This window comes from Anastrepha obliqua, chromosome 1 (assembly GCF_027943255.1).
Source record: "Anastrepha obliqua isolate idAnaObli1 chromosome 1, idAnaObli1_1.0, whole genome shotgun sequence".
Lineage (NCBI taxonomy): Eukaryota > Metazoa > Arthropoda > Insecta > Diptera > Tephritidae > Anastrepha > Anastrepha obliqua.
In genome coordinates, this window is record NC_072892.1 from 114,379,432 (window position 1) to 114,523,610 (window position 144,179).

Genomic DNA, 144,179 nt, shown 5'->3' on the forward strand with positions numbered 1-144,179 from the left:
CGTGCTCGGCGATTTTCGAACACCGAGATTTTTCCACACCGTAAACTCAACTGAAACAGAAACAGCGAGGCCTTGCCCAAAAAAGCGAAAATTTCCCTACATGCTTGCAAAATGGCTATATGTACATAATAGATTGGGCTTAAAACCGCACATAGCACACATTGTGGTTTGTGTTGGACAGACGGTATCCAAGGCCAAACTGAAAAGATACAACAAGCTGCATCCGTACTCATCACAGGAGCGCAAACTTTTACTGCAACCAAGGCTCTTGAGACTCTATTGGTCCTCCTGCTTATAGCTATCTTTGGCGAATTCCGGGCTAATTGCAAGGCAGTTCAACTAAATATATGCCTACCACGGAAATATTTCAAATGTGGACACTCAAAAATCCTAGGAACACTTCCGGAAACACCAAGGGAACTATGTAAACGCTGAATAACTTTGTCATTTACCAACCGATCGACTTCAACATACATGGTTCGATACCGTCAATTCAGTACAATTTCAACCATGGATCGCTTTACACCGAAACAACCGAAATCGACGCTAGATGATTGTGATTGCTAATAAAGGTGGCCACTTGATTGATATTGTATTCAAAAAATAATTTTAATAAATTGTAAATAACCAAACCAAATAAAAATATACTTATATACAAATCAGTTGTCTGTTTTTTTCAAAGCCATTCATTGTTTTCGTAGTTTGAATGTGAATGAATAATAAAGACGGCAGTGGGATTTACTAAGAAGTGCTGCAGCTGAACTTAAGCCAATGGTTACTTGAATACAGTAAGGCCAAAAAAATTGTACAGTGCGGTAATACTTCCTCAAAAGTAGCAATTGACTTTAGAGTAATTCTAAGTAAGCTGGTTAAGCGGTGTATCACGAACTTTGTCGGAATCCGTGGACACAGAAATCGATGATGAGGTGGTTTGAAGAGGAACTGATCTTAAATCGTTCAAATCTATGTGGGCATTTCCTTATCCTCAAAAAACTCTGGATCAGATCGGCCTACATCGCGCATTTCAACTATAGTTGGGCCGTGGAGCCAGCTTGTGGGGTAACTAGACAGGTCTGGCTGAAAATCAATGTAAACATAGACTACATAGAGGAGGCCTATAATTTGGGTGCATGTATATTATATAATACGTATGCATAATTTGTCAATCATACTCACCGTTATTCTTGAAAAATTTAGTCCATTCGTCGACTGAGAGCACGGGATGTTGGGTTTCCTTACTTAAGCCGATTCTTTCCAAGGCGATGAATTTTTCTTTAAATGTTGAAATACACGAAAAGTATATACTTGAGTATGTAAATACATACATTCAACACATACAACTATTCATTATTTAAATATCTTTTCTTTGCATTCACCTGTTGTATGTTCCTTTAAAATTGCTGGCGCGATGGGATCTTCTATTTCATTGTGTATAAATTTGAATTTGCCACGAAATCCTTTGGCCGTGACATTAGAACTGGCATTGAATTCGATTAATAAATCCGGGCCTGAACTAATTATCCGTCGGGTTGGCAGCACATCACAAATGACATCAATCACGGCATTCATATTGGCAGATTCCGAATCAAAAACTGTTAGCTTGTCTATACTGCAACTACATAAATGTATGTTCATATGTACTTGTAAATAAATTACAATTGCAATTGGAAGCATAAATCAATAGGGCAATTCACACAAAGAGGAATTATAGTACATATTATCAATTGGCTTACTAGTTAAGAAAAGAATAACTAAATTTTACACACACCAATTTTAAATACCTTTTGTCCTTTTTGGGTAATTGCAGCTCCTCAAAAACTATTTCTACGCGACTCTCAGGTCTGTGGGGAAAGCGACAATATCGAAATAAATTCATGGCCATGTTTTATTAAATAAATATTAAATACCATTTTTCGTACCTGCCAATAAATTTATAAGCGCATTTAATATGCGCTGGGTACTTCGCTGGAAAACGTGGCGAATGGAAGTATTGCCAGATTTCCAAACTGTCAGGCTTTGCATTGGCATCAGCAAAAAAGTAGTAGTCACAATATGATCCGGGTATTAGGCGACCATCGTTTTGAAAATATTCTAAAAATGACAATACTATATTATAAACTAAGCAATACCATTAAGTAAACATAAATAAAAAAATATAACACTTTAAAAAAATGTACAAATAACTTTTTCTCCGATTTGACCCCAACTCCTTGTTCAACTTTAAAGGAAATTGCGTTTGAAAATATCTCGACGATCTAGCATTACTGGATTGAAGAAGTGACTCATTTTTAACTTAAATCTAGAACAACAACGCAACATTTATGATATGATATGATTTTTTACCCCGGTAGATTAATTAATTAAACGTCTTATCAGCAAAAGTATGGAGAGTATCAAATCACGGCAGAAATATACCCCAATGGAAATTTTATATTCATATTAGTTCTTAAGCAGTTAGCCATTTTTTTATTCAGTGACCAAATTTTCTGCTGACTGTTATTGCACTTAATGAATTGCGAAAAGTATGAGGATTGGTTACTCTAATAAAAATCGCTTCTCTAATTTACTGAGTTGTCTCCTTTCAATTAAATTTATTACTTGCAAACTTTTCGTATCATCTACATCCATATTAATCCTCCGATTCTCTTCTTCTTGATTGGCGCGATAACCGCTTACGCAACTTTTAGAGGATGTAGAAGTCCACGAAAGTGGGAAACGTTTCTGACCGTCATTCACCTGAGAGTGAACAGTACGATTCTTCTGCATACGGCTCAAGCACCTCACAACTTCCAGGCCAAAGTATCCGAACACCCGTTTGCGAGCGACCTAATGTGAGAAGGCGGAACAGCCTTATGCGCTGGGACTAGGAAAGGTCACTTAAAAATCCTTCGCCAATGAGCATGCAAGCCTCGGATAAGAACGCCCCACTCTGATGACTATCTAGCGATGCTCAATTTCACACATTTAGGCTGAGACGTGAGGCATACAAGAAGCGCCTTTGCAACATTCGGTGTGAAGAACAGTAATTCGATATTTTTAACAAAAAGTTTGGTATATTTATAAACTTACATATAACGATTTCCTCACGATCTTTATTTGCTCCTTTTCCATTAGGTTGAAAAATTATTACGATTTTCGTAAATGGTTGTTGTGCCAGAAACACTAGTGGGACCAGCATACTTATACATTCAATATTGCAGGAACTCTTCGTTGTCAAGAAGATTTGTTCTCGTTGAATCCCTCTTTATTTTGAAATTGACAAAAAAAGGCTAGATTGGTGGAAAGAAATGTTAAAGAAATTCAGTTGCGGTAGTTCAACGCATCTCTATGACATCGTAAAAGTTGACGCATATTTGAGCTATACAGCCGTAAACAAAACAGGAACCGTCAGTATGGGCGTTCCAAGGCGAGCCTAATCAAACGAAAGTTGTTTGCAGAAAAAGCACATCAAAGCAAATGGTCGCCTGGTTTTTGATTAACTGGAAAATGTGGTCACCTCGCAACTGTACGAGTTCAACTAGAGAAATTTAATCAGTCAGTTCTGAGTGGTACCCAACCATTTTTTTGCCAGAAGTTTTCGAAGAATTAAGGAAAATCAACCACTTAAGATGAATCTCCCTTCACCAAAACTAGGTGAGCTCTCACATATCGGCTCACACAAGAGAGTTTTTGAGCGCTCAAAAGATCGAATTAATGAGTCATTCATCTTATAGCCCTGATTTGGCTCCTAATAATTTGTTTTGCTACCTAACATAAAAAAATACGAGGTTAACGTTTCCCAATGCCTTCAAACAGCATGTTTTGGAGATATTCACTTCTTAGTAGCAAAATTGATTTTAAAATTGGTTCAAGCGATTGCAGAACTATACAGACTTTAATGGAGAACATTTTGGAAAAAAGAAATTAGGCGCCAAATATAAAAGACAACCTTCATATGTTTGTTTATGCCGGAAATCGTTATTCCATTGAACTACACGGGCTGATTAGTTTCAATATACCCAGGAAAACTCTTCGTGTTCATAATTCGTTTTATCTTCATATGCCTTCACCAAGTTAACTCTTGTATTCGTACTCAGAGCGCTTTTGAAGTATGATAAAATCTTAAAAAAAATGAAATATGAATTTTCATCTCCAAGATCTGTTTTTGAATCCGCCACTGACGCGCTGGGTTTCATGATTAAAGGTCAATAGTAAGTAAGTGGTAATATTAAGAATTTGACAGTTGTAGTTTTACCAAAATGAGCGCTATAGTAATAACAAAGAGATTGTTTCTGGTCCCCTGATAACGATGGAAGAAGTCAAAGAAGCGATAAGAGTAATAAGTGGCAATAAAGCAGCAAGGCCCGATGAAATTCCAGTAAAAATTATAAAGCTAATAGATGATAACAACCCAAACGTTTTCTTACAAACTATTAATTACATCTATGACACTGGGCAACTACCACAAGATTGGTTTAAACCAACTTTCATTGACAAGGAAATCAAACGCCAAAAAATGTAGTGAATACAGTGAATCATTCCCTAAAATTTTTTTTAAATAATATTATACATAAACGTGTATACAAAAAATGTGAGAAAGTAATGGGAGATTCCCTATTCGAATTTAAAAACGGAATAGGAACTCGTGAAGCTCTGTTTTGTGTTTACGTTCTCGTCCAAAGCTGAAAGACGTATTTCTATGCTTCGTAGACTACGGAAAAGCCTTTGACACCGTTCAACACAATAAATTATTCGAAATACTTCAATTAACCGGCATAGATCGTCCTCTTAGTATTAAAATAGCCTATACATTTTTTGATGTTTTGAGAAAATGAATTTCAAACTTTTTGCCGAAAGTACCTCTCACTCAAATCTCGTTATGTCTGTAAATATTTATTATTTTTTGACTGACGTTTTGACCCACTTTGTGGAACTAGAATTTGACAAAATTTTGACCACATATAAAATCGACGATGGAGAATCCAAAAATTCAATAAAAAAATAATAGCCTATGAGCACATAGGCTATTGTTATACTAAGGGGACGAGATACAAAAGAGCTCCTTATAAAAAACATTTTTGGAATCAAACAGCAAAGGACCCAGTGAATAACGAAAACACGGATGAAATAGAAATTGTAAAAGGAGTGAGACAAGGTTGTTCATTATAGCCCATTTTATTCAACATTTACTCTGAAGCAATATTCCAAGAGGCATTATAGAGCTCTAAGGAAGGAATTAAAGTGAACGGTGTTACCACTAATAACATAATATATGCCGATGATATGACATTATTTGCTGATAACACAAACGATCTTCAAACCTTAGTATGCAAGCTAGATGAGTGTAGCAACAAATAAGGCCTAAGGATTAATGTTAATAGAACAAAATTCATGGTTGTCAGTAGACGAAACACTGATGGTTCGAGGAGAAGCGGTAGAAATGGTGCCTAAATTTAAGTATCTTGAAAGCTGGATTAACCGGAACTGGGACTTAATGGAAGAAATAAGAACAAGAATTAAAATGGCAAGGGCATCCTTTTACAATTATAAGAATTTTTATATTCGCCTGAAGATTCGCTTCATCAAATGTTACGTGTGGTCAATACTACTGTACGCAATGGAAATATGGACCCTTACAATCGCTAAGTTGAATAGGCTAGAAGCGTTCGAAATGTGGCTGTACAGAAGAATTCTCAAAATACCGTGTGCAGATCACGAGCGAGACAGATCAAAATAAACAAATTTTAACTGCATTTAAGCGAAGGAAGACAGCATATTTGAGTCATATCCTCAGAAATCAAAAAGTACCAACTGTTGCAACTAATCTTGGAGGGTAAAGTTGAAGGAAAATGATGCGTCGGGAGAAAACAATTGTCATGTCTGCGAAACATTAGAAATTGGATGGGCTTGAGGAATATAAGAGAGCTATGGAACAGTGCCAGGGATAGAGAAGCATTTTGTTAATAATATACATTAAAAGATTGTATTTATTTATTTATTTGTTACATGTGAATCTAGTCAAGTCAATTTATTTGCATGAGCTTATTTTATGATTTTAATCACTTTTGTACGATCGCTAATCATTCGAAATCGAATATGCAAATAAAGAGGAAGAAGACCGCTATACACTCACAATGTTCGAACGCACCTATTGAAAAACCCTGCATGAACAAACTGCTCTGCGAAATAGTAAACATTTAATTCAGCTTTGGTTTGCTTAATTCGAGTATGTTCTGAGCTCCATGTCAAACATTTTGATTTACACCTTGCAGCTGTTTACTATGTAACCCATTGGTATGTTCGCACTAAAGTAAGAAATATTAAATAATAATTGGTTTCAGCAGTGCAACATTAATATATAACAAATCAATATTCATCATTATAAATAAAAAATTATAAATGGAAATATGCACATTGAATAGGTACGTTACCCTTCTTCAAGAATCGATACTCTCCGGTTATATTGAGTAGCCAATTTTTGAGAGCGAAGGCATCGTCACTATCAGCTTGTAGCGATTTATCTTGTTGTTGTTCTTTGAAACGTACGCGAATACCGAAAAATTTGCCTGCACTATAAATAAACTCGTTGCTACGTAAATCAGCGACAGTGCCGGCAACCGAATTATTGGCAGCAATAACCGTTGAATGCGCATAGTTGGCAATTGCGTTTATCATTGGATTTGCCTTCTTGGTGGCTGATGTCGCCATTGACGCTGCATTGGCATTAACGGACATCATTTTCTGTTTGGCTGCAACCGTTGTGGGTGGCTTCTCTTGTGTTGCATGCGTTGTTTGCGTCGCTTGCGTTGTTTGCATTGCTTTCCTTGCCACGGTCCTGTTGGCTGCTAACGGTGTGACAGCCGATTTAGATGCTAATGCTGACACACTTGCCGATGTAACAGTACTCGTAGTGTGATTGCAAATAACATAATCCGGATTAGTCGAGTTCTCAATAACGGGTTCCCGCAAGAACGGAAATATTTCTATGTAGTCCGAGCAGCTGAAAATGGCAACGGAAGTGCGCCAAATAGCCAGCAACAAAATAGCAATGCAGCAATGAAGCAACGAAGCAATAAGAGAAGCAAAAACAGTGAATTTTGTGGGAATAATTGTAGCGTAGCAAACGGCAAAAGCAGGCAGCATTGGCGACATTGGTGGCATTGATGGTGAACGTGCAAATGCATGGAACGAAATTGAGTTTGAAAATTTATTAGTCATTGGTGGACTTGGTCATGCAAGGCGGAAAAAGCATGTGAGGCATGTTGAGCGTTTAAAAATAAAAAACAAAAAACACACACACACATACACCACACGTTTAAACACTCGCAGTGCATTTTAGTCTGCGTGTCTTCATACACACCGCTTTTGATTTATTTTATTTTCAAACAGAAAAAAATATTCGTGTGTAATAAAAATGTCACTTTACATGGCATTCACAATAAAATAACCAAACACGTAAGTACATAGGTCTGTATATATGTATAATTTTGTATGCATAGGCTATACATATGTATGTATGTATGTATGTATATAGAGTAGTGGGTAGAACAAGGACGTTGTGGGTTGGCTCATGGCAAACTGCAATAAATATTTTTGCAGACATTCTTGCATATGTGCGTGTGTGTGTGCACATCTTCATTCTTCTCCTGCTCGTGGCTTTCGCTTTCGCATTCCCGAAAGGATACGACAGAAGGCCGGATAGTCAATCATGGGAGGTTCCTCCAGTGTTTTAGCTTTGGCGATCGGTGCATACTTAAGAGCCTCGTTTGCTTCGGTGCTGGTCATTACATCGCCGTAATTGGTAAGTTCTTCAAACATTCTGAAAATCAGCAAAAATTAAGAATTGTCAGCAAAACGAATTTATCAAATGTTCTAAATGCAGATGCTTTGTAAAATAATGGCATTAGTCAGAACTCCTTTTGCTGAAACACCTCACTTAGTATATATAATGAATAATTTTTTAAAATGTGTTTGATCTGCAATTAGTAGAGAGCGAAAGAAAATCGATTTTTCAAACTGAACCAAACCGAACCTCGGCCAATTTCAGCCGAAGCCGAACTAAAGCCCAGGCGAACATTTTAAAGGGTGCCAGAAATAAGCAATCAATGATTTAAAAAAAAACAGTATTTTGATTAATAAAAAAGAAAAGGAATGTCAAGGTAAGTATCAGTTATATTAATTTCAGCTCAAAATATACACCTATCTTTTGAAATACAACATCAAAAAAGGAATTCAGTAATTATTTAATTCTTATTTTTTTTATTATTTAATTTAATTTCAATTATTTATCTTTTATTAAACCCATTTTTTTATTGCGGTCTGTTTTTTAAACATTCAGCAATATTTTCACCTAAAGATATTTAATTCATTTATGCAATATGGAATAATAATTTGATGACAAGTCTTTTTTAGACTTTCTATTAAGTCTGGTGAATGTTATAAGATTTGCAATTATTTATGTGGCATTTCTGTGAGGGTGGGATTGGAACCGTGTATTGTGGATACTTTGAGATCACGATAAATTTGTACATTTTCTATTGGAATCTTTGAAGTATTTAGATGTTGGACTTAGCTGCAGTGCCCCAAATTTGAATGCCATATGTCCATAGCTGTGTATAGTGAGAGCTTACTTTCGAGAGAAACACCAGAACTTCAATGTAAAGGGTGGTTAAGGGCCGATGTTGAATGTGAACCTCACCTAAACGTCAAGTTTTTTTCTGCATTTCATTTGATATTTTTCAATTTCAGACTAACTCAATTTGAACCATGGAAAGATATACAATCGAGCAACGCGTTAAAGTTATTCAGGCTTATTATGACAACGAGCGTTCAAATCAAAATGCATATCGAAGAAAATCATCTCTAGTGATGAGGCACATTTTCACCTCAGTGGATTCGTCAATAAGCAGAATTGCCGCATTTGGGCGAATGATAATCAAAGAGATAATCCCACAAAGAGTGACTGTTTGGTGCGGTTTATGGGCCGGCGGCATCATTGGGTCGTATTTTTTCCAAAATGAGGCCGGTCAGGTTACTGTGAATAGTGTTCGCTATCGTGAGATGATAACGAACTTTTTATGGCCCAAATTGGAAGATATGGATGTGAACGATATGTGGTTTCAACAGGACGGTGCCACTTGCGACACAGCTAACGAAACAATGGCGAGAAAAATTTGATGGCCGAATAATCTCACGTCGCGGCGATATCAATTGGCCGCCAAGATCAAGTGATTTGACACCGTTGGACTTCTTTCTTTGGGGTTATTTAAAAGAAAAGGTGTACGTCGATAAGCCAACAACAATTCAAGAGCTAAAAGATGAGATAATTCGGCACATTAATGGCATAGAACCTCAAGTATGCCTCAGCGTCATCGAAAATTTAGACCATCGGATGGAGGTGTGCCTCCGATGTGCCAATAGTTTGTTCCATACGTAATTGACCCATACCAATATTATCATAATAAAGAGAAATGATAATCATTTAAAAAAAAAATTGTATTTTATTCAAAATCAACACCGGCCCTTGAAACTTAACTACCCTTTATGATAGTTACCAATAGAGGCTTCTGAGTTTTATTCCTAGGGTCTTCCGTTTGATGAAAATATGGGTTTTCCATGTAGACTTGCTATCAAGATGAATGCCGAGATATTTTGTGACGTTAGTTTGGGGGATGATTATATTATTGAGCTTAAGAGGGTGGGCAAATTTTAGGATTTAGTGTAAAAGTGACTTGGGAATATTCTGTCTCGTTTCGCTTAAAGCGTCACTGTTTCAACCAATAAGTTATTTTATGAAGTTATTTTTGGAGTTTTTGGGATCCCACATGAGGGTGGGAGTCAATTATGATTGCGGCAGTGTCATCCACGAACGTTCCAACTATTGTTTCTTCAGAAGCTGGTAAATCGTATGTCTCATGATTGAATAATTTTGTATTGTAAGGTAAAAACAATAAATTATCGCCCCTTTCATCTTCTTAACAGCACTTTCTATCAGCTTTGAGCTGACTTACTGCACTGATCAATTGCTCACTAACTTCACTCGATGAAGAAGCAGTCCGATATTTTAAAACAATTAAAAAAAGCAAAACTCAAATTTGATACAATTTTTTCACAAAACAATATAAATGAATGTTCGGCATCTTTGGAAAAATGCATTTTTGCGAAAAAATATATATATATAATTGGCGCGTACACCCTTTCTTGGGTGTTTGGCCGAGCTTCTCCTCCTATTTGTGGTGTGCGTCTTGATGTTGTTCCACAAATGGAGGGACCTACAGTTTTAAGCAGATATTTTTATGAGCAGATTTTTCATGGCAGAAATACACTCGGAGGTTTGCCATTGCCTGCCGAGGGGCGACCGCTATTAGAAAAATGTTTTTCTTAATTTTGGTGTTTCACCGAGATTCGAACCGACGTTCTCTCTGTGCATTGCGAATGGTAGTCACGCACCAACCCATTCGGCTACGGCGGCCGAAAATAACGTATGAAATATTTACAGATAGATATTATTTAGTCAATCTTTTAATGTCCCTTGACAAGTGTCAAAAACAAAAATGCTACTCCATAGATACTTACGCAGGGCAAATGGCACCAAAAAAATTATAAATTTTGCGATATGAAAAACCCTTTACTTCAACCTTTTCTTCTTCAATAGGTATACAAATTGTTTCAAAACAACTCAATTTCGGCTCGTACATCCGGTGGAACTAGTGTATTAGGATATTCACGTATAAAATTTGTATACCGAGGCGTAAACATTTTTGTTGTCAAGTTTCTTAGTTCCATGACTTTAGATGTGAAACTTTTTATATTGCGATGGTAGCACTAAAGTCTCGTTTTGATACCATTTGGAGACCTCCAATGGGAAAATATCTACAGCTAACCAGAGCTGTTGATGTAATGAAGAAGGTTGATGGGATTTACGTTGGCGCACTGCCACAGGCTTTTTACAGATAAAGTGCTAAAGCAAATAACTATTTTTCTATATCGACCCGAGGAACAACAAAAAATTTAAAACAATTTAAAGAAATAAAAATAAATATTTACCTCTTGCTTTTTTCTTTTGTATAATTGTTCGGACTAGAACTCAAAAAAGAAGACTATCAAATTTATGAAAAATTGCATTTCCCCTATGGGAGTTCAATGGAAATTTTCAGAGTATTGATGGCACTGATGAATATAAAAAAATATGTATAAAAATTAAAAAAAAACATAGGTGTTCAATTTATTTGGCCATACGGCCGCAACAATAACAACATTCTTCATTTGGCCATCCTAATGTATTTAGTGCAATAAATGAAAAATGAAATATATATAGGAAAACTTAGCAATTTTAGTAAGTTTTTTAAATACGAGTAAGCAAGATTACCCCCTTATCCACTCTAGAATTTTTAGAATCGAACTTTTTCCTTGCTTCAAAATACACATTGATACCGTAAAAATTACTTGGCGAGGTCGAAATATATGTGGCATGGCCAGAAATTAAGTGCACTCAAATTAGGCTTCTAAAAAATTTTCCTTAAATATAATCACACTTGCACATATGTATGTACTTATATATTATTTTCCAACACATATATGATATATATAGCATTCGTCATGCCTTTCAATGCGGGTGGTGAAGCAGTCAGTTGAAAAACTTTTTCCATCAATGTGCACTCTTAGTGAAATGAACAGATAGTAATTTGAAGGTGCCAGGGCAAGGGAACGCAGAGAGTGGTTCAAAACGCCTCCTTAAAACGAATCCAGGACTTGCTTCATGGCGTTGACTGTAATATGCATGGAAGTATAGCCATTTTTAACTCGCGAGACTACTTTTTTAAACTGGTACTCTTCATAACTCCAACCTTTTAAAAAATCATAACTCGGCTTTTCACCTTCACCGCCAGGTGCATGACGGCGCGGATATCGCGCTTGGCGGGAAATTGGAACGATATTTTTCGCAAGAGATACCCTAAATCGATTTTTTTGATCATACTGATCTCGAATTGGCCCTGTATCGGCGCGTAGGAGTCAGGTTACACGGCGATGTGTCCAAGGAGTCGAAAAAACATTCCCTAAGCCTATGATTGGACCAACCGACCATTTATCAGCTTTTGTGTACTTATGTACATACACAACCAAATTTTCTTGTTTGTTTAAAAAAATAGCAGATTCATGTTTGGTTTTCATTTCGACAGGAAAGTTAGGTTTTCCTCAAATCTCTGCAAATCATTACAACTACAAAGGTGGCTGGTATTGTTTTTTGACATTTGGCGGCCCCCGTAGCCTAATGGGTTGGTGCGTGACTACCATTCGGAGTACGAACACCACCCTTTTTGGGTGTTTGGCCGAGCTTCTCCTCCTATTTGTGGCGTGCGTCTTGATGTTGTTCCCCAAATGTAGGCACCTACAGTTTAAGCCGACTCGGAACGGCAGATATTTTTTAGGTGGACCTTTTTCATGGCAGAAATACACTCGGAGGTTTGCCACTGCCTTTTAATATTACTTCAGTGTTTTCCGCAATTATGTGGATAACCATTTTTTACACTTTAAGGGGGGTAGTTATTTTTGATTTGATAACACAGACCCACAATTTTTTTGTTTGAGACTGTATTATTTTTGACATGACTGATTTGACTAGTATACAGTCTCCAGTGTGTTTTTGCAGGCTCAATAAAATAATGGGGCTTAAAAGTGCCCCTATCGTCATGGTTTATCCCCATCCTCAAATACTGGTTTTTATACCAAATATGATTTGCTAAAGATTTCAACCAATACTCAAATTAAGCTCGAATCTTACCCAACAATAGCTATATGACTAAGCTGCAAAAAAAAATGAAAAGAAATAAAATTGTTTTAACCCTTTAAGGCCCCTGATTGCCATCGAAATGCATTTATTAAATTATGTACATTAAGCTAAGCTCATAACAATCATTTTTCCGGGTTTTTTGGAGTTGTTGATTACAAGTTTGATAACAGTCTTTCAAAATTCAAAATATTGGATCCGAGATGGCGGAAATATTTAAAGAAAATTTAACTAGGATCCTGAATGATCACTGCCAGGGTGTTTTTGGGTGGTTATCAGTGCCTTTTCCGCCCGCTTTCGAGTAAAGTGGCAGGAAAAACCCTTAAAAAGTGCTTTTGAATGTATTTGCTATGGCTTTTCCTAAAAAGCCCACGCACTGCAGACTTCAGCTTATTCTTAAATTTTAGTTTAGGTCAAAACACTTTTTATATCATATTGGTAATTGTTATTTAATAAATTGACTGGTTTTGGTTTTTGTAGTGTAAGTTTCAACCTTTAATTTGAAAATAAGTTGAACTTTCTAGCACGTTAGGTGTTCGATAAAAGTCGAGGTAAAAACACCCAAAAACACGTTTTTTTGTCGAAACCATGACCTGATGAACAATTTTTGACTCCAGAATTCAGCGTGCAAAAATACATCGGAAAGCAGTACCGTACAAAAACAAATAAAAAAGACAGATCTGTGTAATGAAGAATTACTTGTTAACCCATTTCCTTATGTTAGTGGCAATAATCCCTAATATTTACGGACAATTGGTAAACACACTAATACAATATTTTATTTCCTGGTCGAAACTAATACTTTGAGGTTAGGCAAAGGAATAATAAAAGATAAAAATTTGTATAAAAAAGTGTATCGCTATTATGTAAGCGCACACATTCTCGCTAGGTAGGCGAATAATCGTTTATTGCATACTTACTTTTTCTCCTCTATTTTACCAGTTCCATAGTCATCCCACTTGCTCCAAGCTTCCAACAGCACATCCTCGGGATCCAGCTCAACGGTGCGGTGGCTCATCAATTCTATAAAAGCTTCGTAATCCAAAGGATCCTTTGCCTGTACAAAATTTTATATTTATGTATTTCACTTTTCACTTTTCTACAGTAATTAAACACTTTTTATTTATTCACTTTCCATCTTTCGCTCATGCAACAATCACATACATAAGTCCCATTAATCACCAACAAGCAATATTTGTTTTTTTTTATTCACCTCCTTCAGCATTTCTTCGATTTGCTCGTCTGGTGTGTCTGTGCCAAGCGCCGTAAAAGTGAAACGTAAATCATCCTTCGATATCAAACCATCGCTGTCCAGGTCGAGCAGCAAGAAAACCTATGCACAGCAAATACAATTTATTTTTTCTCCTTTTCAAAGACACTTTTCATTTTTGTTTACTTCTTTCAATTCAGCCACTTTCTTAATGTCTAAATCCTTTATGGCTTCAAAGTCACCAGCAGCCACTTCATCGGGTGCATGATAGGTTCCCTTGGTAACGGGTTTCTTAAACGATGGATTAAATATTTCATTGATGGCAGCCAAAGCTTCCGATTCTGGTTTCGGCGGTGACGGTGGACGCATGGAAGCTTTTCGTGCAGCACTGGTACGGCGACGTCGCTACGCAGATGGAAAAAAATATGAAAATATTTGTGAAAATTCCGTGATCCTGTTTTCGTTTGGTACCTGCTCCATGTCCTCAACGGAAAAACTAATTGGATCACCCATTTCGAAAATGTGCTAAGTCTGCTTTTAGAGTTTAAAATTCGTATTCCTTTCGTTTGTTTTTGTTCAATACGCACTGATCCTTCGAAAAGAATAAAAAATATATTTCCTCCTGTAGGTTATCTAACACTCGCGGCGCATCGCCGACCACCGTTTATTTGTACGTTCGTGCACTCGCTTTGCTAATCGTTAACTGAAAATTCGTTTGTCGTTTTGGGGCGAATTTATTGATAAATTGAAGGAGAATTAATTATTTCATCGAAATACTTTATGTGTATGATTGGGAAAATCGACGTCGATTTGTTGGCGAACGCACTTGATTTGACACAAATTGTATTTTTAGCGAGATTTCCGCTAAGTTGCTCACAACGATTTTTCTCCACAGCAAGTTGATTTTGAATTACAGCCCTGCTGCTAATGGTCAATAGCTAAAATGTAGCTAATGGCCATTTACCTGATCGCTCGATTTTGCCGCGTCAACGCAATTGAGACTGCGAAAATGTCATTGGAGTGTCCGCCTGCACAAATCTGCACAGCAACCGGCATTTGGCTGAATTTCCTCAAAAAAAAAAATTGTGCAAGTGTTTGAGATCGTCTATTAAAGATGAATTAGGGGCAGTACTGTAAGAGGGTAGTGCTTTTACTTATCATTTTAATTTTCAAATGTAATGGGTGTCCCATAATTATACATGTTGCTTATTTGCTGAAAGAGTGTCCTAATCCCAAAAAGCAAAATGTAGGGAAACATGGCTTCAAAGTTTTCACTACCACTCGAAAGTGCACGTTTCAGAGCCTCGGGTACGAAACAACAAAAAATAAATCCATTATTTTTGCGTAACATTTTTGCGCAAATGGTTTAAAGCTGTTTTGTGATCCTGGGCGATGCTATGACTACTAAAATGCCATTTTCGACGACGTGCCGTCCTGTGCAAGATGCATATTTAACATCAAAAATGCCTGATCGGAATCGACGAAACCAAAATTGCACGCAATTAACTGTTACAGTATCGGCACCACCTTAATATTCTATGCATCCATCATAACCAGAACTCTCTCATTCAGATTAATAGGTTCTTAAATATTCGAGAATTCTTGTACATATAAAAAAGAAAAAATAGATATAAATTGGTTTTAGCACAGAACAGTTAAATTGTGCAATAATTAAATTGAATTAACTTCTCGTTGTTCTTTGTTCTACACGGCGGCTCCATCCACAGTATGATCAGCGAATAAGTGAACACTTGATGGCCTCCCACAGGTGTGGCACACGCTCGCCCAATAAATTCATACCCATAAAAATTTAGCTGCACTACATTTGCAGATTGATTGATGGGAATGATGTGTGACAAAGACACAATACTTCAAGTGTAAATCAATAACACGAGTACGAAGCAAAAACAAATCATTATTTTAAGAAAAATTCAGCTAAGATACGAAAACTAGATGCCTGTTTATGCCTATGGAAAAGTGAGAATGTAAAGAGAGAAAATCATATGGTTAGCGAATTTTATGGTATATCTGAAACAAATGCTACCACATCCAACCAGTACAACTACATGTATGTATATAGCGCAACAACAACTTGTTCACAAGTTCCCACTTTCTCGAAAGTCACCTATCGCTTGCGTGCACGTTGCATTGACAAGTTGCAACATTGCGTTAATTTAAATGTTGCATGTAGCTATATACTATGCACGACTGCTGCATAGAGTCTCCTGCGAAAACCTTGTTGCATTGCACTCTATTGGCTGATGCCATTCATTACCTTGCATTTCAACGTTGCGCTGTCGCATTTGGTTATCGTTGATTGTGTTTTTTTTTTCTTTTTTTTTGCTGCGTTCGCTGTAAATGCCAAAATTTCTGTTTGCATTAATATATTCGATAAACGCCGAACGATATTTTTCACATTATTGCATACAGATTTTTTATTTCTTATATTTTTTGGGCGATTAGTTTCGAAAGAATTTTTGAATTTAGTTTTCTTCTTTTTACATAATCTACATACATATGTATATACATAAACACACGTAACATGTAATTATAAAGGGGCGGCCAATAGCTAATTTCTTCTTAGAAGTGCTATAAAAGTAGTACTGAATTTGATGTTTTTTTAGAAAGTGCAAACCACTTACGATCCAGTTTAATAAAGCGCACAAGTAGTTTCTTTCTCGCCAGTTGAACACACCTAGTTAAGTCAAGTGCTTCTCCACCTGATCTATTCAAAGTAGAGGAGAACTTCCTCTTCCTCTGCTACCACCAGCTGGTACTGCATCGAATACTTTCAAAGTCGGAGCGTTTGCTTCCATTCGGACGACATGACCCAGCCAACGAAGCCGCGCTAATTCTATGTCGAGAGAAATATCATTCCATTCAAATGGTTAGCTCGGCTGGCAATTTCAGCAGCTTATTTCGAATGGTTTTGGCCGGACCTTTTGGCTGGAAATCCATCTTCAACGGCACACCTAAAAAAAGTTTAACGAGGTCGAGCTCCACTGATGCTCACATCTCTGAAAATTGTTTATTGCACGTTTTCGAATCGCTGAACGAACTTCGTCAAACAAAAGTTAAAACACACTCCAGTTTATGAATTACGAATTTCGTCAGATGAACTTTCGTGAAGAATTTTTCTGGCGTAATTATTCATGAAAATATTCCCTTTTAATTTTACTGTAGTCGCTGGATGTTAAAATCAGCTCTCATCAATGAAAAATGTAAACAAATTTTTTTCGCCAACGTTGCCCCACATGCAGTATACCTTGCACATTATAAGCCTTATACGAGTATTCAAAACTGTGATGGATGGATTCATATTGCTCCTTTCACCATCTTTGGGATACTCTACCCCACGAGGATTGAGTAGCAGAAGAAGATGCTATGTCTTGATTTTCGAAGAAAAGTGGACCAATAATGAACTAAAAGCAATCCTAAGAACCTCAGCCAACAGCCAAACGTTTTGGTCTATGCTTCCCGAAAATTTGTTATTGTCTATGTAGCAGTCAGGTTGGGTATGTGCCTCATCGGAAAATATGACTTTGGAGCACAATCGTCATACTTGAATCGAAGACGTTATGCATAATTTTCTATAGACTCAGCGGTCAATGATGAGCTTCTGATATCCCCAGCGAGTTAATGAACAAGAGTTAATGCAGTAACAGCAGCAAAATACTCTCAGTTGAGCAGGTGAACACGGGAATATGTAGGTGTGTTGTCAATGAACAGTAAGATTTTCCGAACTTTCTTCACATTCAACAGAATATTCTTTTTAAAATTTGTTCTGCTTCAGCATTCAATTTGGAGCAAAATTTTCAAAATTTCGGAGAGTTCAAGTGTATTGCGTTTCATACTGCGCAAATATGGTACTGGATTTCTGCCACTTGTTTAAGCGCTAGATAATCGCTGTGCCCAGAAACCAGCTGATGGTCCCCCCTTTATATGCTTTATGCATGGTATTCCTGCAATTGTAAGTTTATGTTTAATTTATTTCACTGCCAGTTGTGCGATTTTGCGCTGCATTTGGGTTGTTGGCAGAGATCTATAAAGGGTGGGTGTGAAATCGAATAATCATTTTACAAGCATAAAAAAGCAAACTACAGATATATTTTTTGGGTCTCCAGGTAGCATATTTCTCATGAGAACTAGTTCGCGAAATTTGACAATTGTATAAATTGCCAAAAATTCGTATTTATCTCTCTACCACTCGGAATTCAGAGAAAGAGAAAAGAAAAAGTTTTTTCTTATAGAGGTCGCTCCTCGGTAGGTAATGGCAAACATCCGAGTGTAATTCTGTCATGAAAATATCTACCGTTCGGAGTCGGCTTGGAACTGTAGGGCCCTCCATTTGAGGAACCACATCAAGACGCACGCCACAAATGGGAGCAGGAGCTCGGCAAAATACCCAAAACGGGTGTACGCGCCAATTATATAAGTATATATATACAATATATATATATAATGATTTGTTTGCTGTTGACATAAAGCAAGCTACGCTCAATATTTTTCAAAAGGGCTTTAAATTTTAAGGTTTCGATTTATTCGAAAAGTTATTTAAAAAATTGAGTGCAATGTAGAATAATAATATGGATATCAAATAAAATATAATGTGGAATAGGAGTAAACTTAAATAGCACAGCAGATCCGCTTAGCTGCATAAACGGCAGACTGCAGGCTGCAGATAGAAGCTATTACGCACACCTCAAGCCGCTAAAACCAAACGCTTGTTTGAACGTGTAAGCATCGGATCTATAGGACCCTAATGAGGTCAATAGATGTGAAACATAGGTTCTGACTACTAATCTAAGGAACTAACTCTTACGCTTTGGGCGTAAAATTTTGAGGGGAATTTTCGATCCCGTACGAGAATCTGATGGGTGTTATAGAATAAAACATAACAATGAGGTCGAAGAACTTATAAATAGGCAAAATATAGTGCGCTTCGTGAAGGTGCAACGTCTTCGATGGCTAGGACACATACTTCGAATGCATGACAACAGAATCGCACATAAGTTACCACTCGCATTTTGGGCAGCAGAAAGCGCCGACGGCCACCAAGAGGGTGGGCAGATGATCTGGAAGGTTACCTGCGTAGCATAAAAGCACGGAGAAACCATGGAATGAACCAAGAAGTATGGAGGAGCGCAATAGTAAAAGAAGCATTAGCTTACCACGAGCTGTAAATGCTATGATTACGATGATGCTTACCATATATGTAGCTGAAGGAGAGCAGGCGATCAGCTGTAGAGTTAGGATATAATTCATCAATTATCGAGCTTAATGCGACTCAGAAGAAAAGCACATGCAATAATTCCAAGTTACTTATTTTGCATGAAGTAGTACACGTAAGCTGATTTGACAGTTTGACCAAACATCTTTAAGTTCTTACGTAACTTTAGTTAAGTTTTCGTCTCGAGCAATTACACGACTAGTAAATTTTTTCAGTGAAAATAACCGAATATCGCGCAGTGCTAAACTAATTTGTTTTGGAAGGTTCAGCTAAAGAAATTCCTAAAAAAAATTGTGAAAGGGTTATGGAATCTGCTCCTTCGTTTCCAGCTATGCTTCGATTTGTCTTAGAATTCAAATGCCGACGTGCATGCGTTGAATATGAACCAAAAAGTGCAAAAATTTTAAAAATCATTGAGATAAGCTTGACTAAGTGTAAAATTTCTGATTCCTTAGGCATTTCAGGTGAATGGAAACTTCATAGTTTACATGAATATTCGCACTGTTAGAAAATATAATTGAACATTTTTGTTTTTATTTTTGAAAACTCCAAATATTTTGGGCCTTTTTTTGCCACAAAAAATCAGTGCTTTCAAAAAACAAAAATGCTTTAGTATTTTGTAGCACCTCCAGCTTATTTTATGACCTCTTCACATCTTCGATGCATTGAATTTACTAAATTGCACATTTATTCGGTGAAATGGAATACCATGACTTTTGAATTTGGTTCCACATTTCTTTCCTATTTGCGTCTTTGAAAGGTCTAATTATCTTTCACAATTCTGCCCAAAGATATTCAATTGGGTTCAACTCAGCAGACTGCGAGGGCATTCCTAATTTTGATGAATGCTTGGGTTCGTTATCCTGCATAAACTCCCATCTTAGGAGCATTTCTTCTGTCCTTAACTTAGGGGAGCATAATCGTATCCAATATTCTCACACAGTCCACAGCACACATTTTACCGTTTATTCCAAATATTGGACCTATTCCTTTCTCCGAAGAGCATCTCCAAACCATTACTGATTTGCCTCCGCGCTTTACCATTTTTTTCGTATATCTGAGATCAAATACTATATTTATGGATGGGTTCTTAAATTTTGCATTAATTTGGCTTCTGCCTCCGTAAAATTCTTATCGCTGCCAATTTTGCTAATTTTATTCAATACTAAATCACCTATACTTAAAATTTAGTTAATTAATTTTACCTTTAAGAGCAATTTTACTTTAGAAGTGGCAGTCGGTCTCTAAACCAACTCACTTAGACCGTTGCCGATTCATTGTGATACCACAGTAACCATGAGTACTTTCCATCGGGCCAGACAGTCAATAAAGAATATTATTTATCCGTTTTGAAGCGTTTCAGAGATGCTGCACGTCGCAAATGGCCGAAAATGTGGGCTAAGAACTCTTGGATTTTGCTTGATGATAACACGCCATCCGAGTCCAAATTGTGCTGGTTTATTTGACCAAACACCAAGTAAATACCATCGTGCAAGCACCGTATTCACCTGATATGGCCCCGTGCGACTGCTTTTTGTTTTCCAAGTTGAAGTTACCACAAGGAGATTTCAGTCGATAGAGATCAAAGAGAACGCGACGAAGGAGCTGAAGGCCATCCCTTTGTCGGTCTACTGGTTATTTTAATATTGGCCTTACAAATTGTGGAATTTTTTACTTCTTCGAAAACCACACTAATTCTGTTTTCTAAATCTGTAATGAATGTGTTTTCTCAAGTGCGTAATACAGAACAAAAACCGATAACCACTGATAACATATTGTAAATAATCTTAACCAAAACAATTTGAACTGAAAGTTGTGAAACAATACTTTCCCGGATTTTTTCCCCAAGTTTTCCCGGAAAATCAATAAAGATATTGTTTAAATTTGGAAGATCATTTGAATAAGTATTGAAATTTGTAAGTTAATAAATTGAAGTTGAGGGAGGTTGTACTGAATTAAAAGCTAATTTCTTATAAAAATTCATATTATTTTATTTTTGCTTTCTTTCTTTTTAACGAATCAGTAGCTAAATAGAAGTCACAAAAGGCAAGTAAATTTTATGAAGAAAAATTTCAGACGTGTGCATATTTGATAAAACCTTCAAGTCGACTTATCACTTTGTACCTGTTAAGCTGTTATTGAATTGTTCGTTGTTAATGCACTATTTCAACTGTTAATCGTTCGAGACCTTAGCTAAAGAATCTGCCTTAATAAAATTTTAATAAAAACTATTAAATTGTCTTGTTGAAAATCATGATTTATTATTTTAAAAGCGACACCTGCCCAAATAAGATAAGTTGTTGTGTCAAAAGTACGCACTTACATACATAGATATGTAGTCTGTAGTCTGTATAATTCATATTACCACGAGAACCACCTTCGGCCTTCTTCTTGGTGGACGGCGGGCGAAATTTTTATTTTTATGTGCATATCTGAAAATTTGCAGCGTAATTAGAAAAATATTGCATTAAAGTTACGCTTCACTTCGCGCCAAAATTTCATCTTCTTCTCCATCTGTTGCTTCTTTTTCGACAAATCACTTTAGTCTATTTTTCGCGCGTTCGAATTTTAAATTTTTTGACTCTTCACATTTCCGTAAACATTATTTTATAGATGCATTGAATTGAAAGCATTAAGCGATAACAAGAGACATTTTTTATACGTATGTGCGTACATACATATGTACATATGTACTTGCAACAAATGATGCTGTTTTTCGTTTATACGCTCCGCATGCCATACAACAGAAAAAGAAACAAAAAATTGATCTTGCAAATGAATTCACACAAATACTGTTTTATGCCCTTATGTGTGTGTATATGTGTACATGTATGCGCTTATGCATATTCGCACTTGACTTACCCGCCGGACAGTTGCAGCGTCTGAAAGCGAAAGGCGACCAACTCATCATTGCCTCCCGCGATAAAAATCAAGTAGCAATCATTTTTGGCGCCACGCAAAGTGCTGCCGTTAATGGCAATATAGCCCCAATTGGTTGCATTACGTTCGCTGGCATACATACAAGAGCACTCTGTATTCAGTAGTTATCAATGAGAGGGTCAAGCGATGAAGGAACAGCGAAAGAAAAAACAAATATCAGCGTTATTGAGTGTGTTAATTATTCTCATCGTTGGCGGAGTAAACTGCCACTTTGCGGCACACCCACCTAACCACAAATCTTTCTGCCCCAATGTTGCAACCTCGTGACAAATACTCGCACAGAGGAAGGTCAGCAGCACTGCGTTGCACACAAATATTTTCTTCGTTGCTGGCGGCATCAAGTATATGTAGATTGCGGAAGGTCACGTTCGTGGCAAGCCAAGTTGTGTTGTTGTTAGCAAAAATTGGCACTGCAAGCAGTGTCAAGAGGTACTGCTGAATAATGTGTTCAAACGCCACTCACATACACACACACGCACACCGACTGGCACGCGCGCCGTAACTCTACGTGGCACGATAAATATTGCACGTTGCTGCGTTTGCGGTTACAAATATTCCCACCGACGTGTTAACTTTTGTTATTCGAGGAGTGAAAACGCGCGAAAGTGTGGACCACACGTGCTAATGGCCGAAAGGAGACTGCGAATGCGGCTACCTGGAGTCAAATACCGATGTTACGATGAAGCCATTAGCAAGTGCCTTTTGGCAGGAACAAAGAAATTTCTTTGGTCCATTTCTATTCCTGTCCTGATGACAGCCTTCACGGCAACTTCAGCAGCAGCGGTTACGATAGCGTTTAAAATTGTTTGAATGTAGTGATTGTGGCACCTTTTTTTTGCTGGGTGTGTGTGTGGTGACTCTGACTGGGGGAGTGAGCGCACAAAACGGAAACGACAACTCTGCGCCTTGCCGTCCCCTACTGTCCATTGGCCAAGGAGTTTGTGGCATGCAAGGCTATGTGGCATACATGGATATACATATTTATACATGTATGCGCGCACAAACAGCCTGTGCAGTGTGTCACGATGTCAGTCTAACAGTGTAAAAACCGAGCAGCGGGGGGTGGTTTTTAAAAATAGCTTCACTTCATTGAGATAGAAACCTAAATGAAGTGTGGAAAACACATGCATACATATATAAAATATACATAGTGTTGTTGCTGAAGCTTGTAACCTAATTTAGTTTGTCCTGTAGTGGTGAAAGAAATGAAGGAATAACTGTATCTCCAGCAGCCATAAAAACAATCAGGTTAAACAATAAGCGACACGCTCAAACGAACATACCTGAATGTAAGTTTTTACTAGAGATGGGCATGAGCTTTCGGGATCGGCGGAAAATCCGGAAGTGCCAACAATTTCCCGAATTCGCTTGATTTGGCATCCTAAAGCTTTTAGCTTTTCATAAAAATGCATCGACCGTTTAAGGGAAAACGATTTGTAAATGTAGGAACCATCGAAGCTCAGGCACAAGCTTATGTTTTTGTCTATGGAAATTGAAATCGGTATTGCTTCAAGGGGGGTTATTTTAAATAAAATAAATTTATTTTGATAATTCAAACGTGTTTTTGTACTATTTTTAAAGCGATTTTCACTTTATAAAGCACTTTTTAAATGCCAGTCCCCAATGCCTGGCCTGCCTCTGTAACTTCTGACTAAATTGTGTAAAAAATACTTGTAAATCGAATTATTTCAGAAGCAGACCTTAAGTGATAAAGTGATTAAGTGTGTGAAGGTAAATTTTACACAATGGCATCGCCGCAGCTATTCTCCCGATCCATGCTGAATTTAAAGCGATCTAGGGCACACATTTGAACTGCCCTCCTCCAATTAGAATCTGACACAAAAATATATACACTCATTCATCGATTTACACGGTATATACCTCTCCTACACGGAAAAATCGTGCAAAACAACGCCCTGTAAAACGAGACACAGAGTTTACACATAGTAGACAGGGTTCATATAGGTAGTACACAGACACGTTCAATGAACCTAAAAGCCTGCAGCCGATCTAAAGAAGATAAGGATTATTCATTTCAATTCATCTTGATTTTGAAAAACTTACACATTAAATAACAATATTCCTTCCAAATAAAAGTAATAAAAACGCAAAACAAAAAAAAACTCTGTTCTGTAGAAATAAAACCAATAAAAGAATTCAAACTTAAATAACCATCATAATAACTACAACTTAAAAATCAGAAATTGAAATCGGCACTTACTCTTCTTCCGGGATTTATTAAGTTAGAATTCTCATTTTCTTTGGTAAGGTACTATCCGAGTCACTAACAGAAAATTCATTTTTTTCCAAATTAATTGTTCTTCTTTTCTTAGGTTTTCTTTTTGTTGGCATTATAGGTAAATTTTTAAAGCTAAAAAACTGCCTGTTTTCACCTGTTAAGAGAATTTAATCAGGCAGTTTCTTCTTCCTCAGGCACAATGCCACTACCTTAATGTTTGCGTTTGACCTTTTTGGAAAAGGGTGTGTTTGGTAACTTTTAACGAGCTTTTAAAAGAGTTGGCTCATCAATGAGGTTCAGTTGTTGTGATTTAAAACCCGCGTAAAAGCGAAATCGTGTAATTCGAGTAGCGTGCAAATTGAACAACTGGTGTATTATATCTACCACATTCGAAATCTTCGTGGGGTAGCCAAAGAACCACGTAGCTGATTTCGGAAATATTTCTTTTTGTGTAATAGGCGAATGTTTCTTGAAAGTCGTTCAATTTTCCCTTAAAAAATAGATGTTTGTCAATAGATGCCGCCAGCAGTGTGTGCTAGTCGATTCTAACATAACCTAAACGTTATAAACCAAGTTTAGGCATATGGTAAACAAACTGATTCGACACATTAGTGATTTTGTTTTGGTATCATATACTTTTAGTTTTGTGAAAACATCTGACTTTGTGCCGAATAATCGTCATTTGCGGCAAGTGTTGATTTTCCTCTTTTATTTGAAACAAAAAAACGGCGGTTGAAGCGCATCGAGAACAACAAAAAGTGTATGGAAATGCTGCTTTAAGTGAAACAACGTGCCGAGATTGGTTGCGATGCTTCAAAGACGGTGATTTTAATGTTGACAACCGTCCGCGTGAAGGAAGGCCAAAAACCTTCGAAGACACTGAAGTGAAGACATTGCTCAATGAGGAGCCGTGCCCAACGTAAGAAGAGCTTGCTTCAGTATTAGGAGTTACCCGCCAATCGATTTCCAAGCGACTGCATGCTTTGAGAATGCTTTGGGTTCCTTGTGAGTTAAAACCAAAGGATGTTGAACGTCGTTTTTTCGCCAGTGAACAACTGCTCCAGCGGCAAAAGAGGAAGAGTTTTCTTCATCGCATCGTGACAGGTGATGAAAAATGGATTCATTACAGTAATCTAAAGGAAAGAAAGTCATGGGGACTGCCCGGTCATGCTTCTACGTCGCGAAGTTGCCTCGGCCGAATATTCACGCTGCGAAGGTTATGCTAAGTATTTGGTGGGGCCAAGTTGGTGTTATTTATTATGAACTGTTAAAACCAAGCGAAACCGTGACAACACTCGGTCTTACGTTGCCAAATCCGTTAAAACCCACCTGGAAATATTGAAATGGGAAATCCTACCCCACTCGGCATACTCTACAGATATTGCGCCGTCTGATTATCACCTGTTCCGATCGATGGCACATGGTCTACCTGAGCAGCAGTACCATTCATATGAAGACATCAAAAATGGCTTGATCCGTGGATAGCCTCCAAAGATGAACATTTTTAACGCGACGGTATACGAGATCTACCAGAAAGATGCAAAAAAGTAGTACCCAGCGATGGGCAATACTTTCAATGATTCACTTGTAACCATTTTTTCAGAACAAAGTTGTATTTTCATAAAAAAACAGCGATAACTTAGTTGCGCACCTAATAATAAATTATATAACAGATGTGTGTAGAGGTAATATATATCAGGTCAGTCCATAAGTTCGTGCGTATTTTACCCATAATTTCACTTTTGTAATATTTTTGCATACAAAAAATTATTCGCGGAATATAACGGAACTATTTATATTTTCTTTGATATATTGTGCATTCACAAGTGATTTTAGTCGCGGATAGAAGCACGTGTGGTTAAAATATAAAATGGAATCTTCGAACGCGTATAAGAGACATATTTTGTAGTTTTTTTTATAAAAGTGGTAAAAATGCAACAACTGCTGCTGCAGAAATAAACACTGTTCACGGAGAGGATATCGTGAGGGTAAAATACGGTGCACTAGACAGGGCTAGTGTACTGGGGCGGAAGCCCTTGGTCGGGAATAAAAACCCGAGTCATTCCGGTAACGTAGAACCGGCTGCCATGGGAATGAGTTTGGCACAATTACGTTCTGGATATTGTAGCAGGTTAAACTCCTACCTATCCAGAATCGACCCCGACATACTAAACATATGTCCTGCATGTGAAGGTACCCCGCACGACACTAACCACCTCTTCACATGCCCCATGAAACCCACTCATCTAACACCTCTCTCCCTCTGGACCCAACCCGTCGAAACTGCCAGTTTCCTGGGCCTACCGTTAGATGAGCTAGACGAAGACGACCGGTAATTTACACTACACTGACAGGGCGAAGATACTGCTACAACAACAACAACAAGGATATCGTGAGTGTAAGGACTGCGCAAAAGTGGTTTTCAAAATTCCGAAGTGGTAACTGCGACGTGGAGGATGCCCAGCGCGCTGGTCGTCCTGAAGTCTTTAACTCCGACGCCATGCTTGAAATCGTGGAAGCTGAGACAAATTTGACAATGAAAGCTTTTTGAACCGTATCGTTACTGGTGATGAAAAATGGTTCCTTTACAATAATCCTGTTCGCAAACGCCAATAGTTAGATAAAGATGAAACACCAGAACCGACCCCTAGAGAAGGCCTTCACCCCAAGAAGATTCTCCTGTCTACTTGGTGCGATATGGCCGGTATCGTTTATTATGAACTTCTGGAACCAAACCAGACGATAACTGCTGATTATTATTCCCATCAGCTATCAACCCTGTATGAGGCACTTAAAAAAAATCGACCGTCTTTAGTGAATAGACGCAAAGTTTTGTTTCACCACGGCAACGCAAGACCTCATACCGCAAGGCAAACATTAGATAAGCTGAACGAGCTCGGATGGGAGCTAATGCCGCATCCACCATACTCTCCGGATATTGAATCTTGTGATTATCACCTTTTCCGTGGACTTCAATCCCATATGAGTAACAAGAACAAGAACTCCTCGAAAGAAGCTATAAAACGGGATATCGAAGCGTATTTTGGCTCCAAGGACAAAAAATTTTTTGAGCAGGGAATTATAAATTTGCCTAAACGTTGGGAAGACATTGTAAATAATGAAGGAAAATATATTATTGATTAATAAATACTTTAAACATCTCTTTTATTTATTTTAAAACCACCTTTAAAAACGCATGAACTTATGGACTGACCTGATACATATGTATGTACATATGTGTATGTTTAAAAACATAAAATATTTTTCGATATTACCATTTTTTACACCGTTGGACATTCCGGGCGGCGTATATCGTTTGTGAATAACACTCATTTTAGCAGGGTGTTGCCACTTGTTTGTATTAAACAAAAAATTATTACGCGCGAATATCAAGGTAAATATTTTTTAAACAGATTTTTTTCAAAACTAATTTTTTTTTATAGCGTTACCACCTAAATTTTATTGCAGAAGGACAATTTAACACAAATTTCAGCTGATTATTAAAATATGAGTATCAAATGACAGGATTTTAAATAAGCTTCAATAAAAAAGTGTTTTTGGCAGTGTTTCCAATATATATTTTTTAAAATAGGATATATATATATAAACACATATGCTTATATAATGTCCTAATGCAATAAAAGGTGTTGCCACCTAAAGTTAGAAAAAATTTAATTCAAATGAATAACATAATTCAAGGTAAGAGATAAGGATATTTGTGTCAAATAAAATGTGCTGAATTAATTAAAATTATTTATACCGCGTTGCCACCTAACTCCTAAGGTAAATACAGTATTTAACGGTAGAGATGTATTAAGTATTATCATGCATTATAACGCAAATTATGATTGAGAAAATTTTAAATGAAATGTGTTTTTCAAATGGCGTTGCCACCAATTTTTTAAATCAGAAAGTAGAGGAATTGCCTTATAATAAAAAGTATAATACTATATGCACTTTTTGAAGCTGCGTTAGACAAAAGACCCTATTGAATTTAGAAAATTATTTATTTGCATTAAAGACAGTATTTCCTTTAAGTATACGAAAACGAAACCGCGGGCTCCGTCTACTTATAGTTTGTTAATAAATATTGTTAAAATTAGCTAATCGCGGTATTTCAAAGTTGTGGCTGAATTTCCTAATAGAAATAGCGTGTAGTTTTGAAAAATCATATTCCGATTAAAAACATATTTGAATTTATGAAATATATTTTGAACATAAACAACGGAAAAGTCCTACTTTATGTAAACTCTTACCATCAATCTGTTATCATAGGCATATAAAGTTGACCTTTCAATTTCAAATTGTCCTCCCCATTTTGTTTCTCAACTGATTTTTAGTAATAAGTTGCCTCTTAAACCGAGATAGAGTTTTTCCAAGATTGGCCTTTTTTTATAAGATGTAAGTGTCCAAGTGTATAACTAAAGGGTTTTTGTAATGACGAGCCTAAATGTTGTTTTAAAATATAATAAAACATAGATAGATTCTTTTAGGTTTCACTAATTTTATTCAAAATTTTATGTGAAAAACACCATCATTTAAATGCCTACCATGAGCACATCTGTAGGTAAAATCCGACGAACAGTCGATTCATGAACGCCTAGTTGTTGAGAACGTCGAGATATTCATGTAGAAGGTTTCTCAGTACCATTTCGCGCTACAGCAGCGATATTCTCAATAGAACCGTTCAGGAGAACTGACGGTAATTTTTCTACCCTCAACAGAATCAGTTTCTTGAAGTTTTGTCATCAACTTTTGAATTTTCGACTTAGTCTGATAATTATTTCAACCAAAAAAATAACGAATTTTGCCTTATGTCGTTCTTGAAGATCGACGATTTTCAAAATAATAATTTTAATGCGTTGTTTCTTCGTGTAAGATTTTATAGCTGTCTATTTGAGAAATGTCAAAGATGACATCAAAAACCAGGAATTATTCACTACTTACATCTAGGCGTTACCTTTGAAATACCCTTTATTATAAAAGCGTTATTTTTAGTTAAAAGAAAATATAGGTATGCATTTCGGTCTCGAACAGATGTTCGTACTTGGTTGAATAATTCCATCGGGATCAATTCTTTCATTTCACGCTCATCTCTAATTCATAACGAAACGCGCCCATATGCATACATATAAGTAGATAAGTGAAAGGAAACTTACCTGTATGTAGGTATGCGTGCAATAATGTAAAAAGCTATACGAGCTGAAGGACTTCAAAGCACTGTGTTTTAAATTTATCCCCTTGATGACAAATTGATAACTACATAAGAAATATTTTAAATTTGATCCAATAAAGAATAACTTACATACTTGACAAATCGATCGAGAAAAAAATTTGTCTTAATTCAATTGTTAATGAAATAATTTTTTATCCTAATTTATTTTCGAAATATGTTGTTTTTGACTGGATAATGGCAGAATATACGGTTATGTATGTGCATATGCTCGTACAATAGACCATACGAAAAAAACCGTAAACACCCCTGAATTCGAAGTATTTTTCAAGGTAAATTCGAAAAAAAATCTGTTTTTTTGGCCTCAAAAGTGCTAGGACGGGGTACTTGTGGTCAATAACATTTGGTACAGGAAAATTTGTTTTCCCGAGCATTATATGAGATTTTAAAATCCAACTATGAATATCGAGATTTGACGAGAAATGTAAAGAGGCGACCCTACGTTCGTTTTCTTTTTTTGTGAGGTGGTACGGTCTTAAAGTACTATGTAAAGTTCATTAAAGATAAGGTATGTATATTCAAGATCTAAGAAACAATTGAATTACCAAAAGGTATAATCTTCTTAGAACAATCATTAGTAACTGCATATTAGAGAATAGATATTTAATGGCTATGACTGTTGTTCATCCCTGGGGGCACTTTTTATTTATAGCAAGAACAAGAAGAAAATTTTTAAGTGAGGGGACAAAGGCAAAGTTAAGAAAAATATTATTAAGTTAAATTAAATTTCATAAACTTATGTATAGTAAAAGTATAAAAACGTTGGTAATAAAAACTAATATATTAATATTTAGTCTCGCTGAGAAATAAATTTTATTTTATTTATTAAATAATACAACTTTTTACCAAAGTATTCAGTAGCATAAATATTGATGGTAGTTATTTAAAATCACACGAAATATCTGTAGTATCAAGAAATCTTTATAAAGGTGGCCCTTGAAAGAAATATTGCAAGATTTTAACCAAAATATACTTTACAGTGCTGCCCATACAAAGCAGGCAATTTGTGTTATAGTTGAAAAGTATCAGGGATTAATCCAAAAAATATTGTTAAAAAGCTCTTGCAGCCTCCAAATGTGTTCATAGATTATGTTAGGGTAACTTGGCTAATCAACAATGATCTCATATACTTAAAGCAGAACCGGTTCCTAGTGTCGCCAAAAGAATGTAGGAAAGCATATGCTTCAAATCCTACTCATGACACATTGCAACATCTGTTAGTGCAACACAGAACTACGGCTACTTAGTCGCAATCCGCAAAATGCCGGACAGTGGCGCAGGAGGTGGTCCAGGGCCTCATAATATTTCCTTCGTAACAAACTAGGTACTCCACTAGGTATGTACTTCACTCGTGAGATTGTTTAAAACAGCTTTCAGTAAGTACCCCAAGGATTAGTCTACACTCTGCAATCTAACCAGCATAAGAGGTAGTGGTTTTTGTGAGCGAAGCTATATGAACTATACTTATACGAATATAATTAAGTATCTCATGCCACATATATTTTAATTTAACATCAAAGACTATAATACGATTAAACCTAACGAGTGGGTTCACTGTGTGATTGCCTTCAAAATAAATGAAGTAGAATATAGAGCTAAGCTTAATTTTGCAGACAGTTCAAGATAGGATTACAAATAAATTATCATCTTTGATTTGTGGCATTAATTAGGATGGCATCAATTGATCTCCAAATCAAAGTATAATCATAAAAATAACTAAAGAAAATTACGCCCGAAAATTGTCAAATTATTCATAATATAGGTTGTTTATGGCTGTATGAGAACTATTAATATCGGTAACAGGGGCTAACAGCTGAGAATGGCAAACTGTGTTGACATTTTTGTTCAGTCAGGTTTGGCAAGTCATCAAGAATCGTTTAACGCCAGAACAACGGTTCCAAATTGTGGAAATTTATTAAAAACATAAATAAATCTGTTCGCGAATAATAGAACGAAGGCTGAAGAAGACGCCGAAATGTCGACTCGTCGTCACTTTCAACTTGTTGGTCTATGTCCCTTAACTACGTCCAAAATTTTACGTAAAGATCTTGGCTTATAAAATACAGCTCGTCCAAGACTTGAAACTAAATGATCATCGTTTTCGTCGCGTTTTTGCTGATTGGGCTCACTTAAATTTATTATTCAGATTAATTGGAAATTCCGACTTATGCCGGATATCATTTTCAAAAAATAAATGCCATGAAATTATCTACCGGATTGTAATAAAAAAAAATCATTTCAAATTCTCAAACTCTTTACTTAATATTTCTAATTTTTTAATAAAAATAATGTTTATATTGCAACAAAAACTATATAACTTAAAGTTTCAAACTTTCTACGAAATTTACAAAACTTCAAAAAATGTTCAGCAAAATTTCCAACCTCTAATCAAATGAATCAGTAGTGAATCGGTTAGTTACCAAGAAACCTCAGAAGTTTCTACATTTTATTTGTAGCGTTTAATGGGAATTTTGATGTTAAAGAACCTTAGTAGCTTAAGTGTTAATGGCCCTAATTTGATACTCACTTTTGTCAGGAGCGCCCATTGTGCATGGCAGCTAGTGAAATCAGCTAGTGATAAATAATAGGAATGCCATCATCTGGAATGTCACAATTACGGAAGTTAGTCGGTTAAGTAATCCAATACAGGTAATATTCCGAAAAGATATTAAAAAACGCTGCCCCCCAATCTATTTGTACTTCAGGGCATTAGTTATTATACTCGTTCATACATACATGTGCATGAATGTATGTATGTATTTTTGATGAAGCCTACATATACAGGCACACTGTAAAAATTCTCAGCCAAATACTTCATTCTCGAACAAAAATGTCAGCGTGGTTTAAACCATTCGAGACCACTAAATTAAAGCTAATTGTTTTACTCCTGGTACCAGACATCGCGTACCCTGAGCTCGTGTGTGTGAAGATTGATCTAATGTCAATATTCTATTTGTGCCGAAACCGTCTTAGCCTCTCTCATTTACACACCAATTAGCCATGAAAAGAAAAGGTGAAATCACTAAGATGGACGAAATGTAGTAAAATGCACCCTTAGAAACTGATTAGGAGATTCCCGAATACGACCGCTAATAACAGCAAAGACAAGCAACCTTTAGTTACTCGAATACCTGAGTCACACTATAATTTCCTTATGCAGATGATATTTCATCACCACTTAAAATGGTAACACCCCTGGGCACCAAACACCAAATGATAAAAAAATTGTTCTAAATAGGTCGCTCCTCAGCAGACATTGGCAAACCTCCGATTGTATGATATTTACCATCTGCCAATCGGAGTCAGCTTAAAACTGTAGATCCCCCATTTGTAGAAAAACATCAAGTCGGATATCACAAACAGGAAGAGCTTCTCGGTCAAGCACCCAACAAAGGGTTGTAAGCTTTACCAAAGAAATTTCAAACAAAATTACCAACCAGTTAGAAATGTTTAACTCTATTTCCATTTCTATTGGTAGCAAAATATTTCTTGCCGTGCATTTATTATTTGTGTGGGCCCTGATTTAATATCCTTCCTACTTAAACCAAAAAAACAATTTAGGTGTTTAGAACGATTTTGATAATATCGATATTTTCATACATAACCATCCAATTATATAATATAAACACAACATTTTCCATTTACTACCCGGCAAACAAATCTACTATTCTGCACTACCTTACCACCAACTGGCTTTGCAGTTGACCTGGTTCATCTTCTTCTCACATCTTTTTTAATGTTAGTTTTGACTTGGCGATGTCGACACTCACGTCAGCCTCGAAATCCAACGCAAAATCTCTCTTACCAACAAGTGCTACTTTGAACTAAGTAGGTAATTGAGTAGTAAAGTCCTCTTTCGACGAACAAAACTAACGCTTTATAAAGCTCTCATCTGCCCTTCCTATCATACCGCTCATAAGTTAGGCAATATCCGATGAGACGTCCCTTGCAGTGTTTGAGAGAAAGATTATGCGGAAGATTTTTCGACCTTTGCATGTTAGCGGCGGCGAGTGTCGCAGATATGAGCTTTCTGAAGACATAGACATAGCGCAGCGAATAAACATCCAGGTACTCCGTTGGCAAGGTTTTGTGTTTCAGATGTATATAAACCCTACTGCTCTGAAAGTATTCGATGCGGTACTAGCCTGTGGTTGCAGAGGAAAAGGAAGGTCTCCTTTGTGTTGGAAAGATCAGATGGAGAAGGACTTGGCTTCCCTGATATCCTGGGAACAATTTTTCCGACTTAGGTTACTAAATACCCAATAGGCAAAATATTGTTAAAATAAAAAATATATTTTGTATGAAAAAGGTGTTTTTGATATAGGTAGTCGTCTAATTCCTCATTCACGCTGATGGCTGCAACATCGCCTGACGGTATAAGAACTCCGTGCATGATACAGAAAACTGATAAAGTTGTTTCTAATAGCAGTGGTAAACCTGCGAGTGTATTTCTGCCATAAAAAAGGCCCTTAAAAAACGGCAAATGGCATTCGGAGTCGGATTAAAACTGTACTCCAAAAATAGGAGGTCAAGCTCGGCAAAACACAGAAGTGTACGTGCCAATTATTTATTAATATAATATATGTATACTTCTCGTCTCTTCAGTTATCCCCTTCTGCTTGTGTTTCCCAACAAGTCAGTAATTTTTTTTTTTTTTTTTTACATTTTTTCAACTAGTAAGAATTTTTTTTATAAAATATAATCGCACGCGTCATTTTGTAATTTTCTTTCCTTTTACTTTATACTTATATATGTACCAACTTGATTTCAATTGTCTCCTATGGCGAACAAAAAAAACTGCTATTGATGACACATTTCACGTATACTAAGAATCAGGATCAGCTTATTGGGTATTTCAAAAGTTACAAGCGTGAGGCAAGTTTGATACTTATATAGGCTTATTGCCTTCTATATAAATTTTCAAAAAAACCGGTATAACGGGATTCATGGGCAGGCGGTAATGGGATATACGTCTTTATACTTTGAAATTATTATTTACAGCTCTGGGACTCTACAAGCTGGAAAATGCTAGTCTGCTTCTAATAGAGCCAGGTGCACATTATTAAGCCCGATGCCTTTAGATAACAGAAGAATTATACTTTTGCCGACATTTGTTTTTAAAAACATACGAGGGAGATTGACTTGCCTTTTCTACTCGAACGTATTCGTTTTAATATGTCCTCCAGAAGCCTGCGGAACTATGATTTTTCTTAGGCGCAAAAAAAAAGTTATGTACTACTCCGAGTTGACTATTTTAACTTTCTCAAGTACTACAGTTAGGACATTTCACATTTTCCAATTTATACGAAAAAGACAGGCGCCCATTTGCTTTGAGGTGCTTCTTCCGCAAAAAAATTTCGTTGAATTAAGCTCGTCTTAGAACACCCTTACTGTCGATTGCTGTTTTTTTCCAGATTCAAGATTCGTCACCTGTTTGGATGCCCTAGATGCGCTTTGAATTTCTTCTCCGCCGCTGAGTTTCTTCAGCATTTCGTTATACTAATCGACACGAGTCCTTTTTTGGGCAATCGTCAAATTATGCTGTATCTAATGAGAACGAAATTCACCTACGGTCACGTTGGAACTCGTTGTACCAGCGTTTCACAGTGCTTAAGTTTAGTGCCTCCACGTCAAAAGTCGAAATAAGTTGATCAATGCATTCCTGCCTCGATAACCCACATCGAAAATCGTAAAAAATCAGCGCACGAAAATTTCCACGAGTTAATTTCATCTTTTAGGCTTTTTGCATATTTCAACTCACTGGAAAAAGAAAAATTTTAAGTTCGTATGTTAAAACATTGTATGTAATTTTATGATAAAAAAAAATACCAAACTCTTCGTGCACGCTAAACGTTCGAATCAGTCCTATTTATAGTAATTGAATAACATTTCTTTTGTAATCTAATTGATAATTTCACAACTGGCCCAGTTCTACTTACCCTTGAGCTAGTGTGTCTCCTTCTATGAAACTCCTGTGCATGAACTAGAATGTTTGCTGGGTGGTCTGGCTGCTGTTTCGCCACAGGGTGGGTGGGTGACACACACACACATGTTGTTTTCCTATGAGCGCCATAATAGGATATTTAATTTTAAACGTAGCTGGACATGGATTTTTCGGAAGCAACTTTGATTTATTTATAATTTTTTTCACCGACTTAGGCATTAATTTTTTTGTTACTAAAATAATTTTTGGATCCGAACAGAGTTAGTTGGTGGCGAAGGCAGGTTGGTTAGGACTAACACGCATTTAAAGTTTATATTGTGCAAATATGATTTTGTTTTATTGATTTCTACAGCTTAATACCATTAAATTATCACTTGAGTAAATTCGATATTCAGACCTTCATAAAAGTAAGTTTCAAGGACATTTTCACAACAATATTGATTTGCTGTTTTACTACATTAGTGCTTTATTTCTCTACAAACTTCAATTTCAGTGCATTACGGTTAACAGAAAAATATTTAACAATATAAATTCTCAAAAATTTTAATCTTTTAAACAATTTTTTGGCTTCCTAACTTTGCACGAAACATATCGGCCAAAATAACTGCTTTGGTGGCATTTAATTCCTATATGGTGAATGAAATAAAGATCTCTTTAATTGGATATATGTACTTAATATGACCTCATATTCATAAATTTTACCTCATATTCGTAAGGTAGCAAGTAGTCCTTGCACCGTTGCAACCACACCATAACATGATCGTATGCGCTTATATCGAATCCAAAAGCTTCGCATTGTGATACCGTTACCGACAAGGTGATATCGGCAATTGTAAAGTTATCCGTTGCTGAAAATTCGTGATCCCTCAACATTTCATTGAACCAATTGAATGCCTCACATAATTTTGCTTTCTTGCTCGCGTTCAATGGTGAACCATGGAAAATAGTGGGAAACTGTATGAGTAAAACAAAAAGGAGTTGTATGTAGTGCCATAGAGGTTTTACAGAAAAAAAACACGAAGAGCTATTTAAAGAAAAATGTTATAGTTTATTAAAATGTTTCTTGATACACAATATTTTCTGTTCTTCCATCTAGTAAGTCTCATAGGCCCACTACTTGTAACATATGTACATACATTCATACATAGGCTCGAAGTTGGATCAAAGTGTTGGCGGAGGAGTATGCTGCGTTCAGCTAATGGCTGCTCACTTGAGTAATAACTTTCAATGAAGTAAATATCTACACCCTCCATGTGGCGATTGGAGGCGCTGAAGGGAGCTTATACGGTTTGCAAAGCCTCAGCTTTCGAATTCTTTTGGGTGCTCTTATACGGCATTGCCTTTATAAAGATATGCAAGCTGTGAGACTCGGCAATACACCTTTTCAAGTGTACTTCAGAAACTTTAAGTGTGTTTTATGTTCTTTCAGATTAGTCAATTGTACTTCAGAAACTATCAAATGTATTTCAGTAAGTTGTGCTCAAGAAATTGTAAAGTATATTCAGAATGCGAAAATTATTTCTCTTCTTCTTAACTGACGCGATAACCGTTTACGCGATTTTGGCCGAATTTAACAAAGCGCGCCAGTCGTTTCTTTCTCGGCCAAACCGGCGCCAGTTGGGCACACCGAGTGAAGCCAAATTCTTCTCTACCTGTTCTTTCCAACACAGAGGAGGCCTTCCTCTTCCTCTGCTACTGCCAGCTGGTACCAAATCGAATACTTTCATAGCCGGAGTGTTTGTATCCATTCGAACGACACGACCCAGCCAACATAGCCCTTGGATCTTTATTCGCTGCGTTATGTTTATATTGTCGTAAAGCTCATACAGCTCATCGTTCCATCGCCTGCGATAATCGCCGTTGCCAACGAGCAAAAGTCCAAAAATCTTGCGCAGAATCTTTCTTTCAAACACTCCAAGCGTCGCTTCATCGGATGTTGTCATCGTCTAAGCTTCTGCGCCATACGTTAGAACGGGCATGATGAGAGTCTTGTAGAGTGCTAGTTTTGTTCATTGAGAGAGGACTTTACTACTCAGTTGCCTACTTAGTCAAAAGTAGCACTTGTTGGCAAGAGAGATTATACGTTGGATTTCCAGGCTGACATTGTTATAGGTGTTAATGCTGGTTCCTAAATAAACGAAGTCTGTTACAACCTCGAAATTATATAATAACTGTCAAAAGTGACGTGACGATATGCGAGTGCGACGACAGAAGGTACTTCGTGTTGTCCTCGTTCACCACCAGACCCATTCGCTTTGCCTCTTTATCCAGTTTGGAGAAGACAGAACTAAGTGCGGTTGTTAAGGAGGATGATGTCAATATCATCGGCATACTTCAACAATTGTACGCTCCTATAAAAAATTGTGTCTGAGCGACTAAGTTCTGCCGCTCGCACGATGCTCTCCAACATCAGGTTAAAGAAGTCACACGACAGCGAGTCACCCTGTCTGAAACCTCGTTTGGTATCAAACGGCTTGGAGAGGTCCTTCCCAATACTGACGGCGCTGCTGGTGTTGAGCAACGTCATCTTGCAAAGCCGTGTTAGTTGTGCGGGGATACCAAATTCAGACATCGCGGCATTTAGGTAACTCCTTTTTGTACTGTCGTATGCAGCTTTGGAGTCGACGATAAGATGGTGTTTTTCCAAGATTTGGCGTATTGTAAATATCTGGTCGATTGTGGACTTTCGACGTCTAAAGCCACACCAATCAGTTGGTTAATGGTGGGCTTCAGCCTTTCATACAATACGCTCGCTAGAACCTTCTAGGCGATATTTAGAAGACTAATCCCGCGATAATTGGCACAGATTGCAGGATCACCCTTCTTGTGGATTGGGCGAAGCACACTTAAATTCCAAGCGGCAGGCATGCTTTCATCCGATCATATTTTGCCTAGAAGCTGATGCATGCACCTTAAGCTCCTCGCCGCCATGTTTAAATAGGTCAACCGCCAGTCTGTTGGCCCCCGCGGCTTTGTTGTTCTTTAGCCGCGTTATCGCTAGTCTTGCCTCGGCATGGTCGGGTAGCGGAACGACAGTTCCATCGTCAACAATAGGGGTATCAGAATCTTCACATTCTCTATGACATGCGCAGCTGTCACTATTTAATAGATTCGAGAAGTGCTCCATACTTTAAATATGCTCTGGATGACAGTCACCAGATCGCCGTCTTTGTTCTTACAGGAAAACGCCCCGGTCTAGAAAGCTTCTGTAAGTCGCCGAGCTTTCTGGTAGAATTTTCCGGCGTTATTCTAATTGGCCAGCATCTCAAATTCCTCGCACTCACGTATTTCGGCCTCTCGTTTCTTCTTTCGGATAATACGCTCTCTTCCTTTCTTAGCTCTCGGTAGCGATCCCACGATCTAAAGTATGTATGTATGAACATAGGCAAATCTTTTACTCACAAAATAATCAAACGTGCGCGCATACAGGGTGCTCAAATCAAATTGAAGGCGTTGATCGACCATTGCGCGTGTACGCACATCTTTCGGGTACAGAGAATCGTCTTTGCCATAAGCAGCGGCCAGATATTGTAAAATAGCACGACTGAAAACGAGATTTACAAAAATTTTAATCATTCGTCAAAAATGTCTACATACATAAATAATTTTCCTTACCTTTCCCACAGCACAAGGCCTTCGTCATTAAGCGTTGGTATACAATGTTGGGGATTTATCCTCGTAAAATCTGGACTCAATTGCTCGCCCTCCAATACATTCACTGTCTTTAAGTCGAAATCGATGCCTAATATTTTACCTAACAACAATATACTGCGACACGGGGGACTAGGCGGTAGGTAGTATAGAGTTGGAACCATTTTTGAGCCACCTCTGCTTAGAATGCAATAAACAAATTCTTTAACAATATGCGCGGTCTCATCGAACATTTTTGGTTATATGGTAGGTGTACTCCTACTCGTACTACGACTATTGAAATAAAATGTCTACACTCTTAACGGAAAATAAAATTTCTCCATGCCACTATTTAAATACTGCATAAATATGTATACAGCTGTTGCTTTTTCGAGAAATTGAATTTCAAATGTCCTGTTTGAATTGCAATCACTACAAGGCCAATGGGAGTTTGAACACTTTAAACAACAACAATCACTTTACGACCAGCAATAATTACCAAAGAAATCGATTTGAATGGAATTCATAATTAAATAAAATTTCCAACACTTAAACGGTATTTCTTTCGAAAACGAGTAGTAATACATTGAAATATTTACATATGCACATATGCACATATGCACATGTGCACGTACATAGCTGATATACATATATGTATGTATGTATCTACCCACAATATGTATCAATATGTATTCATAAGCAGTAGGAGCAAAAAGGCGTTTGAAAATGGTAATGTAAGCACAACAAATGGAAAGTGAATTATTTAGTTAGTTATTGCACTAGAACTACATACATGACACTGCCCTTATATTGTTCCTAAAACTATGCAACGCATTTCACAGTGCGGTCCCAATACATTAGTCCATCGATTTTGACATTATTTTCCCCGATGCCATTAACCTCTGCCATTTATTCACAGACTTACTTATGAATGAATAGGTTTAAGCTTTCGAATTTTGCCGAACTCTTTAATGAATTTATTGCCTTACTCACTTGAGTTGATGCACAATCTTGTGCGGCACAACAGCAACTGTATCGATGCAATTACCCAGCGTGAATTGTTCAATGGCGTCGGTGTATCCAGGCGTCTTTGTCGTATGTGATTGGCTTTTGTGATTGATAACTGTTAACGCTTCTTTGGCTCTGCCCACTTTACATTTTAATTTGAATTGGGTTTTGTGTGACGCAGTTAGTAAATAACTTTGTGAAACCTTGCGCGTTAAAAGTTTCTTGGACACAAAATGACATAATTGCCGCCTTCTGTATTTTTTCTCAATCGTAATAACAACTGTTGGAGATGGTTCCATGGTAGGACGTGTGGCAGGTCGGTCATAACAATTTGTTAGGCTGTCTCCGTTTCGCTTTGGACAAGCGTTGCTTGGCGACAATGTGAATTGCCTACTTGGCTGCCAGGCTTGCACGTTTATTCATTATTGACGTAAAGTGAATCGAATTTATTTATATGGGTACATATTTAAATAGAAAATGCATTTGTGATTATCGCTCATATCGATTTTTGAGCGTTTTGAAGGCCACGCATGCAAACTACTTGCACCCGAAATCAATCACACACAGCCAGTTTGAGTTTCGTAAAATGTATTGCACAAGGGCTTACTGACAAGTTTTGACAACTTCTTTCTTTCCTAATAAGTTTAATAACTTGTTTATGAAACGATAGTTCAATCTAATGTAAAAATATAAATACAAAAAAAAAAACATATACATACAAAGTTGATACTTTGTGCACATTTGAAAAGCAAAATCAAGAAATACTCATCAAAACTTGGAATTATGTAATTAGAATTTTTAGAAAATATTCGAATCTGCAGAGTTATAGCCCATTAAAGAGCAAGTGAAGTGGTTCGAAAATCGTTGATTTGTAGAAATTATTGAGTGGCCTCGGTAGTCTAGCGTAAGTGCACTAGTCTGCCATCCCAGTGGTTGTGGGTTCGAATCCCACGTAAAGCACGATCCTCGCACTTTTCCAAATTTACCTACTTTCCCTCTTTCTAAAAACAAACAGAAATAAATAAAAAACATCTCATTCCTCAAACCCAAAACCTTATCCATTGCATCCTTACTCCGGCACAATAGTCAACGCATTATTTGCATTATGACTGCTAAAACAAGCACAAACAAACAGTTATACATTGCATCAGTGGCGCTAGCAAGAGGAAGCGGGCAACCGCGGTAATAGCGCAGACACACCAAATTTAGCGAAGTCCTCAAAAATCTGTGCGATCCTTCTGCAGATAAATGTGAAACACAGATGTCGCTCCAAGCAGTAAAGAAGGCGTTGTTCCTAAGCAACGTCAGCTGGGCATTTCCACCACTTTGGACTGGTAACAGCAGGCTAATCACTTACCCTGTCAGAAATCAAATAGATTAACGAAACCAACGCAAGACAAGTCTCTTCGAAGCCCTATACTCCCGAGAGGAGAGAACAAGAAACAAAATAAAAAAATGTAAGAGCATCTCAGCGAAAAAATTGCCAAAACTCGAATCCTGAACCACATGAAACTTGCAATTTATTATATTAAAATTAAATGGGCTACTAGGAAGTTTGAAATTCTGATGAAAGGTTGCTGTATTTTCACAAATTTTGTACAAATTTTGGAACTTTGCGTTATATGATTATTGCAGAGATTAACTATACGTATTTTCATAAAATAAGTAATAAAGTTAAAAAAACACACACATGAACTTGTCAATAAGTTCCTGTGCTATAGTTATGAAACGCACTGTACAGTAAATACATTTGTTGGCATACAATTTGTCTAAATAAACTGTACTATATATTGCTTTTCCTACTTGAAACTTTTTCTCAAATAAAGGAAATATGGAAATAAAAAAGAAAAGTAAATCCATTTATAGCCTAGACAGACGGCGGCGTTAATCGGGATTATATGCGCAGTTAATTCTGATTAGAATGGTAGTGTGAAATGTGGTTATTACGCGGATTAGTGAACAGCTGATTTATTTATCCGACAGTTTTCTCAGTAAAAGATGGACCGCAGGCAACAAATATGGATATTAGTTGCCCTGATACTAAGAAATAATCATTTAGGAAAAAAATCTTAACTTGCAATTTCTCAAACTGCTCCGAAATATAAAACAATTAATGTAATTTCGAACGTCTTCTTGCTCTTCTCTTCCAAAGTTTCATTTTTTTCATTCACAATAGATATTAACTGTCATTTTTCGGCAATGTTACCAACGATAATTTCCCTAATCCGGTTAAATGATGAGAATTAAGTGTAGTTGTCAATCCGCATTGTTGCACTCAATTCCCGAGATAATTCCAAATTAAGTTGTTAATCTCAATTAACGCCCTCTAGGCTATTAATTCAGCAACAAAGATATAATAAAAATAATAATAACACAGTGCAACACATAAAATGTGCACTCCATTTTGACTTCAGTTTCTGAAAGTACTTATCGAAACTAGCAAAATCTCATTTGGGTTTTTCTAGATTAGCTCGGATTCTAATTTTATTGCATCATGAATATTTCCTCTGAAACTTGATTTTGAGCAGTCTTTCTTTTAAAGAAAACGTAATTCTTCTCACATCTATATATCGTAAAATGATTGGAAGTTATTTTCTTGTCTTCAGCATAAATGTGCGTAAAAAATAAAAGAAATACTAGTGGATAATTATTTGAGAATCAAATTTTAAATGTCAAAAATAATAAAAAATTGTAGTTTACTCTATCAGTTCTTGGTAAAATATACACTTTATATAAGTCAATCGATTCGTTTCTATTCAAGGAATTTAATTTTTTGACTTACTAATTAAAATTTCTTTTAGAATAAATAAAGAATTTATAGAAAACTTATTTTTAAGACAAAAATTATTTTTGAGACAATTTGTTGATTTAGTATTTCTTAAAATTCCTGTTTTCGTTTCTAGATTTTTTTGAGGGCAATAACTCTGACAAAATTTCATTGAAATCGTTTTCTAAATATTTGGTTTAGTAAAAAGTGTCACACACAAACACACACACAAATTTGCTTAAAACTTCGTACACATCATTTTTAGATAAGAAGGATTTGATTCAAACTATTTTTGGAAAATCAAAAATTGACACCATCACAATGTTTTCTCTTTGAGGAGGCAAAGTGTCGAACAAGTTGTTTGCTGAAGCTGTATCTAATGCTTTAAAATTGAACAAATATCGAGAAATTAACAATTTTCGAACCTTTTGTCATTAATGTTTCCCGTGCTTTTGTTACCAAGCAGTTGAGTTCGTTATTATAAGTAGTTGCTACATAAAGTACAGTACGTGCAGTGTTCATCATGTACGAAGAGAGCTTTTCGGAACGGTTTGTTTACTGCTCTAGTGAAAGGAGAGAAAAAATTTGCAACTCATCGACTAAGATATTTTTTTCGTCTTTTTTTTTAACATCTTTTTTCTGTACTTAGTGCACTTGTATTAGTACTTAGTATTATTAAGAAATTCTATTGTGAAAATGGAAAATAACAAGTGCCCGAAAATAAATGAATTATGTTATGTGTGTGGTCATATAGTGCCTAAAATTGAAGGAAAAGAACGAAAAAATTTGTTTTCTCAAGAATTTAAGTTGGCCTGAATTGAATTTGATACAAGTGGTGAAGATTTTACGCCAAATACAGTATGTAATGTTTGCTATAGCAATCTTTTACATTGGTTACATGGACGAAGAGCAAAGTTGCAGTTTTCCAAGCCCGTAATCTGGGTAAAAGACTCAAACACATTAACACTGTTTAAATACACTAATTTTTGTTGATACAAATCATTTTTACAATATTTAAAAGAAAAAAGAAAATTTTGATTGCTTAGACTATTATATAGACATTAACTTCTCTTTACTTTTTCATTTTTAAGGCATTTGATGTAGTTTTTTTAACAGATTTTTTTGTAGTCTCTACCTACATTTATGTTGAAGAAAGGAAAATAAAATTGCAATCGGTTTAAGCGATATAGAAGTGATAAAAATTACATTTTCATTCAAGAAAGTGCTAAAAATAAAGTTTTAGATAAAATATATTCAAAACACTATAAAATTGGAATCCGAGCTAATACAAAAAAACCCAAGTGCAATTTTGTTAGTTGTGACAAGTACTCTCAGAAACTGAAGTCGAAACGGAGTGCACATTCGATGACTTCAAAAATGTTGTATAGTGTAATAGGTAATAATATAAAAACCAATAATTCTAATTCAATTCATAATTTGTGGTGCCTCGGGAACTTTCAAATTTCGCCGAAGCAAATTTTTGTTCCTTTTAGCTTATCGATTTCAACGAGGAAAGAAATGTGTAAACGAAAGTTGAAAACGATTTTGAAGCAGGTCATATGTAGACTTTCAACATTTCTTTCAACATCTTAAGCAATCCGTATAAAAATAGTAAGCATTTCAAAATATTTTTCCTACTCTCTGATTACTCAAACTACTTTAGTACCATGATTTAATTATAGGTAGATGCGACACCCAATACCTTCTCGCACTACTTATTGAAATTAAATTGCCATGGGTGATCAAACGTTTTGTTATTTCACATTTGTTATGAATAGCCGTCATTTTTGTTATTAAATGGAAAAGATGGAAAATGGAAATAATAAGATACAAGTCGTTGACCGCGCATATCCGCTAATTTTACTACAAACTTTTCAGAGCGTGGTTCCGAAAGTATCTAATTAAAGATTTAAAAGCCCTTTTTTTGGAAAAATTTGGACAAATTTTGATTTTTATGTAACAAAGACGATTGTTCCCATTCTTTTCTTAAAATACTAAGGATGACAGAAAAAAAGAACATGCAGATTAAAGTAAAAAAAGAGCGGGAGAAGAATGTACTAAAGGGTTTTTCAATAAGGGCGGGTAGATGTTGAAATGGAATGAAATGGCGTTTGCTGTGTGGCACGTAGCGCCGTTCTGCTGGAACTACATGTCGACACTATAAGTTTACACGATATTTCGAGTCAATCCATTGGCAAGAGAGCGGCTACCCAAAAACTATTGTGCCTGAAATATTGAATAAGGGTCTCAGACTTCGCTCCAAAGTAAAAAGAGTTCGGAGATGTGGCTACCATCAGACCATTATTCGGCTGCCAGCAATTTTGAAGGTGGCGTAACCGGGGTCATAGCAGCAGTTTATTTACAAAAAAAACTCAGGTAGTGTTGGTGATATACGAAAAGAATTTACACTGTATTGCTTCGTTGCCGTATGAAGTATTACTGATGGTGCTCACACTCACCAACGTATAGTAGCCCCTTTCCGTTGCCCGTAGGGTACACAAAATTGAGCAACACTTGTGCTCGTAGAAAACAACTGCTTTCCTTTGGTTACATATTCACACAATACATCGGTTTGTGTGTGTTTGTTTGGTTGCATCGACACAATATTTCCATTGATATTTTTGCATACACACTTTTACACACATCCGCGTTATCAGTTAAAATTTTTTATTGTTTAATAAACCAAAGCCAAAAACCAACAAATGCAAATAGTTCATTTATCTGTAATTCACATTATTCAACATTGTTTTTAAGTTATTTTAATAAAAATTAAAATTTATCTAATTCTTTTTTTATTTAGCTTTACTTTTGTTTAACATCTGGCAGCGTTGCCCGCGATTGCAGTTGTTGTTGGTGTTCGTCTGCTTTCAGCAGTCAAATCTCTCTCTCGCTACTGCAGTGTTGCCTAGCTTTGGATATAAAAACGCACAAAAATTCCCATTTAAAGAAAATAAAAAACCAAATTTTTATTGAATTACTTAAATACTTTGTATGCGTGAAAAATTATTTTTGAAATGTGCGCTTTTTTAAATAAAAGTTTTTTTTTGTTAAGCGAAACTCTTTTGTTAAGGGAACGACTTTTTTGCTATATTTGAGGTTATGTAACTAGATAAGGTACTCTTTTTGTAAAAAGGTCATTATGGTTTCTTTAGTATTTTCTGGTATTTTTTGCTTATTATTCCACTATGAATACACCTTTTAATGCCCTATGACCCCCTAAGGATTGATGACCGAAAGAAACGATTACACCTCTATGTTTTTAATTCGCATTCAGTAAGTTCAAACGCTTTTTAAAATGTGTAAAAGGTGTTCAATCTTAAGAAGAGTTGAGTGAAGAAGATTTAATATACTTGCATAACCTTAAAAGGAACAAAAAGGAAAATTAAATTGACACTCTCAAAATATGAAATTTTATAAGAATCAACAAATTTTCATTAGCACTAAAATCTTCTCAGAGTGACCTTTTTTAACCTTCTTTTGTTTAATAATACAGTTTTAACTTACAATTTCGGCAGCTTTGAATTAAAAAAAAGAAGAAAACACGAAACTTAAAAAATTTCGCATTTTGTTTATTGCGAAAAGCAAATGCACTGCTCAACTCGGTAAATGTGACGTCACGCACTCTCTGATGGGCGCAATCTCGTTTCGATCATTCTTGAAACCCAGCGACTATCTCAGCACTGAAAGAATTTATCGTTGCGAGGTTAACGGCATCCCGACATCACCTCTCTAGGGAGTGGCACGGAGTACGGAGGCCAGATTCCAAGAGTATATCCGATGTAACAGTCAAGATTTAGGGAAAATATTAAAAAAAAACGCACTTGTCTTTGTTGCCCCTTGTATGATATTACATAGTTATTGAAATAAACTTTTATATTAGTAATTATTTTTTAATTCGGCTTTTAATTCCTAATTCTGTCCCCAGATACGTTGTATATACCCTGAAATTTTAAATGTTTCAAAAGTAGAAATAAAAATAGTGTGGATGTAGCAAAGAATGAGCGCAGAGCAAATTTTGTTTATTTTGTTCAGTGTAAAAAAGCAATAGGGTGTTGAACACGAAGCCAATTTCAAATACATAAAAAAGAGGTTTTACAAATGGGATCACGTAGTCGGTAAGTATTATTCATTATTATTATTAGTAATGACATTTGTGCATGCAAAACGTGTGTTTTGTATTCTTTAATACTAAGAAAAATAAATGCCCGTAGAGAGAACAGAGCTATCCACATGAAAAGAAAAAATGAAGGAGGTCCTCATAAAAAATATCTGCCTTTCGGAGTCGACTTAACACTGTAGCTCCCTTCATTTGTGGAACAACATCAATACGCATGCCACAAATAGGAGGAGCAGCTCGACCAAACTCCTAAAAGGGGTGTAAGCGGCCATTATATACTTACATATATTATATTTATATGACACGCTCGCGAATTTACCTTATGTCGCAAAAATTATTTCTTTGTCGTTCATTGCCATTCATTTGTGGGATGAATTTTATAAATCCGGTTCTTTTTTGATAACCTCTTTACTTCAAAATCTGTTTTGCTTGGATTAAAAGAATTGGGGTATAAGGAACAATTCGGCATAAGGTTAAATTTAAGTACTTATAAATGGAACGTAAATATAATTTAACAGTCACCAAATGTATATACAAGGCAGTTTTTTCCGTCACATCAGCTTTATTTGGGAAAGAGCCAGTCGGCTAAGCTGTAAGATACTTTAGAGATGAACATGCCCGAGCTGATTTTAATATTCCTAATGCTTTAGCAATGTACAATAAGAATATTGCAGTATGGACCAAAACGTTAGGGCTTATCAACGGTTGGTTGATGTCTATAGCAAGCCCGGGCACGGACTAACACAACTACATTGCCAATCTCTTTTGTCGCACTTTTGGATGAATCCGAGCTTCACGGAGACTTAGACGTCCGAAATCGCAAAAATATGACCTACTTTGCCATTACATAATAAAAAAATTCCACCAGACCATCTATGGCAAATATATTACTGATAATGACATTCACATGAAAGGTGGCCCAGATGTTATTAACAGTGCTGCCAACTCATGAAAAAAATAACTAGAGCGAAATTTTAATCCCGCGAACTTTGACAAATAAATTCACCTTACTTTTTGCCCACAATAATATATACATATATTTTTTTTTTAAATCCAGCAGTCAAAATCTCCTTGGTGTAGCTACCTGTGTGGGCGGTGGCATTCTTTTGAAGGGCTATTTCTCACTCCAAGGCATCTGATTTCCATTTTAAAAACTCACCAGTGACAATTCTGCGTTTCCATAGTCGACTTCAAAAAGGTATGTCCCAATCACAGGTTATGAATAAACAACGCACTATCATCAACGCATACTTTTTGTAGATGAACGTGTCTAAAAGAGAGCAAGAGGACTGCCAGTTGTCCTGATTGTATAATATATATAATATGTGTGTATGTATATACCTATGTTCGCAGAGGCAGAAACGCCTCTCAATCCAAAATTCACGTTGGGTTAAAACCAATGACGAACATAAACATAACAATTTGAAGGCAGATATTATGGGTATTTTGGTACCGACTACAAACAAAGACTTTAAAAGTACTTCATGACGAAAAATACCTAAAGGAGTTCAACTCGAACGCCCAAGGAGTGACATCCAATTTTGTTTTCATCTTATCTTACCATCTTTCAATGTAGAACTCATTCGAATGTAAGTAAAATTATCTACTAAATCACGTTCAAAATTGTTTTTGTTTTTTCATCGCACTTAAACACTTAAAAGGAGCGAGCAAAATAAAAAAAATAAGAGAACACATTTTTTCCCCCTGTTACATTGCTATTGAAAGAACTAAAGTGCTACCTGCTACTGTTTCGACACTTATCGCCAGCCAGCTATCTAATCTTAAGAACAATATTGAGATTTAAAACGTTGTGTTAATTATTTTAAGAACTACCTGTATAGTTGTTTGTTTAAGTCAGCGAGGCAATCAAGTTAGCCTTAAAAATAAATTATTTATCATTTCAAGAAAGAATCCGCATACATGCCAACGTCGCTCTTTATATATTTGGTGCTTACAGATCGTTATGTACATAATGTAATTTTATTGAAAACTGTGTGTTGGTCATTACTTTATTATTATTAAATTACTTTTGTATTTCAGTTTTAAATAATTTCATTTACATAAAAATTTTTAAATTTTTTGCTTATTTATGAACATATTTCATACGGATTGTGCTTATTTTTAGTATATGTAGGTGTTTACGAGTGATATAAAGCTATTGGGCAACCGCACACTAAATACTAACCTCAATGGTGGTGTGGAAAATAAAAATTCCAGACCTTTGGTTCAAAAATACCCAATTCATGTTTCTACCGGTGTGGCAATATTGGAAAATGTTATAAAATATGCACATTTTTCAGCGCTCTCACGAGAAAAAGAGTTTCACATCTAGTTATCTATGATATTTACGCTTGTGTTTACCAAACGACCAAGAGTGCATTTTTCGATTTTTACAATGTCTGATTTGATTGATCAGAGAAGTGCCACCAAATTTTGTTTGCGGAAAGAAATTTCGGCTGCGGAAACGTTTAGCATGTTGCAGAAGGCATTTGGTGATTCGACCATGTCGCAGAAAAATGTTTATAAGTGGTACAAAGACTTCAAGGAGGGTCGAGAACGTGTTGATGACTTGGGGCGCTCCGGACGACCATCGACGTCAACAGATGACCAACACGTCAATAAAGTGAAGGAGTTAGTGCTCAAAAACCGTGGGTTGACTGTTAAAGACCTTACTGACATGATCGGAATATCAGAAGGATCTGTGAAAACCATTTTGAAAGACCATTTGGGCCTACGAAAAGTTAAATCTTGTTTGGTACCGAAAACTCTCAATTTCTTTAAAAAAAAGTCGTCGCGTTGATGTGTGTGAAACAATGCTTTTAGACTATCAGGACAAGCTCAAATGCATCATTATGGGAGATGAGTCTTGGATTTATGCTTACGACCCTGAAACAACCGACCAATCAAGCGAATATCGTGCTAAAGGCGAGGCCAGACCGAAAAGAGCACGTCAAAGTCGTTGAAAAATAAAGGTCATGATGACAGTTTTTTTCGATTTTCGTGATGTGGTGCACTATGAATTCCTTCCACCTGGCCAAACTGTTAATAAGGAATATTATTTGACCGTTATGCGTCGTTTACGTGAAGAAATTCGTTTAAAAAGACCAGAATTATGGGCCAACAAGTCTTGGTTTTTGCATCACGATAATGCACCGTCTCACACTGCACTCGTTCTTCGTGACCATTTCCACGCATATCGTTCCGCAACCACCGTATTCGCCTGATTTGGCTCCGTGTGACTTCTGGCTATTCCCAAAACTCAAGAGACCACTCCGGGGAACGCGTTTCGAGTCGATTGAGGAGATAAAAGCTGAATCGAAGAAGGTGCTGATGGCTATACCGGAAATGGACTATTTGGCATGTTTCGGGGATGGAAAAATCGTTGGCATAAGTGTATTTCATCGAGAGGGGATTATTTTGAAGGGGATGAAATTGATTTACAAGAATAAATAAAGATTTTTCATTTTACAACCAAATTCACCTTACTCTTTGCCCACAGGCCGATGGATCCATATATACGAGTTTCACAATTACGGGGTCTTGGTTCTTTGTAAAACCGTGAATTATACCAGTTTAATGAGGTATAAGGCCTCTTCTTTTCGCCAAGCATTTGCAAGTGGCGAATAGATGAAGCAACTGCCATAAATGAACGTATATTGGCTAAGCTGGAATAGATCTGCCTTAAATTAAATGTGTTTGTAAGGCCATGAGTTATACCAGTTTAATGAGGAATAACCATACTCACTTAGTTTAGCGGAAGTGCACTAGTCTGCCATCCCAGAGGTTGTGGGTTCGAATCCCACGTAAAGCACGGTCCTCGCACTTTTCCAAATTTACCTACTTTCCCTCTTTCTAAAAACAAACAACTAAAATATCAACCCCAAAAACTTATCCTTCCCATCCATATTCCGCATAATGGTCAGCGCATTATTTGCATTGTGGCTGTTAAAACAAACAAAATCACACAGTTACACAATGCATCAGAGGCGCCAGCAAGAGGAAGCGGGCAACCGCGATAATAGCGCACACACACCAAATTTAGCGAAGTCCTCAACCATCTATGCGATCCTTCTGCCTGAAAAATGTGAAACATAGATGGCGCTCCAAGCAGTGAAAAGGCGTTGTTCCTAAGCAATGACAGGTGGGCATTCCCACTATTTAGGACACCTACCCTGTCAGAAATCAAAATAGATTAACGCAACCAACGCAAGACTGAGCCTTGCCGAGGCCCTATGCTCCCGAGAGGAGTGAATAAGGAAAAAAAAAAAAACCATACCCGCTAGCAGCGAATCTTGCTCGATAGCATTGTTGCTGCTTTAGCATGCAAATTTTTCGTCAATTTAATCGAGCATAGAGATGGCGAGCAGAGAAGTGGCGTATAGAAAAGACCTATTATGTCATTCAGCTTTAAGTAATTACCATGTATACATTCCATTAAAAACTCGGGGAGTTATAGAGTTACACAATAATATATTACATTACAAGATTTGTTTAGAGAAATAGGTTTTTTGGGTACTAAATGCTAAGAAAAGTTGAAAAATGTAAAAAAATTCTCCCAGGGATATCTTAAGAAACATTTCCTTCAACGAATGCCTTTCTTCAATGCCTTCTTTTTTACGTTCAGGTGATTGTGCAGCACGAGGGTCGTTTGAAAAACCCGTGCAAAGTCTGAGAGATAGCGCTATTGGCGCATATCGAGGTTATGTTTGGTTTTTAGCATCTCTTGGAAGAGCACACACCAAGTTTAAACCAGATCGGTATGTTTCTTTGTGTTTGGCATTCGTTTGAATCGAGGAAGGCGAGTGATATTGCTTTTCCATCACAATAGCGCACCAGCTAACGCTGAGGCGCAAAATTATATGATTGCAAAATTAATAGAAATAGGGTTCCAACTCAATTCACATCCCTCCTATTCTTCGGGCTTCGCTCCATCGGATCTCTAGGACTACTATTTGTTCCCTAATGAGTGAGATTGTTGAAGAAATTACTGGCGGGAAAAGATTTTATTCAAACGAGCAAGTGATTGCAGAAATGAGTGACTATTTTCCAGACAAAATGCTATTAATCGGAGGGGATCAACAAACTTGAGCAGCGTTGGACGTAGTGTATAAGCCTAAAAGGAGGCTATATCGAAGATAAAAAAGGTTTACCCCAAACATTTAAGTAGTTTTTATTTTTGGACGGACTTTTCAAAAACACCCTCGTATACCGCACAACAATCTTTTTCGAGGTGCCTCCGGTGATTCACTTCCGCTCGTTCAATTTGCAATAAAAATTAAGGCAAACGTTATTCAAATGTTGCATTATTATGGAAATTGGCTAAATTAATCTATATCGACAAAAACATTCTTAACAACATACCTTTTTACATTTTTGCTTATTGAGGCATGGTAAATTGAAAACTTTGAAGCAGTTTTTATCGATTTTTTTTTTATTTGTTTTTGTGACACTCTTTCAGCAAATTAGCGATTTGATGTTTTATGCCCGTAGTGAATTTCGAACCATATCGCAACTGAATAGTAAAGTATGCATACGAACACATTCAGTTACGATGGCAAACAATTATATCCATACTTATAAAATAACGCCTCGACACTAAATTATTGACGACTTTCAATGGTCAATTTCACTGAAATTACCCATCGAGACAGCAAATTCAATGAAGTTGGCAGTTCATATTACGAAATATGTTAAGTCAAATATTGCCAACATCTGTGAAGCAATGAGCTGCCATTTTGCATGATTGACACCCATTTGGTATTATTTGTAACGCTCAGATTGGCAGTTTCTTCGATAATCTTAATTTTCCAGACGGTGCATTTCCCTACTTCGCTCACCTAGAATCTCTGTAACCTCCTGTCCTCTTCATGGTATAAATCAAACCATGCTTTCAAACAATCAAGAGCGCCGGCGCAACGTGCAGCTTACTTGACGACATTTTCAAAATAACGATAACATAACATGGCAATGCCCACACTTAAAATATTGTCATCGCATTCAATCAAAACTGGCAGTAGTTATAAAATGAATGATTGAGTGTCGAGTTGTTGAGTAAGAGAAAAAAGAAATAGAGACCAATTAATATCGGTGAAAACGCCTAGTTTTATTCCTTCTAATGACAACCGGTGCAATGTTAATGAAACATCCTGTATTTATCACGACAAGAGCGTTCGCAAACAGTTCTTACATATGAAGCTTCTACACAGAAGAGGCATCCTTTCCTCTGAACTTTCAGCGATATATGTATGCATGTAACTAAGTACATATGTATGTCTCTATCGAGTGCTCTTAAGCACTATGTAGAAAATATTCTATCATTGTTCGTTCCTATGTGTGCAAATCAGTGGTGCGCACACGCATCCAAACACATTTTGTGCATGTGTTAAAAGGTTAAAAGCTTTTCGCTACACCCAAAAAAATTTTTGAAACACTATTTGTGCTTGTAAAGCAAACAGAATAAAATATTGTATAAGATTTGCCTTTGCATTATTATAAAAACTAGGATCGTCCATGCGTCGAAATTTCGACGTTATTCGACGTTATATAAACAAGGAGAACAAAATTTAGTCATACCTTTTTTTAGTATGATATTTATAGTCATTGAAACATATATAAATGGATAGCTTATGTTGTAACTTTTTACAAGATGTATGTGAATGTGATGTAGTAAAATTAAATGTTTAAAATATCCCATTTTACCTATATTAAGCGATCCTATATTTGTGTATTTCAAATATCATAATTTTTTTATTTATGAATTGCAAACATTTAATTTTTTGTATTATGGAAAAAAATTAATTTTGTTCGAAAAAGCATAATAAAAAACAATCATTAATTAATCCATGACCATCATAATTTCTGAATCAAATTTATAATAGTATTGATTCACAATATATAAGTTTCCAGTCGTTTCATCAAAATTTATATCATGATACATATATATAATATCATGATACATATTATAGCATGATATACCATAATACAGGTAAAATAGTGTGATTAATTTTACCTGCACCTATTCACTTACGTATCTATTTTAATACATTGTGCAAACCGTCTCCACATATGCTATCCATTGGTATATGTTTCAACTTTTTTCTCTGACTATAAATACTAAAAAAGGTACGACAAAATTTTGCTCTCCGTATTAATATATATATTAGATTCATATATTTTTCTTAAGCCTAAATGAAATTGTTTTTTTGTTGGGCTTCATTGCAATGCTCTCGTATATAAAATATTGTGTTGGTAAGGAAAATGATAAAAAAGGAATAATAGCTCAATTAACTAATTACTCGTTCCAGTTACTACCGCATTTCATTTTTTAGTTTCGGATAAAAGCTTTCCTTAAAATTTTTCCAAAATTTTTTCGCAGACTCCAGAGGTCAAAATAAATCACGTTGTATTTTTTCTATTTCCGATTTTAAATCCAAATTCTGTTCAATGATATTTTAGCCAGAAGGGGTATTATGAATTGATTGGAGTAGTTTCAACAATTTCTTGTGTCCTTTTGAAAGACAAGTCGTTCTCTTTAAACTGTGCATTCTAACGCATTCTAAGTTTGTGATCGAATCTTTCAATTAATGACACTAAATCATTAAACAAAAATTTTTCTTCCCAGTCAATGCAATATTCAATTAAGCATCTTAATCAATTAAGCAATTTAAGCATCTTCACTGTAAACGGTCGTGAATCAGCTGATAAGCAAACTTTAGCAAACAGACTTTCACCGCTCACAGCGCGACTAATCTGATGACATTCGAGCAACAAACATTCTTTTGTTAGTTAAGGGAATGAGAATAGATGATTGGAATAAATTTTAAATTTACAAAATTAGGTTGTCCCGAATTCACAACACAAAAACAAAATTCCATCATTGTGTTTTACTGCCATTTCTGAATGAAGAAGACGAAATCAACTACTCTAATTACGCCTTCGCTCACAGTGTATTGAGAGCTTTTGCCCTAAGTGTATGACAAGGCGAATTGAATACGAGATACAAGAAATTGCGCCTTCCGAATTTACTGCGTTGTCAAGCTCCCTCCCTTCCTTTTGTTCGTATATTCCCGGAGCATGACGTCGCAGCGAATTCAGGTGGCGTAATTCTCTCTGTGATCTAATCATTAAAAAGCTGCGACCGCGGGCTAGGTAAAATTGTGATAGACACATTTTTTGGCTGATACAATAAAATTTAACGATTATTTGTTGAACTTTTCTGACTTATGTCAAAAAACACAAATAACTTCCATCAAAAAGAATACAATTTTGGCTGACAAAAGAGTTCTTGTGGAAACAAAACGTTATTTAAAAGTTACGCGTATATCGGGTGAATTGATTTTATGTTACTTCATCATACTTCCAGAACTTTTAGAACTTCAATATAATTTTTTAATAAATATCATGTACTCCATAAATTGAATAAAATATGTTTTAACAATTTTCATTTATGTACATAAATTATGTAAAATTTTAGTTATGTCATAGCATAATTCATTCGTTGCATTATTTTCGCCGAATTTTTTACAATTATAGTCACCAAACGGCAAAACGGAAACTAAATTTTTTTAAATGTTTAGAATTTTCCTGCGGGAATGCATGCATGTGAATGTAGTTATGTATACAAAACACAACATTGTTGGGGAGAAATATTTAGCCCCGGCTGGCATTTATAGTTAGAAATGTATGTATTTACGCATACACATATAGCTACAAATGTATGTATGAAAGCACATGTGCCGGCAAGTCAAAAGCTTTAAAAATATTCAATTGGCAAACCAACGTGTTAGTTCGTATTTTAATTTCTCCCCGTGCGGCGGTTTGGTGAATTTTAGAATTCAAGTGAGTTTTTGTGAACGCCGGTAAAGTGGCGAGCTATACTCGTCAGGCGACTAAAGTTTTGGTTGCATTTGAAAATTAATTTAACTGAAAATTTCTAGTGCACTGAATTTTGACAATAGTTTTGCTGTTTGTAGAAATATCACAGATATTCAGTATGTTCCTTTGTTCGCCCACGTGAGCTGGGAGCTGCCCATTTCAATGACTTGAAAGAAGGTGACTTTGCTAGAGTAGCAATAATATTTGCATATATTTAGTTCCTGCAATTTGGTGGTTTGAATGTCAAAATTTCAGTAAAAATTTAAACAAAATAATAAGCTTACAACTAAGCAACGGTGATGGATAAGTTTGACCCAAGAATGGCAGGATACCAGGTTTGACATGCACCTATGGTGAACTTCGGCTGTCACGTCAGCAGGTACTCGGCAGCAGAATTGTGCCTGCTCATTTTACATGTATTAACTATGTCGTCCAATCATTCGTTGTTCAGACGGCAACATGAGCGAATTAGTGTTGATTGTTTTCGTATATCACCAACAAAATCGCGGGTTTTTCTTTAACGAAACGCTGTCGTGACCCCGTGATTGGTTGCGTTAGCCAATCAGCTGATTCTTTCAAATTTGTTTACAGCCGGTTAACGGCCTGATATTGACCACACATTCTGAATTTTTTTTCACCATGGCTTGCCCATTCGAAGTGAAATTGCAGAGTAAAATTGGTTGTTACGTAACATAGGTACAATTTATTCATCCAATTTTGTTGTTGGATAACTTTTTATTAAATGAAAAAACAGATTTTGATGCCCTGTACATATAACCGCACTTTCAGGGCACTACTTTATCGCAAGAATGATAAGAAGAACATCGAGTTCTGAGACTTACCTTGAGGCCAGAAACGAAACAGTACGAATAGGAGATAAAGAAGTGGCGGAATCACATAGAAATAAGTTGGCAAATAAACTATATTTATAAGTTTGTTATGAAAAGATATTTGTGGAAACAAGCACATAATTGCAGCTATATTGCGACCATATTACTGTTTTGAAGGCCTGTTGCTTATATTTAGCTGATTAGCAGCCGGAATATTAGGGAAGTTATTTCGAGTGAACATATTTTAAAATATGGAAATATGAACCAATAACTTTGCTTCATTTTGGATTTATGTAATTTTACGATAAAAACAGTAAATAAACAGAATTTGCTGCCACTTCATAACCGCGCAATTTTAAAAAGTTTATTTTTTGCCAATTTTGCTCACGGTGTACAGATTACAGATAGTCAGAAAGTGGCGTCTTTCAAAAACCGCTACTATATTTTTCGCTATTTTGACAATAAATGACGTCAATGCTGCGAATAAATAAAATAAATTAATAAAAATAAAGTACCGCGAGTTAAATTGTTACAACAATAACAATAATACGTACGAATGCATTTTCTTCCTGCCGATAAAGTCTATGTGGATGTGTGTGTATAATTTCTTGTGTTTTTCAGTCGCCACTTAAATTCGCTTACTTTTCCTTTTTTTGTTTGGTTATTCGCAGCATTGGGAAAGCGCAATCTTGCATTCTATCATTATTGAAAAAATCGTATCGGAGAGGGTTAAAATACGAGTATGTGATAAGCTTGAAGAGGCATTATTCCTATAAAAATACTGTGAAGCAACACTGCTAATTATTTGGGTTCGAGTCCGGGTGCAAAAATCTGGTACCTATGTACATTGCACATTTTTGATAAATTTTGGCATCCGGGCTGTAAACTAGATAATTACACTTATAAAGGGTGATCAATTTAGAGATGTTGAATTTTAAAATGAAAACACAACGAAAATTCAAATTGTTTATTGATTGGGCAATCTTTATTGTTTTTTAGTGTAGAACCACTCATGACATTTATTTTTTAAAGATAATGTCTTTCAAATGTTGGCCGTGATTCGGCCAGCCCTAAACACTAATTTTGATGACTCGCTGGAGGTCTTCGGTCGGTATCTCGTGAATAACTTTAGTAATGTTGTCTCCCAATGCCTCAACCGCAGCTGATTTATCCACAAAGCATTTAGATTTGACGGCCGCCGTAGCCGAATGGGTTTGTGCGTGACTACCATTCGGAGTTCACAGAGAGAAAGTAGGTTCGAATCTCGGTGAAACACCAAATTAAGAAAAACATTTTTCTAATAGCGGTCGCCTCTCGGCAGGCAATGGCAAACCTCCGAGTGTATTTCTGCCATGAAAAAGCTCATCATAAAAATATCTGCCGTTTAGAGTCGGCTTGAAACTGTAGGTCCCTCCATTTGCGGAACAACATCAAGACGCACACCACAAATAGGAGGAGGAGCTCGGCCAAACACCTAGCAGAAGTGTACGCGCCAATTATATAGATATACATATATATTTAGATTTTACACAACCCCACAAATAAAATTCTAAAGGTTTGATATCACGCGATCTTAGTGTCCAATCCACTGGACCGATACGAGAGATAATTGTTCACCGAAACGACAGTAAACGACGCACTAAAACCAAATGTTGTGGAGATCACGCGCTTCAATTTCCGTCATCAAAAACTCATCATGGCGCGTGCGATAGCGTACGCCATTCACTGTTACATTGGCGCCAGCCTCGTCTTTGAAGAAATATGGGCCGATGATTCCTCCAGCCCATAGGCCGCACCAAACGGTTATTGTTTTCAATGGATGTAATGGCTGTTCTTGAATGGCTTCAGGTTACTCTTCAGCCCAAATACGGCAATTTTGTTATTGACGTAGCCATTAAGTCAAAAATGAGCCTCATCGCTGAGCCCTCAGTATTGACCTGATCGTGCAAAGAACACTTTTCACAGAGCGTCTATTTTCGTAATACACTTTTACGATTTGTAAACGTTGTTCAGGCGGAATTCTTTCCATGTTGAAATATCAATGAATACTAATACGCGTGGTTTTTCAAAAAAACCCTATTGCAAAAAGTACCCCTAATCTGATCACCCTTTACACTCGTAATCTATGTATGTACATGCAAATGTTCCCCTCCCTTTAGACGGGCTTCCTGCTCCTATAATATTTAGTAGGCTTTGATTAATTTAGTATTTATTCGCTTATTTGTCTGAACATGCATATATTCGTATACATACTTATGTATGTATGTATGTATATTAGGGCGGGTCGATTTAAAAAAGGGTTAATTGCTCTGTGAAAATCGTATTCTAGGGATCAAAATAAGAAACTTTGCCGAAGGAACCATACCTCTAAAACGAATTCTGATGTCCCCAATTTAAAAATATCACCATTTTTGGCCTTTACATGAAAAAATCAGCTAAGTGGCTATGTTTTTTCTTTATTTTTATTTATTTAAAATAATATTTATCTATTTTTTCTCTTAAAAAATTTATTATTATTATTATTATATATAAGAAAAGTAGAGGAGATCCACTACTTTATATTGAAATGGAGCACTAGTGTAAACACCTTCGGCTCCTTAAGAAATTTATTTAGTCAGAACATATGTAAATGAAAAAATTAATTTAAGTGAGTTATGGAAGAGATTCTAAAAAGTTCGACCCAAATTGGGGGATATCAGAATTCGTTTTAGAGGTATGGTTCCTTCGGCAAAGTTTCTTATTTTGATCCCTAGAATATGATTTTCACAGAGCAATGGGCGATTTTTTTGCCTCCCCACAAAAGACACTAAAAGTTCGACCAAAATTGGGGGACATCAGAATTCGTTTTAGAGGTATGGTTCCTTCGGCAAAGTTTCTTATTTTGATCCCTAGAATATGATTTTCACAGAGCAATGGGCGATTTTTTTGCCTCCCCACAAAAGATACTAAAAGTTCGACCCAAATTGGGGGACATCAGAATTCGTTTTAGAGGTATGGTTCCTTCGGCAAAGTTTCTTATTTTGATCCCTAGAATATGATTTTCACAGAGCAATGAGCGATTTTTTTGCCTCCCTACAAATCGACCCGGCCGAATGTATATACATAACACAGAGAACGTTAATGTGTACATTCTCTGCATAACATGCACACAAATGTAATTAAAGCAGAGCATAGAATGTGTAACCAAAGAGAAATGGTCAAAGAAGAAAGTTTACACGTTCGTGGGTAGTATAAAAGGAAAAACGAAGACTTTTTAACTAAAGGGTTTTCCAATAGCGGGTGTTATTTTGAATAGTCCGCTATTTCGGTAGATGTCGTTTTTGAAGCTGTAATTTTTTGATATTTGACAAGTAGAAAGTTCCCCATTAATAAAAATGGAACGATACACGCTTAAACAACGCATTGAAGTTATTAAAATTCACTATAAAAATGGTGAAAATTTGGCAGAGAGGGTTTGTAAAACTCGAACATTTTTGGGTCATCGTGAAGCACCTTGTCGGTCTGCAATACAGAAATTGGTGAAAAAATTCGAGCTGTTGGAATAAGTTAGTGATGTGAAGAATAAAACCCGTGCACGTCGCTCAAGAACAGTCGAAAATATTGCTGTTGTAGCCGAAAGTGTTGAAGAAAACCCAGGTTTGTCCATTCCACCGTATTTTGCATAAAGATTTGGGTCTTAAGGCTTATAAATTCCGGGCGATCATCAACAACGTCTTGTCTTTGCTGATTGGGTCGTTGAAAAGCATGAAAAATCATCTTGAGTGATGAGGCCCATTTCCACTCAGTGGCTTAGTCAACAAGCAAAATTGTCGGCTCTAGGGCTCAGGAAATCCAAGAGTTATTGTTGAAAAGCCTCTCTATCCTCAACGTGTCTGTTTGGTGCGGTTTATGGTCTGGCGCAGTCATTGGACTTTACTTTTTCGAAAATGAAGCTGAAGAAACAGTTACGGTGAATGTTGGATGTTATTGATCTGGACAACGTTTATTTTCAACAAGACGGCGCTACGTGCCACACAAGCAACGAAACCATTGATCTTTTATCAAAATAACACCTTTTATTGGAAAATCCTTTACTTGAATACACGATATCCTAAATATTATGGAATATATCAAGACGAAACTATACAAGCTGAGATCGATTCAACAAAAACATTTTAGATGACTATTGTCGAAAATCAGCTGAAGGAAGAAGAAACATCACCACCTTGTTTCGATTAGTCTTTGGAGAATTTTTTTAAGCGTAGTTCGAACATTTTATTTCCTCCGTTATAAGGAATGGATGCTGTAAAAGCCACGACGATCAATTTTTTCGGCTATAATAACGTATTCACATAGGAGAAGAGGCAATTATTTATGAGTGGATTACCAACTGTTCAATAGTTGAGAAAATACATGGATTAATACGTTACAATTTAGTTAATTGGCATCAAAAATTTGTTATTTTTATAAATTAAAAAAAACCGACATTAAGGTATGTCAGTCAGGTAAAGATATGCGAACTAACATAGCAAAGAATATTTTGTACGGCTAATATCCTCTACCACTACGAGTAGTACCACCTCTACACTGTAGTCCATCACGTGTTAATTAAAAGAAAAAAATAATAATTTAATACACACAATTCAATAATTGGCTTACTGCAGAATATACATATTTTAAATGAAAAAAAAAAACAAAAACCACTTACGTACAAATGCCCATAAGAAAAGATCACAACTTTGCCTTTTAGTGAACACTTAATTTGAACTGAGCCAGCTTTCGCGACTAGGCCAAAAAATTTAACATAAATAACGGTGGATTTAACTTTTGGTGTTCGAAATGACAGGGTGGTACTTATCATTAAATTTTACTTTAAATACAGGGTGGGTCAAATAAGGCCTTCCAAAGTTAAATACGTATAACTCCTGTAATAACCATTTGTTTTAATAAGAGTTTTTTTTATATATAATATTAAATACATTTTATGGTAATTGAGGTACCTACGTATGAAATATGACATCAGACTAATTTCCACCCGATTGCTCGTACAGATATCGGCTCTTTTTAGCGCGCTTTCCATAACACCATATAATGTACTCGTATCTGGCCTTGGTTGCGGTTATTGAGCCCACCTGTACATATGTATGTATATTGTTGCTGAAATAAATTAGTTGTGCGCACGTTCGTTTCCAGTAAGAATTATCCAGTAACTCGCCAGCAGCTAATTTTACAGGAATTTAAAAATTTTTCACTTTCGGGGGGGGATAATTAATAACATTGTATGGATCCATTCGTAAAAACACTTTCAGCTGGTTGTCAAAAAATGCCCACAGCTGAAATCACTTGATTCCAAAACGCTCTATTATGTAATAAGGTTGCAAAAAAATGACTAAATTTCATAGAAAATCGTATCAAAAAGTCTAAAAACTGGCGTAAAAATTCAGATATTTCTGAATAAAAAGCATTATTATATCTAAGAAATATATGTTATTATAAATTTCCCAAGTCAAAGATAGTATTTGCTATTTTTATTTTCGTCGATATTCTACTGTTTTTAATGTTACCATAACAATTCAAATTTGACTTGACTGTGTGCTTGGCCTTTACTTAAGTAAATTGAATAAAAGCCAATCACTCACACCATCACATACTTGACTGCCTGTCAATCTCATACCAAGGGTGCCTGTAAAAAATAGGAAGAAATACAGTTGCTTGTATAATATTTTTGTAAAATGACTAATAAAAACTTGCGAGTTTTTATGGAGAGTAACTCAAAAACAATAAAAAAATAGAAAATTGTAAATTATACTACGATCTTAGTCATTATAGATTTTGTGAAATGCAGCTTTTTCGCTTATTGCAAATTTTTCCGTGAGAAAGCACCAAGACGTAAGTATTTGTAACAGTTGTTACGAACTGTCACGTATATGAGTAGAACTATGAATTTGTTTAAAACTATAAGTAGATTCTTCCTGGTGAGCTATTAAGACTAAGTCAGTGAAGACTACGGAAAGTGTTTATAAAATAAGTCGAAGTAAATTCCAAAAATTAATATACAGGATAGCTGAAATTTAAACTATTCCTTTTTTTAATAAAATAATATCCTATATCACCAGATATTTTTCTATGATTATATATTACTTAGTCCTGCCATAAGTTCTGTTATAAGTTAAGTAAGTACTTTTCTTAATGAAGTTAGTTTTATTTAATTATGTAAATATTAAAACAAAAAAGAAATTTATTTTTCATTCGAAATGGTGACCATTTGCTATTTTACACTAGCCTTCAAAAGATTACGCCATTCAGCTAATGCAGCACGCACGGTTTTCATGGATATTGACGTCGCTGCTCGAACCAAATATGGTTTGAGACTTTCCAAATTTCTGTGAGGTCTTCGACAGTTTATGTTCTCTAATCCTGGCCACAAACTGTAGTTCAATGTATTCAGAGCTGGACTTTCAGACGGCAAATCTTCTTCGGTTATAAACCCAGGAATATTGTTTTTTAGTCACTGCTGGGTGGTTTTTGGCTTATGGGCTGGGGCGGAATCTTGTTGGAAGATTCAAAGTTCCCCATGAAAGAGAGCCTCCACGCGTTCTAAGACATCCTCCTGGTACACTTTTGCCCCGGTCTTAGCCCTTTTTCCGCAGAAATGAAGATATGTAAGGACACTCCCTACCAAACCATTACGGAGGCTGGATGGTGGGTACGCTGAACCTTTGGAAGAACATTTTTTGCGTCCTTAGAAATTTTAGTATAGATTATGTCGTTTTGCTTATTAAAAGCTTCTTCAACAGTGAACATTTTCTCATCTGTCAAAGAAGCTGTCGGATTTGATTTTCTTCAAGCGCGTTGTCTTCTGCTTTCTAAGGGGATTTTTTCGAATTCTTTCTCGAACGGCTTTTATGGCTGCACTTCTTTTTCTGTCTGCCACTTCAGACATTTGGGAAAAACGATCGATCGTGGGTGTTTACCGCATACCGAACATTCTCGAAATATTGAATTTTTCAGCGATTCGTAAATCTCATTTGCACTTTTACCACACTTATGTAAGGCAATCACTTCAATGCGATTTTCCTTAGCTTATACCATACGTTACTATGGAGAAGCCGATGTAATTATCGCGAGTTCGGTGTCGATTTTGATAGGGCGGAATCATTAAACAATTTGTTTTCGTGCAATCAATACAGTCAATAAGCAGCGTTACCGCGATTTTTTACATAGACGACATTGTGTTTCAACACGATGGGGCTTTGGACCTCACCTCCAAACTTATATTCGATGTTTTGAATAATGTCTTCGAAAACCGAATAATTATTCGAAACAAAGATGCCAAGACTGCCCGAAAATGGCGGTTTGACGCAATAATAAATAATTAGGGAATCGAAATCATGTAATTTTGACAAACTTTTGTTCAATACTTGAATTGTTTCTGTAGAATTCTAGAGAATAGTAAATCTTTAGCAAATAAATTTTATTGCCAGTTTTTACTCAAAGTCTGTTTTTTTTTAATATTAAGATTGAAATTTTGACACTTGCACGACCAAATTATAAAAACAAAATATGTGTAAATACCAAATGCTGCAAACTAAAGACGCTTTAAAATTTTAAAGTGGAAAAACTATGAGGCATTCAATGCCACAATTGAAATCGTACATAATTTTTTCCTAGGGGTCTTAGATTAAAAGAAATTAAGTATTGGTTTATTATTATTATGATTAATATAAGGTGATGTCCAAAATAAACAAGACTGAGCTAAACGCAAGAGTGAGAAACGTCAGGAGCTTTGTTCTGATAACTTGGAGTTCATTTATTCAAAATAGTCCCCTCTGGCCTCGATACACTGTTTTGTGCGATCTAAAAGCTTTTCGAAAGAGTGTTTCAGGTCATTAATCGGAATGTCCTTCAGGATGTCGGTACAAGCCGTTTGGATGGCCTCTACGAACGCAAAATGTTTTCCTTTTATGTAATTCCCGATGAGGTAGAAGTCACAGGGAGCCATATCAGGCGAATGCGGTGAGTGATTGATGGTTCATGCAATAAGCGCCAGCTTCCTCTTTCGCGGTATTCAGGGCGAATGCGACGAATGCAATGCAACAAACGCTTCAAAACGCCAAGATAGAAAATTGCATTGACGGTTTGGCCCGTTGGCATGCACTCCTTGTGTACAATTTCCTTAGAACCGTAAAAACAAATGAGCACCGACTGGATTTTTGACTTCTCAAAACGCGATTTTTGGGGTGGTGGCTCATCTGGAGCCTTACATTCGGAATTTTCACGTTTAGTTTCAGGTTCATGTTGGAAACACCACGTTTCATTACCAGTTACAATGTTCTAAAGGAAGTTCTCATCTTTCCTCGCCTCTTTAATGAGGTCTTTCGAATGTTGAATTCCGCGCAATTTTTGGTTCTCAGTTAACTTGTGCGGAATGAAACGTGCACAGACCTTTCGTAAACCCAAATGATCAGTTAAAATGCGATAACCTAATTTTTTTGGAGATATTCAACTCCCATTCCATGAATTTCAACAATTTTCGATAAATTTACGAACAATTTCGATCGAGTTTTCGGTGATTACTGATTTTGAGCGGCCCGTATGTTCATTGCCATTTATGCTCTCACAGCCATCTCTGAAACATGTAAACCACTCATGAACTCTGGCACGAGATAGCCAATCATTGCCATAAACTGTTTTCATCAATTTAAATATTTCGGTAAACGTTTCACTGATTTTAAAACAAAATTTGATATTAGCTTTTTGTTCGAAACTCATTTTTGTACCGATGACACAAACATACTGACACTTTAAACGCAATAACTTTGCTTCCACTGAACCGAATGCCACCAAGCTTTCACTGGAAGTGAGCTAGGAATGTAACTTCCAAAGCACTAACTCATTAAAAAGATGGCGCCATCAAAAACATTATGACGCAAGTCTTGTTTATTTTAGACTTCACCTTGTATTACGTCTATGACGGGCAAACAGTAAAAATACTATATGTTACAAGACTTTGGGTTCAACCATGGCTCAAACAACTGCAACAAAAAGTTAAGGTGTAGCAAATAGATGAGAGAATACAAGTCAGAGAGTTGAACTAAGAGTAGTTCAAAACAAATCTGTGGTAACTGCTGGGCTGCATTTATTTGGGAGTGTTTGATCTACATTAGATGACTTAGACTTGAAAAATAAAGAATAGGATGTTAGCAGCTAAGATCAAATAGAGAGCAAAATGGCGAGTTCCAGAGGCGCACTGAAGAATCAGAAAATAATATACTCGTGATATTCGTATACATCAAGTATTGTAAATAGTTGCATGGAAGAAATAATATGTATTCATAGTAAATATGAATTTTGAATTTTTTAATGCACTGTAATAATTTTATTTTAATTTTCTCTTCAATAGATCGAAGACTTCGGCATCATGGATTTCTATTACATGCTCTTCTCCCCACCATGCCGTTCAGTGCTCCTCACCGCCAAGAGTCTTGGTATTGAACTTAATAAAAAAGTGTTAGACTTGTTTGCTGGTGAACACTTGACTCCCGAATTCCTGAAGATCAACCCACAACACGTTATTCCCACTTTGGTGGATAATGATTTTGTACTATGGGAATCGCGCCCCATTATGATATACTTGGTAGAACAATATGGCAAGGATGACGCACTGTACCCCAAGTGTCCCAAGAAGCGAGCCATCGTCAACCAGCGTCTATACTTTGACATGGGCACCTTGTACAAGTCGTTCGCCGACTACCATTATCCTCGGCTCTTTTTCAATAGTGAGGAACCCTTTGATCCCGAGCTCTTCAAAAAAATGGAAGCTGCTTTCGATTTATTGAACACATTCCTAGAAGGCAACAACTATGTGGCTGGTGATCAATTGACTCTGGCAGACTTGGCTATTCTAACTACGGTTTCCACAATCGATGTTTCGGGCTTCGACATTAGCAAGTATCCCAATGTTGCCAGATGGTACGAAAATGCCAAGAAAGTACCTGGTTGGGAAGAGAGCTGGGAAGGCGCTTTGGAATTCAAAAAATATTTTAAAAATAAATAATATACATATTAAAATTTCATAAATTATCTGTTTATTCTGAAAAACTGCCATTTTTGCTTATTCTCGATTATTCAATTTTGAATGTTTTGTGACAGTATTGCCAACACTTGTATGCTTGGTAGTTTTCAATGGCATTGCCAATAAAATTGATCCAAGTCAAGAGAGGAAGTAAAGTAAATTTGTTTCTTCAAGCGCGTTGTCAAAAGTTGTCCAGTTGAGCAACGGAAAGCTTTCGTGTGGAGTTCATCTCTAATTAGTCTTGACATGGATCTGGTCGAAACACTTATTTCCCTTGACTTGATTTTCTGCTCTCTAAAGAGATTTCTGCGAATTCTTTCTTGAACGGCTTTTATGAGTGCACTGGTTCGAGCCACGACCACTTATTTTTCTGTCTTAGATTAAAAGAAATTAAGTATTGGTTTATTATGATTATGATTAATACAAGGTGAAGTCCAAAATAAACAAGACTGAGAAACGTCAAGAGTTTTGTTCTGATAACTTTTGCGTTCATAATCCCCTCTGGCCTCGATACACTGTTTTGCGCGATCTAAATGCTTTTCGAAAGAGGGTTTCAGGTCTTTGACCGGAATCCGGAATGTCCTCCAGGATGTCGGTACAAGCCTTTTGGATGGCCTCTACGAACGCAAAACGTTTTCCTTTTATAGGCAAATTCGATTTTCCGAATAATTAGAAGTCACAGGGAGCCATATCAGGTGAATAGGGTGAGTGATTGATGGTTAAAATGCGATTTCTAGTCAAAAAATCAGTCACAATAGGTGATCGATGAGATGGTGCATTATCATGCAATAAGCGCCAGCTCTCTCCTTCGCGGTATTCAGGGCGAATTCGACGAATGCGATGCAACAAACGCTTCAAAACGCCAAGATAGAAAATTGCATTGACAGTTTGGCCCGTTGGCACGAACTCCTTGTGGACAATTCTATTGGAATCGTAAAAACAAACGAGCATCGACTTGATTTTTGACTCCTCTCACCGCGATTTTTTGGGTGGTGGCTCATGTTGGTGGTTGATGTTGGAAACACCACGTTTCACCACCAGTTACAATATTGTGATGGAAGTTCTCGTCTTTTCTCGCCTCCTTAATGAGGTCTCTCGAATGTTGAATTCTCAGCAATTTTTAGTCCGCAGTTAACTTGTGCGGAATGAAACGTGCACAGACCTTTCGTAAGCTCGAATGATGAGTTAAAATGCGATAAATCGATGTTTTGGAGATATTTAACTCCGATTCCATGACTTTTAGTGATGATTTGTGTTCATTTTTGATAAATTTACGAACCACTCATGAACATTTTTTTTTGTTTTTTTTTTTTGGTGGGTGAGGTAGGATTCGAAATGCCTTCGCAGTTACAGCGAGCGCCGTGTACTGCGTCGTATGGTGTGGCCACTAAAACGGAGGTATCGCTTCTGGGGAGACACCCTTCCCGGAACTGCGTTCTATATTACTTCGGGAGGGCCCAGAACGGCATCCATAAAGGACCAATTCTATTCACCCACGTCTGGGGGTTCACCATATTTGTCGCCAGCTCGGTGATATGTCGCCAATCTGCTCCCTCAGAGCATTTCTTTCCGCGAGCCATCTGTCACAACAAAAAAACATGTGTTCAGCGCCATCGCTCGGTGCTTCGCAGTATATGCACTTGGAATCGGAAGAACTGAGTTAAGAAGTAGTTCACTTCTCCGAAGCTCCTTTGGACCCATCAGTGTCCCATCGGATTTGCCACCGCAGCAAGGTTTGGCGTCTCCGTTCCGGGAAGCTAGTGGGGACGTGTTTTTTCTTGGAGTCCCACACATCCATTCGTTCGCGGACCATGAGGTCAATGGGTATCTCACCGCTGATCACGAAAATTGCAGCGCCTGAGACAGTGCGATAGGCTGAGGCTACTCTGAGCGCCGCTGTTCGTTGCACAGCCTCCAGTGCTTTGCGTTTGGCTTTGCAGTTTAGCACCATTCCCCATACTTTGCTGCCGTACAGGAGAATTGAGCTTGTGGCCGCCATAATTAGCTTTCTTTTGCTCTGTGTTGACTCACCGACGTTTGCCATTAATCTACCTAGCATACCCGTGACCTTTGCTGCTTTGGTAGCCGCATGCCGTATATGGGTCCAGAGAGTAAGCCTGCAGTCAAGTTGAATACCTAAGTATTTTACTACTTTTTGGGTCACTAAGGACGTGTCGCCTTTGCATGTTGACCTCGAGTGGCATGTGACCTCGAGTCATAAGAATGACTTCGTTTTTGCTTCGTTTGGCGAGTTCCAGGCCGTAGTCCTCAACCCATATTTGTGTCCTTATCGTGACTTGGTTCAGCTTTCTTCTAGCGTCCTCAGTGCGAGCTGGTATGACCGCCACTATATCGTCCGCGTCTCCCACTAAATTTTTATCTTCTACCATTTCTATGCTCAATATCTCATCGTAGCTCAGATTCCAGAGATCGGGGCCGAGAATAGATCCTTGAGCTGCACCAGACGTTATCACTTTTGTTTTCTGACCATCTGGTGTGTCTTACAGCAGTTCGCTCTCGCTCAGGTAGCTCTGGAGAATCCTTAGCAGGTATGCAGGTATTCGAAACCTTTCTCGTAGTGCCTTTATAATGTCTGTCCATCGTAGGCTGTTAAAGGCGTTTCGTACATCAAACGTTGCCAGGACGGTGATGCGGTTCGGGTATTGCCTTGCTAAAAATCCTCCTGCTCTCTCAACAGACTCTGTAAGTCTACGCTGTATGAGTTTCTCAAACAATTTCCCGGCGCTGTCCAGCATGCAAAGCGGGCGCCAAGCTGAAGGTTGCGCTGGGTCACCCCTACCCTTACTGATCAGCATCAGTTTCTGTATTTTCCACAGCTTAGGTAAGATGCTTTGAGTAATGAATGCATTGTAAACGTCGAGCATCACATCTGGTCGGCTTTAAGTCACAAGTTTGAGTGCTTCAGTTGGCATGCTATATGGGCCTGGACCTTTGTTTCTTTGGAGGCTTTTTGCCGCGGTTTTAAGCTCTTCCTCGGTGAAGAGTGGGAGCATCTCGTCACTTTGCACAGGCTCGGCACAGGCACAGCATAGGGGGTACAGTCTGTCCACTATTTTGCTGATAGCATCACTATCTAGATGTACGGTTGTGGAGTTGGCGTTTACCTTCCCCGTTACAATTTTATAGCCCAGACCCCAAGGGTTGCTATTTAGATCCCTTCGAAGTTCCTCCCATTTTGCCTTCTTCTGGCTCTGGTGTACCTTCTTCTATTACGGAACCAGGTTCTTCTGAGTTCTGCGATTTTTGACGTCCACCAGTACACAGGTCGTCCTCTTGAGCGTAACCCCGCGCGGGGCGTCGATGCGGCAATGCGCCGCATCATGGCGCTTGCAAGCGAGCCAGCGTCACCCCTTATGTGCGGCATGGAATTTGCATGAAAGTGAGCTAGAAACGCTTCAGTGTTCACTTTGGCCATGTTCCATTTGCGAGCGCCCTTTGTTTGAGGTGTTGGGGTAGGATCAGTTCTCGGACTGATCCGGAATATGATATACTGATGGTCACTTCCAGTATATTCTTCCAGAACTTCCCACCCGTTGATTGCTCCAGCCAGGCTATCAGTCACTAGGGTGATATCCGGCGTGGTCTGTTCACATCCTGGTCTCCTAAAAGTAGTGGCGTTTCCTGTTTTGGCCACTACCAGCCCCAGTCTGGCAGCCATGTCAAGTACATGTCTTCCCCGTGTATTCGTAGTAGGGGCGCCTCACTCGACAGCCTTGGCGTTGAAGTCTCCGGCTACGATGAAGAAGCCACCTATTTCGCGAACCTTATCCTCAATTAGGTCCAGTTTCGTTCTAAACTGTTCAATACTGTCGCTGGGGGTAAAGTAGCAGCTTAGCATTGTGAAGCGGTCGCGTTTCGCGTCTACGCAATGAATGCAATTGGGGGCTGCTTTGCAGTCTTTTATTTTGTACTCTGGTTTTCCGCATCTGATGCACGTATCCCTTCTATTAGGGCCACTGCAGTTTGCTTGTGTGTGGACTATCCCAAGACTGGAATAGTATCTCTTAATTTGTTCTCGTGGCCACATCTTTGCTCGGATCCAGCCGATTTTTATATCGCCGATCTCGATTAGCTTCGCCGCACTTTGCTAGCTTTGACTTCATTGCTAGTGTTCTTTTGACGTCTGAACGCCTGCTGCATAGCCCTTATCATCAAATTACATTGGGAGATCGCATCTTCCTCCATCCTCCTCATGTTTTTTATTAGCTCGAGCCGAGGAGACATTTCAGAAGCGTCGAAGGACGCGCTCACTTTTGTGGGGATCGTTTCTGAATTGCAATTCGCTGGAATGGGAGTGACGAGCCGTTCTGCCACTGCAAAAATGCTGGTGAGCGTATACTGCGCTGATTGTAGCCCTCCAATGGCGGTATTGGAGGCATCCTTCATCGGAAAGCTTATGTTACTGTCCCCGTTGCCGTTTGCGAAGCTATCAGCTTTGACATTTTTGAACGCAGTGCGAACTTGTCCGCTTCCAGCTGCATTAAAGATTGGAGCGATCTTTGCCGGCAGGGATCTTAGTAGTAAACTACTTTTTCTGAAGACCGCTCTTGCATCCACATTACCATTTCGACTATCTCTAATTCCTTCACATGTGTTTCGCTCAGTGGTTTGTTTTGTAATTTGTGTATTCATTTTCAAATTCTTTTGAGTCCCGACTTCGGTTATCTATGCGAGCAGGGAGGCCATGCGAGGGTTGACCCTACGCTTAATGGGCAATACAGTTCAGAACCAGGACAGGGACTAGTCAGGATTTCTCAACTGAGCCTGCACCACCAACTTAATGGTGACGTGTAAGGAACGTACCCGAAGGCTTGCCAGAGTTTTAACGGGACAGAGGCGATTGTAGCATTAGCCTATCAGCCATTTCGGTGAGGTGTCACCCTCCTGTACTGAGGTGATAGAATACTACTTTCACCAGCCCATAGACTTCCTAATCTAATATGATTTTCCAGCGAACCTGATGAGTTTTACAGCCCTACCGCTGATGTATTCTTTCCTCCGACCCGCCGGGGTACTCATGAACTCTGGCACGAGATAGACAACCACGCCATAAACTTTTCTCATCAATTCAAATGTTTCGGTAAACGTTTTACCGATTTTAAAACAAAATTTGATATTAGATCTTTATTCGAAACTCGTTTTTGTACCGATGGCACAAACATACTGACACTTTAGACGCAAAAACTTCGCTTCCACTGGCCCGAATGTCACCAAGCTTTCACTCGAAGTCTAGGGGAAGCCAGGAATGTAACTTCCAAAGCACTAACCCATTAAAAAGATGACGCTATCAAAAACATTAAGGTGAGAAATACCTGTAAAATTTCGAAAAAATGCACCACCACCAAAAAAATGTTAATATAATCGTTTAAGAATATGTCAAAAAACTTTTGGAACGTTAATTTAAGCATTTCTTATACTATAGATCGTCACCCGTGACGACTCTATTTTTTGCGTCCGTGCGCGAGGAAAGGTATAGTTACGTTGCCGGCTTTAGTAGCGTTTTTCTCAAAACTATATTTTATTGTTATTGTTGAGTTAAGTTATTGACCGATCTCCCTGGAATTTTGCACACATCTTTTTTATGATATTACTTTCTATGTGAATTTACAATTCGAAAATTTGTCGAAAAAATAATTTTTTCGAAGCAAAATAAATAGGAAAGTTCGTCCCAAAATTCATTTTTTTAAGCATTTTATTCCGCGAATTTTTTTTTTTTCATTTTTGTTTAATTCATATAGAAATTATGACATTAATAAACAAAAAAAATTTTGGTTTTTTGTATTCAGGTCACTGACGCCGATGCTACAATGCCCACCATTTTTATTGATTAAAATAAAAAAAAAAAAAATATATTATATTATTTTAATGCATAAATAAACTGTATGCCAATTAAAAAAAAAATTTATTAACTTCTTCATTTTAAATAATTTTAATGAAAATCAGGGAAAATATGGCCGTTTACAGGTATCTGTCCCCTTAAGACGCTGGTCTTGTTTATTTTGGACTTCGCCTTGTATTACGTCTATGACGGGTAAACAGTAAAAATATGTTACAAATCTTTGGGTTTCAACCATGGCTCAAACAACTGCAGCAAAAAGTTAAGGTGTAGCAAATAGATGAGAGAATACAAGTCAGAGAGTTGAACTAAGAGTAGTTCAAAACAAATCTGTGGTAACTGCTGGGGTGCTAACAAAGATTGAGGGCTGAATCTAGGCACTGAACATAACACATTTATTCGAAAGATTTTGGTCTGCATTAGATGACTTAGGGTTGAAAAACAAAGAAAAGGATGTTAGCAGCTAAGATCAAATAGAGAGCAAAACGGCGAGTTCCATAGACGCACTGAGAATGACTAGTTTTCATGCCGATCCTTGCAAGTATCCTTCACTGATCAAACATCATCTCTTCATTTTTTCTATTTCAGAAAATAATGAACTCGTGATATTCGTATGCATCAAGTATTGTAAATAGTTGCATGGAAGATACATAGGTATATATATATATATATACAGGGTTCACCATATAACTTTACGGAATTAAAAATGCTATAAAAAAGAAACTACTCAATATTTTTCCAAACTGTTTTTTTTATTTTGAAGTACAATACTCCCGGTTAATGGTGGAACACAACTTCACTCAATTGGACTTTGTACGGCGTCATACCAAGGTCTTTACGCAAAATTCGTCTCAATGACGTCTCCGAAATGTCCAATTGTTGAGAACGACGGTGAACTGATGTTCCTGGTGATTCACGAACACTCTCGGCCAGCAATATTTTCGGGTGTACGCACGGTTTTTGGTCGGTCACGCGTTGGTTTGTCAATAAGCAACCCAGTTTCTCTTACTTTTTTCGCAAAGTAACGCACATACGCTTCATTCGGTGCTTTTCTTCTTCCAATGGCCGTACGTAATTTTCGTACACATTCTGCAACATTACCATGATTTTCAAAGTAATGTCGCAATATTTCCCAGCGTTCTTTGAGCGTATACACAACCATTTTCGTTCAGCGGAAGAATGAAACTAATTTTCTGTCAAATTAGATGACAGCTAAGTGTTACCATTCTTCAAATAGTTCAAATCCGTAACGATAGATGGCGGGCCCTTTATGTATGCATAATATGAAATAATATGTCTACATAGCAAATTATGAATTTTGAATTTTTTAATGCACTGTCATAATTTAATTTCATTTTTTCTTCCTTTTCAATAGATCGAAGACTTCGGCATCATGGACTTCTATTACATGCTCGACTCCCCACCATGCCGTTCAGTGCTCCTCACCGCCAAGAGTCTTGGTATTGAACTTAACAAAAAAGTGTTGGACTTGTTTGCTGATGAACACTTGACTCCCGAATTCCTGAAGATCAACCCACAACACGTTATTCCCACTTTGGTGGATAATGATTTTGTACTATGGGAATCGCGCCCCATTATGATATACTTGGTAGAACAATATGGCAAGGATGACGCACTGTACCCCAAGTGTCCCAAGAAGCGAGCTATCGTCAACCAGCGTCTATACTTTGACATGGGTACCCTGTACAAGTCATTCGCCGACTACTATTATCCTCGGCTCTTTTTCAATAGTGAGGAACCCTTTGATCCCGAGCTCTTCAAAAAAATGGAAGCTGCTTTCGATTTACTGAACACATTCCTAGATGGCAACAACTATGTGGCTGGTGATCAATTGACTGTGGCAGATTTTTCTATTCTAACTACGGTTTCCACAATCGATGTTTCGGGCTTCGACATTAGCAAGTATCCCAATGTTGCCAGATGGTACGAAAATGCCAAGAAAGTACCTGGTTGGGAAGAGAGCTGGGAAGGCGCTTTGGAATTCAAAAAATATTTTAAAAATAAATAATATATTAAAATTTCATAAATTATTTGTTTATACTGAAAAACTTCCAATTTTACATATTCTCGATTATTCAATTTTGAATGTTTTGTGACAGTATTGCCAACACATGTGTGCTTGGTAGTGTTTAACGGCATTGCCAATAAAATTGATCCAAGTGAAGAGAGGAAGTAAGGTAAATTTGTTTTATGTGACTAAGAATAAGGAATTAGCTTGTGATGGTGTTGTGATTCCATTCTTGGAAAGTTTTCTCAAGAAAAAGTTTGAAAACTTCCACACAGCGTGGTGAAAAGTTTTGCTTTGTTGATGGCAGTGTGTGCACGTATGTATATGTAAGTAAATATGTATGTTAAAGCAACATTTAAGGCCCGTCTACATACAACTTTGGCGTTGCGTTGGCTCTAGTGTGCATTACAGAATTCTCATAACAAGATAATGCCCACCCTCGTAACATTGGCTACATATGCATATACCTGCATATGTGTATATAAATACACAGACTGTAATCTCATCAGTTTTAAGCCGACTCCGAACGGCAGATATTTTTTTATGAGGAGCTTTTTCATGCCAGAAATACACTCGACAGATTGCCATTGCCTGCACAGGGGTGACCGATATTAGAAGAAACTTTTTCTTCATTTTGGTGCTTCAAGTACATATAGAGATTTGAACATATGCTATTCCGAATGGAAGTCATGCATCAAGCCATTCGACTACGGCGGCTGCTGCGAATGTGTCGATCGAAATAAAACACTTGAACCTAAATTATTCATCGTTGGTATATATTTTTCATTTTGTGAGAGGAAAATTTGTCACTTTTCTGGGAGCTTCGTGATTGCGCTATTAGGGAATTTAAGACATTTCATAAGTGGAAGTTTAACTATTAACGGTGTTTTGAAACTTCGGAATAAAGGGTAATTTTTATTTTCTTTTATATTTCGTACTTCGAATTGGGTAGGTCACTAGATGCATCATCAAGTGAAACATCTCCAGAACTTATAATAATCTAAGCCAACGTTAACGTAGGAGTCTATACACACCCTTTTATGACTTTCTCCAAATGCATTTTATACTAAAGGTGAAGTAATAAGACAGCTTTCTCTGTTCATTTTCGGATATTCGGCTGTGTTATAAATATTTTACAATGTTTCCTGTATTCGTTGTATGTTTCTTTATTAACTTCAGAATATTACTTGCTTGAATCAAATATTTGTTAATGAAAAATTAAAAATGCAAGCTACGCAATTTGCAGAAAAATGTGATCTAATGAAAGCCGTAGTTTGTTCCATCTACCAGCCGAATGCCACTTACCCAGGTTTCTAAAGTATGGGAGTTCATAGGCCTGTCACAATGGGTCCTTTGCGCCCGTTCTGGCAATGAGTTTGACTGAGAGCAAAATAGGTTACGTGCATTTGAGTCGAAGGTGCCACATACGTGCCGTATATGGAGTAACACATAGGGCTTGTTCGAGCTTCAATCACAACCGCAGTATTGTATGATTTGTGAAAGTATCACATTCGATGTATGTAAAATTCTGGCACCATTGTCAAAAGCATCACGTTCGAAGTGTCAAAAATTCGGCAAATGTTGTATGCGAATACAAATAAATCGGCATCAAAAATTTTTTGTTTGCCGAACATCAGAAAAGTATCAGTTGAGCAATTGCAACAGTGTTGCAAATTGTCATCAGTGCAGCAGTATTGCCGCTTTTATTACATGCTTCGAACAAGCCCATAATCGCACATAATATTTTTCAGTTATTGGAGGGAATATTTCAAGTGTTGAATGGAAGCGCTATCAATTTCTGTGAGAGCTTATTTTTTACAGCCATGAATGCAAGTCATAAATGAAAAAGAAAATATGTTTCAAGTGTTGGTTGGATAAATCTCTTATATTGACTAATGTAAATTTATGTACTTTAAAGAGAGGGAGAGAAAGAATATATATCTAAATAAATTCACAACATTTGCAGAGAATACAAATTGACAAAAAACGGAGACCGGTGTAGGTAAACGCCGGATACAAACCGTGGCAGCAACTCGCACTACTCCAAGCGTTTATCACTCGCACAAATGCAGCGATTCCAGGACCGCAGCAACGGAATAAATTACCGCAAGGCAATACCAATAAATCCGACGCCGGAATGGATAGCACTTTATAGTACACACAAGCACTAGCCAGGAAACGGAAATAAGCGCCAAAAAGTAGGCGCAAAAAAAACGCCAAAAAAATTGGGAGTAAAAAACGCCCCAAACAGTAGGCACCAAGGAAATATAACTCTAGAAAGTCGGCACCAAAAATATATTTCCTATAAGTTTGCACCAATAAACAAGCGCCAAAAGGTAGGCAGTATTATTTCTCACTAGAAATTAGCATCCACAAGGAAAAATAGCCTAAAGTGTATCTAAAATATATATAAGGTATAGCTCTCTCTCTCCTTTTCCTCTACGTTATATCTTTTTTCTCTCTCGCAGAACGAAAATGCCCAAAACGTTGCGTGACCTTGAAATTGTACTCTCCATTCTCACCTACGAAGTTTCACTTTAAAAATATTTAAGTAATTGCCCATTTAATAGTTAGATAGGTTAACAATTTTTAGTATTTTTGTCCTTTACCCCACTTAAAAAATCTAAAAGGTACACACTTTCAATATGGCATTGTGAAGTCCTCCGTACTGCTTTTATTACTTCCCCTGCATAATTCCACCTTAGTGCTAAGCCCAATGAGTGAATTCTATATATATACATACATACAGCCGAAAGTCTCTGCTGCTAGCGCTGCGTTTTCTTCAGTTTACCTAACAATTTCGTAATCATGTGAGCTTTTTAAAATAAAATAAAAAAATTAAATAAATTATATATGAGCTGCTTCATTTCTATTCTTATCACGCCTATGACAATAATAGTCGACCGGGTGTGTGCTTACGAACCATATGGGATCGTTGCTAAGCTCAATAAGTACACCTATCATATTCTCACTTCTTTCCTGCTTTCCCAATCTCTCTTAGTTAAACACTTCAATCAGTTTTATTAGGAAAAAATACTAATCTTATAAAGAAGAGAGCTAGTGATAATTTTAAATCCATGAAAGAGTGCCTGTTCGGAACCAGTCGGTTTCATATTTACATACGCACATTTATGTCTTCAATTCACCAATACTTTGTAATGTATATTTGCACATAATGCAACAGGTCTTTGATTGACTACAATACAAAGTTACTGCAAACTACCATTAAAAAAGTCTTTGACTACATGGTAGTGGTTCGAATGCAAGGCCGGTCAATGATCACTTCCCCCAAGTTGTTTGGGATTTACATTTTATAATTTTTATCATGCCCGCCTGCGGTTACAAATAACTAACATTTGTGTAAATAACTGCACTTGTAGTTTTAATTATGATATTGACTGTGTTACATTGTCATTATTTACTTCTCAATTGCATAGATAAGAGAATACATGGCATATGTAAATATGTGCATTAAGGAGGTTTACCACTTAGAGAAAAAAAACTGGCAAGAAATCAATGTATAGAACAGAGTACTTTGGAATTCTAAATAATACAATGCATGGCCGAAATTAAGATGTTGAAGGAAGACATCTTTTCCAAACTCTCGTATCCACTTGGAATATATTTTATACATCTAGTAGAACAAGTTCTTCAAAAAATACAACCCCTGGATAGCGCTGTAGTCAAGATATTATGAAGAAATATCTTTGTAGTCAAGAATTTACGAATAAACATATTTATTGTTCGATTTGTTTCATCCAGAATATGTGTAAGGGGGGCAGGTCCTCCAGACAACGAGTTTTTCAGTGATTTTTTGCAAAAAACTGAGACTATTTATTATATTTAAATAAATTACATATTATGAGCCGTAAGCCCTGGCAGCTAGTGCTCCTTTTTTTATTGTAAAATAATAATTTATTGTTATTTTCCATATATTAAATTAAATTAAATTAAAATATTCATGCTTAAGTGAAATTACAAAAAGAAATTTTGAAAAAAAAAACAAATTGGCGGCGTTACAGCTGCGCAAACGTGGCTCCTTTACTTTGTGCCGTGGAATGTACCTATTTTTAACGAAAAAAAAACATGAAAATTTTAAGTCAAAAAGAGAAAACTTACACTTGTTTTTTATAAACAAATTGATCACAACAATATTTTTAGTGATAATTGATATAAAATTTGAGGTACATGCAAAGGCCAATGTGTTAAAGAAAATCCGTGTAAAATTTTAAGTTGATATCTTAATTACTTTTTTTGAGTTCATACAAGAGTTTAAATACTTAGGCGTAGTACTCAGCATAAGGTAGTAGCCGGTGTGACGGGTTCAAAAAATCGAAATTTTTTTTACATTTTTCGGAAGAAAAACGTCTTAAAAATATACTACCATATAAACATTTCAGACAGAAATTTTAATTATTTTTAAAGTTATAGCTAAAATAAGAGAGCGCGCCGTGGTGTGTATGAAAGCGTGTGACACGCCAGCAGCAGCTGCTCTGAAACTTTAAACACGTTTTTCTCAAAACCATGTTTTCGAAATTTCGGGGAATCACTGACTCGAAACCATTCAACCGATTTGGCTAAAAATTTAACCCGTTATTCTAGACACACATATTTAGATCCCGGACCTTTAAAACATTTAAGTTTTTATAATAAACTATTTAATTTAAACAATCTATGAAGAAAAAAATTAGATTTTGAGAACTTTTTTGACAAGTCCGCCAGTTTGTTTTTGTTTTTTTATTTTTATGTATATTTTAGGTTTGGGACTTAAAATAAAGTCTACAAAATAATAATCTCTTTGAATTTTTTATTTCAGATGACTTTGGAAGGCTGTGTGTTTCCCCGAACCAACTCATCTGTTTTTAAGGGACTCCACTTTGACGTCAATAATTTTAAACAAATTAATATAAAATTAACTTTAAACATTTTTTTATATACTTCAAAACACCAATTAAAACATGTAAACACTTTCAAACGATCGCATTTTATTTTCTTTTTAAAAACGATTCATGAAAAAACGTCGATATTTCGGTCGTTACACCGGACTACTACCATAAATAAGGATATGTCCTTATCTATACAAGACCGTATTCAGGCAGCTAACGGAGCATATTTTGGCAATATCCAACTTGTGATGTCTTGATTGATATCAAAGGAACAAAAACTACAGATGTACAAATCTGTAATAAGACCGGTTCTCACCTACTGCTGAATCATGTGTCCTTAAAGTTAATGACGTGAATTTACTGATGCGATTCGTAAGAAAATTTTTTAGAAGAAAATTCTCTTCTATACAATTAGAAGACGGTACATACCGTATACGATTTAACCACGAGCTCAGTGCTTTAATCGCGGGAGGAAATATAACTCGGTTTATAAAGTCCCAAAGATTACGGTGGTATGGACACGTTTTAAAAATGAGCCCGAAAAAACAGTATTTGATGCAAACCCTGAAGGAGCAAGAAGGAGAGGCCGGCCAAGGAAACGATGGTCGCAAGACGTAGAAAACGATCGAGAGGAATGGAGGCGTATTGTAGAGGAGACAATGGTCCACCCCGGACTGTAACGCCAAGATGGCAAACCCCCGAGTGTATTTCTGCCATGAAAAAGCTCCTCATAAAAATATCTGCCGTTCGGAGTCGGCTTGAAACTGTAGGTCGCTCCATTTGTAGAACAACATCAAGGCGCATACCACAAATAGAAGGAGGAGTTCGGATAAACACTCAAAAAGGATGTGAGCGCCAATTATATTATAATCATGTCTAGTAGGAAAATCTTGGGGTAAAAAAATTTATTGAGAAATTTTTTGGTGGTACATTTTAACCCGCCTGCTACCTAAATGGACATTTTTTACCCATTCTTCAAACATGTGTAATGAAAGCTCATTAAAAAATTCAGTTAGAGGGTTAAAGCGTTCTACAGACTATTTTACTGGGGGTTACCGAATACAAAAAACGCGTACAGAGTGCGGAAAAAAGCTTTGTTATAGCTAATGTTTGCCCACTTGGTATAGATACTTTGTAAACACACAGCTGGTAGCGCATCGAATACTTTCAGAGCCGAAGCGTTTGTATCCATTTGGACAACATGACCCAGCCAGCGTAGCCGCTGGATCTTTATTCGCTGCGCTATGTCTATGTCGTTGTAAAGCTCATACAGCTCATCGTTCCATCGCCTGCGATATTCGCCGTTGCCAACGAGCAAAGGTCCAAAAATCTTACCCAGAATCTTTCTCTCAAATACTCCAAACGTCGCTTCACATGTACGGATGTTGCCATCGTCTAAGCTTCTGCGCCATACGTTAGGGCGGGTATGATGAGAGCCTTGTTGTGAGAGTGTTAGTTTTGTTCGTCGAGAGAGGACTTTACTGCTCAGTTGCCTACTTAGTCCAAAGTAGCACTTGTTGGCAAGAAAGATTTTACTTTGGATTTCAAGGCTATTGTTATTGGTGTTAATGCTGGTTCCTAAATAAACGAAGTCTTTTACAACCTCGAAATCATAACTGTGAACAGTGACGTCTGTGGCGATACGTGAGTACGCCGACTGTTTATTTTATGATAGGAGGTACTTCGTTTTGCTCTCATTCACCACCAACCCCATTCGCTTTACTCCTTTATCCCGCTTGGAAAATGCGGCACTAATATTCTAACTGAACAAACTTAGTCCGTTCAGGGTTTTTGTTTTGAATTTTCCCTATATGTATATTAGATTACCAAAGAATTACAGTACTTTGCGATTTCGTTCTCTCTTGGGGGAGTGAGAAAGGGTCGTGATACCGCTTTTACTAAGCCGGAACAATTTCATAAAATGAAGTACAAAATTACGAAATTCATTTCGACTTCGTTGAAAATGTAAAGAGTTAAAGGAAGGAGTATACATTTATTATTTTAATTTGTAAAGACATATAAAAAGGACAAAGTGTTGTTATTAAGAGGTATAAAAATTTGAGTTCAGAATGAACAAATTTCGGACTTTTGTGAGTGTATATAGGTAGGTGAAATTGGTGAAGTACCAGTCTGGCACTCCCCAATTAACACAAAAGCACCGTTTTGATATCATTTTGAGACCGTCAACGGGAAAATATCTGCAGTGCTGATGTAATGGAGATTGATGGGAATTAGGAGCACTGTCCTAGGTTGGACATTTACAGATAAAGTGCTTAACAGTCTCCTTCTCCGAAAAGCTACCACAACTTCTACAATCAAGATTAAATTTCAAATTGTACTGTGGCAATGAGTTTTCGAAACACCACACGAAAATATGAAGCTCCATATGTTCTGAGCTTTTCTAAGAAATAAGTTGTGTAATTCCCCTTTAACAGCAGTCAAGGGGGTGCCGATTTCTGGGTAGAAGACCTCGGAGACCGATTAAGTCGATCCCTTCCTGGCAAGCTCATCAGCAATTTAATTTCCCTCTATGTTCCTATGCCCTGGAACCCAGATCAAAGAAATGTTACCGGCACACCCAAAAGATTTGAGCTCCTCCTTATAGAAGTTGACTAGTTTACATCTGCACCCTGACACCGTCAGAGCCTTGATCACAGCTTAACTATCAGAAAAAATATTAATATCCCTTGCTGCCACGTTCCCTAGGCATTCTGCATGCCTGCAGGATCGCAAAGACTTCTGCCTGAAAAACACTATCATTCGGCAATTTAAAAGAAATTGATACATTGGCTGATTTAGAGAAAACCCCTGCCTCGACTTCCGATTCCATCAGTGAAGATACCTGCAGGTGGGTGTAGCGCAAAAACATTAGAAATCCAATTGCGTAGTCGGAGAGAGGCAATTATAAATTCTTATTCAGTTCGAAGGTATCACTATGGAATCAATTAGCATTGCCCCACCTACTATACATACTATATGTATAAGGGAATCATTTGTGTTAAGCTAAAATTTAAAATGTGTTTGTTTTAAGAATATAAGGAAAATTTTAGTTAGACAACAACTTTTTTAGCTCCGGTTGTGTTACGCTGAATGCGAAACACTTTGTGAGTGAAGCCACCATTAACATTTAGTTTAATAGTATATTATAAATACGAGCTACCCCAATGTGGGAGCCTATTTGTAAAGTGTACTTAATAATTTATTCCACCAGGCGGGTGCTTGAATTGATAAAGCTATTTAATTTATGAATGTGTATGTATTTACAAGTACAGTTATAATGGGTACTCGCATAGGTATGTAAAAACACTATAGTGACATATGCACATAGTTGTTGATTAATTTTAGTTTTAGCTCTTTGCTGCTGTTGATAACTGTGAGCGTATAGATAATTGATAGACGCTAAAGTAAGTAAGATTAGTAAAATTGAAATTTTTAATTATTAACAATTTAAGCAAGAAAATATATACCCGTATAAAAATTTGCTTGAATGACATATCGCTGTCTCAGTGGATTGAAACTTCTCCTGGTTATTTTCAGGTGTTGATAATAAGCTAAGCCACTTTTACATGCTGGTAAAATATTTGCCCCTATTCGAAATATTGTGTTGGGGTATAAGTTCATAGCATTTTTATATATTTTTTTATTTTACAATTATTTGTTTGCTGTTTCGCAATGAATACTTAATTCGATAGAACTCTTTCTGCTCTACAAAACGATGTTAATTGTATTTTTGAGTTATTTAACTTTTTACTAGTTTTAAGGCTTAGAAATGGAATACCTAGCAGGCAAAAATCAACATTTTCGACACCTGCTCATCTTTGCTTTTCATCGAGGTCAAAAAGCTGCCGAAGTAGCCCGGAACATTTGCGATGTGTATGGAGAAGGTGTCATAGGTGAGTGTGCAGCACGGAAATGGTTTGCAAAGTTCAAAAATTGCGACTTTGACGCCGATGACTCGTCCCCCATCGGAAGGCCTTCTGAACTCGATGAAGAACGTCTAAAATCACTTTTGAAGGAAAACGGTCGCCAAAACTGTCGTGAATTGGCGAAAAAAATGAGCTGCAATCATAAAACGATTCTCAATCATCTTCATTCAATGGGATTTACCGAAAAGTTCCGAAATTGGGTGCCTCACGAGCTCAACGAAAAAAACAATGAAAGTCGCCTTCAAATTGATTCTCAGCATCTCGTCCGCCATCGTGCAACACGCGGTCTTAAACGACGCTTTTTTTACCGCATAATCACGGGAGATGAGAAATGGTGCCTATACGAGTATATAAGTACAGGGTCCGGCACTCGGAGTGTAATCAATTGAAGATACCATAAATTTAGTTTGGAAAATTACTTTTATTCAATTCAAAGTAAAAAATATGTGAAAATAATACAAGATTAAGAATCAATGTACCTTTGCTCCACATGACCACCTTTTGCCTTGACTATGGCCTTGAGACGGTCCAGAAGCTGCCCGAATGTGACTTGCAGGTATTTTGGCCCACTCGCGGACAATGGCTTTTTTTAGCGGCTCAACACTGGTGACTCTTTTAGTTCGGGTTTTGCTCTCTAAAATGAGCCAAAGAGAATAATCCATCGGATTCGCGTCTGGTAAATTGGAGAGCCATTGTCGGTCAAATAAGCCCTATCCTTTTGGGAGTTCACGAATTGCGCGAATTTTCGCATCAGAAAACACAATGTTCGGAAATTGACCGCTTTCGGCCAAGCGAAGCAACTCCCTCGTTATTTCAAGGTTGTTGCTGCTTTGGTGTGAGGTAATGCGCCTTTTGGATCTTGTAGGGCTTGATTTTGAGATCATTTTTGGATGCTACAGTCAGATATTTTCAGTTCTTTCGCCATTTGATTGGCACTTCGTTGGAGATTTCGCTCAAGTCGCTTATTCACTTTTTGAACCATTTCACATGACGTGGCAGTGTTTTGATGACCATCTCCATGACGTTTCGCTATGCTACCAAACAATACACTGGAATGTCATTTAGCCAAGTTGGTTACATTTCCAGTGCCGGACCCTGATTAGTATGCTTCGCAAGAGCTTATTTTTTTCAGACGTTGGATAGAGATTATACACTTTTGGCTAGAGTCTCAAAGGATTGTATACCGTAAGTCCAAACCAGTCTTAGTGCTTGTTGGTAAATATCATAAGTCATATCATATCATTGATAAGCTAGAGAGCCTACCTAGCAGAAATATAGCTTATTTAATTTCAATTCAAGCTCTTCTCGTTCTTTCTTTCTGACGAAGTTTGACATCAAGTGTTATGCCCAGACATTTGGCCTCGTCGATGTATGGGATTATCGGCGCATCTATGAAGATTGACTTGTAAGTAGCGTTTTTAGGAAGACACTATATGTGCTGACTTGCTTTTTTCAGCTTTATTCTCCATTTCTTAGCCCATGTGGCAACAATGTTAACAGCTTCTGCAAGCTTATTCGTTGCATTTTCGACAGTGTTATCGACTGCAGTGTAATTCGGAGGTCGAGGGCAGGGCCGTATAGAGCATATCCGGGCCCCGGGGGAAAATTGCAAATGCGGGCCCTTTCTAATTATGTCTAATTCATATAATTCGAATTACTCTCGAGTCCGGGCCCCTCTAGGTACTCCGGGCCGGGGTAAAAAGTCCCCGATCTTACGCAAAGGTACCTATCATTAAGATATGACGAGAGCACCTCGCAGTAATGTGTTTGCAGCATGGACTTGAGCTTTTGGAAGTGTTTTTTGTGCCATAGTTTCTCGAAAGCTTGCGATATGTATATCAAGAAAAACGACTGAACACATTTTTTTCATAACACTTTCTATGGTGCCCATCGCTCTGTATATTTGATCGAGCGTTTTATGATGTTTGTTGGTGATTGGGAATCTGACGTTTGTTTTCAATGACTGATTGTATACGTTTGGGAAGGTTTTTTTTTTTAAACTGCGCCATTACTGATAACAGAGGTATTAGGCGGTGCACAGTGGTCCGACCAGAAGGCGTTGGCGGAAAAAATTCAAAAACTCATTTAATTAAGCTGAAAATATATATTTAGGGGTTTTAAGGATCAGTGATGACGAGTCTGACCTTAGTTTTAGTAAATTTTAAATTCATTGAATACTATACATACATTTTTAACTCCGTAATTAGCTGGTGAGTTCATTTTTACATTTTTCACGACCCCAGAGAGTACCACGTGGAGGTTTACGGTAAGGTTATTCTCTCCTCATTTTTTTTATTTTTAATTTTTTTTTTTTAATTTTTTTTTTTTAGTTTTTAAATTTTTTTTATTTTTAATTTTTAATTTTTTTTTTTATTTTTAATTTCTAAATTTTTATTTTGTTTTAGTTTTTAAATTTTTTTTTGTTATTTAGTTGTTTCTTTAAATTTCTTTAAAGTGGTGGGATGACACTTTGATGAGTGATTTATCAGGCTTAGGTATCATGGTAACTTCGGCGAATTTCCAAGGCCGTACCTAAGGCTGAGGCACTGGTTAAATATAGGTACTCGTGCGATGCAATTTTTTGGCAGATTACGAAGTACTTCAGTTGTGATTAAATCAAATCCATAGGACTTTTTAAGCTTCATTTTGTAGATTTCTTCGGGTATACCTGGAATAATACATTCATCGTACAGTAGGTTCTGTTTTTATGCGGTTTTGAAATAGTGCGGTTTTTTTTTTAATTACAAAATGCATGTCGACCTATCGGGAATTGTACATATAAACAAGATTCTAAACCAGCTAAGCAAAAACTCATCACAGATTCATGCGGTCTATGGAACGTATCTATAGTTATAATATGGGACTAGTGCCCTTTTTTATGCGATTTTATTACATTATTTCAGATTTATGCGGTTTTAGCATTTGAAACGTATCTATAGTTTTACTATAGAACTAGTAGCTTTTTTTATGCTGTTTCTTGCGGAACGTATCTACCGCATAAAAACAGAACCTACTGTACTCAGGGCAGTTTCCAATAGATGGCATCATTAGGGCCAGAGGCTTTTTCCAAACGTTCAGAAAAATAAATTCGCTGTTTGCTCTCTCATCTCAGCTCAGTTTCTCTCGTCAATTTTAACAGAAGCGCTGTATTAAATCGGTCTATTGAAAAATTCGCTTTCCACAAAGCCGATTGGATATACACTTTTCAAAGACTTTTGATAGTGCCGATAAACAGTGATAGGTCTATAATTTAAGTCGGACTCATAAAGGTTACTTTTGGGAATTTAAGCAATTTTTGCCATATACCATTGGTATGGAGTGATATAGGAGGTTATGACAAAATTTATTACTTGGGTAATCGAAAGAAGCTCGTATGGGAGAATTAGTTTTGAAAAGCGTAGGCTAAGAGCATCCTGATAATAAATGTAAAAAATATTTGGTTTTATGGAAACCAACTTTACAAGTTCAACTACAGTAGCAGCATCAGAGATAAATTCATTAGCAGATTTGTCGATTACAGTTTGATCAATCGTATATGATCAAATATTTATTTATTTTATATTACTCCTATAGAATATGAGTTCATCACATTGCCATCAACAGTACGGGGTTTCTTTCCCTTAGTGCAGATTTAAATTGAATTTACATTTTTTCACAAAACCTTGGAGGGAACGCTAAAATTAACTTTAGTTACAAGATCCCCCTTTTATGATGTAGGCTTGTTGTTATTTCATTTCTTAAGTTTTTATAATGGTTCCAATGATCACCAGTGGTATGCTGCTTCTACAGTATCTACTTCTATAGTATTAGTAAACCGTATTTCGCTTTTTTTAGACTTTGGGTGGTTTTAGTGCACCATAGCTTTCCTTTGTTCAAAATATTAGGTTGGGGAATAAGTTCGTAGTGTTTTTACTGAAGACTATTATTTAAACAAAAACATTAAATTAATTAATTATATATTCGCCGTTGCTGTTTGCAATCTCACCTTTCCACCAATTTGTTGATGCCATTTCGACAAAAAGCGCCTAGTCTGGTGTCAAGGAAGTTATTGAGCCAGTTTTTAAAGACCTCTTTGTTATCGAAGCGGTGAATGGTTTGACACGGAGTGGAAAATATGTTAATCGGTCGGTGCAAGGTCCAGAGAATACAGCGGATGCTCAAGTTCCCCCCCCCCCCCCCCCTTTTCGAGCATTTACCGGTGAACCATGCGCTCTCAGTCCCACCAAACACATATCATGATCTTTTTTGGATGAAGATCCGGTTTGACTCTCGGCTTTGGCGTATCTCGTAGGACCACCTAGTCCTTTCTTTGCTTCATATTGATGCACTCGTAGAAGAAGTAACGACCCTCAAAAGGCAGAACATTACATCCTTAAATGTATAAAAACGACTAGATGTTTCAAAACGGTAGCCATAAACCTCTTAACTCGATAACCTCTTTCACCCCCTCCTTTTGCTTTTTGCCTCTTTTTTTAGTATATCATCAGGTCAGTCCATAAGTTCGTGCGTATTTTACCCATAATTTCACTCTTGTACGATTTTTGCATACAACAAATTAATCGCGAAATATAACGGAACTATTTATATATGTATGTATATTGTACATTCAACAAGTGATTCTAATCGCGGATAGAAGCACGTGTTGTTAAAAAATAAAATGGAATCTTCGAAAGCGTATAAGAGGCGTATTTTGTATTTTTTTATAAAAGTGGTAAAAATGCAACAACTGCTGCTTCAGAAATAAACACTGTTCACGGAGAGGATACCGTGAGTGTAAGAACTGCGCAAAAGTGCTTTTCAAAATTCCTGGTAACTGCGACGTGCAGGATGCCCCGCGCGCTGGTCGTCCTGAAGTCTTCAATTCCGACGTCTTGGTCGAATTCGTGGAAGCTGAGCCAAATTTGACAGTCGATATAATAGCTCAGAGGTTAAATTCATCGCATGGAACAGTTCACAGCCACCTGGTTCAGTTGGGAAAGGTTTCAAAGCTGGGAAAATGGGTTCTGCATAGACTTTCCGTCGCCAACCTTCCCAACCTTCAGCAGAGAGTGAATGTGTGTTCTCAGTTGCTGCAACGGCTTGAAAATGACCTCATACCGCAAGGCAAACATTAGGCAAGCTGAACGAGCTCGGATGGGAGCTAATGCCGCATCCAACATACTCTCCGGATATTGCACCTTGTGATTATCACCTTTTCCGTGGACTTCAATTCCATATGAGTAACAAGAACTACTCCTCAAAAGAAGCTATAAAAAGGGATATCGAAGCGTATTTTGGCTCCAAGGACAAACAATTTTTTGAGCAGGGAATTAAAAATTTGCCTAAGCGTTGGGAAGCCATTTTAAATACTGATGGAAAATATATTATATATTAATAAATATTTTAAACATCTGTTTTATTAATTTTAAAACCACCTTTAAAATACGCACGAACTTAAGGACTGACCTGATACTTAAGCTATACTTTTGTAAATGCTATGTTAAGTTAATTGTTGCCATTAAATGTTCAAATATGTACTCATACATTGAAAAGTTTTCATGTTTCACCGCACTTTTTGAAATAAATAAATTAATTAATTACAAGAACAAACTAAGTATGAGGTTTTCTTCAGAAATAAGGTGATTCTTCACAATTTTTTTATTGAGCTCCTATTTTGCCTCATGGTTAGCGTTCGGCGAATGCAGTGTTTGAGGCATGATTACGATATTATTTTAGGACAAAAAATCGCGATTCTTTAATCAATTTTTTCAATAGCAACAAATTGCCGAGCACGCCAAAACAAATATGCTACACAGTTAAAACTGTAAGCAATTGTTAAAAACAAACACAAAAAAACCCGCCAAATGTATTAACTCTGAGTCATAAGTAACAAAAATTGACTCATAAAACACTATACATAAATAGTAATATTTTAAAAATTAAAAACCTTTTCAAAAACAGAGTAACACTCTCTCTCGTAACATCGACATATCAAATTGACCATGAGAAAACCAGTTTACACTTCAATCCACTGCAGGTACTTTTAATGTTTGTCCTTGAGATTTGTTGACAGCCATAGCGAAAACCAGTTTTATGGGAAATGGAAGTCACTTGAACTGGCGAAGCAAATCTGTTTGTAATAATAGTTATTCTAGGTATAAATACTAATGCACCAGTGCTCCATCCAGTTCTAATCTTAGAGACGGCAGACGGAATCATCCGTATCTGTAAAATTTTAAAACTCTCAAATTTTTATGAACGCAATTGTTCAGGCGACATCATCACATTTGGCTGCAGGACAACAATTGTCGACGTCGCCATAATAGATCTACAGCCATGGACAGATAAATAGCACAAATGTGAACCTTATATGTTAAGTTAAGTTTTTAGTTCGAACTCGGCTTTGATCAAGTAAATTTGTTTGTTTACATTTATTACCGTTATTAAGCTTACATTTATGCGAGGAATTTACCGGTTTTCTTTGATGAAATTTTTTGCTTTCTATTTTATTTATGCTTATTGCTGTTTTGAAGTGGACACAGAAATAGCTCATTTCAACTTGTGTAGCGGAGAGTAAAACTTTAATACTGTTTCAGCGTTTTTTAGTATGATTTTTTGTTTCTTAAATAAAATTTTTAAGTAATTACTAAAAATGGGACGTGGAAAACATTGCTCGCCGGAGAAAAGAGCTCTTATACAGCGTTTTTCAATAGGTGCGCTTCAACTTTTTTCTGATAGGGAGGGCGAACGACGCAATATTTTTTATTTTTCGCTTGTCATTTGTAAACTTGCATCCCGAAAAAATCACTGTTTGGTGCGGTTTACATGCCGGCGGCGTAATTGGCCCATATTTTTTCGTTGACGAGAACGATCGCCACGTTACTGTGAATGGAAATCGATACCGCGACATGATAAACAATTATTTTTGGCCGCAATTGAATGGTATGGACTTAGACGACATGTGGTTTCAACAGGACGGGGCCACAAGCCACACAGCACACGCTACAATTGATTTGTTGAAGAGTAAGTTCGATGAGCGCATTATTTCCAGAAATGGACCGGTCGAATGGCCGCCGCGCTCGTGTGATTTGACGCCTCTAGACTATTTTCTTTGGGGTTATGTGAAGTCACTGGTCTACAGTAACAAGCCGGCGACGATTTGTGAGCTCAGAGCCAATATTGAACCCGAAATTGCTGGAATTTCGGCCGATTAATGCAAAAGAGTGGTCGAAAATTGGGTTCAACGATTGGACTTCGTAAAACGTGCACGCGGTGGTCATGCAAAAGAAATCGAACTTCATACTTAAATGTATATGTTCAAACTCGATAATAAAAAAAAAAATTAGTTAAAAAGTCAAACCGTTTGTGTTTTATTAAAAAAAAAAGTTGAAGCGCTCTTACTGAAAAACGCTTTATACCGTATGAGTCAAAACGGAAAAGGCTATGCAGAAATAGCTGAAATGATGATATGCTCTCGGAAAATTGTTTATAATGCTCTTAATTTAGTTATGAAAGATTCATCCTATCTAAGCAAAAAAACGGAAAGAAAACCAAAGCCGCGAAAAACTGATGTTAATGTGGATAGAGCTATAATACGTAAGAGCAAAGCAGATCCTTTTAAGTCGGCACGGCAAATAATGCTTGAAATAAACCAAGAATCTGGTCTACAGGTGTCCAGCTTGTAGGAAGGCGACTTAACGAAGACCAGCTGTTTGGCCGCATAAGCAGAAAAAACCACTAATCTCAAAAAGACATATCAAACACCGATTTGTCTTTGCCAAAATAAATAGGATGGGACCAGATGGGAAAACTAGTGTACGTCGTCCAAAAAATCAAGCGCTAAATCCTAGGTTCGCAAAAAAGACGATTAAACACGGCGGCGGAAGCATCATGTCTTTTTACTGTCTTGGCGTTGGGCCGATTGTCCGCGTGATTGGTAAAATGGATAGATTTCAGTATCTGGATACACTCCAGAATAAAATGGAGCCATTTGTGTTTGAGATTATGCCATTAAATTGGACATTTATGCAGGGCAATGATCCAAAGCATACTGCAAAGGCAGTGAAGCAATGGCTCAGATGAGAAATGTATGGATTGGCTGGCGCAAAGCCCTGATCTCAATCCAATAGAAAATTTGTGGAATGACGTTAAGGTCAAAATCGCTAGAAAAAACTTTAAAAATGTTGATGATTTGTGGGCCGCAGTTGAGTAGGCTTGGTACTCGATTCCAAAGGAAAGATGCCGCAAGCTTGTAGAAAGCATGGAGCGACGGCTTGAAGAAGTAATCAAAAACGGTGGATATAGTACAAAACACTAATCTGGTTGGCGGCCGTCGTAGCCGAATGGGTTGGTGCGTGATTACCATTCGGAATTCACAGAGAGGTCATTGGTTCGAATCTTGGAGAAAGCAAAATTAATAAAAACATTTTGCTAATAGCGGTCGCCCCTCGGCAGGCAATGGCAAACCTCCGAGTGTATTTCTGCCATGAAAAAGCCCCTCATAAAAATATCTGCCGTTCGGAGTCGGCTTGAAACTGTAGGTCCCTCCATTTGTGGAATAACATCAAGACGCACACCACAAATAGGAGGAGGAGCTCGGCCAAACACCTAACAGAAGTGTACGCGCCAATTATTTATTTATTTTTTTTTTTTACTGATCTGGTAAAACAATATTATTACTGAACTATCTGAATTGTTTACTATTTTTGCTTTTATTTGGAATTTTTTAAGATGTGCTATTTATGTGTCTAAGAGTTTTCGTGAGTTATCAACGTTCTCGTAAACTAAATCAGAACTGAAATTCTTGATGACCATTTTTTTGTTTTAAAGTGGAAGTAAATAAGTTTTTTACTTTTTATGTTGCTTTTTTTCGAATAAAAAATAATTATTTAAAAACATATTTAACTTCTTGCTTCAAAAGTCTAAATGTGCTATTTATATGACCACTGCTGTATGTACAGTCAAACTTCCATAACTCGAACTTCTATACCACGAATTTCTTTATAATTCGAATATGCTTCTCTAAATCGAATTATTTAGGGGAAATCCCATGTATGGCGGCCGCCGTAGCCGAATGGGTTGGTGCGTGATTACGTTGGTTCGAATCTCGGTGAACTGCCAAATGATATACTGAAAACTACTTGCTAAAAGTGTTAAAAAATTTACTTGAAAATAGGAAAGAACAAGGAACTGCGTCATTACTTCTCACACCATGATAATGAGCCAGCTCCCACTGCTGAAATGATAAGTAACTTCATTGCGCTCTTTAGCATTGAAGAAATTCGTGCATGCCCATACTCTACGGATCTGATGTTGTGTAATTTCTGGTGATTTCCAAAAATTAAGAAAAAATTAGGGAGGAAAAATCTTTCGTAGCGATGAAGAGATAATAAATGCGGTTAATGCTGAACTTAAGAAGCTGCAAAAACGCGAGGACTGTATTCAACAGTGGATATACAGATTCAAAAATGTATTAAAATTTTTGGTGATTCTTCTTCTTGTTAATTGGCGCGATAACCGCTTACGCGATTTTGGCCGAGATTAACAAAGCGCGCCAGTCGTTTCTTTCTCGTGCTAACCGGCGCCAATTGGACACACCAAGTGAAGCCAAGTCCTTCTCCACCTGATCTCTCCAACGCAGAGGAGGCCTTCCTCTTCCTCTGCTACCACCAGCTGGTACCGCATCGAATACTTTCAAAGCCGGAGCGTTTGTATCCATTCGGACGACATGACCCAGCCAACGAAGCCGCTGGATCTTTATTCGCTGCGCTATGTCTATGTCGTCGTAAAGCTCATACAGCTCATCGTTCCATCGTCTACGATATTCGCCGTTGCCAACGTGCAAAGGTCCAAAAATCTTACGCAGAATCTTTCTCTCGAACACTCCAAGCGTCGCTTCATCGGATGTTGTCATCGTACAAGCTTCTGTGTCATACGTTAGGACGGGCATGATGAGAGCCTTGTTGTGAGAGTGTTAGTTTTGTTCGTCGAGAGAGGACTTTACTGCTCAATTGCCTACTTAGTCCAAAGTAGCACTTGTTGGCACTTGTTGGTGATTATTTGGAGAAAATAACAAATAGTGAAGATTATAAATAAAAACGAACTTTTGTTTTTTTAAATAGTCTTTATTTTGAAAGAATATAAAATTGTCAAAAATCAGATCAACCTTTTGGCACTTAACAGATTTTCTCAAAAGATTCTGAAATCATAAATTTACAAAAATAGTTGCACGTTTTATAATAATATTTAGCCAAATTAATATTAGTCCAAACTCAAAATTTTTTAAACAAAAAGAAAAAAGTGTTAGGTAATTGTCAAGGTTAAGTACAATCAGTCTTTAATCTCACCTTGTAAAAAGTGTATATTAATTTTAGGAAATTGCATTGTTAATACAAATATGGGTCCATAATATTAGAAGTATTCTTTAAACTTCAAAAATATTCATACAGTTAACTCTTTTTAATTGTTTCATAAATATTGTTAAGACACAAATTATTTTAGTGAGAATACGGATATTTTTTGCTTATTAGAAAAATAATATTTCTGAAATCTACCTGTCAGTTTATTATTGTTGATAACACCTTCGAATGCAGTCATTACCATAATTTTCTTACAAACAATTCCTTCGCTTATTATTAAAATCATAGGTAATTTTTTATATTTTCATTAAGCCTTTTAGAGGCATTTTCTTATCTAGCCAATAAAGCAGGTAAACTCTTTTCAACTTCTAGGGTGATTTTTGGCAAAGATAAATTTAGTAGTTTCGGAATTATATTAAGGCTGATGCAAACATACTCCACTTTACTCAATTATACTCAAGGTTGGTAATGCCGGTGATCAAAACCAGTAATTTTTTGGTGCATCGCCTTAATTTCAACAAATCTAATTACAATGCATGCATGCATATAATTATATAGGTATGTATATAGCGATCCAGGAGCTTAATAAGTGCGGTGAGAATAAGAATTCATTAACCCGGCTGGTAGAGTAGATGATATGATATAATGTTAGTTGAGCAAACTTTCAAAATTAAAAATTGGAAGTTTAATTAATTGTGATCGATTACAGAAATTACAGGAGGATTTACATTATCATAATACTACATTATATAGGTATGAGTTTCATTAATTCCTCTCTTCACTGCCGATTAATTTCTGCAACTCCTCATACTTGCGTATTGCAGTCTGCACATGTTCAGCAGCACGTTGCACACCTTCCGGCGTCATGCCTTCAGCTATCATACGTGCCACACGAGTCACATTAGTGTCATTCCTCAAATATTCGACAGCTGAGTTGGTGATCTCGCACATAGGTGTGAAAGCGCACACGAATCTGGATAGAGTGCCGCTAAAGAAGAATACGCCTATAGCGCCAATGATAGTGGCCACGACTCGAAACAAGGACGACATCATCATCATCGAAAACAGATTTATCAGATATGTGAGTGGCCTGAGTAAAGCATTGCTGTTGTTATTGTGCGGATTAGATGCTGCTTCTGAGATGGCAGTGGTGGCTGGCACTAAGTAACCCTCGTAACCAGTCTGTACCACATATGGGCCTGGATAGATGGGACCAACACCTGGTGGCGGTGGTTGCGGAGCTGCCACATAGCCAATGGGTGCCGGATAGGCGGGATAGCCAGGGTAGGTGGCGCCAAATTGATTAATGTAATGCCGAATAGCCTCCGGTGTAAAGTAGTTGGCGAACACGGATGGATCGATGCTGCCATTGCTCGAATTCGCGACATTTGAAGGAATCTGAAAATAATTTTTTATATTTGTTAATAATGCATACTATCATATGTTGGCAGAAATGGTTGAAAAGTAATTCGAGTTTATTTGCAATCTAAAAAATTTATTTTCAAAATATAAAAATGGCTTTCAAACACCTGTTCCGGATAATAACTGGAATCTTGACGATAATGATGTAGTCAGTTAAAAAAAAAAACAAGAAATAATTTTTTACCCAAGAGGCAGGTTTCGAGGAAGTTCAGATGGAATTAAATATTTGGTATAAAATAATTTGCATTATCAATTCCAAGGAAAAGCCGAAATCAGTTTTCAAAGCCATCGAACTGTGCCGAAAATATGTATGTGTGGATGTGCATATCTTCTCTTTGGTTGACGTGATAACCGCTTAAGCGATTTTGGCCGAGTTTAACAAAGCGCGCCTTCTCGTGCTAGTCGGTGTGTCTATTTTCAAGTTTTTCTCTCTTTTTATGAACAAATTATTGCAAGGAATTCTATAAATATTGATGTAAGTATATATTTATTTTCTACCAAAAAAATCCTTATTTTTTCGCCTGCACATATGTATGTATATATGTGCAGAATTGGGCAAAGACATAAAGGAACACACTATTCACATACCGTTTCAGCTGATGGTGGTCCATTTTCGCTTGCAGCAGCTTCAAGTTCAGGCTCTTGTGATGGTAAAGTATGATTGGCATAGTTGTTGTTTTGATCCACTGCTGTTATATGCCCTATTTCTGACGCCGTTAAGTTTGCAATGTTTGGTTGTGCCGGTAACGCGTGCAGTTGCATAAGTCGCATGGCTAAGCAAAGAAGCCCCGCGACTCGGTGAGAGTATGCAACGTGTAACATTTTTCAACAAATCGTTATGGAATAAACTTTTCGAGGATACACTACTTCTAGAGTTACAAAGCGACTGCTCGTTGAAGAACGACACTTGGCCTATTTATTAATTTTCATATGCACGTTCGAAATGTTCACAAGGATATTTATGTATGTATGCGCGAGTTTAAAACACATATTTTTGGCATTTGATCCGCTTGTATATGCGGAAAATTTTCAGGTATACTTCACTTTCAAGATTTCGTTGAAATTTTGAAATGACCTTTCAGCTCGTGCTAATCCTGTCAACAGTTAATTTTAGTTTTCTTATGTAGATATTTGAATTTGAGATTTGCCTATGCCTTCCAATTTGAATATACCGTACCAATGTATGTATGTATACATATGTGTTCATACGTCCTGCGCTGTTGGTTGCCTGTTTGCTTACTTTCTTTTCTTATCTTTGCACAGGTAAACACAAATTACATCCGCAGTCATTAACAGCAACGGTTCAAATGCTTTGCAAAAGACTAAAACAAATTCTAGCCAAAGTAACGATATAGTGGTGGATGCAACTATTGGGATGCGTTTTGCCAAAGGCGGTCTGGGATACGTTCTGTACGTACTGGGCAGCACAAGGAACAAGGTTCTCATAATGGATTCCGGAAAGCAGGACAAGAAATATATATACGTTTAACGGCGATTTAAAAGTTTACGACCAAATTTAATGTTAGGGGGGGCCAAATTGTTCACCATTTTCCACTTTCTTATGATAAATCGGCATAGGAAACTTAAATTTTACAGATGTGTGTATTTGATGTGGCGGCCGCCGTAGCCGAATGCGTCAGTGTGTGACTACAATTCGGAAGTGCGTAAGTTCGAATCTCCGTGCATGCAACACCAAAATGAGAGAAACAATTTTTCTAATAGCGATTGGCTCTCGGCAGGCAATGGCAAGACCCGAGTGTATTTCTGACATGAAAAGTCTCATAAAAAAACCATTTGTTTTTAATTTTTTTGTTTTTTTCTGTAAAAGAAAATGTACATATGTATGGGTATGTGATTCTTTCGAGAAAATGCGACAAATTAATTTTTGGTGGTGTTTAATTTGATGGAAACGGTCCGTTGGAGACCAAGCAGCGGCACTATTGACTCACTGACTATTAGACAATTTTTGAACGTTAAATCAACCAGTCAATTATTTTGGCACAAAACCTTAGTTTTTTTACAATTAGCTTCATAAAAATAATTTTAAAAATATTTTGGAAAAAAACACAATATTTCTTAATACACTAAAATCGCGATACCCCGTTAATTCGAAAATCTCAATAATTCCTTACTTGCAATTGACACATGGCCGTAAAAACTGGACTCTCAACTACGAAGAAAAAAACTGGCGAAATATTATGCACAATAAAGAACAAATACAAATTTATTCCACAGTTAAACAAATTTACAGTTTATCAATACAAAAAAAAAAAAATTCTTCTGGAAAGACAAACAGGCTTAGAAAAACCTTGACGAGTCGTGTTTAATGCATCCCTTAGCTTCGCTTGCGCTTCCATATCGGCATCGTCTAGTAATGCTGCTTTCGGTGCTCTTAAAATGGATCATTCAGTTTTGTTTTTGAATGACTTTTTTACTTACTATCAAAATGGTTTTAAGCGATGGAAATACTAATTTGGACCTTTACGCGCTCCATTGCTTGTAAACTGCAGCTGTCTACTTCTTAAGCGTCAAATATAATTGCGTACCTGTACAATGCCATAATGCCATTTGCAAAAATTATAAATCTTCCGATAGGGTGATTAGTTTCACTCCATCTTACATTTTTATCTTGCAGAGCGCTTCTCAACAGAAACGCCGAAGTCACAGTTTGAACTATGTAAACAATTCTTTGCACGTATTTTTCGATGGCGCATCTTCGCCGTAGACCTCCTCAAGCAAGCAATGGGCTTCAGCTGTATTTATTTTTTGGTTTGTTTTTAATGAATATGATTGATGTTTAAAAAAAATTCGATTTTGGGAAAAGTGTGAATGTCCAACCTATAAGAGAGACCAACTCTAGGCATACATAATCTACAATAGCAACAATTATGTGTGTGTAAAAACCGAGAAATAAGTTGCACACTTAGTAGAATGCGTTTTTATATTTCGATATGATTCTGTTCAAAAACTATCAACAATTTGTCACTTCAAAGATACCTCCATATTAACCAGTACTCCTCTATCGACGCACTCGTGCAAAGCGCTTTCTTCTTCATCATAGCAAACGTTTCAATGTTTGAGTCGTGGGAACAAGAAACATTCTCAAAATGGTAGTTATGTAGAAACCGAAACTCCGACCTCTTGCCACAAAAATTCTTCCTAAAACGCTTAAATTTTTTCACACATTACTTCTTATTCACTGGTTGGGCGGACGGAAAGAATTTGAAGTGGACCACATCGGTAATCAAAAAAAGGTCAAGAAAAGCTCGACTGTAGAAAAGTCCCACTGTAAACTCTTTTTTCTTCATTTTTGGTCAACTAAATTCTTCTTACTAATTGGTGGGATAACCGCTTACGCGAATTTGGACGAGTTTAACAAAACGCGCCAGTCGTTTCTTTCTCGTTCTAACCGGCGCCAGTTAGACACACCAAGTGAAGCCTGTAGCATATGTGTGCCTCCAATTGCCTCGGTTTCGTGGCTGTGTCCTCCATGCCCGAAATCCCAATAAGCCTGAGTTTTTACTGAGGTGGGTAATCTGTATTAGCCCGCCCTATGTTACCACAGATGGGTGCACATATACAGGGTTTTCCAATAACAGGTGTTATTAGTTAAAGGATTGCGCTATCGAGAGATGAATAATGATTTTTTATGGCCGGAATTGGATGCTATTGATCTGGACAACGTTTATTTTCAACAAGACGGCGCTACGTGCCACACAAGCAACGAAACCATTGATCTTTTACGGGAAAAGTTTCCGGACCGTGTTATCTCTCGAAGAGGTCACAATTGGCCACCGAGATCTTGTGATTCAACACCTTGTGACTTTTTTCTTTGGGACCACGTGAAAGAAAAGGTCTACACCAACAACCCAGGGTCGATTCAAGACATCAAAAATGGAATTCGTGAGGCTGTCGAGGACATAGGGCAACCATTTTGCAATTCGGTTATGGAAAATTTCATGAAAAGGATATTGTCCTGTAAGCGTGGCCGTGATGGTCATTTGCCTGATGTTATTTTCCACTATCAACGGCATACCTTCCTCTTTATAATGAAATAAACATCCGATGAGTTATATTAAAAAATAGCATTTTTCTTTGAATATTAAAATAAGACCTTTGTTTGGAAACCCCTACAGTTTTTCGAGTTCATGATTGTAGCATTTTCGCCACTCGCCTTTATCACATATCGCGCCAAAAAATTCTCCCAGAACTCCCCTCTCGAAAATCAGCATATCTGTTTATGTGTATCCGCATCTCTGAGTGCCCACGTTTCACTACCGTGTAGCAAGATGGAAATTATAATTGAGCGATACACTGAAATCTTTGTTTTTCTGTCTGGGGGACGACTCTTTAGGTGTTGACATAGGGAAATTTAGCAGCGGTTGGCCATAAGGATTCTGTGGCCGATTTTTGTTGTCATGATTAATGATTACTCCAAGGTATTTAAACGCCTTCACCACATCAAAACCATAGTCTTCTTGTGTCTGACAGATTCCGATGTAGTTGAAACTACCGCTTTGGTTTTGGCTTCATTTAATTCTAAACCCATACATTTTGGTGCTCTTTTAATACCTGCGAAAGCTTCTTTCAAGCTTGGCAGCGAGAATGCGATTATGTCTATGTCGTCCACATAAGCCAGCAATTGAAGCGATTTAAACAAAATAGTCCCTTTGTGTTTACGGCAGAGTCCCTGGTAACCTTTTCAAGGGCAATATTAAAGAGGAGACATGATAGCCTATCCCCTGGCCAAAGTCCATTCAGAGTGGCGATCTCTCGCGACGGATTTTTCTGAACTCTTACTACATTCCTTACATTCTGCATGGTCGAACCAACGAAGCCGCTGGATCTTTATTCACTGCGCTATGTCCATGTCATCGTAAAGCTCTTACAGTTCATCGCCTGCGATATTCGCCGTCGCCAACAGGCAAAGCTCCAAAAATCTTCTGCAGAATCTTTCTCCCAAACACTCCAAGTGACGATTCATCGGATGTTGTCAACGTCCACGCTTCTGCGCCATACGGAGGGGCATGATGAGATCGTTGTAGAGTGCTAGTTTTTTTCGCCGAGAGAGGACTTTACTGCTCAGTCGCCTACTTAGTCCGAAGTAGTACTAAATTCCACATAAGAAAATTTACAAAATACGGAGAAGCAAACTAGCATATTACGTTCAAAAGTGGTAATGCAAACAACTGACAGAAGTACCAACCAGGAAATTTTTTTTGATAATATCTCAAATGAAAAATTCTATGTATTTTTGAACAACATGAGCAAAATTTAAATTTTAGAAAAATTTCAATTTTGTTCTTCTAAATTTCATCATATTTTGTAAAAAAATCTAATATCCAACTTTAATTTTTGTATTTTACTTCTTGTTGTGCTAAATATATAGTTTTAGAATGAATTTTATTTTCGATTCCACTGTCTCATTAGAAAATTTGCAACCTAATCAAGTTAATTAATTGACTGTGAGTTTTGCATAATAACCAGACCCACTAAACCAAAGCAAAGCAATTAGCTTCTGTTGTAGCCAATCATCACCTCATTACTTCATATTATGAATTAGCATTTAATGTGCACAGGGTAATAAAAACATACAAAAAACAGTGTTGGTATTATAAGAAAAAACGTTTATTGTCACATATTTATATTTATTGTGTAGTATTTACACCCAGAACGTTTATTTGTGTACACTTTTTTGTTAACGGTCAATTTTTATTGAAATGGTATAATGTGCGTTCCTGTGAGAACACACACCAGAGAAGTTCTAAGGTAGGGAAAATCCAGCATTGAGTGAGTAACAAGAGGGAGTCATAGTTACTTAATTTATGGCAAGCGGGCATATAGGTTCGGGTCATAATGAAAATAATTGAGAAGTTGGGGCCAATATCAGGCCGTTATCCGGCTCTCAGCGAATTTGACAAAATCAGTTGATGGGCTGACGTAAGAGGGCATGTGTTTACAATGTCACTTCGTTGCCGTTTGAACAACGGCTAATTGGACGAGTGTTTGAATACGTGTGAAATGATTGTACAAATTTCGGCTGCCGAATCCTCAAGTGGCGTGGCAGCCAAAGTTCCGCGCATAATTTTCTTTTTCTCTATAGTTAAAGATCAAGCCTGGTAAATCTATCATCCTTGCGAGAAACGATATTTTGTGTGGCCTTTGCGAAGCAAACTCCGTGTCGATTTGTCCAAGTTTTACCATGGGCTATGGGGAAAAATAAAACTGAGCAAGTAACTTTGGCTACTACGTCACCATGTAGTCGGCAGCAGAATTTTGCCCGCTCATTTCACAAGTATTCACAGACTCCAATCAGATGGCAACAAAGTGAAATGAGGAATGTTTTCGTGTATCACCAACACAATCTCAGTTTTGTGCAAAGTGCTGTCATGACCCCGGTTACGTCAGCCAATCAGTTGATCTTTTCCAATTCACTGAGAATCGATTAATGGTATGATCTTGGCCACACCTTCAAAACTCTTTTCACCATGCCTGTATCATTTTGTGATGTATCAAGCTCCCCACGCGAAGAACTCTAATGCAAAGTGTTGGTGTGGTGAAGTATTATAGAAATACTTTTTTATGCTAAATACTGTAGCAAAATGTCCACAAAGGACAAAAAATAACTATTGTATCAGGGAATGAGTAACTTCTATTCCTGAAAAAAATTTCACCTCATTATACAAAGTGGCGCAAAATGAATCGGAAAATTTATAATTTATGGAAATGGCGTCGTACGTCAATCGTATTTGACACTTATGAATATGACAGATGCATTATACAAACAGACAAGCAATGGAGCGCGTTAAAGTCAAAATAAAGTTTTCCAATACTGAAAACTTTTTTTTTTTTATGGAATAGTGATGTGAAATCGCAACTGAATGATTAATTTTATGCCTCCTTGTATGACGACATTGTGAAAATATTACCATACGCCCTGTGAAAATGTTGAAATTTCAGATGACAATAGGTCAAGAGAAAATCAACACTGACAAAAATTATACATTTAATATATAGTTATATACACATCCATACAGGTATGTACTCGTATATCCAAGAAAGTTTGACAACTCTGGCGTAGAGCGAAATAAATTCGCTATTATAGCAAGAAAAGAAAACACCATAAGTTACTGAATTAAATTGGTTTTGTTTCCGAAAAATAGTCTAATTTACATGTTCAACTCTCAAATTTGAAACATTCTAAAAAAATAATTGAAACTTGCAATCCCTCTTCTTTGCGCCAAGCGTTAGGAAGTGGCGAATAGATCAAGCAACTGGTATACCTACATGAACATATCTTGGCAACGCTGGAGCATAGAGCATAGAGATAGCGAGCTAAGAAGTGGCGATTAGAAGAGGCCTGATGAAAACAGATTCAGTGTCGCTTACCTATACTTTTTCTGAGAATGGCTTCCGTAATAGCCGTACAGAACGTAATTCGCTTCCCAATTCAATTACTCCTCCAATTACCTGATTCGACATACAAACGTTTGAGAGCGAATTACTTCATTTGTAAGTAATTCAGTCCCAATTGCCTTGCGAATTATGAACAAATCGTCGTTGTCCAGAACCAGGAAAAGGTGTTTTATAATAATAGAAGCAAAATAGAAATTTTTAGCGAAATTATTATGGCGAAGAGCTTCCTGAATACCTCAATAATGGTGATAGAACCCACATTATCTTCAGATCCCTTTAAATATATATAGGTATATATAATTGGCCCTTTTTGGGTGTTTGGCCGAGCTCCTCCTCCTATTTGTGGTGTGACTCTTGCTGTTGTTACATAAATGGAGAGACCTACAGTTTCAAGTCGACTCCGAACGGCAGATCTTTTTTATAAGAAGCTTTTTCATGGCAGAAATACACTCGGAGGTTTGCCATTGCCTGCCGAGGGGCTATTAGAAAAACGTTTTTCTTAATTTTAGTGTTTTCACCGAGATTCGAACCGACGTTCTCTCTGTGAATTCCGAATGGTAGTCGCGTACTAACCCATTCGGCTACGGCGACCCCTTTAAATACTGTGAGGCTATTATTGCCTCTGAAAGCTCAACCTGGAAAGTAAGTCCTTTGATGAATAATACGAGTAATAAAAAAACCAAAGAACAAGAATAAGGAGGAGACCTGTCAAAGTGAATTACGAAAGCGTTGTGGAAGCCGGGTAATTCCCAAATTACTTTTGTCAACTACATCGTTCTAACTGTTAAAAATGCGTTCATTTTCATATTTTTTCAAACCATTTTTTGAACTACATTAGAAATTGTATAAGTGAGTACTTTAATATTTAGTATATAGTATATTGGTAGTATGTATGGATCTTTATGTTAACCAATTTTTTGAATTCCAAAGTATATTCCCAGCTTTCTTCACAACCACGTACTTTTTTGGCATTTTCGTACCATCTGGCAACATTTGGATACTTGCTAATGTCGAAGCCCGAAACATCGAATGTGGAAACCGTAGTTAGAATAGCCAATTCTGCCAGAGTCAATTGATTACCTGCCACATAGCTGTTGCCTTCCAGGAATGTGCTCAATAATTCGAAAGCAGTTTCCATTTTTTTGAAGAGTTCGGGATCATGGGGTCTCTTGCTATTAAAGAGCCGAAGATAATAGTAGTCGGCGAAGGACTGGAAAAAGGTGCACAAGTCAAAATATAGATGCTGGTTGACGATAGCTCGCTTCTTTGGATACTTGCGTTATAGTGAGTCATCCTTGCCTAAGTATATTACAATAGAATGGCGCGTGATTCCCATATTGCAAAACCATTATCCACCAGTGGGAATGGTGTGTTGATGGTTGATCTTGAGGAGTTCGGAAGTTAAGTGTTCATTAGCAAACAAGTTTAACACTTTTTTGTTAAGTTTAATACCAAGGATCTTGGCGGCAAGAAGCACGGTGGGGAGTCGAGCATGTAATAGAAATCCATGATAACGAAGTCATCGATCTATTGAAAAGGAAGGGAAATTTAAAAAATTATGACTGTGCAATAAACAACTTTAAATGCAAAATTTACTATGAATACATATTATTATACATTATTAATTCATTTCGTTCATTATTTTCTGGAATACGCATTTTAAAGAGGTTTTTCAGGATTCATAATAAGCAACTTACAACCAAAGTGAGTTCAAGAAGAGTGGGTTCGCTCGAGCAACAACAACATTTGCATGCCAATCATCGCTCGAATGTCAATATTTCGATTTCAAAAACAAAAACAAAAAATACAAAGCTTGGTCATAGAGGACGATTAATTTTACTATAATTTGAAGGAGTCACGAATTGTTCCTGTTACACTAAAAACAAATCAATAGATGAAATTATTTGTTCTTTGTAGTTAAACCAGAAAACATTGATTTCATAGACAACACATGGGCTGAAAAGTCCTAGGCCTAACACAGAGGCAGCACTAGTTTTATTGCATTCACCTTTAGTATCATACTAACCTTAAAAAGACAGCTGTTAAAATTTGATGATATTCTATTCATTAGTTCGTGAGTTATTGTGCTAAAAGTGACGCTGGCTTTTTGTTTTTCTTCAAAACAATGGATCAAAACGAATTTTGTGTTTTAATTTTACACTGCTTCTTGATGGGAAAAAATGCCGTTCAAGCGGGGCACTGGCTTGAAGAGTGTTATGAGGGCTCCGCTCCATCAGAAACAACAATAAAACGATGGTTTGTAGAGACGTGGTCGTAGAGACACCGATGACGCACAACGCAGTGGACGTCCAAATGAGGCGGTAACACCAGAAAACATCAAAAATACCCACAAAATCGTTTTGAATGTCCGGAAAGGGAAGTTGCGTGAGTTAGCTGACATCGTAAAGATATCAAAAACACGTTTGGCTTTATATTGCATGCGCATTTGACTACGAGAAAGCTATGTTCAAAGTGTGTGCTGCGTTTGTTCACTGTTGACCAAAAACAAAAACGTGTTGAGGATTCTGAGCAGTGGCAAAACTACATGAATGGAACTTCGAATTGCTCCCACATCCACCGTATTCGCCAGATTTGGCTCCCAGCGACTACTGACTATTCGCAGACTTAAAAAATGCTCGATGATAAGAAATTTCGCTCGAATGAAGAGGTTATCGCTGAAACGGAGACCTATTTTGAGGCAATAGATAAATCGTTCTACAAAAGTGATATTGAAATGTTAGAATGGCGCTGAAATGATTGCGTTGTTCTTGATGAAAATTACTTTGATGAATAATATATTAAAACCGTGTCTTCTTTGTTAGGCCAGGGGCTTTTCAGCCCATGTGTTACTAACAAAACTCGGCTACGGTATATTTACTATTCCAGTACGGTTGGGGAAAAGTTAACATACGACAGTTAACAAAGCTGAGCGTAGCCAAGATAATTATAAGTATGTTAGATAGCATTTGCGTAAAAATGTAAAATGGCATGATTTGGTGTTGCTTATTTACTGTCCGATATTATTCACGTACATATGAATCATTTAATGGTATTACGCAAAGATATGTATCTGTATGTGTATGTTTATTTATATTTTAATTAGCCTAATGTGTATTTATATTAAGTGTATTATCAAAATGTTTTGAAAATAGCCAAAGTAATTGACCCAAATAAGGTTATAAAAAGCAAAGTAAACCTTGTAAGCCATTCATTTACATTAAGGCTTAGATTACGTGAGTGCATGTTTGTATTCTGAACTCCCAGCAAAACAAGGCTTATTCGTAAATACTTTATATGGATATTAAAATATGTGCATACACACTTTATAGCTTTACATGCGTATATCGTCCAAAGCTACAATTCTAAGCCTTGCGAAAACAAAAACAAAATATATTCATACCCAAAGACGCAGCGGAAGATTCTTTAGTCGCGTCGGCGCTGAGCAGTCTGAAATATTGTACAGATCAACAAATATTTCATATTTCTAAAAGCACATTACATTCGTGGCTGCCGAAGCCGAATGGTTGGCGCGTGACTACCATTCCGAATTCACAGAGAGAACGTAGGTTCGAATCTCGGTGAAACACCAAAATGAAGAAAACCATTTTTCTAATAGCGGTCACCCCTCGGCAGGCAATGGCAAACCTCCGAGTGTATTTCTGCCATGAAAAAGCTCCTCATAAAAATATCTGCCGTTCAGAGTCGGCTTGAAACTGTAGGTCCCTCTCGAAAATAGTCAACGTTGGAATATTTCCTATTAATTATTTAGAATTATTTGGCAATATTTCTTAAATCGTGAATTTTTGTCCACATGTACACTTACGTATGCACCCATAAATGTAAATATGTATGTGTAAATATGTACAGTAGTGTTCATAACAATACTGGCCGAAGCCGCAAATTGTTAAACAAAAATGGTTCAATCAATATGCACTTTTTTTCATAGCTAATGTCCGTCTTTAATATAACAATTCATACATATAACAAATAATAATATAATACTTCATACTACTGAAAAAAATTTATTGATTCTTCATGACTCATACACTTCGGCACAATGCTGTTCCTATGAATGTGCGCCGGATTCCTTGAGCAGATTTTGCGAACTGTAATATTTTTGCGGCCGCCTTAGTCGAATGCATTCGTGCATGACTACTATTCGGGAGTGCGAAGATTCGAATCCCGTGCATGAAAGACCAAAATGAAGAAAAAGTTTTTTCTAATAGCGGTCCCCCTCGGCAGGCAATGCCAAGCCGCCGAGTGTATTTCTGCCATGAAAAAGCTCCTTATAAAAAATATTTGCCGTTCGGAGTCGGCTTAAAACTCTAGGCCCCTCAATTTGTCGAATAACATCAAGACGCACGCCACAAATAGGAGGAGGAGCTCGGCCAAAAACTTAGTAGAAGTGTACGCGACAATTATTTATTTACTTATTTACAAATTTTTTTTTGCTGTGGCAAGTGCGCGTAGCTACATTCACAGGTATGTACTTAAGTTCACATAGGTATATGTAGGTACGTGTGTACAGAAGTCAACTTTTCACTTTATTTTTGACGAATGGTGGTTATTTTTTTACGTGCCGTACTGTGTGGAAGTTTGTATGCATTTTATTTTTACGCGTTTGGGCTTTTGCACGTCTATATGAATGATTTTTCATATGCAGATGCGGGTATTAATTTGATTTGGTTGAAGGAATTTAATGATATTTTAACAAAAATATGACTAATTAATTTGTATCAAATTGATAACTGTTTTTGAAGTGAAAATAATACTTATTTTTCATTTTATTGAATGAATAATGATACAACTACAACTACAAATAAAGACACAAAATTAAATGTATTCAAGTGGTAGATAATGAAAAAGAACTTAAAAATTAGTTCTTATCAAATATAGAAAATCAGATTGATAATCAAATATTAAAACAAAGGGATATAACAAACGTCAAACGTAAGCACACATTTTATTTCAGCTCTAACCCTGTTATTTTTCATCTCTTGCTGGTTCAGGTTTTGTTTCTCCCCAAAGTGGGAAATGGGCCAGAACTGATCCTTCACTATCGAACCGACATCTAATATAATTAACAAGCTCTTTGTGGCTATGTTCGGTGTAAGCCAAATGTGCCGAGCTGCCAGAGAACGTTTAAGTAAGGTCTGTTCATGAAGCAAATAATTTGTAACAATTGATACAGGTTAGGTTAGGTAGGGATGTTGCCCAGAGAGTGGGCCCACTTGGACGAAGAAGTTTGGTTCATCCTTTGTGATACCATTACAAGAGGGGGATAAGAGGTGAAGGAAAAAAGAGGACGAAATGGGAAGGGATGGGGAAGGTTGTGTGTTTGTGGACTACGAAAGGTGACTAATCTGCGGTTGTGTTAACCTCTTTATGTTGCTGATGAAGTTCATCAGATTTTTGTTTTCAATACCTGCTATATCAGCAGCCGCAAAAAAGAAGTGAGAACCAAGATGCTTGAATCTTAGTTCCGCGAGAGCTGGGCAGCTGAGAAGCACGTGCTGAGATGATTCCACCTCATCCGCCATACAGCTGACGCAAAAAGGACTCCAAGTAATTCCGAGTCTGCGGCATGTACTATATACCCCGCGGACAGTGCCACGTGAGGATGCCCTACGAAATGAGAGATGAGATTTTGTCATCCTCAGAATATCCCTCGAAAGCCTCCTATCCAAACGTGGCCAGAAGGACTTCGCGACCTTACACTTTCGTGTACTTGCCCAGCGCTCGCTGAGTTGTTGCAAAGCCCATCCTTCCAGAAGTAGAGCGCAGGTTGTCAAGGAGATCCCGATCCTCTCCTTTCGCGGGCATACTAACAATTGATGCAAATTCTCAAGTTTTGAGGTTCATGTACCCAAAAACCTAGCAAAGTAGGGGGAAGTGAGTGAGCAATATGGCATTTCATTTTGAGGGGAAGTTGCAAGTTTTGACTGGATAGTTTTTTTTCTCGTAAGAATTTGCATGTGAGAAATACAGCTGATCGCAAAGTAAAAATAAACACAAATTGAAATTTACGAATTAAGTCAATGTTCTAAATTTAGATAAAAATTGACATTCAAATTGGGATTGTAAGTAAATATATTTTAAATAAAATTTATAAAGTTTATTTGAAGTCATATATTAAATAGGAATGAACCACTGATTTAGAGGTATGTACTTCTGAACCACAGCCTCCACTTTCCGTTGATGCAATTTCTGAAATACAAATTGGTAGCATTGAAGGTATCTTTTATGTTTTATGCTTGTGCTTCTTGATTATTAACTAATTTAGCAATATATGTCCATACATACATCCATGAGTGGGAGCAAGGCTCAACTGAAAAAATTGTATGTACTTTTTGTGATTTTGCCCGCCAACCGTTTGATCAGCTGTCCGTAAAACTTACAAATTGTTACTGGTTTTACGTTCATATACTTTTTTATATTTATCTCTTTGAGAGCGAATTCTCAGAAATAAAGTTACTGGAGAATTTTTACATAAAAAGACTTATTGAGAAGCCTCATCAACTGTGAATAGTTGGTTCTAACAAGACGGCTCTACTTGCCATACAGCCCGTGAAACAATGGATGTACTACGTTTACTGTCGTTTCGGTGAGCAATTTATCTCTCGTCTCGGACCAGTGGATTGGCCACCAAGATCGTGTAATATGACATTTTTGGACTTTTATTACCCCCATGTAAAGTCTAAATGCTTCGTCGATAAACCAGCTTCGATTGAGACATTGGAAGCCAACATTACTAAAGTTATTCACGAGATACCGCCTGAAGTCTTCCAGCGAGTCATTCAAATTGATGTTTACGGTTGGCCGAATTACGGCGCAGTTGCGGGCAACATTTGAAAGGGATTACCTTTAAATTATAAATGTCATGAATGGTTATACACAAAAATAATAAAGATTGCCCAATCAATTTGAATTTTCGTTGTTTTATTTATCTGGTACCTCTAAATTCATCACTGTCCGATCTGCAGAATTTATTCAACAAGTGCAAGCGATCATTAACGAGGACACTTAAAAAGTAAAGAAGCCCCTTGCGAGTCAGCTTAATGTGTCTGAGGATCTTAACCGTCGAGTTGTCCATACAGACTTCAGGTATAAATCCTACGTTATGCGCAGAATACAGTTTATGTCGAAGCAAATACGAGTTCCGATCAAAACGCCTTTTAAACAAAAATTATACATCTTGAAGCACCAGAGATGGTATGGTTCTTTTCTCACAACAAATGTTGACGAAGACCATAAGACCAAGCGCAGAAACAACCAGAATGGCAGATGGCTAATTCTACAATACTGAGGTTTCTGTTGTCATGCATATGAAGTTTCCAGCCACTTCTTTACTCATGTATTTCAAGCGAATTCAACTGTATATGTATATGGAAGTTTTAGAGATGGTAGAGACATGGTGACAGATCATACATCTTTCAACACGACTCTTCTCATTCACACAAAGCGTTGGCGACACAAGATTGGATGGCTGAAAATTTCCATGACCACATAACACTGAACTTATGGCCGCCTAAATCCCCTGACCCTAATCCCCTGGAGTAGTTGATCGTGGAACCAATAATCATCCTCATAACACCAATTTTTCTCTGAAGGCTGCAATTAATACAGTTATGGCCAATATGAACAAGGAGCATTTTATTCAAATTGTGCGATTGGTCAATAAAAAGTGTTTCTGTCAGCATTAATTGACAAAATGTGAAACAATGAGAGAAATGGTAGAGATGTGTAAATTTGAATCAAGAATTGGTTGTGGCTACATTAAGAAAAGTAAGCATGAAAACCAAAATATGTATACAGAAGTTTTAATATTGATAAATACGTGCATATCTATACATCCCCAAAAATGTGCAATAATTGCATTCTGTGATAGGTTAGGTTAGGTTGAACTGATTGACTTGCAGGCACACATAGACCGGTTTGGTCTATAGCGATACCAAATAGAGTTCATTAGTTATGCATTTTGAAATTGTTCACCCGCATGGTGCCAGTTTCTATTGCGAATTGAAGGAGACATTTCCAACCTACTGCTCAGATATATTCCAATCCATCAAACTGTGGTGTTCCCAGATATTTTAAGGAGTTATATACAATTAGAATTTTCCAAAAATCGATTGTTTTTATATTTGTTTCCTTAATGTACATATATTTAAGAATACACACAGAAAATTTAATAGCGTTCCGGTGAATATTTTCGAAGTTACGCGCAAATTTGAAAAGGCATTTCCTATCCTATGTCAAGTGCTTTTCAAACTTTAAACGCGTTTTTCTCAAAATGGTGTTTTCAAAGTCGGTGACCAACATTACTCTAAAATGGCTAAACCGATTAGTCTCAAATTTTAACACGAGCTTCTTAAATATATTTTTTAGTATTAATCGAAGATTTTTTCTCACTGATAAATATATTTTTTTATAAACAATTTAAGCCCGAAATTTTAATCAAAAATCGATTTTTTTTTTTTTTGAAAAACAGCCATTTTGTCAAAAAAATTTATTTTGCTTATTCCTTCAATTAATTACTAGATTTAACATTACTTTAACGAAATCTGTTTGGTGTTTTAATTTCAGAGGATCCAGTTCAGAGATATAGTAGCCACCGCTAAACGTCTTTTTTGAGAGTATCTTTTCCAAATAAATATTTTTATTAATACTAAGTCTTAAAATACAGTTAAAAGATAAAATGTTTTCAAATTTTTAGATCAATAAATTTAAAAGTTTGCTCAAAAAAAATTCTGGTAAATTCGCCCTTTTTCCGCCTTCTAACTGTATATAACCCCTTAAGCTATTTTGAAAGCGCTGGACATCTGCAAATGAGTTGCTTTACAGTTTCCCTTGGGGCCCTGTACCCTACATTTTCCGAATTCGTCGCTTTCCGAGATTCCTGTCTTATAAGCATACGCTGCTACTGGGCTTTGTCCCGTCAGCACGCGTACAATCATGGTTCTACAATCTTCTTCGTGTTAGGGATAGTAGAAATCGAGTACGACTGTGATCGTCATGATTCCTGTAAGTGGACAAGCTCTCCCATCTAGTCCTGAAATTTCTGATCATGATTTCGTCTAGTTCGTTGTATAATATTCATTCTGACTTTGGTATTTCGTTGACAAAATCCGAGGATAGAGAGACCCCGTTTCTCGCTTTATCGTCTACTATCTCGTCCCTTTCAATGCCCTTATGGCCTGGGACCCAATCGAAATGTGGCTGCTAACCTTTCTATTTGACAATATACGAGTAACTTGTGTGGCAAAGTTCTCGTCCGGTGCAATTGTGTGTAAGGGTTTACTATTTCCAATAAAAAAATTATTGAAAAATATCCATTCGGCTTTTATTTACAGACGAATTAAAATAAGTTCCACTCACTAGATGACCGCTCGGTAGGAAGTGTACTGACATTGTATTTCTATAGGGAATTGAATGTTCTTACTAGTTACCCGAGAATTATCGCCTAATCCGTGATCTAGTAAATAAAAAAAATAGTAATTTGCCAACGTTAGTAAATATCGCGATACCCATTGAGATTTATTGATTCATATACATACATACACAAGTAATAAATATACTTAGTCACGATATCATTACAATGAGATCTGTGTGGTGGAGTACTTTCAAAAATTATGTAAACAGTAAAATACATATTTCACGTTACAAATTGTAATTACCTTTTATTTCAATGCTTCGCGTCATATTTGGTGCTCTCCTGATAGAGTTATTGTTATATTTTCATTTTTATTTATTAATAATTCACACTAAGTACAATGGGAAATGTGGATGAACAAGATTACAATGGTGCAATATTGGATTAGATATAAGGAAAGATATTTTGTATATATAGGGTTTTTCAGTAAGAGCGCTTCAACTTTTGAACTTTTTTGAATAAAACACAAACGGTTTGACTTTTTTAACATATTTTCTTTTTATTATCGTGTTTGAACATATACATTTAAGTATGAAATTCGATTTCTATTGCATGACCACCGCGTGCACGTTTTACGAAGTCCAATCGTTGAACCCAATTTTCGACCACTCTTTTGCATAAATCGGCCGAAATTCCAGCAATTTCGCGTTCAATATTGGCTCTGAGCTCACAAATCGTCCCCGGCTTGTTACTGTAGACCAATGACTTCACATAACCCCAAAACGGGACGGCTTGTTAAATGAACCGTAAAATGGCCGTAATGCTCTTAAAGTAGCAGCAACAGAACGATTATTTTCATACAAAATTTTCACGATTTGCAATCGTTGCTCAAGTGTGTAGCGTTCCATGATGAAATGTATACTAAGAAAGTTTACAAATGACAAGCGAAAAATAAAAAAATATTGCGTCGTTCGCCCTCCCTATCGGAAAAAAGTTGAAGCGCACCTATTGAATAACCCATTATATTAAAATTATATAGTGACGTGAACTGGTAGATAATACGAATACATATAAATAAAAGGTATTTTGTATAAAGCGCTTGGAATCATCTTCTAGTAAATTCTAATAATGTCTCTGCATGTATACATATACAGTACAGTGCAAAACTTATGCAACTAGATTTCTCGCAGCAAACTAGTTTTATTTATTTTTTGTTTTTAATTCATTTCTTAAATATGATGCTTATGAACATATAAAAAATATATACTTGTACTCATACACTGTGATTGCACTGCAAGCACTTCTCGATATTATATTAATGTGTGCAAAATGTATGCAACTAACAATAATTAGTTTTTCAATCCATTCGGACGATTATTTCCTCCAAAAAAATCACAAACTTTGTGATATGTTGTTTTTAAAAATCGACCGATTTCATAATAAATTTCAATCATTTTAACGCATGGCCCTTCGAGTAAAGTTACACTTGACAAATGTCAAAGATGACATAAAAAAGGTATCATCTAGGGACCATCCACTGCTGATACCTAGACTTCACTTTTGATATACCCTTTACCATTCTTTCACAAGAGCATAAATTTAATCTGATCAGTGCAATCGATTTTGGAACTGACCAATATCTATATTTGCATTCAAAGTTCAACCTTAAAATCAGAATTAAGTTTGACAATTTAACAAATAAAAAATTTTGAAGTTTAGTTCTCTAACCTCTTTTGATGTTGCTTCGAAGATATTAAATATTCTTTTCAGCCCTTATTGCTTTCAAGTTTGCTTCTACCGCCCGTCGTTGTCGACAGCCTACGAATCCAATGGTAAGTTTAGATTGTCTAAATTTGGTCGCCTCTTTTACTTGACAACCTATAGTAAATATGTGTTTTTATTGGTAACTTTTCGTAATGTTTTGACTATAATGAACTACAAGGTGAAGACCAAAATAAACAAGATTGAAGTGAAATAGAAATTGCAGGAGCTTTTTTCTGATAATTTCTAGTTTATTTTATCCCCTCTGGCCTCGATACACTGTTCTGCGCGATCTAAAAGAGTGTTTCAGGTCATTGACCGGAATCCGGAATGTCCTTCAGGACGTCGGTACAAGCCTTTTGGATGGCTTCTACGGACGCAAAACGTTTTCCTTTTATGGCCAATTGTAATTTTACGAATAGGTAGAAGTCACAGGGAGCCATATCAGGCGAATACGGTAAGTGATTGATGGTTAAAATGCGATTTCTAGTCAAAAAATCAGTCACAAGAGGTGATCGATGAGATGGTGCATTCTCATGCAATAAGCGCCAGATTCCTCCTTCGCGTTATTCAGGTCGAATTCGACGAATGCGATGCTACAAACGCGTTCAAAACGCCAAGATAGAAAATTGCATTGACGGTTTGACCCGTTGGCACGAACTCCTTGTGGACAATTCCATTGGAATCGTAAAAAACAAATGAGCATCGACTCGATTTTTGACTTCTCCAAACGCGATTTTTGGGGTGGCGGCTCGTCTGGGGCCTTCCATTCGGCACATTGGCGCTTAGTTTCAGGTTCGTGTTGGAAACACCACGTTTCATCACCAGTTACAATTTTGGAAGTTCTCGTCATTTCTCGCCTCTTTAATGAGGTCTCTCGAATGTTGAATTCTCAGTAATTTTTAGTCCTCACTTAACTTGTGCGGAATGAAACGTGCACAAACCTTTCGTAAACCCAAATTATCAGTTAAAATGCGATAAATCGATGTTTTTGGAGATATTCAACTCCGATTACATGAATTTCGGTGTTTTCGGTGATTACTGTTTTTGGGCGGCCCGTATTGTCATTTATGTCCATTTAAACCACTCATGAACTCTGGCGCGAGATAGACAATCATCGACATAAACTTTTTTCATCAATTCAAATGTTTCGGTAAACGTTTGACCGATTTTAAAACAAAATTTGATATTAGCTCTTTGTTCGAAACTTGTTTTTGTACCGATGACAAAAACATACTGACACTTTAGACGCAATAACTTCGCTTCCACTGAACCGAATACCAACAAGCTTTCACTGGAAGTCAGCTAGGGATGTAACATCTAACGCACTAACTCATTAAAAAGATGGCGCCATCAAAAAAATTTTTATGACGCCAGTCTTGTTTATTTCGGACTTCACCTTGTAAAGGATTTTCCAATAACAGGTGTTACAAGTGAATGGATTGCGCTATAGAGATATGATTAACGATTTTTTATGGCCGGAATTGGCTGGTATTTGGATGCCAAACAAGCAACGAAACCATTGATCTTTTACGGGAAAAGTTTCCGGACCGTGTTATCTGTCGAAGAGGTGATCACAATTGACCACCGAGATCTTGGATTTAACACCTTGCGATTTTTTTCTTTGGGGCCACGTGAAAGAGAAGGTCTATGCCAATAGATTCAAGATTTCAAAGATAGAATTCGTGAGGCTATCGAGGACATAGGGCAGCCACTTTGCAATTCGGTTGTGGAAAATTTCATGAAAAGGATATTGTCCTGTAAGCGTGGCCGTGGTGGTCATTTGCCTGATGTTATTTTCCACTATTAGCGGGATACCTTCCTCTTGATAATGAAATAAACATCCGATCATTTATATTCAAAAATAGCATTTTTCTTTGAATATCAAAATAACACCCCTTATTGGAAAACCCTTTATAAATAAACTGCGTATTTTTGAACTTGTTAAAAGCTCGGCATTTGGACTTCCTCGGATTGCACGATAAGTGTATTTTTATTATTTATTTATTAATTCGTTTATTAATTTCTTCGCTTTAGTGGACCTAGGAACTTGTAAAAAAAATTTTTGATTTCTCTAGAAAACTATCTATTATTATTTATTATTTATTGTTCAACTTTTTTAAAATAAACATTACATTTCATTTTTAATCATTAACATTAGAACGTACGACAGTGACACTAGGTCGTTTCTCGGAAGAAAAAAGAAAAAAAAACAAAATCTTACATTTTACATATGTTACTATGGTACTATGTATTGAATTCGTTTAAAATTAATTTTATATATTCTTTAGCACCAGTGATGAACTTAAATAAGTTATTATATCCGGAAGGGCCAATACCATTTAAAATGTCTATGATTTCATCTCGGTTTAAAATATATTTTCCAAAAAATCTTTGACGATTTTTTTTAAGTATCGGGCATTTTCCTAAGAAATGTGTGATGTCTTCTAATTCATTTAAGTTACATAAAGTGCAATTTAAATCCCTTTGGCTTCCCAAGTGTATTAAATCACATCTGGCTTTCATAATCCACATAATTTTATAGATTCCAGTATTATCGTTTAAATAGCTTCTGGCATTGTTATGGTCTAATTCCTTATATAATCGGGTGCTTTGGTGTGCCCTTTCCCATAAAGTTCGAATATTCGACTCATGAAGATTTTCTATTATTGAAATTATATTTCTATTCCACTCTCTTTTATTTGAAGTGCCCTAGTTACATGTTATATTTAACTTTTGTGCCATATTACTAATTTCTTCAACCCAAAATATCTGTTTTTCTATAATCTTTTTGATAGTATATCAGGCAATCTATTATCATCATATTCAAATAACGTTTTGAATATATATTTTAGATGAAGCTGCAGTGTATACAAATGAAAACTTGGAACATTTGTCTCCAAAAGAATGCAATAAGATGGCGTATTACTCGGGAGATGAAGTACCCTTTTTAAAAAATAAAGTTGAATTTTTTCTACTTCTTCAATCAACGAGTTTCCCCATACCTGAGCAGCATAACTCTGGATTGCTCTAGTGACCGCTAAAAGCAGTTTCCATTTTGCCGACAATTTAATTTTATTTTTACTAAGAAATGTGCGCCAAGTTGTATTTATGCTATTTTTCGCTAGAACATTTCTATTTTCTATATGTTGCTTGAAACTGAGTTTTGATGTTAGCTTTACACCCAAGTAATTATATTCTTTCGTTATTGGTATAACTTCGCCGTGAAAAAACCACTTTTCTTTTTCTGCTATTCTACCGCCTCTCCGAAAAATCATTATAGCTGACTTAGATAAGTTTAATTGCATATTCCACTTATCGCAGTACTACTTTTACTATCGAACATGTACATATTTCTGTAATAACTTTCAATAAAGTTTGCCATTTTGGTGGAGATTCCTATTTCATGAAGCTTGTATAGCAATAGTTGTCTAGGGACAGTATCAAAAGCGGCTTTAAAGTCCACAAAAAACGCGTACACTTTATCTTATCCCTAAACTTAATATGGACTATTGCTGCTAGGTTATATATGTTATCTACAGTTGAATGTCGCTTTCTGAAACCTGCTTGAAATTCTGTTATAATATTTTTATTTTCTACCCAGCTTGTTAGTCGCTCATTTAAAATGCCCATCATTATCTTTGCAACACAATTCATGAATGAGATACCTCTATAACTGGAGGGAGATTTCCTATCACCTTTTTTAAAGAGCGGATATATCAGACTTGTTTCGAAACATTCAGATACTTGGCCCATATTATATAGCCTATTAAAAACGTTTGCCAACTCAACAAGAAACCGGTCATCGGCATTTTTAAAAAACTCATATGGAACCTTGTCTGAGCCTGGAGCTTTTCCACATTTCGTTTTTTGTAACATCTATCTGATTTCATCTATTGAGATTGGTCTGTCTAGACAATCATCCCTTACTAAATTTGCCACATATTGTATACATGGTGCACAGCGAGTTGTATTTAATAATGTTTGAAAATAGTGCATGAATATTGCTGGCGATACCTCTAGACAAGATTCTGTAACTGAACACCGAAGGACGTTGACCATCTTCCACCAGTCCTTACAGTTATTAACCTCATTTATTCTGAGTTCAAGATTGTCATAGTAATTATTCTTGCTCTCTTCACATAGTTTCTTGTATTTTCTATTTGCCTGAATATATTTCTTTTTATCACTTCCACTCAAAGTTTTGTTATAAATTCTGAGTCGATTTAATGACATCTTTCTAGCTGACTGACATTTCCAGGTAAACCATTCCGATTTTATTCTTAATCTTTCTTTATTTCGCCTCTGTGAAGTTGATATTCTAATTATTTCAGTTAAATCTTCAAGGTTTAGCTCTTTTTTTACATATTTCTTTTTCTGTAGGTTGCTAATAAGTTTATTGTTATACAATTCTGCTCGTAATTCATCCCAAACAATTTTTGGTAACAAGTTCGTCTTGCATATTGAAGCTGATTTTCTTGCAGGCAATTGCATTTTTAAAATAATAGGCATGTGATCAGACCATGTTTTATTGTCCACTATAAAATCAGACGCATGTTTCAATATGTCCCGAGATATTGCACATATATCATTGACAGATTCACCTATATTACTAACATAAATAAATTTTCCCTCAACATCACTACTTAACATGTCATAACTGCCAACATAACTATCTAATGATTTCTATATATTATAAAAAAATGGCATCAATGCCGTTTTCAATCATTCGTCAAAAATGTTAAAAATTTCAACTTTATTATAAAACTGTCTAAATATTCTTACTTCGAAAAAAGAAACTTGTAAAAACCGTTAAAAAAAATTCGCACCAAAATGATATCAAGTGTACACAAGTTAACAAACTTCGGATAAACTTTGGACCCGACCAACTCTTAGACCCTTTTGGTGTTATCACTTGTGCCATGACTAATTTAGAACTACTATATGACTAGTTCACGCTCTTTTTCTGTTCTAAAATAGGTAGCAAAAACAAATTTTTCTTTGCCGAATTTAGTACTGGTAAAAACATTCCAAAAAATCGATGCATACATAACTTTAAATAGGTATGTATGTTCAAAGAAATTTTCACAAGCTTTTCAAAATGTTCGGTTATCCCACCCTAATTTAATTTTGATTCTTATTTCGTAAAATAAACTCCGTTGAAGTCGAAATTTGCATACGATTAAAATTACTTTCTGCTTTTCTTAACTGTTTACTTCTCTCTCTCACTCTTTTACTCTCTACTCTACTCTAAAAGTACAATTACAAGAATGATACAGAAGGCAATTACATAGTACCTCTATTTTTGCAAACAGAGAGAGCGCTAATTCGACAATCGCTTATTTAGCTTTCCTCATTTCGCATGCATACTTTTCTATCTCTTTACCAACGTATAAATATACATACATATCATACATATTTACATATTATGTGTATGTAGTTCAAATGTATAAGCCACGAAATTTTTGCCAATTCATCACGACCAGCATTTTTCAAATGAGTCATCAACAAACTCTACAAAAATATTTACTTTCACGAATATGTAGCGCTAGCAGCTTTAAGGGGGGCCTCTTATCAGTGGCTTCAAGAAAAGGTGTTCTTTTTCTAAATTTTTTTTTCGAGGCGAAAAAAGCGACATACAGGAATAATCTTTTGCATTTTTGCATTTAACATAAATAAAAAAACAAAATAGCGGACATATGAGGGATCTCGCACAACATCTCGTTGTGGGCTAGTAAAACGGCGTGTAAAATTGCGGTCGTAATTTTCACCTGAATCACAAAAGAAAAATATTGTCTTATTCAGAAGGCTTTCCCGCATATAATAGACTGCTCTTGTATATATGTATGTATATATATAATTGGGGCGTACACTTCTGCTAGGTGTTTGGCCGATCTCCTCCTCTTATTTGTGGTGTGCGTCTTGATGTTGTTCCACAAAATGGACGCATCTACAGTTTCAAGCCGACTCCGAACGGCAGATATTTTTATGAGGAGATTTTTCATGGCAGAAATACACTCGGAGGTTTGCCATTGCCTGCCGAGGGGCGACCGCTATTAGAAAAATGTTTTTCTTAATTTTGGTGTTCCACCGAGATTCGAACCGACGTTCTCTCTGTGAATTCCGAGTGGCAGTCACGCACCAACCCATTCGGCTACGGCGGCCACTTTGTATAAAAATATGAAAAAATGAACACACAATTAATTATTGAAAAAAAGTGTTTTTTTCGCTATTGTTTTCAAAAAAGGTGTTAAATAACATTAAAAAAATGAATTTTTTTTTGTATTTTGTTATTTAATTAGTTGCGCATTTTAATTAACTTTATATATATTATCGGTTTGAAACGAAAACTTTTGTCGTTTTTTTGAAATCTTACACGCCATTTTCAAAAACATGGTTTTGAGAAAACGTGTTTCAAAGTTTTCAGAAGGTAGACAGTATACTCACACGACGGACGGTACCGAAATCACTTTGAATTCCGCTATACTATACAACTTTGAGGACATATTCTCCTATAATAGATCTATCGATTGCAGTAAAAAGAAAATCGATTTTTTGAAGCCGACTGATAAGAGGTCCCCTTAAGCACTATTAGTTCATTAAAGAAGAGTACAAACAGGTTTTTTGGTTCACAAATTTTGTTGTTTTTATGAAAAACATAATTAGGTGGTTCACAAGGCGTATTGTCTTATGGCGAAAAATTTTTAGTACTTAAAGAAATGTTTAGAGGATTTCTAACCTCAGCCAACTATTTTGTAACTGTATGTAAATTTGTAAATTACTACTTTAGCGAACCCTCTAAATATATTTTTTGCCGTTGCAAATTTACGAAATACAATACAACAATTCGCCACCATTTTGAATACCTCAAATGCGTTATTTATATATTTAGCCTAGGGCCTTGCAAAAACGTTACGGACTAAAAACAATGCAGAGCTCGCATAAAACTATTAAATTAATACAAAGTACATGAAAAACTAAATGAAAGAATTCAAAAGATTTAAAACAGCAGTTCCGCGGATTGAAAAGTCAACCTCGAAAAAATTATTAATGACATTAAATTCTCGGATAACAAGAAAAATCGGCGCTTTACTGGCGTATTGTGTTCTAACACTTCTGCCATAGAAAGGAGGAGAGTTTCTAAGAGATCGCCAGCGGACATTGAATGTAATCATCTTCAAAAAATAAGAAGAAGAAATAATATCATTATACAGGGCTTACGGTATTTGAGAACAACTTGAGAGTAAAACTAATTACCTTGATTTTGAACAATATTTAATGCAACTTCACGAATTTCTTACGCAACATTAATTTATTATATATCTATAAAATCATTCAATAAAATTTCCAATAGCTGTAATAACCTCTACGATCCAGGTCCGAAAACGATGGCATGCCCGAATCAAAAGCCCTTATTCATATTGAACATATCGGTATTACTTGCTGCCTTAAGAGAAGAAATGGTGCTATGTAAAATCTTATTGGTTTCACGCTAAACTACGCCCCATACGTAGTAATCCAGGGGATTAATTTCAGAGGAGTTAGTCGGCCATAAATTCGTTGTTAAGTGGTCATGGGAATTCTCTGCCATTCAATCGTGTGTCGCCAACGCTTTGTGTAAAGGAGCAGAGTCTTACTGAAAGATGTATGGTCTGTCGCCGCGTCCACTATTAATCCAGTGTTTCATTACTGTCTCTAGAAACTCGATATATGTAAGACAATTCACTCGAAATCCTTGAGTAAAAAAGTGTGGGGGCATGAATGCCATAACAGTGGATGGAAACTTCGTGTACATGACAACAGGAACCTCTGCAGGATTGGAATATAGCCATGGCGTCGTGAATCATATTGGACACTTGTGAACTAAAGACGTGCAATTTACGAGCAGACAAGCAATGGAGCGCGTAAAAGCCAAAATAAAGATTCCCATTATTCAAAAATAAAATTGGATGATTAATTTTGCCACGAATTAGGTTGAATCATCATCTTTCTAACCTGGTCCCAATGGAACTTGCAGGTTCTATATATACATATATAAATGGCGCTTACACCCTTTCTGGGTGTTGGTCGAGCTTCTCCTCCTATTTGTAGTGTGCGCCTTGATGTTGTTCGACAAAATGGAGGGACCTACAGTTTCAAGTCGACTCCGAACGGGAGATATTTTTATGAGGAGCTTTTTCATGGCAGAAATACAATCGGAGGCTTACCATTGACTGCCGAGGGGCGACCGCTTTTAGAAAAATGTTTTTTTTTTTTTAATTTTGGTGTTTCACCGAGATTTGAACCTGCGTTCTCTCTGTAAATTCCCAATGATAGTCACTCACCAACCAATTCGACTACGGCGCCTTATGGGACAAACAACTTAGTAAACATAATTTACCAAATGAGGAAATAAAAGTCAATAAAATAGGGAAAATATGTAGTAGAATTTAATGAGGAACTTTAAATCAAAGAAGCACTCTGAATTCATGAAAGGGGCGCAATAAAACTTTCAGGTCACAGTGCTAAAGTAACTATAATAATGGGATACTTTTGATTGATAATTTTGGAACTTCACGAAATAGTTTTGTAATACGTCCACTAAATTATTATAAAGGTAACACGTATTGACAAGTATTGGCTATTTTATTTTATTAATTTTTATTATATCAAAAACGTTGTAGGCAGAATACTGAAAATTTTAGAGAACTTTCTATGAACGTTCAAGGAGAGGCGTGACTTCAAGCTCTAAATGAGAGCTACCAATATCATCTTAAAGCCTAATTGCTTAATGATAAGTATGACGAAAAGTAGATTTAAGACTCTACGTCATCGTACAACTGCAAATGGAACGAACACATTGTCTATTACATAAATACGACTCCAACCAAAGCAGAAAAATAGACTGAAATTCAAGCCCAGCAAACTTTTGAATTAATATTCTGTGTGACATTTTATCAAATGCTATCAAGAAGTCTGTGTAAGGACTAATGCTATCGTCAAAGAACACGACAAGGACACGAAACAGTATTCATCGAAAGCAGCAAGGTTAGAGGCAATAGATATGCCAGAAACATATTTTTGGTATTACATACCGGACTTATAGTGAATAGATAATCTACTTTTATTTTATTTCTACCTGTATTTCTATTTCTATTTTTAGCGCAAGCATAGTTAAGGAGCGAATTGGAGTGAAGGCATCGAAAAGGCGTTATGAAATTATTCAAAACCTCTTTTACATAGTTTTCGAAGCACTGCTGCAGTTAAATGAGTGCATTTTAATTTTTTAATATTTATCAGTAATTTATTTACTGTTTTATAAGAATTGCTGCGGAATTCGTTGCGGTTAGCTCAATTTATGCTTATATTTTTTTCACGCCTCAATTTGGTGATAAATCCTTATAGAACTCAACGAAATAAAATAAAAGGTTCCATTAAAAGCGACAAAATGATTTTTTGTTATTTTTTCAACCAACGGATGGTGAATATATCCATTGCAGCATTAATCATTGAGTAAGTAATAACTTCGAGTCTTAATCTCGAACAAAAATTAGTTTGCATGTTGCGTGACTCATTTTTGTGAAGTTTGACAAAAGTGAAGTATGAAAAAAAGAGTGTATTTACAAAAGCAAACGATGTGCAGTGCTGCCGGTCCATATAAAATGTGTGCAAGAGTAGCAAAGTGGATGGAATTTGCTAAAAATGTGTTCCTTGGTGGACAAGAGACCGCTGAACACGAAAATCAAATTAGTTTCATAGCTTCTCGATTTTCAGTCAAATTAAGACTAAATTAAAGATTAACAATTTTTCTTTTCGAAGTTTTCCAACAATACCAAATACGTCTATATTTGGGACAACTGAAAAAGACAAGTATTGTTTCAGAGCCATAATCTTTGAAGTACGCACTCACTACATCTGTGGATACCCAACACACATTTTCAATGGAAACGATATTCCTTTCTTTCTATTCTTTGTTTATTATGACACAATATTTTTTTATTTACACACAATCTATAATATAAAAATGAATCGCAAAATGTGTTGGTAAGCGCATAACTCAACAACGCATGGACCAATCTTAACAATTCTTTTTTTTAAATATTCCTTGAAGTCCAAGAATGGTTTTTACGGCGAGAAAAATTTGAGTAATTTCCGGGGAAACCCTAAAACAACCCTTTCCTTTTTCTCATACAAATATTGCGCGTTCGTGTGTGTGGGCGCGTTCGTGGGTGTGTGTGTTCGCGTTGGAGGATCTAATGCGTTCACACAAAAGTGATAATATCGTGAACCCGACCAAATTGAAAAGTAAAAAAATGTAAGAGCTATAGATTTGATTGGCCTCGCAATATTCTTTCTTTTGTTTTAGTTTCAGAACGAGTTAAATAATAAATAAAACTAGTCAAGTAAATTCCTACAATAATCATGCAGGGCTGAACAAATTCAAACATATTTTAAGAATAACAAAAGACAAACATTATTAACTAATCTAAAAAACTCATGTTTCTCACAAAACCCATGTTTCTCTATGTTGCCTGCTCCCGTGTTGGGAAACCATCAGATTTGTTTGTATATTCACCAGGTAATCGAACAAAAAACATTGTATATCATAAAGCACTACAGTAATAATAATAAAACAGATTTTTGTTAATAATTATGATTCACTTGATTTACAATAAATCGATTACTGAAAATACTTATACACGTTTTATTTCATTATTCTTTATTATATCGGTTATTAACCCTATGTTAATAATATCAATAATAATAAATAATTAATAATCTCTATGTTTTGTCATTGAAGCACCCACTTTATAAATATTTGTCACTTTTAAGTTCCCACTATCCCTTTAAATTATTTCTCAATCAGGTTTGAACCTTAAGTTCCCCTCTTAGTTTGAAGCCCTCTGGCAAACATCTCAGTCGGTGTTTTTAGTAGGTTCCAAAAGGGTGGCCAAGGTTCGTGGAAGCGTAGATACTTAGGTCACCCGAGCTGACCCTTTTCTTTAATTCTCCTGAACAGAACCGTCACCATGACGATAGGGCGGTGTGTGAGGGTCAGCAGAGTAAAAACGTCTTAAGGTCGACTGCCACATTCAAAATCTATTTGACAGAAAGAAGTCTGTCGGGTCCGCTAGTAATTAAATAAAATCAAATTTTCTTTTTTTACTTTTTATGTATTTTTATTGCTTTTATTTCGTTAATAAAAATTGTTTATATTTTCTAATTTCTTTGATCAAATTAATTTTTTTATTTGTAGTTTTTCAGTCTTTTTGAAATAATTCCAAACGCTTAACAACTAAGTTTTAGTCTGCATTTTGTCTTGTTTTACTAATAAACAGAAAAATTACCATAAAATTGACTTAATATGCTTTATATATTATATAAGGAAGTGGTAGTTGGACAGCAGCTTTCGAATCATGTGCACGGTCATAAAAATGAAGGCAATATTGATTATTTCTTATACTTTATCTACAACAACACCCACTTTTTTAATCTAATCGAAGCAATGGGACTTACTACTTATTATGTTGACCTAAGCTACTAGGTTGTTCAATAAGTTTTGCGATTCGATAAGAAAAACACAATTTCATGATGTGAAATACACTTTATTATTCACAGTAGTCTCCCTGAACACCAATACACTTGTTTCAACGGGATTCCAATTTATGAATTCCATCCCTGAAGTGAGAATCTGGAAGGGCTCTGTGTAATGATAAAACCAAGTCACTAGAGGCCAAATCTGGTGAATACGGTGGATGTTCCAACGATTCGAACTTTAAATCATGGAGCCATTGTCAAAATGCTCCTATGACACGGTGTATTGTCCTGATGAAAAAATATTTTTTTCTTTTGCAAGCTGGGTCGTTTTGACGATTTTTTTCTTGTTTCACCAGTGTACAAGTAATCCAAAAACAGAACTCTTTTCGCATCTCAATAAACTGATCCTAACACCTTCTTGGCCGATTTCTGGAAACAAACTCGTTTAGGAGCCGAAGAAACGGGTTCACACCAGGCTTTAGCCACCTGTCGGGAATTAGTGTTATATAATATCATCCATTGAGATTAATCGACGTATAAAATCGACTTTATCCATTCGAAAACGATTTAAATGTTTCTGAGAAAGTCACAGCTTTCTGAAACCCAATACTTCAGTCAAAATATTGCTTAACTGCCCAATGAGATGCCTATGGCTTCTACTAAACCTTTTTCAGTTACTCGACGATTTTCCCATACGAGATCCTGTATTTTTTTTTACGATTTCTGATGTTGCTGCTGTTTTTGGACGTCCCTGACGTAGATCGGCCTGAAGACTTGTACGACCACGTTTAAATTCAGCAACCCATCTTTCTTCCGTACTAATTGGTGGCGAAGAGTCCTTATACATTTCCAACATTCGTTCATAAATTTCCGTTGCTTTTAAATCTTCCAAAAATAAAAATTCAATACCTGTACGATACTTGATTTTTTGTAGTATAGAAAATACTGTGACACGCCGGTAATAAATGGCTTGTAAACAAAGAATGCAATGACAGATTGAAATGAAACTTCACCTACGTTCATATAAAGGGTGTTTTTTATAGAGGTTAGGTTTTCAAGTTGGCACTACTTTTTTCGTAGATGGTCTTTTTGACAGCTGTCACTTGATTTATGCTCAGTTTGGTTTGCCATTTCATAATGAATAGACTTACACCTGAACAACGTTTGCAAATCGTGCAAATTTATTACGAAAATAATGGTTCGGTTCGCGCGACGCATCACAAGAAAATTTTGTTCAGCGATGAAGCTCACTTTTGGTTGAATGGGTGTGTCAATAAGCAAAATTGTCGCATTTGGAGTGAACATAATCCACAAGCCATTGCTGAGACGCCGTTACATCCTCAAAAAGTCACTGTTTGGTGTGCTCTATAGGCAGAGGGAATCTTTGGTCCATATTTCTTTAAAAATGAAGCCGGCCATAATGTTACAGTCAATGGAGAGCGCTATAGAGCCATGATTAATGACTTTTTCGTGCCTGAATTGGACGATGTTGATGTGGACGCCGTGGACCTGTGGCGTGGCCTCCAAGATCGTGCGATATAACACCGCTGGACTATTTCTTGTGGGGCTATGTGAAGTCGCTTGTCTACGCAGATAAGCCCGAGATGATTGACGTCTTGGAAGAGATTATTCGGCGCGTTATTGCTGACATACGGCCCCAATTGCTGCAAAAAGTGGTCGAAAATTGGGCCTCTCGGCTGGAATTTATTCGAGCCAGCCGCGGCGGCCACTTGCCCGAAATCATGTTTAAAACATAATGGCAAGCCCTTATCTTTATAATAAAGCTAAATTCTTGGCCATAACATTAAATTATATACGTTTTATTTCATTTTGAAAACCTAACCTCTAAAAAAACACCCTGTATATGAAGGATACACCAACATAACAAAAAAAAAGAAAAAATAGGCGAGTAGCAACGCCATCTTTTATCGAACCGAAAAACTTATTGAACATCCTACTATGTGTCCACACAGTACACACGTCAGCCATACGAATGTGTTAACAACTTTTTGCTTTTCCCCAACCCCAAATATTTAAAAATTGAATTTGTTTATATTGTAATGTTAAATTTTTTTGTATAACATTAAATATTTTTATTTAGTTTTCTCCGAAATTTCCATAAATTAGTATTTACACAAAACGTAAATGCAGTAAAACAAAAGTAACATTTATAATACTTAGACGTATATATTTCCTTATTCGAAGAATTTTTTGAATTCCAAGACACCTTCATAGTTCTCTTCCCAACCAGGTACTTTCTTGGCATTTTCGTACCATCTGGCAACATTGGGATACTTGCTAATGTCGAAGCCGGCAACATCGAATGTGGAAACAGAAGCTAGTATAGATAAGTCTGCTACGGTCAATTGATCACCAGCCACATAGCTGTTGCCTTCTAGGAATGTGTTCAATAAATCGAAAGCAGCTTCCATTTTTTTGTACATCTCAGGGTCAGCGGGCTTTTTAGCAAAGATTTGGGGATAGTAGTAGTCAGCGAAGGCCTTGTATAGGGTGCCCATGTCAAAGTACAGGCGCTGGTTGACGACAGCTTGCTTCTTAGGACACTTGGGGAACAATGAGTCATCCTTGCCGTATTTCTGGACCAAGTATACTAGAATGGCGCGTGATTCCCATAGTGCAAAACCATTATCCACCAAAGTGGGAATGGTGTGTTGTGGGTTGATCTTGAGGAATTCGGGAGTCAAGTGTTCACCATTTCTCAGGTGCAACAATTTTTTGTTGAGTTCAATACCAAGGCTCTTGGCGGTGAGGAGCACTGAACGGCATGGTGCAGAACCGGGTAAATAGTAGAAATCCATGTTTTTGTTTTTTGTTTAGGTTTTCAATCTGTTGAAAAAGATGAGAAAATTAAGGTATTTATTTGCATTAGTCGAACAGAAGTAAATTATGAAAGTGAATTCAGATATCAAAAATTCATAATTAATTTTTATTTGGTATATATGTACATATGTATGTATGTATGTATGTATGTATGTAATTCTTTGTAAAATATTGCTTTCATTGTATTGGAAATTGTTAAGAGGATTTGTTCCAGAAACTTTGCTTTAGGCCCGGCCTCTGTGTTCCACTTATGTTATTAGGAGTCAAAGTGAATTAATATAATTCTTAGTACAAATTTATTAGTTAAAAAGGTTTATTTACGACAAAAAAGGTGGTAATAATCAACTGAGAAAAGTTGCATGGGTACTAAATAATTAAAATAGAAAAACCATTTTCAGCGCTTTCATGTAACATTTCCTAGTTCAGCCAATTTTGTAATTCTGTTAATTTTTCAATCTTTTCTGAAGGTTAATAGTTGAATTCTACAGAATCGAGTGTCCACTGTGTCGATTGGTTTAAATTATTATAAATAGTTTTCTCATAAAACACTTGGGGATTTTTTCTCCTAGCAAAAATAATTGATTTAAGAAAATGTCGACAAAGTGTCGAGTACAGCTTCGGTAAGTATTTAGATCGCCCTTCTATTTTTTTTTTGCTTGAGTTTACATATGAGAATCGATTATTACAAAAACTTTTCGAAGATTTTGATACTTTCGTTCGCACTGAACATCAAAAGCAAAAACAGTTGGCGTGTAGCCACACATATTTTATATGCATATGTATATGGATGTACATTGTACAATCACATTTAATGTTTGCCGTTAAATATGTACCTATTTATATGCAGTTATATGTTTAAATAACAAAAAATGCATTCTTTTTATATGTGCATCTGCACATCAACTCGTTTACATAAAAAAATTTCAAAGCCACAACTATGTAGCTTTCTTTCTTTAACTTTCAACTCATCTCAACAAATTATTTTACTAAAGCAACAAGTCGGAACAATATAAACGTCTCTCGGTATTTATCAGCAATAAACGCCAGCAAAAAGCAACACGATAGAGTAAAATTCCTGTACATACATATTTAAGAGTTTCTTATGTATATATACAGTTGCGAAGTCGTCACTATCATGAATTTCCACTCTTTCTTCTCTTAAAAAGAGAATTTTATCTTTTAACATTTACTCACTTGACTTTTAAAATTCACTTCAAGAGTTTAAACACAACTGCACAACAGAAAGGCAAAACACCAACTAACGCTTCTTTGGCGATTGGACACTTTATAAAGCTTTTGACTCGCCGGCATATTGGCCGACATATGCACATACATATGTGTCTGCATACATACAGGGTTTTCCAAGAAGAGTGGGTCGAAATGGAACAAGAAAAACTTTGTGTGAGCTATTAACGAAATTCTTTCTTATTTGAAAAGTTCAACGTATGTCATTATGTATGGCACTGTAACTCGTTCCACGGTGCACAGAGTACAGAAGGTGACGTCTACCGAATCGTCTACGAAATCGTTCAAATGCCCACTACGGCTTTGTATGGTGGCACATAGCCGACACAAACTGCCAACATTGAACCGTCCCTTTTAGAAAACCCTATGATGAGTAAATAGGTATAAGTATAAATGCCAGTCGGCGTTGAAATATATGTATCTCTGCAAAAATTATGTATGTATTTTGTGTATACATAGCTATGTATGCAAATACATACATATACGCGTATCTATGTACAAATTCGTATATGAATGTACGAGTACATGCCGGCATTTCGTTTGGATACCTTGCAGAGCAAATCGGCAAAAGCGAAAAAATGTATTGCATTGTTTTCGGTTAGTTACTGGTTTTCGAAAAGTTTCGGCGAAAGAGCAGCTTTGAACAAACTACAATTATAATTAGTAATAATAAATATGTATGTACATATGTATATGTAGGGGAATAAATATGAAATTATAAATACATTTTGAAATTCCATTTAGTAAGCCCACCAAATATTTTAAGCAGATTTTTAATGCGGGTTATGAATCAGCATTTTTATATTATTGTACATACATACATACATACATATGTAAATACGCATGTGGACACATGGAAGTAGCAAAATTTGGGTAATTTTAATGTTTGATTTTGATTTGATTTGATTTGATTTTTGATATAATATATTTGTGTTCCAACAGAAAATAATTGCAATTGGCAACAATAAAATAAATCTACACCGCATACGGGAACGCTTTTATCTTTGAGTTTTCTTATCGGTCAATTAGTTAATTTGCCACAATTCGTTTTTGTATACATACATAAATATTATGACAGATATTTTCCGAAAAATTTAAAGAATCATCAGAAAAACAACGCTCGTAAATCTTTAAATTTTATTACACCTGAAATGAATATCTCAAAATCTCGATTATTGAGCTTTAAAGTACGTTCACATATGCAGTGATTAAAAATAAATCCATACAAATTAATCTACCCGTTCATATATGGCAGCTTAGTGGCAAAATTAACAATCACCTGTCAAGACTGCTTTGAAAGGTCTCTTAATAGAAATTGGTTTGGTTGAGTATTTTATTTTTTATTTATTTTTGTTAGCTATATGAAGAAAAGGCGAATAGAAGCAGTACTTAATTTAATTGCGCAATTTGCTGCTAGTAATAGGCAGTTGGAGGAAAACCGTAAACGACGTCTACGGAGGTTGTAAATAATTATGGCAACAATACGCATGCGAAATTCGATACTACATTTTATAATAAGCATTAAAAGGCCAAAACGTCTATAGACATAGGCTTTTTTCGGGAATAAGAATGCACAATTAATCATATCTAGTAAAAATTGTATTAGCATTATGCCAATAAACCGGTTGTCTTTGCCGGCATCCATTTTATTTAGTTTTTACTTTGACGTTTTTCTTTGCACGCGTAAAAATAATGAGCTATTGCACAGAAAACACAGGCTTATATGTCAAAAAGTATGGTTATTATCTAGGATTATTTCATAATCTCGGATTTTGGGTGAGAAATTTTCTATGGGTAATCCCGCTTTTTAATTACGGATTGGGAGTTAAGCTCCAAAAATTAGATTATCTATTTACATGTGAACCTATTATTACTTTCTTTCAAATACAGTTCTGTTCGTATTATTAATTATTATTTATTTTCTGATATATCCAATACTGAATTTTATTTAGAAAATATACGAGTACTAGCTGTTAGGGCCTAAATAAGGCTGCAAGTTTTGGAAAAGTGTTTATCAGATGTATTAATTTCAAATCAAATACAAATTTCTTCCCGCTATTAATATATTAATGCCATAATTAAAGTTTGAAGAAAATATAATCATATGAAAGCCCTTTACTATTGGGAAAAAATTCAAAAAATTTAACGGTCTTTTGCTGTCACTTGAAACTTGTATTCTGTCATACTGAAATTCAAGGGGCTACAAAACTGTATAAACAGAAATTCTGGATAAAAAGTTCAAAGTTTTGAAATTTTGAAAAATTGAGTGCGAATTTTGAAATTTTACTTTATGTGGTTTTCTACAATAATATGGTGTGTTTATAGTTTTGCAACGCTGAGGAGAAATTGTAGGGGCACGCATGAATAGCATCTAGTTGAGGCGCATGATGAAACGATTTTTAGAGGTGGTCTATGGAGCAGACCGTTATTCGGCTCTGATCGAATTTGATTGATGGGTTGACGTCACTTGGGATTTGTTTAACGCAATTTAGCTTGTGTTAGTGATATATGAATGGCATTGCATGAGCATAGCAGTGTTGACTTTTTCGTATATCACTAACACAAGGAGTTTTTGTTGAACAGATTCTAAGTGACGTGGCCGCCAAGGTTCCCTTAAAAAATTTGTTTTTCACCATAGCTATTAGCAAACCTTGAAAAATATCATCCTTGCTTAGGGCAATTGTACCAGTATTTTCGCTTTAAAAAAGAACTGCATGAAATATTTCCAAAGTTAAAATTCAGAGTATTTCTTTTCCGTAAAATTTTATTCGAATCGAATAGTGCTTGTTATTCAGATTCCCATCAACTTTTTAGTTTCAAAAGTAAAATTTCTGAGACTTCGGAATGAAAAGCATAAACTTCATCTTGCTTGTAATTGGAAACGCAAACCAAAAATTGTAAAGATACTGCAAACCAAAGCGGAATGCAGAGCAGACAGACTGGATTAATTAACATTTTAAGATTTGTCAAATAAATTTTAAACAAGCTGCGATGTGTCAATACTACTATATGTTAGTATTATATAAAATTTATATAAAATTTATATAAAATGTATATAATACTTAAGTGTACACTGATTAACGATATTCGAGAAAAATCAGAATTTACACATATGTACATACATACAAATTGAAGCAAAAATTGCAAAACAAACCATTTATTTTTGTAAAAATACTTCTTATCTCATCAGTATAAAGCTCAGAATATCATCGAAGATAAGATGGCGATAAACGCAAAACTTCACCAGAAGCCTCATAATTATCCCTAGATTTGCCAGCTGTTTAAATATACCTATTTCAACATTTTTAAATATAGTGAGCTAACTCAAGAAACAAAACGAATATGGAAACAAAATACTGTAAGAACAATCCCATTTGTGACGCAAAATGCAGTAATTCTAAAAACATGTAACATTAGGCCAAGCATTAGCAAGTGGGGAAGAGATGAAGCAACTGGTATAAATGAACATATCTTGGAAACGCTGGAATAGAGCTGCCTTAAATTACATTTATTTGTAAAATGGTGAGTCGTACCATTTGTATGAGGCATAACCATACTCCCTAGCGACGAATCTTGCTCGATAGCTCTGTTGTTGCTTTCGCATGCAAATTTTTCCTCAAGTGAGCCGAGCAGAGAGTGACCGTGCAGAGAAGTGACGAATAGAAGAGACCTATTGCTAGGAAAACATTGACAAAAATATCAATGTCAATGCACAAAAAACAGTGCCGACCCGACTTGCAGCCCGTTATGTTTGGTGAAAATGAACCCCGCCTGGTGCGTTATACGGAGGGCAGAGTGCCGTGGGATAATATCAATAATAATACATTCTTAAGGTATGCAGGCTTTATTTTCCAAATACGCAGAAGGTTTCATTCGTTTTGCCATTTTCAAGGCTTGCTGATAACTAAAAAATATAAGTTCCGCTTCAAAATTATGGTTTTCCCGGAATCATATACTATGCCCGGAAAAAATGTTGTAGAACATATCAATTTTTGGTACTTAGTCATTTTGGCAGGTGCTGATATAAGGGTTACATACGTTCAGAATTTTCAAAATTTCGTTTTTTTTACAGATTATTATTCTTTATAGTTTTAGGCGTATTTCTGGGGAAGTTGATTGTAAAAATTCCCCATAGATACAAAGTTATGGTAGAAAATGTAACTGCCCGACGAGAGTTTGATACGCACAGGTAACTGTGCTTCGTTTGAGGCAGCTGACCGTTACTACTCGTTTTTCTCGAAACTACTTCTTCCGGCATGGTCTGCGTGATAACTCATACAGTGTTTCATTTTTTTATGTGTTTTTTTTTTAATATTCGAAAGTGTTTTTTCTATAGATTTGATTTTTGATATTTTTATTAAAAAATTGAATAAACATAATTAAAGTGTGACATTTATGACGTTAAACGTATATTTTTGTTTAAAATGCCGTGAATTGCAAAATTTTTCGTAATTCCAAAATCCGGCTCGAAAGATTAGAACTACAACTTATTTTACAAGATTTTTTTTACTTTTTACAGATCCATCAACATTTCAAGGAGAAATGATGCAGACTGTGTAACAACTTTTTTTCTTTGTACTTTGCTTCACATGATTTTTTATATATTATACTAATTTTTGTAGAGAAAAATTGAAATAATTTTTTTTATAAAGTTTAAGTTCTAATAAACAATGTATAAAATTTTTAATTATATCCCTTGATATCCCTTCTAAAAACAGCGCTGCTGGGCGTATGTAATCCGATAAGAGTCAATAACAAAAACTATATTTGCTGATTCTGATAGTTATAGCTTCAAAAGTCATGATACGAGTATCATTACGAAAAGAAAATGTTACATGCAGTAAGAATTTTTCATTTATGTATGTACTCGTATATTGCAACACCAGTCATTTTGACTGGCCTGGTAAATCCAGTGTTAAGAACCCCATTGTTGACGGCGAATGTTGTTGCCGTGATAAATACGAGCTGTTTTGATAGCATTGCTCCGATTGTCGGTGAAATGATTAAGAACCAGTCGGCTTTGCCTTTATTTATTTTACATAGTTTTATATTTTACATTCACAGCACATACCTCTATTTGTTTGCTGTTATACAGTCATTAGTATAATAGGAGAGCCATGAGAGGAGTGTGGATTTGTATAAGTATAACCATAATAGAGAGAAGAGAGTGATGTATACGCCGTACATTTTGATCCAACAGGCAGCATCAAAGAAATAGAACAAATAATCATGCATGCATTCATCTACTAAATCTATGTAATGGGTTGTTCAATAGGTGCGCTTCAACTTTTTTCCGATAGGGAGGGCGAACGACGCAATATTTTTTATTTTTCGCTTGTCATTTGTAAACTTCATTAGTATACATTTCATCATGGAACGCTACACACTTAAACAACGATTGCAAATCGTGCAAATTTTTAATGAAAATAATCGTTCTGTTGCTGCTACTTTAAGAGCATTACGGCCATTTTACGGTCCATTTAACAAGCCGTCCCGTTTTGGGGTTATGTGAAGTCATTGGTCTACAGTAACAAGCCGGCGACGATTTGTGAGCTTAGAGCCAATATTGAACGCGAAATTGCTGGAATTTCGGCCGATTTATGCAAAAGAGTGGTCGAAAATTGGGTTCAACGATTGGACTTCGTAAAACGTGCACGCGGTGGTCATGCAAAAGAAATCGAATTTCATACTTAAATGTATATGTTCAAACTCGATAATAAAAAGAAAATATGTTAAAAAAGTCAAAACGTTTATTCAAAAAAGTTCAAAAGTTGAAGCGCTCTTACTGAAAAACCCTATACATATATATTTATACATATACAGGGTGACCAGACAGCAATGACAATTATTCAATGCCAATTGTTATGTTTCAGCAACTGTCAATGTTACGAATTACTGTCAGACTATTCAATAAGGTTTGTCATTTCATCATGCATTGCGCTATGCTTGCCAAACAGTTGGAAATTATTAAAAAATATTAACACAATTCCAGCTCAGTTGCATATAAATACAAAATCCCGGATTTTAGCCAAAATAAAATATGTGCAACAAAAAAAAAACAAAAACATGTAAATTTTGTTTTTATACTATTCCTATCACCTTGTATGGACTCGCCTCGAATAAATCGAAACGTAAAACTGCTGGATACGCAAATAAAGCGAAGCAAAATGGAACAGCTATAAGTAAAACTAAAGTAAAATATAATTATTAATTATTATAATCGATTTCGACTGTTCTTATTGCAGGTCAGATACAAATGAATGCATCAACTAATAATTAGGGGTCGTCAGAACCCCGAAAAATGATGATTTTCAATAATTATTTTTGCTAGTCAATTGCTTTATTTTACAAAACTAAAAACATAGCATTAACGCATAATGATTGGACTTCTTCTTCTTAATTGGCGCGATAACCGCTTACGCGATTTTGGCCGAGATTAACAAAGCGCGCCAGTCGTTTCTTCCTCGTGCTAACCGGCGCCAACTGGACACACCAAGTGAAGCCAAGTCCTTCTCCACCTGATCTTTCCAACGCAGAGGAGGCCTTCCTCTTCCTCTACTACCACCAGCTGGTACCGCATCGAATACTTTCAGTGCCGGAGCGTTTGTATCCATTCGGACGACATGACCCAGCCAACGTAGCCGCTGGATCTTTATTCGCTGCGATATGTCTATGTCGACGTAAAGCTCATACAGCTCATCGTTCCATCGTCTGCGATATTCGCCGTTGCCAACGTGCAAAGGTCCAAAAATCTTACGCAGAATCTTTCTCTCAAACACTCCAAGCGTCGCTTCATCGGATGTTGTCATCGTCCAAGCTTCTGCGCCATACGTTAGGACGGGCATGATGAGAGTCTTGTAGAGTGTTAGTTTTGTTCGTCGAGAGAGGACTTTACTACTCAATTGCCTACTTAGTCCAAAGTAGCACTTGTTGGCAAGAGAGATTCTACGTTGGATTTCAAGGCTGACATTGTTATCGGTGTTAATGCTGGTTCCTAAATAAACGAAGTCTTTTACAATCTCGAAATTATAACTGTCTACAGTGACGTGGGTGCCGATACGCGAGTGCGCCGACTGTTTGTTTGAAGACAGGAGGTACTTCGTTTTGTCCTCGTTCACCACCAAACCCATTCGCTTTGCCTCTTTATCCAGTTTGGAGAAGGCAGAACTAACAGCGCGGTTGTTAAGGCCGATGATATCAATATCATCGGCATACGCCAACAATTGTACGCTCTTATAAAAGATTGTGCCTGAGCGATTAAGTTCTGCGGCTCGTACGATGCTCTCCAACATCAGGTTAAAGAAGTCACACGACAGCGAGTCACCCTGTCTGAAACCTCGTTTGGTATCAAACGGCTCGGAGAGGTCCTTCCCAATTCTGACGGCGCTGCTGGTGTTGAGCAACGTCATCTTGCATAGCCGTATTAGTTTTGCGGGGATACCAAATTCAGACATCGCGGCATACAAGTAACTCCTTTCCGTACTGTCGAATGCAGCTTTGAAGTCGACGAAAAGATGGTGTGTGTCGATTCTCCTTTCATGGGTCTTTTCCAAGATTTGGCGTATCGTAAATATTTGGTCGATGGTAGACTTTCCAGGTCTAAAGCCACACTGATAAGGTCCAATCAGTTGGTTGACGGTGGGCTTCAGCCTTTCACACAATACGCTCGCTAGAACCTTATAGGCGATATTTAGAAGACTAATCCCGCGGTAATTGGCACAAATTGCAGGATCGCCCTTCTTATGGATTGGGCAGAGCACACTTAAATTCCAATCGGCAGGCATGCTTTCATCCGACCATATTCTGCATAGGAGCTGATGCATGCACCTTACCAGCTCCTCGCCGCCATGTTTGAATAGCTCAGCCGGCAGTCCGTCGGCGCCCGCGGCTTTGTTGTTCTTTAGCCGTAATATTGCTATTCTCACCTCGTCATGGTCGGGTAACGGAACGACAATTCCGTCGTCAACGATTGGGGTATCGGGATCTTCACATTCTCTATGACATGCGCAGCTGTCACCGTTTAACAGGTTCGAGAAGTGTTCCCTCCATAATTTAAGATTGCTCTGTACGTCAGTCACCAGATCGCCGTCTTTGTTCTTACAGGAAAACGCCCCGGTCTTAAAACCTTCTGTAAGCCGCCGAACTTTCTGGTAAAATTTTCGGGCGTTGTTCCTATTGGCCAGCATCTCAAGCTCCTCGCACTCACGTATTTCGGCCTCTCGTTTCTTCTGTCGGATAATACGTCTCTCTTCCTTTTTCAGCTCTCTGTAGCGATCCCACATGGCTCGCGTTGCGCCCGATCGCAGCGTGGCTCTATAGGCGGCATCTTTTCTTTCGGCGGCAGCATGACATTCCTCATCGTACCAATTGTTTTTTCGGGCTCGCCGGAATCCGATTTCTTCTTCGGCGGCTGTACGTAGGGAACGAGAAATGTTGCTCCATTGCTCGCGCATGCCGGTGTGTTGGGCAGTGCTCTCCGAGAGCAGGAGTGAGAGTCGAGTGGCGAATCTTCTGGCTGCCTCTTGTGATTGCAGCTTTTCGATGTCGAACATTCTTTGCGTAGGTAGATGTACGTTTTTTGCTGCACAGAGGCGGGTGCGCAGTTTGGCTGCAAGAAGGTAATGATCCGAGTCGATGTTGGCTCCTCGGATCGTACGTACATCTAATACACTAGAAGCGTGTCTTCCATCTATCACAACATGATCGATCTGGTTTCGCGTTTTTCGATCAGGAGACAGCCAGGTAGCTTGTCCGTTACCGGATGTTTCGTTGTGTAGGCTGAATTTTCCGACTGTGGGACCAAAAATTCCCTCCTTGCCCACCCTGGCGTTGAAGTCGCCAAGCACGATTTTTATGTCGTGGCGGGGGCAGCGCTCATAGGAACGTTCCAAGCGCTCATAGAAAGAATCCTTGGTCGCATCGTCCTTCTCTTCCGTCGGGGCGTGGGCGCAAATTAGCGAGATGTTAAAAAATCGCGCTTTGATGCGGATTGTTGCGAGACGCTCGTCCACCGGAGTGAACGACAGTACTTGGCGACGAAGTCTCTCTCCCACAACAAATCCGACACCGAATTTGCGCTCCTTTACATGGCAGCTGTAGTAGACATCGCAAGGACCTATGTTTTTCTTACCTTGCCCCGTCCATCGCATCTCTTGGATGGCAGTGATGTCAGCCTTTACTCTCACGAGGACATCAACCAGCCGGGCAGAGGCACCTTCCCCATTAAGGGGCCGGACATTCCAGGTGCATGCCCTCAAATCGTATTCCTTATTTCGTTTGCAGGGGTCGTCATCAGTGTTGGAAGTTCTCATCCGAGGCTTTGTTGCTATTTTCATTGGGGGGGGCTTTTTAAGTGGCGGGTCCCAAACCCAGCGCACAACCAGCTATGCTGGGATGCTTCGCCTTCTCACTTTAGCTCACTCCCGAACGGGTGTTCGGAAGCTAACCAGAGGATACGTGGGCTAATCCCGGACGTTGTGAGCTGCTTGAACCATATGTGATGATTGGACTTAACTTGAGCAATATTTCAAAAAAAAAAAAATTAATAGTTGTAAAAGTTATCGCTGTTTGTGTGGAGCCCGTTTCTCCAGAAGTCCCTTGCGGTGATCATCACAAGTCCTTGGAGATTGATCTAAAATCAATTGGACAATCTGATCGAAGTTTGTTTTTAAATCCCAATATGCCGGGCCTTGGGATTTATTTTTCAGATTTTCGAGAAAATGTCGGCTTAACCAACAATTAATTGTTTAAAAAAATCGAAATTTTTGAAGAAAAAAATCCTTCTTCGAGGCACGAGTTTTTTATGTTTTTCAAAAGCAGTATACATTTTATTGAAATCTACTAAGCGGTTTTTATGTTAAGTTACAGTGATCACCAGTTCAAAAAACAAAGTTTTGAGAAAAACGCATTTAAGGTTTTGCTATCGTTTTATGTAGAGTCATATAGGCCATATAATAGTTCTTTAGCCGTCATAGCAGTTTCCAAAGTATCGATTTGCTGATGCCTACGTAACATTCTATCTTCTCGAGTGTAAAACCCGAGAAGTCGGTTACTTGCAGCTGCTGCCGAGCGCCCTTTGTTAATAGTTGAATAACTCGAAAAGTATTTGTCGGATGCACTTCAAATTTTCACACAATATTTTTAAGAAATTATACTTTAAGAAAATGCAACATCGATATATCCGTGTTGTTTTGGCAAGCTGGGGAACATATGGAAACCGGTCCAGATCTCTCGCAAAGCAAAGCTGCTTGGACTCAAAGTTACAGTCGAATGTTAAATCAGTGTTATTCTATTGGATGCGAAACATGAAATTTCTCCCGCACCGAATCGAAAATTCAAACACTTATTAACGAATGCTTGCGAAGAATACTTTGTATGTATAAGATGCCCGAAAACATAAGAAACCAGATTTATAGCACCGTACCCAACAAGAAACTGTGTCGATTGGGATTGCTGGTCTTAAGTGGCGTTGGTTCGGTTACACACTCCGCAAGCCCGTGAACCATATCGTAAGACAGGCGTACCCCAAGGTTCCAGACGACCTAGCGCAGTTGTGAAAACCTGGCGCAGAACCATCGATAGGGAACTCGACGCTGCAAATTACAACTGGAATCATATTTGCTGTGCAGCACCAAATAGAGTGCGAGTTAGGTCTGCTGTACAGGTCCTATGCTCCACGAGGAGATCAGAACACTAGTAAGAAAGTAAAGTGCTGTACAAGCAGGTTGTGAAGGAGATATTTGACGACTGGGTTAGCTCACGGCGAGGGTTCTTCAAACGACTGCTTCACATTTTGCATTTTTTTCGGATCTCACAAATATTAAGAATGAACTTCGAAATAAACTGGAAATCGAAGCTTTTCAAGACATCATGCTTGCAAAAGAACTGTTGGAAAGTATTTTAGTGGGCGAAATATAATATGAACCTCTGGAGAATGGCTAAATTTTCGAATTTTGAACCAATAACTATTTTTTTATTTCATTCAAATCAGTTGTTTGTGATAAGTTCGTATTTAATTAGTTTGTGTTTAGTTCTTAGCCCAAGGCGTATTTAGACTAAACTCCTTTCTACGAATTGCATAAAATAATTCATATATATGTATATTTGTTTGTTTGAACTTAATATTTTTTTATGAATCTATTGACCTAAAAAATGAAGCGAGGAAGAAATGGTTGCTGAAGAAAACTCGTGTCGCTGAAGAAACATACATTGAAAAAAGGCACGCAGCTACGAAAATGTGCTAAACACAGAAAAGAGATTCCATGAAAGAGGAGATAGAGAGTCTGTGCATAAATTTCAACGACAAGCGAACCCGCAAATTTTATAGCAAAGTTAAGGCATAAAAGCGCGGATTTCAACCAAGGGCAAATAAATGCAAGAACAAAAATGGTGATATACTTGCGGAAGAGCAGGAGATAGTAGAAAGGTGGATCGAGTACTTTAGAGAGCTGCTGAATGCTGGTGAAATGGGTGCTTTTACAGATATTAACATACTTCATGCGAACAACAACACAGTTCTAGACCACCCTGACGAACAACCACTTACATTACAAGAAATACTAGACGCAGTCAACTATATGAAAAACTTCAAAGCGCCTGGAGAAGACAATATAACAGCTGAGCTCCCAAAAAACGCAAGTACTAGTTACATTGAAAGAATGCATCATCTGACCACATTGATCTGAAACAATGAAACACTGCCAGACGACTGGAACACAACAATAATACTCCCCATTCACAAGAAAGGCGATAAATTAAACTGCAAAAACTATCACGGGATTTCCCTACTCAACACAACGTATAAAATCTTCACAACAAAAAACTTATAGGCCACTCGGAAAGAGTACTTCCAGAGTATCAATACGGATTTCGGCCTGGAAGGTCAACAAGAGACCAAATTTTTTCTCTCAAATAGTCCATGGAGTCCATGTTTGTTGATTTCAAGCAAGCTTTCGATAGCATCAACAGGAGGGCTATCCCCACAATATTTCATAAATGCAAAATCCTAGACAAACAAACCAGAATAGTGATGATGACTCTGAAAGAAACTGTATCCAAAGTAATGATACAAGATAAAAAATCCGACCCCTTCAGAATTAAAACTGGAGTAAGACAAGGGGATACGCTCTCATCAACAATCTTCAACCTTATGCTATGCTGTGCCAACGATGAAGTAAGTGACGCAAAAAGGACTGGACATATTTTAAACAAAACTACCCAATTATTCGCATACGCAGATGACATAGCATAAAAATATCCACGACCTAACCAAAACCTTCGCTGATATTGAAATTGCCGGTAGTAAAATTGGTCTTAAAATCAACGAAGATGAGATGAAATATATGATAATGTCCAGACAAAATAAACCAACATCAGGCAAACTGAAAATTGGCGATTTTTCTTTTGAAATCGTTGAATCCTTTACCTATTTAGGCTTCAAACTGAACAGACACAATTCAATGAGCCTCACCATCGATGAGAGAAACTCTTCAAATCAAAACTACTAAACAGACAATGCAAATTGACTCTGTAAAAAACCATCATTAGACCAGTATTATGCTATGCAGCTGAATCGTGGACGCTAATTGAAGCAGATAAAACAAAACTGCAAGCTTTCGAACGAAAAAGTACTGACAAGAATTTTCGGAGCAATCAAAGATCACGGCGAGTGGCGGATAAGATGGAACGACGAGCTAGATCAACTGATAAAGGGCGAAAATGTTATACGTTTAATCAAAGCGCAGCGGTTAAGATGGCTGGGTCACATTACAAGAATGGACGGTACGAGGGCGCAGAAGAAAATCGTAGAAGCCAGAGCGTTCAACACTAGAGCAAGAGGAAGGCCGAGAACAAGATGGGCCGACGAACTAGAGGAGGACATCAAGAAACTTAGGATAACGAACTGGAAAAAAGTCGCAATCGTTCGAGACGTATGGAAGTCCCACGTGCAACAGGTCAAAGCTCACAAAGAGCTGTAGAGCCAAAAGATAATGATGATGATGATTTTTTTATGAAGTTCACTTAACTCATATATGTACATTACATAAATACAGTGAAACCTCACTTGGGCGGACACTCACCGTCAGTCAGCTTTTGTCCGTCCAAGAGAGATGTCCACTTCTCTTGGGCAAGGCTAACAAGCCAACCATTTTGTTGAGCTCGAGACCATGAGATGCTATTTCGGGAATAACGCCGCATATATTGGACCGAGTGCTCAAAAATTGGACCGACGGCTTCAAACACTGCCAGCGATGCCTAGCGACCAATTGAAGAATGAGCTATTCCATACATAATATCATGAATTGAGCTTCAAAATAAAGCCAGACGTGTTTTATATAAATTAATTTTTCTGTCGGTCTTATTTGGTCACCCCATGTGTAATATTAGTTAGGGGAAAAAGAAATCCATTATTTTTGTGTAAAATGTTTGCGCAAATGGCTGAAAACTATTTTATGGTCGATCCTGGGCGATGCTACGACTACTAAAATGCCGGTCAACTGCGGTTATTTCTGTGATTTTATCGACATTTTCGACATTATCTTCATTTTCCTTAACACCAAAAATGCCTGAACGGAATCGACGAAACCTAGATTGCACGCAATTATCTGTTACAGTATCATTGATGCGGCCTGACTTGCATTTTCGCCTTTATCAAAGAACAACTGTAAAAAGTACCAAATTTTCTCTTTGCTGACTTCCATTGTTAACACCCTGTAACTCACAACTGAATGAAAGACAAAAAAAAAACACGGCACAATAATTTTTTTAGTGTGAAATGGCACCTTAACAACGAGCATAAACTTTAAATTGTTTGATCGATACTTTACGAGATATCGATCATTACAGCCATCTACCGAGTAAATAATGTATTTCTTTTTCCCCCAATCTAATATATGTATACTCGTATAAGTAGGCACATTCATGTTTGACATGTTTGGGCCGAGCTTGTTCCTCTATTTTCAGTGGGTGTCATGATGCTTTCAACTTATGGAGTGCTCTACGGTGGCATACTGCCCGTAATGGCAACTGTTTATTTTGGGATTTTATTTCATGACTTAATCACAAATGGCTACATATGCAAGTACTCGTATGTATGTATAGAAAACAGCTGTGCTATAAAAACTTCTACTTACAGATAAAGACAATAGCGCCAAGTCATCGTCCAACACAGAAAGCGACTTTATTTTTAGTATTGGCACAGTTAGTTTCGAGCTAATTAATAACGGTTTTGCTAATGGAGCGTCCTTTTGCGGAAGAAAATTGTAATTAAATCAACGTACTCTATATCCATCGACGAACGATTTTGTGTGAGATAATAGTTTTTTAACAAAATATTGTTTTCATGTGAGCAATCAACCGCAAATTTAAAGTGTCAGACTACGCTTTTCTACTAAGAAAAAATATGCAATTGATGGCGGATTATTTTACTTGAGATTCTCTGTATATCGATTAGCGCACCACCTGTCAGCTGGTTTGCTTATTCAGATATATGTTTAACCGTTTGAGTGCGATTCGTCGATATAACGACGATTGCATCACTGTGCATTTGGCGTTCGGCTAGGAACGTGTTGAATATTATTTTGCGATATTTATCAAAAATTTATGTCATATAAAAGTATAAATTAGTTGAGACCGTTAAAAACAATTTTTATTTTTCGTTCAATATCGATATTTTGAAAATAAATTGCGCAAATGTGTAGTATGTAGTGTAAAAGGATCTAAAAACCCAAA

General features: G+C 36.7%; 6 protein-coding genes and 1 pseudogene across 9 annotated transcripts; 1 reads left to right on the plus strand and 6 right to left on the minus strand.

Annotated features, from left to right (window-relative positions):
* Positions 1–7,241: 7,241 nt before the first annotated feature.
* Positions 7,242–14,861, minus strand: LOC129235714 (myosin regulatory light chain LC-2, mantle muscle). The gene is made up of 5 exons (XM_054869709.1): positions 14,448–14,861; positions 14,163–14,381; positions 13,980–14,099; positions 13,687–13,823; positions 7,242–7,798 (listed from the first exon to the last, which is right to left on the minus strand). The coding sequence occupies exons 1-5, from the start codon at positions 14,487–14,489 to the stop codon at positions 7,615–7,617; spliced, it is 702 nt and encodes a 233-aa protein (XP_054725684.1). The 5' UTR covers positions 14,490–14,861; the 3' UTR covers positions 7,242–7,614.
* Positions 14,862–22,064: 7,203 nt separating this feature from the next.
* Positions 22,065–22,484, minus strand: LOC129236690 (uncharacterized). Its single transcript, XM_054870930.1, has 2 exons — positions 22,373–22,484; positions 22,065–22,237 (listed from the first exon to the last, which is right to left on the minus strand). The coding sequence occupies exons 1-2, from the start codon at positions 22,482–22,484 to the stop codon at positions 22,065–22,067; spliced, it is 285 nt and encodes a 94-aa protein (XP_054726905.1).
* Positions 22,485–36,003: 13,519 nt separating this feature from the next.
* Positions 36,004–61,549, minus strand: LOC129235715 (glutathione S-transferase D7). 4 transcript variants are annotated; one of them, XM_054869711.1, is made up of 5 exons: positions 61,476–61,549; positions 39,178–39,390; positions 38,965–39,106; positions 36,265–36,516; positions 36,004–36,188 (listed from the first exon to the last, which is right to left on the minus strand). In XM_054869711.1, exons 1-5 carry the CDS (start codon positions 61,487–61,489, stop codon positions 36,114–36,116), a joined length of 696 nt encoding a protein of 231 aa, XP_054725686.1. In that variant the 5' UTR covers positions 61,490–61,549; the 3' UTR covers positions 36,004–36,113. The 4 variants fall into 4 exon arrangements, with proteins under 4 accessions (XP_054725686.1, XP_054725685.1, XP_054725688.1 ...); XM_054869710.1 differs by lacking the exon at positions 61,476–61,549 and adding an exon at positions 40,186–40,584; XM_054869713.1 differs by lacking the exon at positions 61,476–61,549 and adding an exon at positions 40,118–40,200.
* On the plus strand, positions 56,145–74,896 carry LOC129236706 (glutathione S-transferase E14-like). The gene is made up of 3 exons (XM_054870931.1): positions 56,145–56,337; positions 66,171–66,821; positions 74,075–74,896. Exons 2-3 carry the CDS (start codon positions 66,189–66,191, stop codon positions 74,726–74,728), a joined length of 1,287 nt encoding a protein of 428 aa, XP_054726906.1. The 5' UTR covers positions 56,145–56,337; positions 66,171–66,188; the 3' UTR covers positions 74,729–74,896.
* Positions 74,897–94,628: 19,732 nt separating this feature from the next.
* On the minus strand, positions 94,629–96,404 carry LOC129235385 (uncharacterized). The gene is made up of 2 exons (XM_054869199.1): positions 95,888–96,404; positions 94,629–95,275 (listed from the first exon to the last, which is right to left on the minus strand). Exons 1-2 carry the CDS (start codon positions 96,119–96,121, stop codon positions 94,643–94,645), a joined length of 867 nt encoding a protein of 288 aa, XP_054725174.1. The 5' UTR covers positions 96,122–96,404; the 3' UTR covers positions 94,629–94,642.
* A 7,176-nt stretch (positions 96,405–103,580) lies between these two features.
* Positions 103,581–104,224, minus strand: LOC129236722 (glutathione S-transferase 1-1-like; annotated as a pseudogene).
* A 23,184-nt stretch (positions 104,225–127,408) lies between these two features.
* Positions 127,409–128,225, minus strand: LOC129235720 (glutathione S-transferase 1-1-like). The gene has a single exon (XM_054869726.1). It carries the CDS (start codon positions 128,180–128,182, stop codon positions 127,559–127,561), a length of 624 nt encoding a protein of 207 aa, XP_054725701.1. The 5' UTR covers positions 128,183–128,225; the 3' UTR covers positions 127,409–127,558.
* Positions 128,226–144,179: the final 15,954 nt, after the last annotated feature.

Bases quoted from the DNA above. Each gene is read 5' to 3' on its own strand.
- LOC129236690 (XM_054870930.1), bottom strand. From the start codon at position 22,484: ATGCCGCCAGCAACGAAGAAAATATTTGTGTGCAACGCAGTGCTGCTG. The intron at 22,238-22,372 runs GTGGGTGTGCCG...TACTGAATACAG, and splicing joins GCAGAAAGATTTGTGGTTAG to AGTGCTCTTGTATGTATGCC.
- LOC129235715 (XM_054869710.1), bottom strand. From the start codon at position 40,499: ATGGAACCATCTCCAACAGTTGTTATTACGATTGAGAAAAAATACAGA. The intron at 36,517-38,964 runs GTGAGTAAAAGA...TTACTCATACAG, and splicing joins CGCGCACGTTTGATTATTTT to TTTCCCACTATTTTCCATGG. The intron at 36,189-36,264 runs GTAAAATTTATG...TTCACCATATAG, and splicing joins TGCTACCTTACGAATATGAG to GAATTAAATGCCACCAAAGC.
- LOC129235385 (XM_054869199.1), bottom strand. From the start codon at position 96,121: ATGTTACACGTTGCATACTCTCACCGAGTCGCGGGGCTTCTTTGCTTA. The intron at 95,276-95,887 runs GTATGTGAATAG...AATTATTTTCAG, and splicing joins GACCACCATCAGCTGAAACG to ATTCCTTCAAATGTCGCGAA.
- LOC129235714 (XM_054869709.1), bottom strand. From the start codon at position 14,489: ATGGGTGATCCAATTAGTTTTTCCGTTGAGGACATGGAGCAG. The intron at 14,382-14,447 runs GTACCAAACGAA...CCATCTGCGTAG, and splicing joins CCGTTGAGGACATGGAGCAG to CGACGTCGCCGTACCAGTGC. The intron at 14,100-14,162 runs GTAAACAAAAAT...TGCTGTGCATAG, and splicing joins AAGTGGCTGAATTGAAAGAA to GTTTTCTTGCTGCTCGACCT.
- LOC129235720 (XM_054869726.1), bottom strand. From the start codon at position 128,182: ATGGATTTCTACTATTTACCCGGTTCTGCACCATGCCGTTCAGTGCTC.
- LOC129236706 (XM_054870931.1), top strand. From the start codon at position 66,189: ATGGATTTCTATTACATGCTCTTCTCCCCACCATGCCGTTCAGTGCTC. The intron at 66,822-74,074 runs TAATATACATAT...CCTTTTCAATAG, and splicing joins AAAAATATTTTAAAAATAAA to ATCGAAGACTTCGGCATCAT.